We start from the raw sequence: 119,708 nt of genomic DNA on the forward strand, positions 1-119,708 counted from the left end.
GCAGAGTACATCATGAGAAACGCTGGGCTGGAAGAAACACAAGCTGGAATCAAGATTGCCAGGAGAAATATCAATAACCTCAGATATGCAGATGACACCACCCTTATGGCAGAAAGTGAAGAGGAACTAAAAAGCCTCTTGAAGAAAGTAAAAGAGGAGAGTGAAAAAGTTGGCTTAAAGCTCAACATTCAGAAAACGAAGACCATGGCATCTGGTCCTATCACTTCATGGGAAATAGATGGGAAAACAGTGGAAACAATGGCTGACTTTATTTTCTGGGGCTGTAAAATCACTGCAGATGGTGACTGCAGCCATGAAATTAAAAGACGCTTACTCCTTGTAAGAAAAGTTATGACCAACCTAGATAGTATATTCAAAAGCAGAGACATTACTTTGCTGACTAAGATCCGTCAAGGCTATGGTTTTTCCTGTGGTCATGTATGGATGTGAGAGCTGGACTGTGAAGAAAGCTGAGCGCCGAAGTATTAATGCTTTTGAACTGTGGTGTTGGAGAAGACTCTTGAGAGTCCCTTGGACTGCAAGGAGATCCAACCAGTCCATTCTGAAGGAGATCAGCCCTGGGATTTCTTTGGAAGGAATGATGCTAAAGCTGAAACTCCAGTACTTTGGCCACCTCATATGAAGAATTGACTCATTGGAAAAGACTCTGATGCTGGGAGGAATTGGCGGCAGGAGGAGAAGGGGACGACAGAGGATGAGATGGCTGGATGGCATCACTGACTCAATGGACGTGAGTCTGAGTGAACTCCGGGAGTTGGTGATGGACAGGGAGGCCTGGCGTGCTGCAATTCATGGGGTCACAAAGAGTCGGACATGACTGAGCGACTGAACTGAACTGAACTGAGGAAACAAGATCCTGCAAGCCACGTGCTAAGGCCCGAAAAAGGAAATACACCTTTTTGCTCAAATTCTATATTTACCAAGACAACTATGTTCCAAAATATTTTCTGAGTAAGTCTATAAACAAAGTTTTTCAGAGGCCAATAATATATGCCCATCTTGCTTTACTTTTCAATGTATAAATTACTATATTGATATATTCTGCAAGTTTGTTTAAAATCAATTAGCCCTCTGAACCTGGTCATCTTTATGTAAACTGACAAAAAGAAGGTTTTGAATCCATCAATTGCCAATCAAAACCCTGAAGAGAATTCTTCTAAAGGGCAGAGCGACTTGGAGGCCCAGCCTGACACAGTCTGGAGCCATGCTCTCATGCCCTTAGTCCACTGTGCAGCTCTGGGAGGCAGGCCTGTAATTGCATTCCAGCTATGCCACTCACTAGCTATGGAATCTTGGACAAAGTATAAAATCTCTCTCATCCATTGTTTCTTTATCTTTAAAATGAAGATGTTCTTGATGTTTAAAAAAAGAAAAGGAGAATAGGCTCCAAATTGTCTCACATATGCTAAGCCTCATGACACCAAACTGGAACTTAATACTGAAAATTACGGTATTGGCTTTTCCCAAGAATGGAACTTTAATCCAGTTAATCTGGAATTACCTGGTTGGCACTACTTGCAATTCAGTTCTAGAGGGCTTTGAAACCATGGTGCTGGAGAAGGCACCTGGAGTTTGAGCAAGCTCTGGAAGTTGGTGATGGACAGGGAAGCCTGACATACTTGCAAAGAGTCGGACACAACTGAGCAACTGAACTGACTGACTGATGGCTGATTCATGTTGGCGTACAGCAGAAACCAACACAATATTGTAAAGCAATTATCCTCCAATTAAAAATTAATAAATTTTCTTAAGAAAAAAAGAAAGAAAGACACCCCTGCCCCTGTTGAAGATGGGAGGGGCCCTTTAGCCAAGGACTGTGGGCAGCCTCTAGAAACTGGAACAGACTGGAAATAGCTTCTCCCCTAGAACTTCGTAAAGGAAACAGACCCACTGACACCTTGATTTTAGTCCAGTGACACATATGTCAGGTTTTCAGCATACAAAACTATAAGATAATAAATGTATGTTGTTTAAAGTCACTAAGTTTATGGCCATTTGGGACAGCAGCAATAAAAAAATCTTATACATCTATCTAACTGGCTGCTGTGAAAATTAAATGAGATAAAATTTATAAGGCTTTTTACACTGTGTTGGCCTACAGTAACCATCTAATAATTATGAGTAGACTATAGGCTTCCCAGGTGGCTCAGTGGTAAAGAAACCACCTTCATAAAGGAGATGAGGTTCAATGCCTGGGTCAGGAAGATTCCCTGGAGAAGGAAATGGCAACCCACTCCAGCATTCTTGCTTGGAAAATCCCATGGACAGAGGAACCTGTCGGTTTACAGTCCATGGGTTCTCAGAGTCAGACATGCCTTAGTGACTAAACAACAACAACATTATTAGAGTTAACATTCATTCATTCTTTCAATATTTATTAAGCTATGTATCAAGCACCATGCTAGGTTCTTGAGATTCAATATAAAACAGAGCATAGTTATTTGTACCAAGGAGGCCATCTGAGGAGACAGTCACATAAACAGATTATTCTGATATAAAACACGTACAAATTATGTTTTTAAATTTTAATATTTTATGATATGTGACATCTTTGGGGGACCTTGCTACCTGGGGAGGGACTGCTGCTCCCAGAGCTAGTTAATTCCTCGAATTTGTAACAACTTGTTGGTGAGCCAGACTTTAATATACAAAACCACCCCCCCAATCCCAAGTCCATATCCTTAGTTGCCTCCTTGTGGTTCTCTTTCATTGTTAATAAATGAAACCCTTTGATTTCTATATTATTCAAGGGAGTGAAAGAACAAGGATGAAAGAACAATTGAAAACCTTATGCCATTTAAAAAAAAAAATCCCATTTCCCTTAATGCTATAGACATCAATACCATAGATTAGAGTTTTTGCTAGATTAGAGTTTTGGCTTTCTCTCTTCCTCTGCCTATGACCCCTTAACCTGACAGAAGGTGATGAGCGAGACCTTGACCCACTAATGGGCAGCCAAAGGAGATGAAGTCATCAAGGACCTATCTGCCAATCATTCCCTAAGCAGTCCTGAATTGATCCATAGCAGGGAAGAGGCTAGGCCATGCTCACCCTGCACTGAGCCGGTCAGGGACTCATTATCAAAGTTCTGTGTGTGACCCACTCACTGATGAAATTTCAGAGTCATGCAATTTCCTGTGAAAAAGACAACACTGTGGGAGTCTGACTGGTCAAGGCTGGAATGACCTGCTATTTATATTCACTGCCTCCTGCTGTCACAGTGGTGGTTGCTTTGTTAATAATTCTGGAGACACAGAGTAGAGGTTAAGAGCCAGTTCTCACGAGTCAGCAAGAAACAAATAGAGGACTTCCCTATGGTCCAGTGGCTAAGAATCTGCCTGCCAATGCAGGGGACATGGACATGGGTTCAACCTCTGGTATTCCACATGCCGAGGGGCAGCTAGGTCCACACACCACAACTATTGAAACTGTGCTAGAGCCCGAGAACCACAGCTACTGAGCCTGCACTCCCTAGAGCCTATGTTCCCCAACAAGAGAAGCCACATCAATGGGAAGCCTGCACACTGCAACTAGCGAGTAGCCCCTGTTCCCTGCAACTAGAGAAAGCCGGTGCACAGCAACAAAGACCCAGCACAGCCAAAAATAATTAATAATTTTTTTTAAAGAAACAAATTAGGGTAAAAGCACGAATACATGGTTGGATGTCATCACCAACTCAATGGACAAGTTTGAGCAAGCTCCGGGAGTTGGTGATGGACAGGGAAGCCTGGCGTGCTACAGCCCATGGAGTCGCAAAGAGATGGACACGAATGAGCCGCTGAACTGAATGAATACTGGAGGTAACAAAAAGACTGTGTCTTGCCAGACAGACACAGCTGGAGCGATATTCTGCAGTCATTCAGAATTTTGATTGCTAAATGCAGAGAAGAACCACCCAGTCAAGAAGTCTTTATGTTGACAAGAAAATAAATTGTGGAAAATAATGAAAACGTGGTATGTGGGGATTCCCTGGTGGTCAAGTGGTTAGGACCCTGGAATTTCACTGTTGAAGGCCTGGATTCAATCCCTGGTTGGGGAACTAAGATCCCACAAGCTGAGGCCTTCATTCCTCCCACTCGCAAAAATACCCCCCAAATTTATATATAACTCTACTTGGGTTGCTGCTGCTGCTGCTGCTGCTAAGTCGCTTCAGTCGTGTCCAACTCTGTGCGACCCCATAGATGGCAGCCCACTAGGCTCCTCTGTCCCTGGGATTCTCCAGGCAAGAATACTGGAGTGGGTTGCCATTTCCTTCTCCAATGCATGAAAGTGAAAAGTGAAAGTGAAGTCGCTCAGTCGTGCCCGACTCTTAGCGACCCCATGGACTGCAGCCTACCAGGCTCCTCCGTCCATGGGATTTTCCAGGCAAGAGTACTGGAGTGGATTGCCATTACCTTCTCTGTAACTCGGGAATACAGTAACTAACTACAACAAGCTACAAAGTTATACCTTGCGGTTCTGAGGTAAAAATCTGACAGGGACTTCCCTGGCAGTCCAGTGGTTAAGACTTGGCCTTCCAATACAGGGGTTGTGGGAAAACATAAAACAGAAACAATATTATAACAAATTCAATAAAGACATCAAAAAAAAAATCTAAAGAAAAAAAAACTTCTGACATACACAGCTAAGAGAATGGGTGTTTGATCCAGTTTAGATTTCTCTCTTCTCTTTTTCAAAAATGCCCTAGGTCAGCTAAGCCTCTCCTGTTGGCTCCTCTGTGTTCTTGCATCATCCTAGTCTACGCAGAGTGCAGAAATTCTCAATTGCAACATTATTCAAAGTTCACTTTTGAGTACCAACTCTGGAATCACTGTAAGGAGGTTTTTTAGGGTTAATTGCCCGCAACTGGCTACTTATTAGGGCCCAGTGACCTTGCCTCTTACTGAGACAACCCTGAGGTTCACAGCTATCTCCTCACTTCCTGAAAGCAGCTACTTGCGTTTTAACTGGAAGGTCAACTGTCTCAAAACAGGACAGAAATATGACTTCCTGACCCTTCCTGTATTACACCATAAAATGTTTACTTGCACTGATCAGGGGTGTTACTGTTTAACCATTTCATTTCACCACAGATATGAGTGCTATGGGCTTCCCTGGGGGCTCAGATGGTAAAGAATCTGCCTGCCATGCAGGGTACCTGGGTTTGATCCCTGGGTTGGGAAGATCCCCTGGAGAAGAGAATGGCTACCTGATTCCAGTATTCTTGCCTGGAGAATCCCTTGGACAGAGGAGCCTGTCGGGTTATATAGTCCATGGGTTCACAGAGTCAGACACAGCTGAGCGACTAACACTTGATGAGTGCTATCAGGATATATTCTGGAGCCTTCAGCTCAGTAACTATCTGAGCATGAGTGGAGGGGGAGGGTAGAAGTTTCTGGAAGAAGTGACTTTGGGACTTGTTGTGGTGCTCTGAGCACCATCCTTCCATCCTACAAGGCTGAGTTTGAACGTAGAGTGGAAAATGAGTAAGAAGAAAATGCCTGGAAACTCAGATGACAGGGAACGAAAAGGGCTCACCTAAACTGGAAGGTATCTTGAAACTAAAAAATGAGACAGGCAGCTCCAAATAATCAGTGAATCCATTTGCTACAGGATAATTTACTCATTGAGTAGGATTAGGTGGACAATGACCCAGAGCATTTATAGCTGCACTCCACATCACTGAGGGGCCATTGAGGCAATTTTATAGTTAACCTAGAATAGGTGGCTCACATGGTAAAGAATCTGCCTACAATTCAGGAGACCCAGGTTCAATCCCTGGGTTGGGAAAATCCCCTGAAGAAGGGAATGGTTACCTCTCGAGTATTCTTGCCTGGGAAATCCATGGACAGAAGGGCCTGCTGGGCTACAGTCCATGGGGTCACAAAGAGTCAGACATGACTGAGTGGCTAAGCATGCATGCATGCAACTGGTCTCATGGTTCACCAGGAATATGTCAGAAAAGGTCTTCATCATTGGAGGCTAACAGAGTACAGAGACCACCTGGACCTAACAGTCATTAAACAATATCTATTAACTACAAAGCCCTTGATGATAGAGAAGTGCTTTCCCATGTACTACAGTCCTGGTAGGGTCAGTGGAAGGACAGGAGAAGCTGTATGAGACCAAGATGGCATCAGTTATGTCAGCAGCCATACACTCCACCCCCAATATTGTGATGGCTCAACAATCTTAGCATTATTCTTCTTGAGAGACCCTAGGATCAGATACCAGAGGTGGCTTGTGCTCCAAACCCATAGTAACAATATAAGCAGCAGCAAGAACAAAGAATTCCTACTAATGATAAAAGAACACTAAGAACTATGCTTCCCCATTTACCTAGAGAGAAGTAAGCCAGCAATAAAAGCATCAGCAAATACTCTCCTACATAAATCACAGCAGGATTCTCTATGACCCACCTCCCAGAATATTGGAAATAAAAGCAAAAATAAACAAATGGGACCTAATTAAAATTAAAAGCTTCTGCCACAACAAAGGAAACCATAAGCAAATTGAAAAGGCAGCCTTCAGAATGGGAGAAAATAATAGCAAATGAAGCAACTGAGAAACAACTAATCTCAAAAATATACAAGCAACTCCTGCAGCTCAATTCCAGAAAAATAAATGACCCAATCAAAGAATGGGCCAAAGAACTAAATAGACTTTTCTCCAGAGAAGACATACAGATGGCTAACAAACACATGAAAAGATGCTCAACATCACTCATTATCAGAGAAATGCAAATCAAAACCACAATGAGGTGCCATTTCATGCCAGTCAGAATGGCTGCGATCCAAAAGTCAGCAAGCAATAAATGCTGGAGAGGGTGTGGAGAAAAGGGAACCCTCTTAAACTGTTGGTGGGAATGCAAACTAGTACAGCCACTATGGAGAACAGTGTGGAGATTTCTTAAAAAACTGGAAATAGAACTGCCTTATGACCCAGCAATCCCACTACTGGGCATACACAGTGAGGAAACCAGAATTGAAAGAGACACGTGTACCCCAATGTTCATCGCAGCACTGTTTATAATAGCCAGGACATGGAAGCAACCTAGATGTCCATCAGCAGACGAATGGGTAAGAAAGCTGTGGTACATATACACAATGGAGTATTACTCAACCATTAAAAAGAATACATTTGAATCAGTTCTAATGAGGTGGATGAAACTGGAGCCGATTATACAGAGTGAGGTTAGCCAGAAAGAAAAACACCAATACAGTATACTAATGCATATATATGGAATTTAGAAAGATGGTAACGATAACCCTGTATGCAAGACAGCAAAAGAGACACAAATGTATAGAACAGTCTTTTGGACTCTGTGCAAGAGGGAGAGGATGGGATGATTTGGGAGAATAGCATTGAAACATGTATAATTTCATATAAGAAACAAATCGCCAGTCCAGGTTCAATGCATGATACAGGATGCTTGGGGCTGGTGCACTGGGATGACCCAGAGGGATGGTACGGGCAGGGAGGAGGGTTCAGGATGGGGAACACGTGTACACTTGTGGTGGATTCATGTTGATGTATGGCAAAACCAATACAATATTGTAAAGTAATTAGCCTCCAATTAAAATAAATAAATTTAAATTTCAAAAAAAGTATCAGCAAAGGGAACTGACTGATGGCACATGTTTCAGTTCTGTGCTAGAATCAGACGCATGTTTGCATCTTTGAAAGTTTGCAACTTGAAGGTTCATATGTAGGAGACTTACTGTATTTTATCAAAAACAGCCTCAGGCATCACTTTAGTCTTACCAGAACACATCATTCCTGAGAACTTTAGTGACTCCCCGGGTCCTTGCACCTTGTCAGCATTTACCTCCCATCCCCTTGCTTATAAATATCCCTGAGGTGATGCAGCAGGTTGAGAAGAGACAAGTCTTCATGGGTTAACATGACATCAACCCAGTAATGACAGAGAGAGAAAGAGGGAGGGAGAGCCCACTTCTCCAAGTCCCAAGCAAATCCCATGACATACAGTAGGGCTGTGCAGATAACCCTGGGCTAAGACAGTAGAAGTGCATTGCCTCCCTTCCCACATAAAGACTAACTGGTCCTGATATCCCGTATCTAAAAGGCTTTAGACTATGGGACTTCCCTGTAGCTCAAATGGTAAAGAATCTGCCTGCAATGCAGGAGACAAGGGCTCGATCCCTGGGTTGGGAAGATCCTCTGGAGAATGATATGACAATCCACTCCAGTATTCTTAGAGAATCCCATGGACAGAGGAGCCTGGCGGGCTACAGTCCGTGGGGTCACAAAGAGTTGGACACGACTGAGCAACTAACACACACAATTGTAGACTCAGTGATTTGTCTTGAGAGAAAAGTAGATTTGTGTCCAAGAGTTCAGCTGTATTTGGAACTGCTGCATAGATACGGAATGCTGTTGTGTTTAATTCTCCACAGTCTACTGTCATGAGCCCCAGGTGCCATTTGTTTTTTTCCACTGGCAACATAGGTTTTGTGCATCTTATAACCCTTACCTTCTCTAATACTATGATGGCAGCCCATATTCTGTCCTGTCCCCCTGGTAGGCGATACTATTTTATTGTCACCACTCTCCTAGGGATGGACAACTCTACAGGGTCCCATTTAGTGTTATCCACCACTACACACTTGACAGTATGGATTCATAAGCAGAACTTGCTGGTGGTGATTGTGAAGTCCAAGTCTTATAGGACATCCACACCCAAAAATATATCCAGGTATGGGTATTATGGATGTGAGAGTTGGACCATAAAGAAAGCTGAGTGCCGAAGAATTGATGCTTTTGAACTGTGGTGTTGGAGAGGACTCTTGAGAGTACCGTGGACTGCAAGGACATCAAACCAGTCAATCCTAAAGGAAATCAGCCCCAAATATTCATTGGAAAGACTGATGCTGAAGCTGAAGCTCCAATAATTTGGCCACTTGATGCAAAGAACTGACTCATTGGAAAAGACCCTGATGCTGGGAAAGATTGAAGGCATGAGGAGAAGGGGATGACAGAGGATGAGATGGTTGGATGGCATCACTAACTCAGTGGACATAAGTTTGAGCAAGCTCCAAGAGTTGGTGATGGACAGGGAAGCTTGGCATGCTGCAGTCCATGGAGTCACAAAGAGTTGGACATGACTGAGCAACTGAACTGAACTGATAAGTGAAATATAAACCAGAAAGGGATGGGGAGGCAATCTTCCAATTTGTAAATACAAGCTCATATGTTTCATCCACACCGTTCGGTCTCCTTATCCATCCCCTTGGAACTTGGATGGATTCCCATAAATCTGGGTGCACTGGGCACAGATACCTCTAAAGCCAGAGTGATCTTCCTATTGGTGCAAGACTGATAAATAGTTCCATGTGGGGCCTCCACAGTTAATGTATCTGTGGCCCTATGGCCCACACCAAGGAGCAGGTTTTACCCCAGCCCTGACCCCCAGAACCGGGAGTATCATCTTCCCAAAGTGACAGAGTGCAGGCTTGTGCCTCTTCCTCTTGCTGTCAGCAGAATAAACTGTTTTTCTTTGGATAATACTTTTCATAAGCTTAAAAGGACCCAATAAGGTTGTTTATATTCTCTTCAGGGGTCCTGATTAATACAAGGTATTGCCATAACTGTTTGTAGGAAATTCTAGTCGAGCCCCCTTTAATTTCCTCACTTTTTTTTTTTCTCTTTGGCCTTATCTACCTGTTTATTTGAGCTTCCCTGGTGGCTCAACAGTAAAGAATCCACCTGCAATGCAGGAGATGGGGATTCAATCCCTGGGTTAAGAAGATCCCCTGGAGGAGAGCATGCAACCCACTCCAGTATTCTTGCCTGGAGAATCCCATGGACAGAGGAGTCTTGTGGGCTGAGGTCCATGGAGTCACAAAGAGTTGAACATGACTGAAGCGACTAAGCATGGCACCTGTTTATTTCCCTTGTGCAGATCTGTTCAGTCTCACTTAATTCAGCTGTCATAGCCACCGTAGTGTGAATGGGTTGATTAACCATCCTAGTCAAAACTGAAACTAAGGTCCCTATCTCAGGTCAGCAACCGAGCTCCTGGAGTGGATTGCAGGTATCGGTGCCCTGTGCACCCAAAATCTCTTATCCTTCATACTTGCTACAAATAACTCCTCAACAGGTCTTGGAAATTAGGAGCATAGACAGCATGCTTCATTCCTGATTCCCTCACTGTTTCTTGTAAATCTTGCAAAGATGCCATCCTAAGGGTGGGGACAGCATGCCTCACTCATTCGGCTAAGCCAGACAAATGCTTGCACGTACCAATTCAATCAAGTTAGCTAGGCCACCTTGGTCACATACAAACATTGCCAGAGGCTGCTCTATAACTGTGGTAATTTTGGACATCTTAGACATTTCTGACCCATTTAACATGATGCCGTCTCCCCAAGTATCCCAAAATGGAGCCCTCAGGCTGCCACTCCTTCTCTACTATTTTGGTTAAACCTGACGGTTAATTCTATTAACTCAGGAGAGGAATATTCTGGTACTGTTGTTTTGGAGTTTGTGAGGGTCTCCTCTCAATTATCTCCTGGTTCCCTAGTGGCCTGTGTTTCAGCTTGCATCAGAGGCCATGCTTCTTCTTCCTCCTCTATAATTATGTCCTCATCTTCTGACAAGTCTTTATCCCAAAGCTCACACCTCTAGGTCCCTGTTCTGCTGTGAAATAACAGTCCTCACCTTTGAGCCTACTGCCCTGCATTTTAGCTATCTTACCTGCCATCACTTCAGTATGCTCTTCCTGTTGTATTTTCTTTGATATGAGGTCAGAAATGGCAGAACATGGGTTTCCCTGGTGGCTCAGTGGTAAAGAATCTGCCTGCCAATGCAGGAGACACGGGTCTGATCCCTGATCCAGGAAGAACCCTTATGCCATGAAGCAGCTAAGCAGAGTGCCACAACTATTGAGCCTGTGCCCTAGAGCCCAGGAGTTGCAACTACTGAGCCCATGCACTGCAACCAGTAAAGCCCACATGCCCTAGAGTCTGCATTCCACAACTAGAGAGTAGCCCCTGCGTGCCAGAACCAGAGAAAGTCCACATGCAGCAACAGAGACTCAACACAGTCAAAAACAAATAAATCAGTATAATTATTTTTTTAGAAAAGAAGTGGCAGACCATGCCCTCTAGTCATCCCACTCTAACACCAAAATCTCTTTAGTCTTCTCTAGTTTCCAGCTGAACTGTAATTCCTTTTCTGTGCTCACCCTTATAGGATATAACAAAGGCCATGCAATAGCTAAAACAGTTAGCTCATTTTCTTTTTTTATCCACTTTCCCTTTCCCACCACTTCAGTTAATGCATCTAGGAAGCACTTTGACAGTTTCCAGGTGTCCTGAACTCACACAGTAACCCAAGGAGTCCTATGAACGTAGCTAGGTCACTCCACACAGAAGAGATGGCCAGCCTGGGTTTACCCCACCACACCTGGCTTTCCCTCAGCATGGCCCATTCCTATCTCATTTTCAGTCTCCAGGCTGGTTCACCATGCTGGGGCATGGAGGGGACAAAAAGTGCCCATGAACTGAGAAGGTATCTTGACACCAGAAAATGAGGCAGGCAGCTCCACAAAATCACTGGATTCATTTATTATAGGGTAACTTACTCAGAGGGTAGGATGGAGGACAAAGATAGAGAGATCCAGAAGAATTCACAGCTGCTTTCTGCACCACCCAGGGACTATTGGAACAATTTTACAGTTAACCTAGGGCATCAGGGTAAGTGCTTGGAGAAAGAAGGCACAGTCCTAGGTCAAGATTTATGAATGTGTAACTAGTCTCATGGACACTGGGAATACATCAAGAAGGTTTTCATCACTGTTTGGAAGCTAATAGAGCATAGATGCCACCAGGACCTAATGATCATTAAAAAACCCCTATTAACTGCAAAGCCTGTGATGACAGATAAGTGATTTCTCACATAGTACAGCCCTGAATAGGGCCAGTGGAAGGATGACAGGAACTGTACAGTTCCCAAACGGCATCATTTACACCATCAGCCATACACTGGCTCATACAGGGGCTTCATATCAATTAAAAAGCACCCTCTCTAGGAGAATGAAGAAGTTCCCTCTGTGTGGACCATTTGGGAAAAAGGAGCATTTCTGGGCACCAAGTTTTAAAAAACACAGCATCTTGCAAGACACAGGGTCTGGCCAGTGGAGTCTGGGCAAGATGTTAGACCCTTTCAGGTCCCCTCAGTGGGCACGAGGGCACAATTGTTTAAGGTAGCTCTAGAAGGAGGTCTTGGGACATTCTGGGCACAGTGACTCAGTTTTCTGTATCAGGACAATTAGTTAAGATTATTGCTAGGAACATTATTGCTAGGTGAAAGGAACATCTCCGCTCCGTGACCTAACATGGGTCATTTCAAGTAATATGAACAATATCCCTCTGAGACAGATTTAAAGATGAAGAAAATGAGGCTGGGGTCAAGTATGTATCTTGCGTGGGGTCACATGGTGTCATCAGATTTTTATCTTCATACTGCTATTTTCCTTGGCATTTATTAGCCTCATTCATTGCTGCTAATATGTACTAGATATTTCACCCTTCATTTGTATATCGTTGGTCTCTCCCCAATAGAATATAAGTTGACAAGCATAGGGATTCGTGTCTGTTTTATTCCCTGCTATATCCCCACAGTGCTTAGAACAGTGTCTGGCACACAGGGGGTTCATTCAGCAATACTTATTAAATGAATGAATTGTTCGAACATTGGGGTGCTTTCTCCTGTACCAACTATTTCTATAAACCCCATTTGGTAAATACTTAATGTGAAGAAATGAAGTGAAGTCATTCAGTCATGTCCGACTCTTTGCGACCCCATAGACTGCAGCCTGCCAGGCTCCTCTGTCCATGGGATTTTCTAGGCAATAGTACTGGAGTGGATTGCCATTTCCTTCTCCAGGGGATCTCCCCAACCCAGGGCTCGAACCCAGGTCTCCCGCACTGTAGACAGAGGCTTTACCCTCTGAGCCACCAGGGAAGTCTAATGCCTTGAAGTATTCTAGAGAAAAAGCTCACATCAACATAAAATGTGCACTGTCATCAGGATTTTCTTCACCTAAAAAATAAAAATCTTTTATGCCAAAATTCATGTCCACATCAAACAGAGAAATTCCAGGTTAATAAACCAGGTTTTGGGCTTCCCTGTTGGCTTAGTGGTAAAGAATCCACCTACCAATGTAGGAGGCGTGGGCTCCATCTCTGGTCTGGGAAGATCCCATATACTGTGGAGCAACTAAGTCCATGTGCTGTAACTACTGAGCCTAAGTTCTAGAGCCTGGGAGCCGCAACTACTGAAGCCCACCCACCCTATAGCCTCTGCTCGACAAGGAGCAAAGCCACTGCAATGAGAGGCCCACGCACCATAACTAGAGCAGCCCCTGCTCCCTGCAACTAGAGAAAAGCATATGCAGCAACAAAGACCAAGCACAGCCAAAAATATATAAATAAATACAATAAACTAGGGCTCTGTCCATTTACTAAGGCCAACTTTTGCCTTTAAAGACAGGTTTATTTGTTTCTGATTTCTTCAATAACTAAAACAGTGTCTTCCACTCCCATTATCCTCTGCTAATTATTTTTATTTCATGATACACAATAATCTGATTAACTCTCTATGCAGATGTGTTTGGAGCTTACAAAACAAGTAAAACTTTCAAAATAAATTCTTATTGGGGGGTGCTTAAATTGGACATGCTAAACATCATGTTTTGTATCTTGAATATGTAACTAGGTTATTGTTAGACTTTTCCAAAGTAAAGAGCTGCTTATTTTGATTCATTTTGCATAATTTTCATCCCAATTTATCAAAAGTTCACTGTGTGCAGGGCATTGTATTGTAGCATATTGTTGGAAGAACAAAGGGAACATTTAGACATGATCTCTGCCTTCCTGGAATTTACACAATGAGTGGTAGAAACACAGACTTATGCACACTCCAGTGCCTCCAACAATAACTGTTGACTTTTTATTTGTAATTAGAGAATCCAGGCAGTGGAAGACTAGGTTTTTCCCGGGTTTACGAGAACTGAACCCAAGTGGAAAATGTTATTTGCTTTAACTAAATAATTCCATCTTATGCAACATAACATTCTGCCAATCAAGCAAATAAAGAAAGAAAGCCTTATTTATAAAGTTGCCTGCTTCTGATTTCATTCCATTGCTTCTTGGGCTCCAAGAGGGAAAAAAAAATGAAGATTTTCTTGCTCTGTATTTTTCTAATTTTATGTGGTACCTCAGTCTGGGCGAAAGATAAGCATTATTACATTGGAATTATTGAAACAGCCTGGAACTATGCCTCTGACCATGCGGAAAAGAAACTTATTTCTGTTGACACGTAAGTCATTGCTTTTTCTTCTTTGTAGACCAAACCTAAATTATCAGTTAAAAAATAAAGCCAATAAGATGAAATATTTCTTTAATTTGTTATATACAAAACCTGAAAAATATGGACTTGAAACTCTGGACACTAATAAATCTCTAATTCCTGGGATTTTGTTTGTTTTTTGGGATGCTGCCTTATTCCTTCCCCCTTGGTCCTGAGGAACTGTGTGGGTTTCTTTTTACCCCTTCTGGTCGTTACATCTCCCATCGTGGTTCAGACTCTTTGTCTGTTTATGCAGAAGTTCTTTCATCCAAAGAATGACTGCATAAAATTTTCTGTTTACTATTCCATTTCTGATTACTAGCAGTAAAAATTAAAGGTTTTTTTTAATCCTTCAAAAAAACATTTATTTTATATATCAAATACAATCTTAATATGACTCCACCTAATACCTGTTGGATGACTCTGGACAGATAACTACATTCATCTTTCTCAGACTCTGCATCCTAATCTGTTGACAAAGACAATAAGAATACTTCATAGGGCTGTTTAAAGAGTGGGTGCATGGAAAGCTCTTCTTACAGTGCTCAGCACATCATTCATGTGCAGAAAAACTCTATGTAACTTACGGGGTTTTTTTAAGGTTTTCTTTATTAAAGGTTTTCTTTGTTTCAGTTGAAAAGTCCCTTATTTCAAGCAAAGTTCATCACACAAAAAAACAAGTTCTCCTTGAAGATTTTTGTAATGGAAGATTATCTATATGAAGGTTATCACTTTTAATAATGTTAATTAAACATTAAACACCAAATTAAAATTTGTTACTCAAACCCATATTCTTTACATTTAAAGATGTATTTTAATGGTGATAAATGTATTTTAATACTGATACTTAAAAATGCTTGTTAATGGTGACAAATGAGCCCAATGGCCATTTGCTGCTAACACTGTATCTATAAAAAATAGCTTAAAAATATGCTAAATTTCATAATGTTGACTCTGTTGGTGGGGATACATTATTCTCATTAATTTTATGTATGTTTAAAGTTTTTCAAAGTAAAATAAATGAATAAATAAATGCATAGATGATAATACCTAATAGTTAAGTTATTAATTTAGTAATAATCGGTGAGGGATGTTTCTGACCTAAAAATAACTGTTTATAAATAAAACTAGTATGTTTTGCAATTATATTTTTAAAATATTCATTTATTTGACTTTGCTGGGTCTTAGTTGCTGCATGTGGTATCTAGTTCCCTAACCAGGGATTGAACCTGGGATCCTGCATTGGGATCACAGAGTCTTAACCACTGGACCACCAGGGAGGTCCCTGCAATAATTTTTTTAAGCTTGGTTTTGAGCTAGTGTTCTCCTCTTTTGGAGATGACATATTCTTAGGCTTCACAAGAACCATTATTTTGTATGACTTCAGCATTTTCCCTAAGTAAACAATTATATATGTTTTTTATAAGAAATCTAGATACATTTTTTGAAAAGGTCAGATATATTAGGAAAAAAAAATACTGTCATACAGTCCTACTCCATGCCCTCATCCGTCCTGTTGTCATTATTCATGGTCAAAAATCCAATCAGTTTGATTGTGTATCAACCAAGTGCTAGACATTGCCCTGACCATACTTTAACAAAGTCTCTAATTCTAGACATTTAGAAAAGAAAAGGGCTTTGGTAAGAATATTTTTGCAGGGAGGGAAGAGAATTTTTTTATTTTTAAATAGCTTAGTGTCCTGCGTGTGCTGGGGAGGTTATACAACATTGGCTCAATCATCTTATGCTTCAACAACAGCCTACAGTTGTGCAAACTATAGATGGCACTGCTCACTCTGTGATATTTTTTAATATATCTGAACAGCAAATATTGACTAGACCTTCAGCAATTTTGCCAATACTATGCTAACGTTTAATGGCAACCCACTCCAGTACTCTTGCCTGGAAAATCCCATGGATGGAGGAGGCTGGTAGGCTGCAGTCCATGGGGACGCTAGCAGTCAGACACGACTGAGCGACTTCACTTTCATTTTCATGCATTGGAGAAGGAAATGGCAACCTACTCCAGTGTTCTTGCCTGGAGAATCCCAGGGACGGGGGAGCCTGGGGGGCTGCTGTCTATGGGGTCACACAGAGTCGGACAGGACTGAAGTGACTTTTATATATATATATATAGAGAGAGATAGATAGATAAGTTTAGGTGGCAACTTTCTGCTGCTTCTTTGCATCAGATTTGCAGAATGTCCAGCTGCTAATACATTCAGCCTTCTATAACAAAATACACCAGACAGGATAGCTTAGCAATAACAGAAATCCCTTTCTCACAGCTCAAGAGGCTGGGAAGTTCAGGGTGCCAACATGGTCATGTTCTAGTAAGATCTCTTTTCTGGGTTCATAGCCTTTTCACTGTGTCCTCACTTGGCGGAAGGGACTAAGAATATCTTCGGAGCCTCTTCTACAGAACTGCCTTATAAGAAGGTACTTACTCCATTTATGAGAGCCCCACCCTCATGACCTAAGCACCTCCCAAAGACCTCATCTCCTAATACCATCACATTGGGGATTAGGATTTCAACATATAGTGGGGGATAGGACATAAATATGCCAAAGGATGATGTGATATAACCAGATACAATTATTGACACTCATCTTGTGAAGGCTAAAAAGGAGTGCAGATAATTAGGCTGAGAAACAGGTTGAAAGAGGTCAAGATGGTTGTTAGGCAGAGAATTAGGTTTAAGCTGCAATTGACCTTGAAGATCTGGAACAAGGAAGCAGAAAGTGTGTATGGAGATGGCAGAAACTCCATCTGCTAAATTCACTGGTGATCACTAGTACCTAGAATTTGGAGACACTAAAATATTTTTTAATAAATGAAAACGAATGAATAAAAGGTATGTAGGAAGCTAGACAAAACTATAGGCTGTATTGTCAAAATTTCCCCTTACTTCTAGTGTGAAAAGGTTTACACCATAGACTAAATCAGAAGATAGAATGAAATAAGAAAAGTCAGTTTATGGAGTTATACATCAGTTAGTGAAACAGGAAACACTGGCAGATAGAAAGGAGAAAATGTGTGGATTCTTTTAACTAGGAAAATAAGAGTTCACTTCTTTTTATTCTATCAGAAGTATTTCTTTCTAGTGGGATAAGTTCAGTTTGGTCGCTCAGTTGTGTCCAACTCTTTGCAACCCCATGGACTGCAGCATGCTAGGCTTCCCTGTCCATCACCAACTCACGGAGTTTACTCAAACTCATGTCCATCAAGTCCGTGATGCCATCCAGCCATCTCATCCTCTGTTGTCCCCTTCTCCTCCTGCTTCAATCTTTCCTAGCATCAGAGTCTTTTCAAATAAGTCAGCTCTTCGCATGAGGTGGCCAAAGTATTGGAGTTTCAGCTTCAGCATCAATCCTTCCAATGCATATTCAGGACTGATTCCCTTTAGGATAGACTGGTTGGATCTCCTTGCAGTCTAAGGGACTCTCAAGAGTCTTCTCCAAAACCACAGTTCAAAAGCATCAATTCTTTGGCACTCAGCTTTCTTTATAGTCCAACTCTCATATCCATACATAACTACCGGAAAAAATATAGCTTTGACTAGATGAACCTTTTTTGGCAAAGTAATGTCTCTGCTTTTTAATATGCTATCTAGGTTGGTCATAACTTTTCTATGCGGTAAGGTAGAATTTCCTTATATTTATCAGTGCCTTATCTGTCACTTTAACACATCAATAAACTGTTGAAGATCTGTGAAATATATTTTCTGCTCCTAAATTGAAGTGAAAGTTAAAGTGTTAATCGCTTTAGTAGTGCCCGACTCTTTGTGACCCCATGGACTATTACAGCCCACCAGCCTCCTCTGTCCATGGAATAAGTTGTTTGTATTTAAGGGCTTCCCTGGTGGCTAAGACAGTAAAGAATCCACCTGCAATGAGGGAGACCTGGGTTCGATTTCTGGGTTGGGGCCTGGCAACCCACTGCAATATTCTTGCCTGGAGAATGCCCATGGACAGAGGAGCCTGGTAGGCTACGGTCCATGGGGTCACAAAGAGCCAGACACAACTGAGCAACTAAGCACAAGAATAAAAAGGGCTTCCCTGGTGGCTCAGTTGGTAAGGAATCTGCTTGCAATGTAAGAGACTGTCTGCAGTGCAGGAGACCCAGATTCGATTCCTGGGTCAGAAAGATGCCCTGAAGAAGGAAATGGCAAGCTACTCCCATATTCTTGCCTGGGAAATCTCATGGACAGAGGAGCCTGGTGGGCTACAATCCATGGCATTGCAAGAGTGAGACACAGCTTAGCGACTAAACTACTACCACCACCAAGAATAAAAGACATACATATAAAAACAATTAGTAAATGCAATACTGTGATCTGGGCCCATGATAGGCTAATTAAATGTGTATTGATTTTGTTAGCTACACAGTAGCAATAAGTAACAATGGTCCAGTTTTCTTCAGGTTACTTCTTTCTCCTGGTGACCTGTAGGAAGATACAAGTAAGTGAAAACTTCCTTAAAGAGAAGAACTATCACAAAACCCTTTTACACTAACTTCATAGGCTCTTACTCAGGCTTGGTGATTTTAAACACAGTTCTTGCAAACATTGTTAAACCTAGTTTTCCAGGCTATTGTAGGTTTGAGAAATAAATCAGCAATACTACAGTGAAGTAGTATACATAAGCAGACTCAATGACCAAGAAAAAAATGAAAGCCCAAATTTTGACCAAATAGAGAACAAACTAACAACATTGCACTCTATTATATAATCATAAGTATTATGATATTGAGTGATCAGGGTAACATAACCATTCAGTAAATGTTTATATTTACTATTATTATCATAACAGAAGTTGAATTTTTCCCAGTACATGATGTTTAAAAAAACAAGGACACAAACAAAACATTTTAAAGAAAAAAAAACTTGCACAAAGGCATTCATTTTACCCCTTCCAAAATGGTCTTAAATTTTTAAATGATTCTTAAAGAGGTAAGTGGCTAAGTGGCTAAGTCACTTCAGTCATGTCCAACTCTGTGTAACTCCATAGATGGCAGCCCACCAGGCTCCCCCGTCCCTGGGATTCTCCAGGCAAGAACACTGGAGTGGGTTGCCATTTCCTTCTCCCATACATGAAAATGAAAAGTGAAAGTGAAGTTGCTCAGTCATGTCCGACTCTTCGCGATCCCATGGACTGCAGTCTATCAGGCTCCTCCGTCCATGGGATTTGCCAGGCAAGAGCACTGGAGTGGGGTGCCATCGCCTTCTCCGTAAAGAGGTAAAATTATGAGCTAAAGTTATCTGGAAGTCATTTATGATGCCTTATACTCCAAGGCTGCCAAATAATACATAGTAAGCAAAATCTGATGTGGTATAAACATTTCACATAAGACAGTCCATGTGCAGAAGCTAATGAAGTAACTATACCATTTCACACTTTTAAGCTCTACAATTTATTATCACAGTTGCTATTTTCCCCCAAGAACCTATCCAAAAGAGGGCTAACACCTAGATAGAATTTTCATGCTGTTCTAGTGAAGCCAGGCTAGTTAGAACCTATAGCTCACTCAAGTGTATGCTATATAAACCCAGGTTGAGTCTTTGCCTACCAGTTACTTTTGGACTTTTCTTTGTGATTCCTGTGTGTAGTAGGCAGAGTTTTTTTAATTGCCCCCAAAGACATTCTAAACCTAAAATTCTAGAACCAATGAATATGATGATATATCACTCCCATGGTTTATGTTATATTCAAGGATACAGTTGACTTTAAACTAGGGACATGATCTGGGTGGGCCTAGTCTAAAGCAGAGAATTCTCTAGCGGAAGAGGAGGAAGTCAGAGAGATTCAAAAAGGTTTGAGGGGGATTCAACAAACTGTTGCTGACTTGGAGATGGAAGAAGTCACTTTGGAAGGAATACAAATGGCCTTAAAGAACTGGGAGAAGTCTTCAGCTGTGAGCTAGCAAAGAAACAGGAATTTCAGTCCTATAACCACAATGAACTGAATTCTGCCAATAACCTGAGTGAGCTTGGCAGTGGCCTTCTCCACAGATCCTCCAGACAAATACTCAGCCAAGCCAACACCTTGATGTCAGCTCTGGTAACCTGAGGAGAGAATCCAGTTATGCCATGCCAGACTGCTGATCCATGGAACTATGAAATTAATAAATAGGTGTGGTTTAAAGCTTTATGATCATTTGTTATGTAGCAATAGAAAACTAATATACTATGTCTCAAGTAATGAAGCCAAGTATCCAGAGACTTTTCACATATATTACCCACACTTTAGTAATCATATCTAAACATAAACCAAGACCTCCTTGAGTGCATTCTGAATTTTGGGGAGGGAATAGCATTATTATTGTTTTACCAAGGCAGTATAAAAATTGTTTTAATTACCCTACCATTAAAAACTCACCTCTGGATCTGAGCCTACCAGAAATCAGAAGAATTGCTATAGGATTATAGGGCTTCCCTGCTGGCTCATCAGATGGTAAAGGATTTGCCTGCAATGCAGGAGACCCAAGTTCGGTCCCCTGGAGAAGGAAATGGCTACCCATTCCAGTATTCTTTTCCTGGGAAATCTCATGGTCAGAGGAGCCTGGAGGGCTATAGTCCACAGGGTCACAAAGAGTCAGACACGAATGAGCGACTAACACTTTCACTTTCACTATAGAATTTTAAGAACTGGGGAAGCTAAAGAGAAGGATGTGATTACTGAGAGGGGGACATATCTATTGAAATGAAGTAAAACAACATATCACAATTGCCAACAGAAAGAACAACAATTAATGTGAATAATTTGTTCAGGTCAAAGAACAACAATAATAGATCGCTTTGACTGGATATCTGACTGGCAAGCTTCCTGCAAGCTTCCAGTAACTGACCCTTTGTCCCCAAAGCTGTGCTCTTGATGTTAAATAGACATTCCCTAATGACCCTTTGATGTGTCTTTGGAGACAGAACATAAACAAACAGACCTCCCCCAAGTTATCACATTACGTGAAATATTTACCAATTTGCTTAAGACTTAATTTTGTTTCAGAAAAAAAGACAAGATGGGAAACACATTTTGCACATTGCTATATATATACAAGAAATCCAAATGTTAAAATTTCTGAATAGATTATAAGTTCAGATCAATTATTTTTAAAGTATTTTTCACCACCTCACCCCACCTCCAAAAGAAATCTTTGTATACACAAAAAGAATCCCAAAGCTTAGGCAATACTCCCCCTATTTCAGGAAATAATGAATACAGGAGAATTTCAGTGCAATGAAAGCATTTTGACAAAGTCCGCTGCAGTTTATGGAAATGAAATGTGACATATTCCTTAATGCTTCAGAGGCACATTCAGGAAGTATAAATACACATTGTATCTAAAGGAAGCCTCAAGAATTTGAGGGCTATTTTTAAACTTTGGCTTCATTTAAAATGTGGATCAGGCTTCCCTGATGGCTCAGTGGTAAAGAATCCACCTGCCAATCCTGGAGATGAAGTTTCGATCCCTGGGTCAGGAAGATCCCCTGAAGAAGGAAATGGCAACCCACTCCAGTATTCTTGCCTGGAGAATCCCATGGACAGAGAAGCCTGGCAGGTTACAGTCTATGGGATCGCAAAAGAGTCGAACATGACTTAGTCAATAAAACAGCAAGATGTGGATCAACAGGGCATGGTGAAACGCAGGTTAGAACCTCTATTTAAATATCACTGAAGGTGAATCTGAAGATTCATAGACACTGGTGAAAACTTTCCGCTAGGCTTAGACAGGTCTGTGTGAGCCTGAGTGGCCCAGGTTCTGATGTGACCCGAGAAAAATTCCATCTTTGAGCTATAAGGTTTCCAGCTGCCATTGTGTGCTTGACTGAACTGCCCTCTTCCTGACCTCTCAGCAGAGTGGACTGGATGAATCTGTCTTTAATCTCAGTGACCTTCAGTGCTTTGGAATGTTGCTGTTGTTACAACATCTATTCATTAAGATTACTTCTGACGGTACTAATGTGGCAGTTTAGGGGGAAGAAGTCACACCGCTTCTCACTGTTTTTTCGTGTATTTTAATGTGCTCAAAGTCTCTCAGAGCTTTTCTCAATTTTTTTGTTTTTTTGGCTTGTTTTAACAAAATGGAAATTGCAACAACTAGAAAATGAAAACAAATATGACAAATAACAGCTTAAGCATGGGATTTGCCGTATTGGTTATAAAAGATGTAACTTTATTTTTCTAACTTCCAGTTTGGCCCTTCTCCCACCACAATGGGGGAAATGGACTCCCATCTCATTCATTTTTCAGTGAACAAGTTGAGAATCCCAGGGCTTAAACAATCCAGCATGACAACCAGAAGGTGCTCATTGTAGAAGCTCTCTGGTCAATCCAGAGCACGGGGCTCTGCTATTTTCAACATCTGTTCCTGCTGCCCAAATGCAGCTCAGAGACCCTTCTTACTGGTCCCCTCACTCAAGCTCGACCTGGTACCTCCATGCCACCATGCCAGGAGAGATTTGGCCACGACCAGAACCAGCCACCTTTCTGTCTCAAGGCATCCAGGAATCCCACTGTCTCTGGGATTGGGCAGCTTTCTCCCCCTGCATCTGGAGCCTCCTCTACTCGGGTTGCCCATGAGCACAGAGAGGCATCAGAACACAGAGGGGTTATTTGTTAGTAAATGCAGATGCCCAAACTTCACCCCAGCAGCACAGATGCAGAATCAATGGGGCTGGAGCCTAGGAACTTGCATTTATCAAGGTCCTCAGTAGATTCCTACGCATGTGAAAATTTAAGAAACATTAGGCCAGAGCCTTAGATTTAAAAAATAAAAACAGGCCTTTAAACTCTAAAACAGACAAAGATCAACACTCCCACACAAGCTCTGCTCTCATCTTGAAAAAAAAAAAAAAAAGGAAAAATATTCTTCACTCTTTCCGATGAGCTTACCACTGAGAAAACAAGCCTAAATTTATTCCTTAGTCAGGTTATACAGCCTCACAAGGGTTGAGTGGAAAATAGTAAGGCACCCAAAGTCACTGAGATCAAAGCAGGCAACACACACATACATACATACATACACACACACACACACACACACATACACACACAAACCCTAGGTCATCAGCCAGAATGTTAGCATTTTTTATTCTAGTGGAGGAGACCTCAAGTGTGGAAGGGCTGCCAAAGTCCAGGTTTTAAGTGGGTTCTCCTGAACAGCTAGAAGCCACTGCCCACAGGTAGATTCCACTGACCTACCCCAGCTTCCATTAAAGACAATAACTTAAGAATCAGTTCAAAAGTTTGAATATCAAGCTCAATTTCTTTCTTTTCCTTTCTTTTCTTCTCTCTCTTTTTTTTTTCCTGGCTACTATTCACTTTGCTGATATTTTCAGGGAAGTTTTAAGCAACTATTAATCAGCCACTAACCAGAATATAAACTTCCAATGTTCAAGTACTTCTGCTAGCAAGGGATTAAAAAAACCACAGGTGTAATTTGAAATCAAAGGTAATTAAAAAACCCATATACTTTATATGCATCAATTCCAACTTTGATTTAGTGTTGCTAAAAGGAACTAAAACAATAGCATTACCTTAGCATTATTAGTTTTGCTTTAGGAAAACAAATATATACACACAATTTGACATCTCACACATCCAGATTGATTGCTTGTAAACTCAAGTTTTCTTCATGACTGAAAGAAGTGCACAAGAAGTGAGAAATGTCTTAGCTTTATTTTACATTTCACTTAAATTTTATAGTCTATAAATTTATATATTTATATGTATTCATTAGGTCTCTGTGTTTCAACATTAAAATATTGTAAGAAATACTCTGGTGAGATGTATTATATTTTTATGGAGCATTCACGCATGGTTGTCTGCCATATAGCTAATGTAGGACACCTCACATTATTAAAATAATATGGCTAAATGCCAGCTCTCCTCTTCATTTTTTGGAAGCATCCTTACAACAACAGCAAACATTTAATATGATATGGTTATTCATTTCTCTTTCATTATAATGTTATCCCTGGAAATGATGGCTTCTAATAACGTTGTCTTCTTTTCCTTTGCAGGGAACATTCCAATATCTATCTTCAAAATGGCCCCAATAGAATTGGAAGTGTTTACAAGAAGGCTGTATATCTTCAGTACACAGATGAAAACTTCAGGACTGTTATAGAAAAACCTGTCTGGTTAGGGTTTTTAGGCCCTATTATCAAAGCTGAAACTGGAGATAAAGTTTATGTACATCTGAAAAACTTTGCCTCTAGGCCTTATACATTTCATGCACATGGATTAACTTACTATAAGGAGCATGAAGGTCAGTTCAACTCAAAATCTTGCTGGAATTCTCTCTTCCTTTTCAGTAGCGGCATTTTTTAACTTCCAAGTTTATGGACTTTCCTCCTGGATAAGACCCGTAACAATGTTCTTTAGCTCTGAACTATTTTATGAATAAGTGTTTTGGTTCACCCGAATGATGCCGTGCTTCTCTTGGTTGTGCTTACTTATGTGGAGTGTGAATGTGATAGGATTTCTGGGTGAACTCACATAGTGAGAGTCAAAGAGAGCTGGACTTCCTTCTCAGTGCCCTACACCTTTCCAGATAAATAGTCAAAGTAAGAGAAATGCAGTGCGCATTAAAGCCTGGAAAAGACAAAAATCCTGAAGGAAGAAACAGGACTCAGATGGGGATTGTCTTGTCTGTAAAGTTCCTACTGTGAACTTACTGTAACAATTGTCACCTTAGTGGCTCAGACGGTAAAGCGTCTGTCTGCAATGCAGGAAACCAGCGTTCGATCCCTGGCTTGGGAAGATCCCCTGGAGAAGGAAATAGCAGCCCACTCCAGTATTCTTGCCTGGAAAATCCTATGGACCGCGGAGCCTGGTAGGCTACCGTCCATGGGGTTGCAAAGAGTAGGACACGACTGAGCGACTTCACTTTCACGTCCATCCTAACTTTGTCCCAGCTAAGGCACAGCACAGTCGTCTCACACACTAACCAGATAGTGCACATGGCTGGATGATCCTGGAGTCATACCTGAGACACAATTAACCAAAAGGTCACTTAACTATAGGACTTGGAATCCTTAAAGATGGTACGGGAAGAACAAAGATTATATTTGGTGCCTGTGATCTCATTCTTAGTAGATGGTGATGGTAATGATGGTGATGATGGTGATGATGATGATGGAGACAAAGATGATGACAGGTGATGATGTTTTATTGTGGTTAAAAGAAAGGACTTCAAAATTAACTGACCAGTGTTTGAATGCAGCATTGGCTTTTACTTGGCTGAATGACCTTGGACAAGTTACTTAAATTCTCTATGCTTCAGTTTTCTCGTCTATGAAATAGGAACAGTGAGATTATATAATAAGAACTCTATAAATGTCAGTTACTATAAAAAAAAAATACTGAGGCCATGCTACAGTTCATGGGAATTATAAGGATCAAGCTTGGAAATTAGGATAAAATTCATCTTAACTAATTATTGGCTTTGTATTTAAAAGAGGGATTGCTTTACAAGGTGAATGTTTTTATCTTTTATATATTTATGTGTTTTTCTAAACAAAATAATTATATTCATAGCATAAAAGGTTACTGCCATCTTATTTTTTACTATTTCATGTTATATTAGGATATAAATAATTTTTACGGATGATCATTGTATTGTGGCTATGTTAGAAGAAAAAAGAGTACTTATCTTTCAGAGACACATACTCAGTTATTTATAAATGAAATGACATGAGTCAGGGGCTCACTTTAGAATAATTCACTGATGATGGGGATTAGAGTGGGTGAGAGTACAGATGAAACAAGATTGGCCTTGAGTTGATCACTGGTAAAGCTGAGATTTTGGGCACATGAAAGTTTATCATATTATTCTCTTAATTTTTGCATATGTTTGGAAAAATACAAAATTAAAGTAAAAAAACAGTTTCATGGTTATTTCATAGGTAAAAACCTGATATCATATAAGAAGCTTCAAATTATAGGAGAGGGTAGCCATTTTGCTCTTACTTCCAAACCATAACCCCAGGGCAAAAACATTTTTTTGTTTTTTAAATACAATTGCATGGCATTTTAATGTGACCCTAATTCTGAACTCTCAGAAAAAGTGTTTTTTTTTTTAATTGCAAACCCATAGTCACTATGGGGCTTCCCAGGGGGCACAGTGGTAAAGAAGCTACTTGCCAATGAAGGAGATGGGAAGATCCTCTGGAGAAGGTAATGGCGACCCACTCCAGTATTCTTGCCTGGAGAATTCCACGGACAGAGGAGCTTGGCAGGCAGGCTACAGTCTATGGGGTCTCAAAAAGTCAGACATGACTCTGCACCCAAAAGTCACTATGCTCCTAATTAATCTATTACTGCTTCTTGAAGACTCAGTCAAGTATAAAAAATGACATTTTCTGTGAAACTTCCAGACCTTGTTGCCATTAGCTTCTTATTCTTCTGTGCTCAAGTAAACATCACTGCATTCCCAAGGGGATACATACTAGATATTGAATGAATGTTTGCTGAATGAATTAACAGACCATCTATTTTTTTTCTTTTAAGTTCAAACACATTCAAATTCAACCTGTCATTTCATTTATTGTCGTTTCCTAGGGGCCATTTATCCTGATAACACCACAGATTTGCAAAAAGCAGATGACAAGGTGCAGCCAGGTGAACAGTGTCTGTACATACTGCATGCCAACCCAGAACAAGGTCCTGGTGAGGAAGACAGCAACTGTGTGACCCGGATTTACCATTCCCACATTGATGCTCCAAAAGACATTGCCTCAGGACTCATTGGGCCTTTAATACACTGCAAAAAAGGTACACTTTCTCATTATTAGTCACAATAAATTACCAAAGACAGTAGACAGGGAGGTTTATTCTTTAAATAGACATTAAGTCTTCTGTGTTATGACTGAGTAGGGAAGGCAGAGGGGTGGTGAGTCTAGAAAAAAAGGAATGGAAGAGTAGGCAAGGGTAAGGAGAAAAAAGGGTGCATGAAGCAGCATTTAGGCTATCGAACACAAATTTCCTAAATATTTCCAAGTCTATAAAACAGGAATGACTGGTCCAGATTTCTGGTCTGTTAGGAAAATAAATACTAAAATTGTTTAAAACTATATGAATCACATGCTAAAATTCATGCTAAAAATTAAGTTCTACTGAAATAGTCATTTTCACTTCAGATTCTCTGGATGAAGAAAAAGAAAAAAATATTGACAAGGAATTTGTGGTAATGTTTTCTGTGGTGGATGAAAATCTCAGCTGGTACCTAGAAGAAAACATTAAAACCTACTGCTCTGAACCAGAGAAGGTTGAACAAGATAATGAAGACTTCCAGGAGAGTAACAGAATGTATTGTAAGATTTCACAGGATCTGTTAACTTTATCTTATTTTTCTCAGTCCATGAATTATGCTGAGCTTATTCCCTTACATGAATAAGTAGTGTATTCTAATCTATGCCCTTGGTAACAAAGCATATTGGGTATGCAAATAGATATTCAGCTAAACAGGTCCAATCAAAACTCTAAGCCAGGGAAAGCCAGATACATCAAACCATTTCAAAACTAATAAGGATAAATCAATATTCTCCCAACTCCTAAAAATTAAAGCAGCCTAAAATTATTAAATTATATTTTAAAGCATTGCACTATAGTTAAGAAAATAGTTCAAACCATTAATTCTAAAAGATTTCTTTTACATACATATTATCCTTCATTACCACCCTCAACTTTGCATCATTTTCCCCTACATTTTAGCTCACTTTATTTCTTCTAAAAATGCTTTCTTTACTGCCTAGGCTTCTTCTTAATTCTCAGACACAAAACAATGGGTTTATTAAGATAGTCTATCACTTAGAATTTGCATAAAATTTCAAATCCCTTAATACCAACTAGACCAATAAGTATAGATTTTTGTTTGTGTTTAGCTTCTTAAAAATAGCTCTTATGCAGAAACTGAGAATACAATAATAACTGTACTATCAAAGCAGAAAAATAAACAGATTGAACACAGGACAGATTTTTGTTCTAACTTCTGCTTATTTCTGGCTGGAAGATCCTCTTTCCATACTTTAATCTAGCCTCTGTTCTGTGCTAAGCAAAATAGATGTTAGAGACTCAAACTTCCAGGCTGGCTAAACCTGGTTTGGTATCTCTATTGCATTTGGTTCACTCACAGTACTTCCCAGAACTGATTTCTGCTTTAACTCTAAGACCTCCCAGTTTGAATAGTGCCTCTCAGTTTTTTAGAAGAATCTCAGGCCATCCTGCTTTTGACCTTTTAGATCTTTTCCTCCTTCACATTTCTTCCAATTTTGTCTTTCAAGTTAAAAAAAAAAAAAAGCTTCCTTTGTGTTCTTATTGAAAAAGCAACTCACATCACTGTAGAAAATTGGAAAAGTTCTGATAAATAAGCAAAGAAAACTTTGACGTCATCCATACTGCCATTACCAACACGATGCATATGGTTGATTCATAAATAAACATGTCCTTCTTCTATTTACTATATATGTGTGTGCATTTATATGTATGTATGTATGTATGCACACATTTGTATTTGCAAATATACACATGAACATACCAAGGTGTATAGTTTATAACAAGGAGAGCAAATAGGTTTCATCTTCAGTGTTCATGTGCTAATACTGTGTTGAAAAAAAAACCTGAGGCTAAATTCAGGTCCAAAATGAAGAATGCTGTGATTGATTAATAATATCTGATGTGGGTACAAAAGGTAAGAATAGTGACATGTGTGCCAGGTATTTTCCATCTCAAATTGATTTTATTTTTGTAGTGCTAACTATCAATATTCCAGGTACCAATATATGTTAGTCACAGTCTCTGCTCTTGACTTACAGCTGTGAATGGATATGCTTTTGGAAGTCTCCCAGGACTCTCCATGTGTGCTGAGGACAGAGTAAAATGGTATCTTTTTGGTATGGGTAATGAAATTGATGTGCACGCAGCTTTCTTCCATGGGCAAGTGTTGACTAGCAAGAACTACCGTGTTGATACAATCAATCTCTTTCCTGCTACCCTCTTTGATGCTTTTATGGTGGCTCAGAACCCTGGGCAATGGATGCTTAGCTGTCAGAATCTAAATCATCTGAAAGGTAAGGCATCTTTACCTGAAATTAACTGTCAGTTGAGAAAAGAAACATGTCTCAGTTACAATATTAATGGGGTGACTATTGGAAATTAGAATCTAAAAGCTAAATATCTTTGGAATGATCTGAACTTTGAATTGTTAATTTTATTCCTCTGAAAGTATGGATCATCTAATTTTTTAAAATAGACAAAGACTGGAGCAATTATAAAGTAATTAAAGCTGAAAATACATTAATTTTTGGAAAACAAAAATTGGTCCTGAAGTATAGTCTTACCGTAAAAGTATAACACTGCTTATAGCTACTCAGATTTGTAAAATATACAATATTTTAAACACCAGAAGATGTGTATATTGGTGCTGAAAAGTAACTTGCGTTTTGACTTGATTCTGTTAAATACAACCAACTTTGTTCTTTATGAGTCCAGCTATTCCTTGGTTTTACATGCTAAATCTCTTTTCCATCTCTTTAATATAAGGAAAAGAAATATCCCCAGTTCTTGAAAAATATTGGTTTGTAATATTGATTTCCTGAAGAAATTAGGTCTAATGTGGGTCTTTGAGTAGGTTACTTTGAACTTCAAATATAATCTCATTCATCAAAGGTGACCTTGGCTGCAGCAGGCCCAGCGCAGCAGGCCCAGCACAGCAGGTGCAAAACCATTTTATCTAAGGGAGGGATAAAAATACATGATCACTCTATTCCTCCTCATCTATCCCATCATATCCCTTAAAATATGGCAAAGCTTCTCTTCACCATTTATTTTTCCTCATTAAAGCATTATCTATTTCAATGCTGACTCACTGATAACGTAAAAGAGTGAGGGATTCCTGGCAGTCCAGTGATTAGGACTCTGCCATTTCACAACAGAGGGCAAGGCTTCAATCCCTGGCCAGGGAATTAAGATCCCACAAGCCACGTGACATTGCCAAAAAAAACCCCAGTGAAATAAAACAGTGAAAGTGCATTTCTCCCCACACTACTTATCTATTAATGTGTCCTATTTTTTTTCTCATCAAAAGATCGTCATAGTGAAATCCCACTGAAGTTTGTTCCACATTTTTTAAAACACAAGTAATACCACTTCTCTGTGGAATATAGGCTTTTTTTCACTGCTTGAATTTTCCATGAGTGATTCATTTGCAGCTGTTTACTCATTCATAGTATTGTTTGTAGCTGTCTATCTCTTCAGTTTCTTTCTGTCATTTCACCGGCAGCATTGATAAGGCAATAGGAGAGATAACAATGGCTTCATTAAACAGTGGCGCCTCTGTGTGGTTTTCAGCTGGTTTGCAGGCCTTTTTCTGGGTACAAGACTGTAAGAAGTCTTCATCTGAGGACAATATCCATGGCAAAAATGTTAGACACTACTACATCGCTGCTGAAGAAGTCATCTGGAACTATGCACCCTCCGGGATAGATGCCTTCACCAAAGAAAATTTAAGAGCACCGGGAAGGTAATTCAGAAAAAAAAAAAAAAAGATATTATTTCAAAATATGCCTCCTCCTCAACAAGTCATAAAAGGCTATTCAGCAATTAAGATTTTAACTGATACTTGAAATTGAGTAACTAGACTGCTAAGTAATTATTGAGGTGTTTGGTAGTGAGTCCAAGTTAGAGAAATAGGACTTCTGAGTCCATGAAAAAGAATAGAAAATTTGTTAGATGCTCAAGAAAATCCTCAGAAAATGCTGAAAACAAGATTGATTCATTAGCTTTCCATTCCTGAAACCAGCCTTGTATAATCTAGCAGCACTGGGTATATTCACAAGGTTGTATAATTATCAGCACTGTGACTCTCAGAACTCCCATCATTTCAAGTAGAAATGCTGTTCAACAGGTCAATAGCTGAGCTCTACCCAAGCTTGTGACTTCTGAAGCAGAGATTTAAGTCCCTGCTACACTGACAGCCAGATATAATGATTCCCTAAACTGTATCTCCAGCCCAGAAGGCTCTTATATATGGCAGATTTTCATTCTGAACTGCTTAGTGGACACCCCACTTGGATGAGGCCCTCTCCAAATCAATATGTCCAAGCTTGAATCCTCTGTCTTCCACACAATTCTGAGCTTTCTCCTCTACACAAATGGTATTGCCATTTATCCATCACTCAAATCCCAGTGCCTCAGCATTACACTTGACTCCTTCCCTCCTTCACCAATCCCTCCTTCTCTCATCAAATGCTGCCTCATTATATCCTAAATATCTCAGGAAGTTTGTATGCATCTCTCTAACCTCTTGGCTAGTACCTCTGAAGTCATCACTACCCTCATTGAGATTTTAAGAGAAGCCTAGTGACTTGGCTCCCTACCACGGTCTTCCAACCACTTAAGGAATCCTCCTAAAACACTAATCCTTTTTGCCAGGGTCCAGCCCCGGTAGATCCAGGGAATTTGAAGGGGAGACGGAGTCGGCGTCCTAAGTAAGAACTATTTGATTAGGAAAGAATAGTGTAGTAGGAAAATTAGTGGAGAAAAAGAGGCTGATATTCCTTGGTTTACACAGCTAACCAATAAAACTTTGAGACAAGAAGTTTGCCCTGTTCACGGAGGCCACAGGTGCCCTCCCGGTCTCCCGAGGGAGTGAAGACGCAGAACGTCTTCCCGTTCAGGTCTTAGAAACCCGGGCAGATAAGTGAACGCAGGGAGCCTCTATGCGCCAAGGGATCAGCCTGAAAAAGAGAGGGAGAGGGAGAGAGAAAATGATTGACACAGGGAGACCAAGCTGCTTCGGTTAGCAAGGCCCAATAACTTTATTTTCAAAAGGACTTTTATACCTTTCCCACAAATGATGTTGTGTACATTATCTTCTGGCCTTGGAGGCCTGTGAACATTTTAAGACCCTCTTTTGATAAAGGCTGCTCAACCAGAAAACTTATTTTCCCTTGAAGTGTTTTTTCTTTATATTTCTAATCTATGTCAACCTCAGAAAGTATCAAACAAAGTTACATTTTCACAAAGCAAAGGTGCAGCAAGTTACAACAAAGAAAGAACCAATTAGCTCAAAAGTCTGATGCGGTTAGTTTCAAGGCTACTATTTTGTTTTCTTACATTCCAACTATGTTAACTAACGCACTCCCAGGTGCACAGTGGATAAGAGATATGGGATCTTAGCAACAAGCATTGGCCCAATAATGAAATCCTACACCAGCACTACTCTAATAACTTTTAACTCTTTGAAAGGCTCTATGTTTTAGGCTTCCCGTGCCTCTCACAGTTGGGGGCCTGTAAACAATCACATGCGTAGTTGTAAAAGTCCGGGTAAGGCAAGTTAGAGAGCCGTCAGAGGGGTTTGATCTGAAACACTCCTTTTATATGCAGGAGACTGTTAACTGGAGCTCTAAGTTAACTTTTTCCAGAGAAAGGTGGTCGGGGATAGCCCCCCTGTAATGTCAGAAGAATAGGTGGAAAGCATAATGCAGTAAGGCAGGCAGACTCTGGTTTGGGGAGTAGATGCTCGAGAAAGCCCAGGGGGGTTTCCTTGAGGCCTGATCTCGCCTTTGCGTTTTGTCAGGTCCCTTTCCTCATGACCTTTGCCATGGGCAGGATTCCCCACGCTGGCTCCTGGCACCTTTAAAAAAAATTTACATATATATATATAATTTGAAAGTTGCAAGTTAAGTTGCTCAGTCATGTCCGACTCTTTGCAACCCTGTGGACTCTAGCCCACCAGGCTCCTCTGCCCATGGGATTCTCCAGGCAAGAATACTGGAGTGGGTTGCCATTTCTTTCTCCAATATATATATATATATATATTATATATATATTAGCCATGAAGTGTGGCACATGGGATCTTAGTTTCCTTACCAGGGATCAAATCCACACACCCTGCATTGAAAGCACAGAGTCTTAAGCACTGGACCACCAGGGACATCCCTTAAAACACTAATCCTTAATGTTTACATGTTTCAAAGCCCTGAGATGTACTGAAACTTTAACTACGTCCTCCCACCCATCCCCCATCTCTCTAAGCCTCATTCTCCAATCCTCTGTCTTACCCTGTGTGCAATGGTCCTGCACTATTTTATAAGACATACTATGCTCATGCTCTTCTCTGAGCCTTCCCACAGGCTGTTCCCTCTTTGTAAACACCTGCCCCATTCTCCCCACCACACATATTCCATCTTTTTAATGCCACTTCTCCTCTAGCTAGTTCTTAAAATCTCTTCCTTTGGAAAGCCTTTGAGGCCTCTCCCCACCCTCCATAACTCCAGGATAAATGTTTAGTAACACCCTGTGCTTGTTACATGCTGTTATATTGAACAGTCTGTAGTCTGTCTTCTGGGACAGATGCAAAGTCCATGTGGACAATGGTGGGTCCATTTGCTTATGGGTATGTCATCATCATATGACAGGGCTCCTGGCAAAGGGCAGGTGTTCAGTACACTTGTCTGTACAGGAGAAGAGATAAAAGGGGCAGCTTTGTCGGGCCCAATGCCTTTCTGAGATTTAATTTCTTCATCTGTAAGATGAAGAGACTGGGGAGGGAGTGATTAAGACGGCAGAAGAGGAGGACCTGGAGCTCACCTCCTCCCACAAATACATCCAAACTGTGTCAAGATGTGGATTCTCACAGAACATCTACCGAATGTTGGCAGAGGACCTCAGACTTCTGAAATGGCAAGAAAATCTCCACATGACTGGGTAGGACAAATGAAGAAAAAAGAGAGAGAGAGAGAAAGGAATTGGGACAGGATCTGTGCCGCTCGGAGGGAGCTGTGGGAGAAGAAACGTTCCTGGACTCTGGAAGTCCCCTCAATGGTGGGACAGAGGGGGAGCTTCACCTCAGAGAAGAGCGCAACAACCAGTTTGCAGAAGGAAAAATGGAGAGAGGCCTGCCTGCATAGACAGTCAATACCAAGGCCCTGAGCTCCCCAGCCTGAGATGCCTGGTGCATATGGGGGTTGGGTGCTGAAGCTCAGGCTTCAGAGGTCAGACCCAGGGGGAGAACTGGGGTGGGATGCACCAGAGACAGACTGCAGGGGCTGAAGTGTGAGTGACTGAGAGTGTAGAGCGCCATTGTTGGGGGCTGTGAGAGGGGAGAGGTGGGACCCCCAGAGGAGCATCTTTCCCTGTGTGCTCTCAGGCAATGGGACACATCACAGGATCCCAGGAGTGCTGGCAGGCCACCACACCTGCACATTCCCTTCAGGGGATAATGGGGACACACCCCGAGGAAAGAGGTGGAAGGCATCCAAACTCAAAGCAGCCCTTGGGCCAAAAAGTATTAAACCCACAGAAGCCATGCAGGAGCGCTTCCGCATGTGTACAGCCTTCCATGACTACGGTAGATCACCATTTCTCCCAAACTCAGAGTGAGGGAAATGCAAGTACAATGAAGAGGTAGAGGAACCACTTCCAGTTAACAGACCAAGAGAAATCACCTGAAGGAACAAACAAGACAGACCAGTGCAGTGTAACAGACACTAGGTTCAAAAACGTGGTCATGCAGCCATGAAAAGGAACGAATTTGAGTCAGTTCTAGTGAGGATGAACGTACGGCCTGTTACACAGAGTGGAGTAAGTCAGACAAATATCGTATATTAACACATACTTATGGAATCTAGAAAAAATGGTACTGATTAACCTATTTGCAGGGCAGGAATAGAGACTCAGGTATAGAGAACAGACTTCTGGACACGGCAGGGGAAGGAGACGGTAGGATGAATTGAGAGAGCAGCATCGAAATAAGTGCATTGCCATATGTAAAATAGATGGCTAATGGAAAGTTGCTGTATGATGCAAGGAGCGCAACCTGGTGGTCTGCGACAACCTAGCGGGTGGGATGGAGTGGGAAGTGGGAGGGAGATTCACGAGGGAGGAAACACATGTATACTTATGGCTGATCCATGTTGATGTATGGCAGAAAGAAACACCACATTGTAAAGCAAGTATCCTCCAATCAAAAATAGAGACAAATTAAATAAAAAAAAAAAGAAAGGATATCATGAAAATACTGAAGAAATTAAGAAAGACTATCAACAGAAATGCAGAGTACTGTAAAATGGGGAGAATAATACCAATTTTGTTGCATCGTCATGTGAGTTTCAGACAATAAATGAACGTTTCTGAGTGCTAACATGCAATAAACAGCACTCTATTTTTAGACAGTTCATAATTTATTTAAAAGATTCTATCGTAGGACAAGTTATTAACTTTCAGGGGTCGACATGGGTCCTCTTGAAATTTTTTTTCACTTCACTTGAAAAAAAAAAATTTAAATCTCTGTGCCATAAATCTCCACCCCCAATCTTAACATCTTTCTACAGAATGCCTAGTACTCTCTGCTTGTTTGAGTATTTGACAAATCATGGGTAATAATTCTAAGCCTTGGTCAGAACTTTTCAATTAGTATCTTGTGTGACTACTGGGCTCTGTTCTGCTCTCAGCTCCAGAATTAAACCCTTTCTCTTTTGGCAGTGCTTCAGAGGCATTTTTTGAACAGGGTCCTACAAGAATCGGAGGGTCGTATAAAAAGCTGGTTTATCGTGAGTACACAGATGCCTCCTTCTCTAATCAAAAAGAGAGAGGCCCTGAAGAGGAACATCTTGGCATCCTGGGTAAGTCTGCACAGAATACGTAAATACTAACGTACGCTTGGGCTTCCTGGTGGCTCAGCGGTAAAGAATCTGCCAATGCAGAATTGCAGATTCAATTCAATGCAGAATATCCTGCCAATGCAGGAGATGCAGGTGCTATCTCTGGGTTGGGAAAGACCCTCTGGTGAAGGAAATGGCAACCCACTCCAGTATTCTTGCTTGGGGAATCCCATGGACAGAGGAGCCTGGGGGGCTACAGTCCATGGGGCCACAAAAGAGTCAGACACGATTTAGCAACTAAACAACAACAATGTACTCTTCCTCTGAACTACATCAACTTAAAGAACAGAAGCTTCAGAATCTGAAGCATGATTTCTACATACAAACTATTCGTGGAGGAGCAAACATCAATAAAATGCAGTAGCCAATCACTTTCCTAAATGTAAATTTACCCGTAGTAAATCTTCAACATGAAAAGCCAGGCTGACTTCAATTGAATGTCTTTTTTCTTTCTTCAAAGAGGTAAAGGGTGACTTTGTTTTAATAGACCGTGACGCTATTAGCTTCCAGTTTTAGTTAAAGGTACATTCCCTTAGAAATAAAATCCAGCTACTAATGAGACAGTTGGGTTTGTTTTAGAGCCTCCTTCTCCCCAGGCAGGACCCAGGGATCTCTTCTTGCGAAGGCTCATGGGCAGAATAGCAAGTGCGTGGACTCAGACTGTCCTCACTGTCCGTCCTCACCTATTAGCCATGTGACCTTTGAAATACTCAACTATCTGTGCCTGCCCCCTTTCTATAAAACAAGAATGATAGTAACAACAATAGTCCCTACCTCATAAAGCAGTCATAAGGATTAAATGAGTTAATTCACATAAACACTCAGGAGAACACATAGGAAACTCTCAATAAATATCATTTTATATATTACATAAAATACATGTGTACTATATATCTGTTTTTATTCTTTATTTAGTAATAATATTAATTTTGGTGATGGAAAATACACAACAGTGTTGCTTTTCACATCCAAGACAAATTTAACTTACCCCCTTTGGGTGGTCAATGTTTACGGCATTCTCTTGGAGGTCCATCTAGTCAAGGCTATGGTTTTTCCTGCGGTCATGTATGGATGTGAGTTGGACTGTGAAGAAAGCTGAGCGCCAAAGAATTGATGCTTTTGAACTGTGGTGTTGGAGAAGACTCTTGAGAGTTCCTTGGACTGCAAGGAGATCCAACCAGTCCATTCTGAAGGAGATCAGTCCTGGGTGTTCATTGGAAGGACTGATGCTAAAGCTGAAACTCCAGTACTTGGGCCACCTCACGCGAAGTGTTGACTCATTGGAAAAGACCCTGATGCTGGGAGGGATTGAGGGCAGGAGAAGGGGACGACAGAGGATGAGATGGGTGGATGGCGTCACCGACTCAATGGACATGAGTTTGAGTGAATTCCGGGAGTTGGTTGATGGAAGGGAGGCCTGGCGTGCTGGAATTCATGGGGTCGCAAAGAATTGGACACAACTGAGCGACTGAACTGAACTGAACTTGGCTCTTGGGACCAAATAGCACACGTCTGGTCCACAGTAAACTAGGATGAGGAGAGTGCAGGTACTGAGTAGTTTTATAGATGTGTGAAGCTTGTGAACTGACTTGGTTAAACATGGCAACAAATTTCATTACTTGAAGTTAACTCAAAAAACCCTTCTCATCTCTTTCCAGACTCCTCATGCCATAATAAGCATGTTGCTTCCAGAGGTTCTTTTTAGAGGACAAGACAGAGAAATCAACTGTCTTAGGTATTCTGCAGGTTAGATATCAGGGAGGATAATAATTCTCTCTTTATCCCTAGGTCCTGTCATTGCTGCAGAGGTGGGAGACACCATCAGAGTCACCTTCCATAACAAAGCAGCCCATCCCCTCAGTATTGAGCCCATTGGAGTGAGAGTCGATAAGAACAATGAGGGCACATACTATTCACTGAGTGGAAGTGAGTACAACATTTGGTAATCAAGCAATAATGTTTATAACCCACTGTGCTAGTCACCCCAGGGAAACAGCCCTGAAAAAACCAAAGGCAGGAACTTCTGAGGAATCTTCTTATATATCATCCTCAGGCATCATGCCAGGAAGCAAGTCAATCTCTTCTCCTACCATTTGCAGTTGGTTTGTGGGATTCTGTCCTATCTTAATTGGGTGATTATTGACAATACTGAAAGTAACTTACTTGGATTGTATCAATTACACATTTCCAGAGTTCTATCTGGGTAATGGCTAAATTTGAAAAAATATTCTTGTAGTTATTAGATGTACATTTTAGAATGTTTTAAAAATATAAAATTTGTAGCCAAACATAATATCCATAGTTCTATAGTCAACCACCAGTATATTTTTGTATAAGTCCTTCCTCTTCCATCTGTGCACATAATATTTTGATATCATAGTATTTAAATATGAAAAAGTGAAAGTGTTAGTCACTCAGTCATGTCTGACTCTGTGACCCCATGGACTATACCCCTCCCCCACCCAAGCCGCTCTGTCCATGGGGTTTTCAAGGCAAGAATAATGGAGTGGGAAGCCATTCCCTTCTCCAGGGGGGTCTTCCTGACCCAGGGATTAAACCCATATCTCCTGCATTGCAGGTGGAGTGTCTATAGTCTGAGCCAGCAGGGAAGCCCTAGTATATAAATATACTTATTGCTATAATTTTGTACCCAGAGTTTGGTTTCTTACCTTATAAATATTTTATAGGTATAATTTTAATGATACAAAATATTCCACTATATGAAAGTATTTAGGTATTTTTGTAGGTCAAGGCTAGCCAATGAAGACCCTCTTCTGGGTCTTTGATTTCTTGTAACCTTACATATAGGAAGGGGCTAGGGAGTTTTGTGGGATCTCTTTTGTAAGGGCAATAACCCCATTCAGAAAGGCTCCACTCTCATAACCTAATCACCTCTCACCTCAAATACTATCATATTGGGCATTAGGATTCCAACATATGAATTTTGGAGAAACGTAAACATTCAGACCATAGCAAGCACCAATCTCAGACAGAGGTATAGGGATTTCCTGAGGGAAATCATACCTATTTGTGACCTGACACCTGTGGGATTCCAGTCTAATTTATAAAAGGAGCACAAAAGTGGGTTATCCTAGGCTAAACCCAGTCTACTCCATGGCTCAAATGACCACATTAGAAAGAAAACTTAACCTCCCCCATGTGACCTTTCTTACAGGTGGGCCTCCTCCTTCAGGCTCCCATGTGGCACCCAAAGGAACATTCACCTATGAGTGGACTGTCCCCAAGGAAGTGGGACCCACCTACAAAGATCCTGTCTGTCTGGCTAAGATGTATTATTCTGCTGTGGATCCCACCAAAGATATATTTACTGGGCTTATCGGGCCAATGAAAATATGCCGGAATGGAAGTTTACTTGCAAATGGGAGACTGGTAAGTCCAATGAGGGAAAATGAAAATGATTTTCAAATCCCTTTGAATTATCATTATTATAAGGAAAATTCTGCTGTTTGAGACAGTGAGGGTTCCACATGCATGCATGCATCCTCAGTAGCTTTAGTCATGTCCGGCTTTTTGTGACCCCAAGGACTGTAGCTCACCAGGCTCCTCCGTCCATGGAATTCTCCAGGCAAGAATACTGAAGTGAGTTGCCATACTCTCCAGGGGATCTTCCCTACCCAGGGATCAAACCCACGTCTCCTGCATTGGCAGCAGATTCTTTACCACTGAGCCTCCAGGGAAGCCCAAGTTCCACACATAATACTTATTACAATTTTTTTCTTAGGCTTATATCTGTATTGTGTGGAGACTCTCTGACTAACAGGATTGCTTCAAAATGAGTTGGAAACAAGATTTTCCTTGGAATCCAAAGTCTTTTATGATACAATTCAACACACACATTTTAAAAAATCACCTATTAATGACAATAAGTCAGTTAACATTCACTGAGGAAAATATTGCTTTAAATATTTTTTATATTTGTCTGAAGGAGACTGGCATATTACTATTTACTTATACTGCTAATTAAGCTTCAATAATTTGTATAACATGTAAGAAATAACACTGCTCACACATCCATAAATATTTTTTAGAAATGAGAAAATAACCTTCTGATCTAGAAATAGAAATATTTAATCTAACCATTGTTTTTATCTCTAAAATAAATATTGCAATATAAATCTTTAAAAGAGAAAGATTCCTTTGAAAATGCATTCAATACAATTACCACACCTTAAAGCATCAAAAAAAACATACATTTTAATTTGGTTTTGCTTAAAATAAAACATTTCAGACTCTCAGTTTATGTTTAATTATATTCCATACATTGTGACTTATAGTAGTCTCATAGACATTACTTAAATTCTTAGAAATTCATTTTTGTTTTTCTCTGATCTAAGAGTTACTTGAACCAAATATGGTCTTTTACTTTTTTAACTTTTTGTCCTTTTATGAGTAATTTTCAGTTTTATTGCCTTATAATTAGGAAATATGACTTGTAAATTTTCTCTGTTTTCAGAGAAGTTTTCTTCTCTGAAGAAACTAAAGAGAAGTTTTCTCAGTAGGTCAGCATGTAAGAGATTATAGCAGCTCCCTTCTGGAATCCTGACACATCTGAAAATATCACTTTGTTGTGCTTTGCTTGGTGTCAAATTTTTCTATCATAATCTTTCCCTCTCAAAACAGTACTTGGTACTCCATCTTACTCTGACATTTATTGTTCTAGAGAAGTCTGATGTTCATAACTTTTAAAATGGATTATTCTAGAAATTTGTCTATCTCTGAAATCCAAAAATTGTAGCAGGATATTTTTAGGTATAGGTCTATATTACTAATTTTGTCTTGCTTTCAGTAAAATTTTTGAATCTGAGTAGACTTTCCCTTTTATAGTGGTGAACATTTCCACTATTTGAAAAGAAGAAATAAAGACACAGATGTACGGACATCAAAGCAGGGAAGGGAGATGGGATGAATTGGGAGACAGGGATTGACATATACACATTACTATGTGTAAAATAGATAACCAATGAGAATTTACTATATAGCACAGGGAACTCTATTCAATGCTCTGTGGTGACTTAAATGGGAAGGAACTAACAAAAAGGGGGGTGATATATGTATATGTATGACTTGTTTACTTTGCTGTTCAGCAGAAACTAACACAACATTGTAAAGCAACTATACTCAAATACAAATTAAAAACCTCTGGTGGTTGACAGGAGTATTTTGTGAATTCCATTTACAAAGTGGAATAGAAACTTCAGCTCTTGTTCTTCTTTTAGCAGGTTTATGCATAAATAGTATTGTGTATATGGAAGTGTTTCTGCTTTACTCATTCTGTCTTCATCTCATTGTTCTTATTTTGATTTTCAGAAAAATGTAGACAAGGAGTTCTATTTATTTCCTACAGTGTTTGATGAGAATGAGAGTTTACTCCTGGATGATAATATTAAAATGTTTACAACAGCACCTGATCAGGTGGATAAGGAAAATGAAGATTTTCAGGAATCTAATAAGATGCACTGTAAGTACAGCATCATCCACCAATATCAAGCTATTTCAGCACTGCACATGTAATGCTTTTCATTAAGCTAAAATACTAATAGCTTTCCCATGGATTGTTTTAATAAATGATTAAATACCATAGTGCTCTAAGGGTAATATTGTTAATTATTTGACATATCAGTAAACTGAATCTTAGTTTCACTTAACTCTGAATAATAAAACATATAATATATGCCAATTAGATCAGTTCATTTCAGTCACTCAGTCATGTCCGACTGTTTGCAACTCCATGGACTGCAGTGTGTGAGGCCTCTCTGTTCATCACTAACTCCCAGAGTTTACCCAAACTCATGTCCATTGAGTCAGTGATGCCATCCAACCATCTCATCCTCTGTCGTCCCCTTCTCCTCCTGCCTTCAATTTTTCCCAGCATCAGGGTCTTTTCAAATGAGTCAGTTCTTCGCATCAGGTGGCCAAAGTGTTGGAGTTTCAGCTTCAGCATCAGTCCTTCCAATGAACACCCAGGACTGACTTCCTTTATGATGAACTAGTTGGATCTCCTTGCAGTCCAAGGGACTCTCAAGAGTCTTCTCCAGCACCACAGTTCAAAAGCATCAATTCTTGGGCACTCAGCTTTCTTTACAGTCCAACTCTCACATCTATTCCTGACTACTGGAAAAACCACAGCTTTGACTATATGGGCCTTTGTTGGCAAAGTAATGTCTCTGCTTTTTAATGTGCTGTCTAGGTTGGTCATAACTTTTCTTCCAATAAGATTCATAGTCCTTAAAATGTAGTCTCTAGGTCAGCTGTTTCAGCATTACCCAGGACTTGTTAGAAATGCAGATTCTTGGACTCCAACCCCAACCTACTGAATCAGAAACTTTAGGTGTAGGGCTTGAAACCTGTGTTTAACAAATCCTCTCTGTTATTTTGATGTATGCTTAAATTTGAGAGTTACTGGATTAGATACTTTTCTTACCTGTGGCTTAATAAAGGCAGGCTTCTTTTATGGTTTCTACTCTGAATAAACTTACATGATTCTTATCTTTGACTACCCATAAGAATCCCCTGAGAGTTAAAAAAAAAAAAAAAACCCAAAACTATTAAAACTGTTTTTTAAATGCTCAACACAATCGACAGAGATTTTTTACTTCACTGAAACAGCATCGGATTTACTTTTTAGTTCCTAGTGTAATTCTAAAATGCAGTTAGAGTTTAGAGATAGTGAACTAATTGTTCAAAATGTCCACACCACTAATGCACAACATGTGAAAATCATTGTAACTAGAAGAAAAAAAAAGTAAATTTGTATTACAAACTGAACTCCTCCTCTTTGAACTTCTTTTTATGGTAAGTCATGTCTGACTCTTTGTGACCCCATGGACTGTAGCCAGCCAGGCTCCTCTGTCCATGGGATTTCTCAGGCAACAATACTGGTGTGGGTTGCCCTTTCCTCCTCCAGGAGATCTTCCTAACCCAAGGACTGAATCTATGTCTCCTACATCTGCACTGGTAGGTGGATTCTTTACCACTGTGCCACCTGGGAAGCCCAATACAAACTGACATTGTTTTCCAAATTGGATTGATAATAGTCACACTACCCATATCCATCTTTATTTTGCATTTTGGAGGAGTCAAGAATATTATCTATTAAAAACAGCAATGAGAAGAAACTTCCTGCACCTACTCTTCCCTGCTATTCAAGATGAATCAGAGAATTTTCCATCTAGGGCAACAAACACATTCGCAGTCTACAGCACCTAGGAAGAACTGTTATTCATCATCCATTTGGGTGCTCACAGATATGGCCCTGGGGAGAACTGAGAAATGACTCACTGAGAACAGTGAGATTCCCAGGGCCCAGAAATTTAAGAACCCAGCATTCATGAGACTTCCCTGGTAGTCCAGTGGTTAAGAATCCTCCTTGCAATGCAAAGGACATGGGTTCTGTGCCTGATTGCAAAACTAAGATCCCACATGCTGCAGAGCAACTAAACCCTGGCACTACAACTGCTGAGCCCGTGCACCTCAACTAGACAGCCCATGCGCCACAACCAGAGAGTCTGTGCGCTGCGTCGAAAGATCCTGTGTGACACAATGAACAGTCTGTAACTAAGACCCTACACAGCCAAATACATATTTAAAAAAGGAAGAAGAACCATGCATTCAGCTCTATGTCTTCCACCCAGGGCTTGCCTGGAAGTGTTGAGTTCAGCAAGAAGTTTTAGAGACATTGTTGACATGTAAAGGGGTGGGCAGGCACAAATGGGTCTTTTAAAAATTAAATAAACCCAGTTGGCTCTGAAAAGTCTGAGAGGTTGTCATGAAGTAGGGCATATGATTTAACCAGTTTCAAAATATCATTTTCCAACTTTTATAGCCATGAATGGATTCATGTATGGGAATCAGCCTGGTCTCAGTATGTGCCAAGGAGATTCGGTCATGTGGTACTTATTCAGTGCTGGAAATGAGGTCGATATACATGGGATATACTTCTCAGGAAACACTTACCTGTCAAGAGGAGAAAGGAGAGACACAGCAAACCTCTTCCCTCAAACAAGTTTGAGTCTCTTCATGCAGCCAGATATTGCAGGTGAATTCCTTTAACATCAAGGCAAATTTCTGTTGGGTCTACTTGTGTGGTTTTGGTTCAAAATGCTGTGTTGGGTGCTAGCTCATCCCTTCCCCAAGCCTCCTAACTACCTTTCTTTCCTTGTTTACTGTAGTATTTGCCAGGTAGGTCCATTTTCTGTTTCTGTGGTGGGGCGAGAAGGGACTGAGAAGAGAGGTCTGAGGTTTCTCCCATTGGTGCTGTCACTCAGTCGCATCCGACTCTGCAACCCCAAGAGCTGGAGCCCATCAGGCTCCTCTGTCCATGGGATTCTCCAGGCAAGAATGCGGGAGTGGATAGACATTCCCTTCTTCAGGGGATCTTCCCCACCCAGGGGTCGAACCGGTGTATCTTATGTCTAACCTGTCTTTACCACTAGCAACACCTGGGAAGCCCATTTCCACCTAGTCAAACCCTCAAGATGGTCTCCTTTTCAATTATGTGCCTTTAAAGATAGCTGGCAAATCAGACTAGAAAATAAATGTCTCCCATAAAGGCTCTGCATCTAAACTTTGTGTCATGTCTCTGTATCCCACGTGTGTGTGTGTGCTGTCGTGTCCAGCTCTTTGCAACCCCATGGACTGTAGCCTATAAGGCTCCCCTGTCCATGGGATTTCACAGGCAAGAATATTGGAGTGGGTTGCCATTTCCTTCTTCAGGGAATCTTCCCAGCCCAGGGATCAAACCTACCTCTTCTGCACTGGAGAGGAAAGGCCACCACTGCACCACCTAGGAAGCCATTCCCAATCCTAGATGAAGTGTTGGCTTATTAGTCGTCTACAATTGAATATTCTATACTGGAACTATAGACATGCAAATTCAGAGATACAGACTCTGAATGAATAAAATTAAAAACTAAAACAAAAGAGAATTTTACCCAAACATGAAAATATGCTAACTTGCCTCAGGCTTTATTTGGCTCATCAAATGCCACTAAAATGCAAGACAGGCCCTATGTCACCTTTTCCTTTATTAGACAAATGTAAATACAACATTTACCAAAAGAGATAAAGGTGTCTGCTTTCATGGAGCTGAAATTCTAATGCAGGGAGACAGACAATAAGCAAGTATATTAACATACACACAAGCACATATATATGTATCAAGTGGTTATAAGCACTATGAAGAAAAATAGGGCAGGGGAAGGAGCTGATGACAGATGAGGGAAAGTGGTCAAAAATACTCACAGGAGGTGACCTGCCTTTTTATTTACCATTCCAGGGACTTTTGACGTGGAATGCCTCACAACTGATCACTACACAGGTGGCATGAAACAAAAATATACTGTGAGCCAGTGCGGGCAGAGGTCTGAGGATTTATATCTCTACCTGGGAGAAAGGACCTACTACATCGCAGCGGTGGAAGTGGAATGGGATTATTCCCCAAGCAGGAAATGGGAAAAGGAGCTACATCATTTACAGGAACAAAAGTAATTCTCTAGACTCTGACTCCCAATTATTTTTTAGCTTTTTCTTTCAGAGAAGTAAGAATTATGCTAAGTTAAGAAGCAGTGAACAGTTGCATTACACAAAAACAACAAAACAACAACAAAATGCTTTCTCGATCATTTCTGCTTCTTTCAACTATCTCTCAGAAAAATTTCCATTGATCTCCTTTGATTCTTTGTAGTCACTCATCTTACTCTCTTTTCTGTTAGACTGTCTTCTCATACCTGCATACTCCTGTCATTGTTTTCAAACTTGGAAACCAAAATTAATGCCTACATTCAGAGCTAAAATAATTTTCTTTACTAACCTTTTGATTTGTTGCTTATGTTTCTTCCAAAGATTTCATTATGAGTCTAGTAATCAGTTACTTCACATTTTGGAAACTATTATGTATGGAAGCATATTTTAAATTCTTGAGGGCACTAGAGCGGATATGGTCTCTGCCCTACAAGAACTTACAGGAAAATATGGTTCAAAACTACCAATAACATGTACACTATGGAAATGTAAAAGTGAGTTCAGTGAATAAGCGTAAATAAAGGGTGGTTATTGGAGCTTCAGAAACAATACATTTAGAGACACATTGCCTGACACTTCTACAGGTAGCTCTTCTATACTTTGCCAAGTACTTTCCCCTTTACCATCTCTCATCAGGCACTAACCCTTGGGGGATATGATTTGAGAGACTGGGGTGGAATGTATTCAGAGCTGAGGTGTACAACATGACCGGTAACTTGTAGCTAAATGATGCCTAGCTGGTCAGTTTGACTGCCATGAGAAGTATGATTTCTTGGGGGACTTTTGTTCTTTGTTTTTATTTGGCTGCCCTTAGTCTTAGTTGCGGCATGCAAGATCTTTCAGTTGTGGCATATGGGATCTAGTTCCCCGGACAGGGATTGAACCTGGGCCCCCTACATTGGAAGCATGGAGTCTTAGCCACTGGACCACCAGGGAAGTCTTATGAGTACGATTTGTGATGTAAGGGAGTAGACAGCCATTTCAGTGATTAAGGTAGAACTGTCAAAATATACAGAGTCGTTAGGAGTCAGTGAAAGCTTTAGATAAAGGGAATGGCTGGATAAAAGGGCCACTCAGTTCCTATAGCCTAAAAATACTACAGGAACCAGAGAACACTTCACTGATGAAATCTGGACTCATAACATTTCAGAGCCATAAAGTAACCTTAGAGACAGTCTCACCAAATAGCTCATTTTAGAGGTGAAGAAATGGAGGCTCCAACAGGCAATGAGTAGCTGGAGGTCATTTTAGCTGGTGACAGTCAGGGCCAGGACTCCTAGGGTTCCACTCCTAGCTAGGTGTAAAGACTAGCTAGACTTTCTACCACACCTGTTTATTGTGGGGCTTTTTTTAAATTTTAATTTTACTACTGCTTTTTATTAGAGACACTTGTTTATTGTTAGTCTTATTCTTTCTTGTTCAAATGGGACAGTGATATTAAAAACTAGCATAATGAAAATTATTTTTATTCAAAATTTAAAACTCAACTTTCACTTTTATTAAGACAAATACTAACCTTAATTGTGTGTGTGTGTGTGTGTGTGTGTGTTTAGTCTTTCAAATGCATTTTTAGATAAGGAAGAATTTTACATAGGCTCCAAGTACAAGAAAGTTGTGTATCGGCAATTCACTGACAGCACATTTCAAGTTCCTGTGGAGAGAAAGGGTGAAGAAGAACACCTGGGAATTCTAGGTACTGTCCCAGCTCCAATTTATCAGGTGTGGGTTGGTGATATGGTGCTCTGTGTGGTGAGTCAGTCCATGTCTATGGGCTTAATGTTCTTAGTTCATATATTAATATTATTCATAAAATGAATTTTTTATTCATTCATTTATAAAAATAAAAAACAGAAGCTACTTAATACAATGAGAAGCCTATATTTACTAAAAATATTGCATAAGAAAATATTACTTAATTCTATCAGAAACAATGGCATTATATCCCATTTACTAATAAAATTATATATATTTGGTGTTTATCAAATGGATACCTGTAGTTTTGATGAAATTGCTAGAGATCACTTTGTACCGAGATTCTTAACCAAATTCTCCAGTTTTCTAGTCCACTAAAAATAAATCATAGCTATTTACTTTTAAGAAGTAAATGATTAACCTCAAGAAGAAATATACATATAAACAAGGAAATAAGGAAAAGGAAAAAAGTGTTATGGTGCACACAGCCAGGGGAAAGTTGCCTTCAATTTTTCAGAGATCACTTTAAGACCAAATGTCTAAGAACTTCTCCAACACTGGTCTTGGGAATATTCTTGAAAACTGTTAAGTGCAGGGGATGCTGCTCCCAAGCCCACTGTGTTTTTACACTAACAGAATTCCCTGGGCTTTCTTATCTTCAGTCCCGGGAGTAAGACATCCAAGCAAGATTGGCATTGTTGTTGGGTCACAGAAATTTTTTGTCAGGAGAGAAGCTAAAATTGGCTGGAAGGCAGGAATGGGATGGATACCCCACCCATCCTTTCAAAGGCAGTACTGTCCTTAATTCACAGGAAGGTCTAGAAGTTCTGATGAGAAATGACTCTCGGCCAGAGTAGGGTCACAGCTGATGGCTATGATTAGGCCACTATCCTGCAGGAAATTTCAGGCTAAAACCTCCCCTAGGACTCTTGATTAGAGATACACCCATAGTCTCTATCTTTAGAGACTGCCATAACTAGTGTTTTCATCCTAAGTCGTCGGGGACCAGGTTATCAACCCAGGAGTACTACTGCATGAAGCCAGAGGGGACAAACAAAAACAACACCCTTAATGACTTAAAAAAAGTTACCAGAGAGATGTTATGGGGAGGGAGGTGGGAGGGGGGGTTCATGTTTGGGAACGCATGTAAGAATTAAAGATTTTAAAATTTAAAAAATTAAAAAAAATTAAAAAAAAAAAGTTACCTGAGTTAGAGCTTCCAATCTGATAGGCATATAAGCCAGTCTTCTTTTCACTTTTCCCAGGTCCACAACTTCATGCGGATGTTGGAGACAAAGTTAACATCATCTTTAAAAACATGGCCACAAGGCCCTATTCAATCCATGCCCATGGGGTGAAAACAGAGAGTTCTACAGTGACTCCCACTGCACCAGGTATTCATGGTGGGGGGAGGGATATGTTTTAGTAGACTTTACAGCTTTCCACACACAACTGCTATCCACATGAGTTCGTCTTGAGGGAGTGGAGGAGGTGGCTAAGAGGGCACAAAGGCAGTTGCATCTGTGTGAATGTATGCACATACCAAAAGTTTAAAAACCACAGAATTGTAAGGAAAAGAATCTGATGGTTCTGAACACATACTCAAGGTTGCATCAGCAGAGATGATCTCCACAGGCTCAGCTAGAGTACATCCTGGACAGCATCTACCACGTGGCTGACTGTTTCCATGCCTCTATCCAAAGACAGGGTCCTAAGGGCAGAGGCTGCCATTTGGAACTTTAAATCCTAGTCCAATATCTGGCTTACTAAATATCTCTTTAATTCAGAGTTTAAAACTGCAATCGATTAAATATATAAATATGCATTTTCTTTAATAAGAACTATAACTTTCTTCTATTCATTGGAAAGTTGGCTTCAAGGAAAGGACCATTTCTCAGTAACTTAGCAGTTCTCAAATTTATCAAGTGAGAAAAAATACTCTATAGAGTTGGTCTTGTCAATACAAGGAAATAGAAATAAAAAGCTCTGCCCACATGATCCTCATATTCTTCCAAGATAAGCAGCAAGTAAATATAGATATAATATCAAGTCATAGAAAGTGCTATGAAAAAGATTAAGATGGATGAGAGAGAGTAAATAACAAGGGTGCTACTTTAGGGTAGGGGGAGCAGGGGGTTGGTCAAGAGGTCTTCCTTGAGGAGCCACTGGTAAAGACACATAAATGATGAGAAGTAATGAGTCACAGGGAGTTGGAGATGGAGAGCATTCTAGGTCCTGAGATGGAAGTAGACTTGTGGAGGCCACTCCTCTTGCATGGAGGCCAGAGGCCAGGGCAGAGTAAACAGGGGCAGAATGTGAGGAGATGGGATCCAGGCAGGGCAGGGAGCCAGGTATAGGAGGAGGGAGGGGGACCTCAGAAGCCGTGGTTACAATGTTGTATTTCATTCTGAAATCCCATGTGAGGGTTTAGGTTGAAAAGTGATGATCTGATGAATAGTTTTTAAAGGACTGGTCTGGCTGGTATGTGAATAAGTGTCTGTAGGGGATAAGGGTAGAAATCAAGGGTTGGTTAGGGGACCATCTCAATAATTTGGGTAAAAAATTAATAAGATTTGGACCCAGGTAGAAGCAGTTGAAGTGGTTAGTTGTATTCTGGGTCTATCAGGTTGGCCAAAAATTTCATTCAGGTTTTTCTGTGATATCTTACAGAATGCCTGGCTAACCCAATATTTTAAAGGTGGTGTTAAAAGGACCTGCTGAAAGAGTCGTCATTAAGGAATGTTAGGAAAGCTGGAGTCCAGGAAAGCCCAAGGTTTGGACATTTGCCATTTATGGCAGAGCAGGTTGGGGCAGGGAAGGAAGAAGAGAAGAAAATGCTATTTTTTTGGATTATGAGAATAGGAGTTTAATGAAAAGATAATATATTCAGGTGATGAATCTATGCTTTATATTCTCAGTGAAATGTTCTGCTTATAAAAGGGTGAGGACGCAGGAGTAGGTAAAATGGAAGACCTGACTAAAAAGGGAAAAAAGTCTGCCATATCCTCTGACATTATCCCTCACGCCCTGCTTGATTCCCTAGTGAAGGTTTGTCAGATTCCAGTTAATTAAGCTCTGACAGCAGGAATATATAATGGTGAGATCTGCATAAACAGAGTGGACAGTAAGTGGCCATGGCTGCAAGTCAGGCTCTTGTGAGCAGCTGTGCAGGAAGCCCTGCGGTGACTGGCAGCAAGGATCGGGTTGGAGAGGGGCCCAGGGCAAATGGAAGCAGGTAAAGATGTTGGTAAGATAGGAGGGCGGAGCCACTGGCTGTCTTCAGAGTGTGAAGGTTCAGAGTGTGAAGGTCCAGGGTGTGGTCATGTCCTGCCTGTGACACAGTTGGAACGGAACAGTGTATGGTATGACAGAAGGGGGCAGACAAGAGAGGTCACTGACAGGTCAGCGACCATGAGATCAAGAGGTCTGATGACTCCTTGCCAGAAACTGTGAAATCACTGAGGATAATGGTGATAAAAGAGAAAAGGCAGGTGGTGGTGAAACTGTAGGAATTACACAAGGGCAGTCCAGAAACACAGACACAGAGAAGATGGTAGGGAAGAGGTTAGCACTCTTATTTGAGAGCTGAAGAGAAAAACAGAGTAACATTGAAATTTTACATACGTAAAATAGAGAGCCAATGGGGGAATTTGCTGTATGGCTCAGGAAACTCAAACAGGGGCTCTATATCAACCTAGAGGGGTGGGATGGGGAGGGAGATGGGAGGGAGTTTCAAAAGGGAGGGGATATATGTATACCTATGGCTGATTCATGTTGAGGTTTGACAGAAAGCAGCAAAATTCTGTAAAGCAATTATCCTTCAATAAGAAAATAAATAAATTTTAAAAACAGACTCCAAATGAAGGAAAGTTCTGTTGCAAAGTTTTTGCAAATTTTGATATTGAAATTCTCATCTCCTAGCTTTGTGATGTGGCTTCTGTGTCATGGGTAGTTAATTCACAACCAACAAAGAAGATATTAAAGTGTGTCTTACAGGTGTTTTTAAAACTAAATTCTTTATTTTTCAAATTCAGACAGAATTTATTTCGAAAGAATTATTTTTTAATTGTTAGTTTCATTATCCTTTAGGTCAGAGGTATAACAATTTCCTTTTTAATATTCTTCTCATCATTGGAGATATTGAAACTCCTGCCTATTTTCTGAGAAGCCATAAATAGTAACAGAGAGTCACAGGTCTTGGCATTGGGATGCCTGTGATCTAAGTTGTACTTTTTGCTATTCATGTTCTTGCCTGGAGAATCCCAGGGACGGGGGAGCCTGGTGGGCTGCTGTCTATGGGGTCGCACAGAGTCGGACATGACTGAAGCAACTTAGCAGCAGCAGCAGCTTTATATCTTAGGACAAATATCTTGTGTGCTCCTGACTTTCATCATCTTTGAAATAATGAAGGTCATTATGTTTCCTTATAGTAAAACTAAATTCTTATAAACAACTTTGAATACTGCTACTTTTTTAAAATGAGTTAATTTGTGACATTTCCAGTTTCTGGGTCACTGTTTTTCAAGGCTTTGCTAACAATTTGAAATACATATATCAAGCACATATCAAATGTAACCAGATACATTAACACTTGATTAATTTAGGTGAAACTCGCACTTACATATGGAAAATCCCAGAAAGATCTGGAGCTGGAATGGGTGATTCTCCTTGTATTCCATGGGTTTACTATTCAACTGTGGATCGAGTTAAGGTAAACTTTAAATCATTTGTGTTTTGTGCAGACTCCCAAAATAGACACACAATTGAAGGAAGATGAGGTTAGGGTTTTCCTGTGGTCCAGTTCTATGTTAAAAATCACAGCAAAGTAAGCTGTTCTGCAATTCATTTTGGCTTTTCTTTTTTATGGTTTAAGGTTGTACATTTACAGTTATAAATGTATCAACCTTATAACTGTGATTAAGGATACCACAGAATTAAATATTAATACAGTATCATTTCCCTTTTGATAAGAAAATACATTAAACTCAAAGAACTGAGGTATGATTTCAGAGTTCTATTATTACATGGTAATAGAAGTGCTGATGTCAACAGTCAATCACAGCACAGCTAGAGCTGCTGTTTGATTAAATATTTCGAAGCCAAAAAGCCCTCAACAACTAAAAATCAGAACATGTACCAAGACTCTTTTGCTGAATTAAGTCTCTAGTCCAAATCTCTCTTCTGAGTTCCAGACCTGTCTATATACCTGCCTATGAACACCTCTACCAGCATGTTCCACAGGCACAGAAACTCAGGAACTCTACAACAGAACTTGAGGTCTTCCTCTAGCTCTTTCTTCCTATATTCCCAGTTGTGATAAATAGCACAAGAAACAAACCTAGTCATTTGTTCAAGCTAGAACCTTGGATATAGAATATCTAATTCTTACGCTTGGCTCACCAACACAGAGCTCTGTCCATTCCTTCTTATCTGCACAGATCAGGTGCTATTAATTTTCCTCAACTACTGCACTGGCCTCCTGGTCTCCAGTCTTTTCCCCATCCAAGCCTTCCTTCACTCCACCACTAGGATCACTGGTTTAAAATGCAAATATACTGCCACTCCATGTTCAATTTTTCAGTGGCTACTTATGACCCACAAGACAAAATCTAAAATGCCAAACATAGTACAGCTCAAAGGCCATTTAAGATCAAATCTGCATTATTGAAGCCCAGTCAAATCAAACTTCTTGTAGTTTAAGTCCATTACAATCTTCCCCACGTTCATTATCATTTTATGTACCTCCATTGCAGAAAGTGGGTCATTTCTTCTATTCATCTATTTTCCTTACTAGATTGAGTTCCTGAAGGCAGGGGATTTGTTTCCTGCTGGTTTTTAATGACTGGCATAGTGCCTAGGTTATGGAATAGGCAAACCAGCACTGTTTATTTGGAGTTGTGTTCAACTGCTGCTCATTACTTGAGCCAATATTTGGCCTTTGCAACACATTTCTGTTACTTGCACCATCAACCACACAACGTACCTATGACTCACCCTTGTTCCAATTTACTCCAAGTGGAAAGTTACTGACTTGACTGAACCACATTGGGCAAAGTCTACTAGTTATATCAGTCTCTGCCTTAAGTAGTAGACTTACTACTTTAAGTAGTACTTACTTTAAATGCTACTTAAAATCCTGAGGTCATGGGGAATAAGGTCCCAGTTCTCTGAAATCCCAACCTGTGTCACAAAGATGACTAAGTTTTTGCTTGGTTTCAGGATCTCTTCAGTGGATTAATTGGCCCACTGATTGTTTGTCGGAAGCACTATTTAAAAGTATCCAATCCCATAAAGAAACTGGAATTTTCCCTTCTGTTTCTTGTTTTTGATGAGAATGAATCTTGGTACTTAGATGACAACATCAAAACATACTCTGATCACCCTGAGAAAGTAGACAAAGCCAATGAGGAATTCATGGAAAGCAATAAAATGCATGGTATGGTACATTATCCTAAAACCTACTTTTTCACTCTTCTTCTTTCAAATAAAATTACTTGGGAAACTATTCATTTGTTTTATTTTATAATAAACCACTGGCCACAGTTGCATGTGAAAGAATTCTATTCAAAGCAAAAAGGGGGCTATATTCAAAATCATCAATCAACTTCTCTCCCAATTCCAAAGTCTCATTCCTTCTTAAACTCATAAACTTAAGACTTTTGGTGCTAAGTGACTAGAAAAGCAGTGTGATGTTATTGATCTTAAAGTACCCATTTCCCTTTTCTGTAGTGAAATAAGTTCTATTACCTCAAAAAGATCCCATATATTAACCTAAGGGGGCTTCCCAGGTGGCACTAGTGGTAAAGAATCCGCCGGCCAATGTAGAAGACCTAAGAGATTTGGGTTTGATCCCTGGGTCATGAGATCCCCTGGAGGAGGGCATGGCAACCGACTTCAATGTTCCTGCCTGGAGAATCCCATAACAGAGGAGCCTGGCAGGCTATGGTCCCTAGGGTTGCGAAGAGTAGGACATGACTGAAGCAGCTTAGCACAGCACATTAACCTTAAAAACCTCTTTTCTGTGAAATAGCTGTTGGTTTAAAGTATCCTGGAAGGCAATAAAAATGTGTATGTTTTCCCCAGCTATTAATGGAAGGATGTTTGGGAACCTGCAAGGCCTCACGATGCATGTGGGAGATGAAGTCAACTGGTATCTGATGGGAATGGGCAATGAAGTAGACTTGCACTCGGTACATTTCCATGGCCACAGCTTCCAATACCAGGTAAGGGCCAACCACAGTCGTTATTCCATTTGAAAGTGCTTTAATGCAAATGAAGGACATATCTCCTCAGACTTAAGAAAAGTTACAAATTATTTTCAAAGAGTGTGGCACACAGCTATTTCAATTGGCATTCCCAACCTTTGTTACACCTTGGGCTTTCCCTTGGATTTAGTTTTTACTGGCTTTTCTTGGGAGTTCTATTCACATATTTATGGACAAGGTATTTGAAAAGAATCATTAGCAGAGCGGGTAGGAATGTTCACGTAATGATGGATTAGAGAGTAGAAACAACTTATTATAACCTTTGCCTGTTCTAAGTTCTGGATTGTAAATAGCCTGAAATGAACAAGATCAGCAGTTTGGTGTCAAACAATTGATTGGTTCCCAGGTCTCAATCCTACTTTGACTTCTCACCCAGCGCTGGTTTCAGCAGGAATATACAATCCTTTTGGAAACGCTTTGTCTTACCTTTGAGTTAATGTAGAAAATTCAGAAGCTACCACAAAGCACAGTACAGAACCATTTTATTACCGCTTTTTGTTTTATTCCTTAGCAGACTTTCAATTCCATCCCTGTAGAAATCCCAAGTACTCTGTCAAGACTCTACCTGAACTGCTCCCAGTCTTGGCTTCTCCACTGGCCTCCTTTCCTACTCCCCTCACTACCCACCAGTCTTAAAGTTTCACAAACAGCTCATCTAGGATAGGTTTAGCAAGAGTGATATTAAGACTGAAATGAGGTCATAGCTAAATTCCCTTGTGTAACTCCAGTGCTCTGATAAAAAGACAGAACAGCCAGGTGTTACTGACTGCTGAATTCACTTTTATCACATCTTCCCTTCACATCCATTTATTGGTCCATAGTGCCAAGGGTTTAGCAAAGATCACTTATCTTTGTATTACACACAGAAATATGTAGGGTCTCTTTCTTTTTTTAATGGATTTAGTCATTTTTCTAATATCCCTGAGATAGCCAATGAAAGATTATTTGAATGAACTCTCTCATATAATAAACATTATATACAATATTGGTCATTTTTCTAATTAAGCACAGGGGCATTTATACTTCTGATGTATTCGACCTCTTCCCTGGGACATACCAAACCTTAGAAATGACTCCAAAAACACCTGGAATCTGGTTACTCCACTGCCATGTGACTGACCACATTCATGCCGGAATGGAGACTACTTACACCGTTCTACCAAATGAAGGTGAATATTCTTTTAGTGATTCTAGAAGGCATATATCATGAGTATAATTAAGAAGCACAATTTTGTCTATATACTTGCCCCCAAATGAAGCATTCGTGAATTTGCTACCCTGATTTCTTCTTTCTCTACCTCCAAGTAGGATTCTTTTTTTTTTTTTTTCCTACTGTTAAATGGTGTGGGACACTACTTATCTTCTGATAGCTGGTACTGATACAGCACCAATAGTTTCTTGAGTAATACAAATTGACACCAATTTGATGCAGTGTAATCCATAGTCCTAAAACCGATATGTGTAAGAGAGTAGTTGTGATTTAACAAAAGGCACATTTAAAATTTAATGTCTTTTTAAATAGAAAACGTTCACTTTTTTTTCCAGGTAGTACCTGGTACAGGAAACCCCCCCTCCCCACCAACCCCATACAACAAATATAATTTCAAATAGTCAATCAGGCAGAACAGAGTCTTTCTGTGCTTCTGTGGGGAGGGGAGGCATTACTGATTATTGTTTGACAATGACTGTCTTAGTCCATTTAGGCTAAGTTTTGTTGTAACAAAACTCAGTCCATTTTGTTGTAACAAAATACCAGACTGGGTAGCTTATACATTGTTGTTCAGTCGCCCAGTTGTGTCTGACTTTGCAATCCCATGGACTGCAGCACACCAAATCTCCCTGTCCCTCAGCATCTCCCAGAGTTTGCCCAAGTTCATATTACAAAAATTTATTTTCACTGTTCTGGAGTCTGTTAACCTGAGATCAGGGTGTCAACACAGTTGTGTGAGGGTCCTTTTCTGGGTTAAAGACTCACTGTATCTTCAAATGGCAGAAGGGACAAGCTGGCTCTCCACAGGCATCTTTTATAAGGGCTCTATTCCCATTCACCAGGGCTCCAACCTCATGACCTAAACACTTCCCAAAGACTTAACCTAATACTATCACCTTGGGCATTAGGCTTTCAACATATGAGTGGGTGGGGGGAAGATACACAAATATTTATTAGACCATAGCAATGATCCAGGAAAAAAAAAAACAAACCTAAATTCCCTGCTCTGCCCATCCCAGCAAGAACACTCCCTCCTATGTAAGCACATGCACACGATAAAATCACAGAAAAACAAATAGCCCTTTGATGGATAAACACTAAATACCAAAGAAATGTGTTACATAAAGAGTAAATTCCTGCTACCAACAAGGGATTAATGTCCAAAATATACAAACAGTTCATACAGCTTAATATCAAAAAACCAAACAACCCAATCCAAAAAATGGGCAGAAGATCTAAATAGACATTTCTCCAAAGAAGATATACAGACAGCCAACAGGCACATGAAAAGATGCTCGATATCACTTATTACTAGAGAAATGCAAAACAAAACTATGAGACATCACCTCATACCGGTCAGAATGGATATCATCAAAAAAATCCACAAATAGTAAATGCTGGAGAGGGTGTGGATAAAAAGGAACTATCCTACAATTTTTTATGGGAATGTAAATTGGTACAGGTGCTATGAAGACAAGTATGGAGGTTCCTTGAAAAACTAAAAATAGAGCTACCACATGACCCTATAATTCCACTCCTGGGCATAAATCCATACAAAACCACGATCCAGAAAGTTGCATGCACCCCAGTGTTCACTGTAGCACTGTTTACAATAGCCAAGACATGGAAGCAACCTAAATGTCCATTGACAGGGGATGGATAAAGAAGATGTGGTATATATACATACACACACACACACACACACACACGGGAATATTACTCAGCCATAAAACAGAAGTAATCTCATTTAAAGCAACATGGATGGACCTAGAGATAATCATATTCAGTCAGAGAAAGACAAATATCATATCACTTATGTGTGGAATATAAAAAAATGATACAAATGAACTTAAAAAACAGAAACAGACCCACAGACATAGAAAACAAATTTATGGCTACCAAAGGGGAAGTGAGGGGGCAGGAGATAAATTAGGAGTTTGGGATTAACATATACACAATACTATATACAAAATATGTACACAAGAACCTATTATATAGCAGAGGTCCTATACTGTACTTAATACAAAAACCTATAATGGAAAAGAATCTGAAAAAAAGTATATGTATATATATATATATCTGAATCATTTTGCTACTCATGTAAAATTAACACAACATTGTAAATTAAATATATTTCCATTTTAAAAGTTGAGATTAGAAAAAAGGAAAATTCTTGCTTTATGGTTGCACGCTTTGGTGTTTCCTGAGTCTTCTGAGTACAGAGCTGTTGGAATTGGCAACAGCAAATCCAATGAGGGGAAATGATGTAGAGAAAACAACTCCTTGCACTTCCCCATCAAACTGGCATAAAAGGGAACACATAAATGAAAGAAAATATAGAAGTACATATATTTCAAATACTAAAAATCACTGAAAGATTACTCACTGGTACAAATGAAGGTTTCTGTTCCTGTTCTTACACAAAGACCTCATAATATGAAAAACTACTTCCATTAAAACCCTTTATTACAAAGTGTGGTACTGAGAGCATCAGAACACCAAAGATTCAGACAAAACATCAACCACTGCATGTAATGCCAGTAACTGCTGAACAGGGCAGAGTCAGAGATGAGAAAGAAAACCTTTCTTTAGAAGGTTTAAAGAAAAATAGCACACATGGAAACCACATGAAACTATCACCCTGTTTAGGGAAATAATCCAGAGTGAAGGAATACGGAGCCAGGCATTCTGGAAATTCAAGTATGCAAATGCCTGATATGCAGAGAAAGCTGCTACAGGCTAAATCTACACAACAGAGACAAGGAAAAGATTCCTCTTGTAGGATAAGCCCAGGAAGAGACGAGGGAGGTGACTTTGTTTGGTTAAGGTGACTTTGCTTGGTTAAGAAAGGGGAAACTGTTTTAAAAGTCCTGCTAAAAACTGTGGAACAAACAGCAAATGTGAAGGCAAAACATGAGTTGGAAAAAAAGATTAAAGAGAAATTTGGCTTTTCAAAGACTGAAAGAAGCAATTATGAACAAAAAAGATAGTCTGAATGATTCACAGAAAAATGGGGAGCCACATTGGTCAGTCTGAATTATCTTTAAATGAAAGTCTGATAAAGCTTTGGCCAAGTCTACCTTGATTCTAAATCTTAGGAGAATTTCAGCCTGCCATGACACAGACAAGGGAGAAAATCAAGTTATAGTGAAAATTTTCAATAATATGCACAGGGAGACAGACAATTTCCTCCACAAAGAAAAAAAATATCACTGGAAAAGAACTGTGGATATCCTGTCATGCTTAAAGTAATGCCTCATTTCCTCTACCCGAGGAAACATAATAAAGACCTCCCCTAATAAATACAAACAGTACTTTGTTTAAACTGACACTGCCACAACAGCCAGATAACCTCTCGAAGCTGTCTGAGGAAAAAAGCTTATTTAGCTTTAAGTTCCTGATACACAGGGAGTGTATATTCTGCACTTCTAGTAGATGCCCAAATCCAGTTCAGTGCTCTGCTTGGCAAATATCTAACCACATACTAACTCAATAAAAAGGAATTTTTAACTTTTTTGGACACCATGTCAGACTTACAGAAAAGTTGCAAGAGCAGTACAAAAAAAAAATCCCTGTATATTTTTAAGCCAGATTCCCCAAATGTTAACAGTTTGCCCAGCATCATCTATTTTCTCATCCTTTCTCCTATCTCCCTAACCACAAAGACTACAGATACTGTAAATACATATACTCCTATTTCCTGAGAACAAGACTGTTCTTATAAACACAGTATACCTACCAAAATCAGGACCCTTTTCGTGTTTCCTCCATTATTCTACTCATGTTCCGCATAGGAAGAGAAACTCCGATTCATGCGCTATGTTTGGCGGACACGTCTTCTTGTCTCCTGGGTCTGGAGCAGTTCCTTGGTCTTTGTCTTTTACCACTTTGACATTTTTAAAGAATACAGGGCAGTCACTGTGTAGAATGTCCTTCAGTTCTGGTTTGTCTAAGGTATGCTTGGACTTCCCACATGGCTCGGTGGTAAAGAATACACCCGCAATGCAGGAGAGGCAGGTTCAATCCCTGGGTTGGGAAGATCTCCTAGAGAAGGAAATGGCAACCCACTCCAGTCTTCCTGCCTGGAGAATCCCACGGACAGAGGAGCTGGGCAGGCTACAGTCCATGGGGTCGCAAAGGGTCAGGCAAGACTCAGCGACTAAACAAGGTTTCCTCATGATCAGATTCAGGTTATTCATTGTTTTCTCTCAGCACATACATCAAGAGACAAGATGCTGATTTGCTCACTTACTGGTTGTGTTCATTTTGAGCATTTGATTAAGGACATGTCTGCCAGGTTTCTCTACTATAAAGTGACTATTTTCCCTTTTATAATTAATAAGGTTCTTATGGGAAGCAAAGTTAATTTTTCCTTCCTAAAGCAATACTAGAATGAGAGGCGGAGAAGGCAATGGCACCCCACTCCAGTACTCTTGCCTGGAAAATCCCATGGATGGAGAAGCCTGGTAGGCTGCAGTCCATGGCGTTGCTAGGAGTCAGACACAACTGAGCGACTTCACTTTCACGCATTGGAGAAGGAAACGGCAACACACTCCAGTATTCTTGCCTGGGGAATCCCAGGGACGGGGGAGCCTGGTGGGCTGCCATCTATGGGGTCGCATAGAGTCTGACATGACTGAAGCAACTTAGCAGCAGCAGCAGAATGAGAGGTGTGTTTTAAACATATAAAGAGCAGAAAAATATAAATGAATCAAGAATAACTAAACAACATAACCTTTAAAAATTAGAATACATTTAAAGCACCATGTGCTAATCTTTTTAACTGTATGATATATGCTATTTTTAATAATGGTCTTAAAATTTCTTTTTCTATAGAGATCAAGTCTGGATGAAAGAAATAAATTGGTGATAAGTGGAAAAAAAAGAAAAAACAATGATTTGTAACAATGTATGTGAAAGTGTTGAATAGAAGGCTTACTTTGGAATGGCTATAAGCATTAAAAAAAAAAAAGACTGAAAATACACATGCCATACATTTGTGCAGAAAACTGTCACTGTTTCATATGTAAAGATCAATAGACTGTATTTTGACATGACTGACTCCAATACATCTGGTAATATAACTGATTAATATAGGTGGTTCATATCACCACCATTAGGTAGGGCTTTACAAAACTGTATTACAAAAAAAATCTATGACTAGATGTTGTCCAGGACAGTCCTTAAAGGATCACTATTAAAGATTCAATGATTTCAATAAAAATAAGATTCAATGAAATGTTTCTAAAATTTGGCTTATCAATCCTTCTAATGTACTGTTGACTTCATTCCTAATGGATCAGTGGACAAAGGGGCATCAATGTAAAGTAAAACAAAAAATCAAACAAGACAAAATAAAATAACAAAATTTCAAAACAGTGAGACCAACATTGAACTTTTAATCTACAGAACTGTTAAGATAATTTTGTGTTGTTTTAAGCCACTAAGCTTGTGATGATTTGTTACAGCAGCCATAAAAAATCAATAGGATACTCTTCTAAGATGTACCATTTATTTTATGTCATGCATGCTAAGTTGCTTTAGTTGTGTCCAACTCTTTGCGACCCTGTGGACCGTAGCCCATCAGGCTGCTCTGTCCATGGGTTTTCCCAGGCAAGAATACTGGAGTGGATTGCCATTTCCTTCTCCAGAGGATCTTCTCGACCCAGGGATCGAACCAGTGTCTCTTACGTCTCTTGCATTGGCAAGTGGGTTCTGTACCACTAGTGCCATCTGGGAAGCTATTATATATCAATTATACCTAAGTAAAGCTGTTAAAGGAGTTTCCCTGGTGGCTCAGAAGTTAAAGAATATGCCTGCAATGTAGAAGAGTTGGGTTCGATCCCTGGGTCAGGAAGAAATCCTGGAGAAGGGAATGGCTACCCACTCCAGTATTCTTGACTGGAGAATTCCATGGACAGAGGAACCTGGCGGGTTACAGTCCATGGAGTCACAAAAGTTGGACACAAATGAACAACTAACACTTTCAAAGCTGTTAAATTTTTTTTAAATTTTTTAAAATAAAATAAAAATAAAATATTTTAGTTTTAAAATAAAAGATTTAAAATATCTTAAAAATAAAATATTTATTTAAACATTTAAAAAGAAAATGTTCCCTATCTGAATTTTGTGAACCCGTGAAGTCAAAAGGATGTTAATCTGGAACTGGAAAAAGACAGAGTTGAGAAATAATCTATAAATTAAATTCTGATAAAAACAAACACTGCCATCATGAGAAAAGTTTTTATAATACGGTTGTGGAAACACCAAGTGAGTAGCATTTTTGCCCAGTCTTAACTAAGGTCAAGCACACAATCAATGAGCTGAACTTGGACTCAATTGTCTAATAAGAGGCTAAAAAAAGAAGACACAGGTCTTTATATTTCTTTATTTTTCACATACACTCTAGCTAAAAGAGCAAGAGTACACATCAACAAAAAATGGAAACAAAACTTTGACTGAAAGACATGCATTCAACAAATTACTTAAGTAGCCAGACAAGAAGAAAGTCAGCTTTGTAAACTTTTATTTCATTTGATTCAGAGAAACTCAACATGAGCTTGGAAAGTAACAAGAAAATAAAGTTTGATATCTTTTACTGTGGGAAAACAATAAAATCTTTCTCAAGGAAAATTACTGTTTTTAAAAGTGACACAGTAGAAAAATCTGGAAAAATCAAGAAGGTTGAATTCTGGACTACTTGGAAGGACATTCTTCTGAACACACTTACAAACTGTTTTATGTTCCTGGGATGAAAAAGACTGTCGTGGCTCCAACAACAGTAAACTGATGTTTCTTGGTATAAAAGTCAGCCTCTATCTTTCAAAATATGTGCTTTCTTTGAGGGAATTCCAATGTCTTGTAGCTTTTTAACATTCTGGACAATTAAATGGACTCAGGTCATAAATTATGAAATTAGTAATAACACTGAGGTAAGTAGACTGAAGGAGAAGGAAATGGCAACCCACTCCAGTGTTCTTGCCTGGAGAATCCCAGGGACGGTGGAGCCTGGTGGGCTGCCGTCTATGGGGTCGCACAGTCAGACACGACTAAAGCGACTTCGCAAGCAGACTGAAAACATTTGCAGTGTATGTACATATTCAATATAAAAATCCTTTATATATATATTTTATATGGCATTCAGCTTTTCAAGATTCAGTGCCATGTGCCATTGCGGTACATTTCAAATGATACTTTCAAGTCAATGATTTCTTTCGACTGCAGTAAAGAAGATACGGCAAGAAAAACGCTGCAGTGCCATCTTCTGGGAGGACGTTTAAGAAATCCCTTAGTTCTAGTTCCACAGCAACAACTGACAGTGTTTCTGTTTGTGAGAAAGAATATCTGAGTTAGAACTGAGATTCTGCCTTTCACCCAATTCTCTCATCACTCAACCAGTGAGAAGCTAATTCAGGTGACAAAATGTTGTAACTATAGTAAGAGAGAGGGAAAAAAAAACCAGTCTTTTAAATCTAAAAATGCTTTACAGTTCTAACAATTTACTCTGTCCAGAATCATTTGTAGGAAAATACAATCAACTGAACACTGTTTTTATTGTTAAGACTATATTGCAGCTCCTTTATAGACTGTCTGTGTGGCGCTAGTGGTAAAGAACCTGTCTGCCAGTGCAGGAGACTCAAGAGACATGGGTTCGATCCCTGGGTTGGGAAGATCCGCTGGAGTAGGAAATGGCAACCCACCACAGTATTCTTGCCTGGGAAATTCCATGGACAGAGGAGCCTGGCAGGCTCCAGTCCATGGGGCCGCAAAGAGTCAGACATGACTAAGCATGCATGCACGCACACACGAGTATGTGCACGCCCGAACACACACACACACACAAACACAGAGGGCATTAACTGTTAGATGAAAGTGAAAGTCAAGATGCTCAGTTGTGTCCAACTCTTTGTGACCCCATGGACTGTAGCCTACCAGGCTCCTCCGTCCATGGGATTTTCCAGGCAAGAGTACTGGAGTGGGTTGCCATTTCCTTCTCCTGGGGATTGTCCCCACCCAGGGATCAAACCCAGGTCTCCCCCATTGTGGGTAGGCACTTTACCATCTGAGCTAGTGCGAAGCCCTAAGTGTTAGATGCCATTTTCCTAAATCTGTTCCTCTCTATTCTGATTTTCATGTTAATAAGCATAACTCTGTTTTCAAGACCATTTACTTTTTTTTCTCAAACTGCAAAATGTGTTCTAATGAATATTAAATATTAAGGAAATTAGTAAACATTTTTATAAAGGTAACTAATTTTATGACTCTATTGTTCTTGATACACGCAAAAAGGTAACTAATTTTATGACTCTATTGTTCTTGATACACGCAGCCCTCTGCTGGGAAGGGAATGACATTTAAGAACAATGTTTCTAAACCTTCTGCAGTGACATTCTCTGTTTGATTCTTACATGCCTACCATTTATCCTATTTGCAGAGTAACTGAAATATAAAAATTCCTGCTCAGGTATGTGTGCGTCCTTCCAAAGCCAGCTGTCCAATATACACAATCTAAATCACCCCTTACACAAAGGAATGACATGCTCTTGTTGCTAAAAAGGTAGTGAATGGTATGACAGGAACATATGAGAAAGATGCCTGGCTCTGGAATCAAGACAGACTTGGGCAGGGATCACTCTTCAACTTACGCTCTGGGTGACTTTGAGAAGGTCAAACTCCTGAGTCTCAGATTCCTCATCTATCATGTAGTGGTACCACCTACTAGCTTCCAGAGTCCTTGGAGAATTATTTAAAAGACAGTGATGCATTCTGACATACTGACATAAAACAGAATCTTAATAAACATTACTAACTAACTCACAAAACTCATGAATTATCAACACTTTCCTATTAAACTAGTTTATTTGGTCTAAATGTGGAACCTGTAAGAATAACCTACATACAAAAAAACTGATTTGGGAACCACTGTAATTATAGAGCCAACAAAAATCTTGCCACTGCCCTATTCTCCTCTTCTGCCAATTAGTGAGGGGCTTATACAGGTTAGGACTTCCCCGATGGCTCAGATGGTAAAGAATCCGCCTGCAGTACAGGAGACCTGGCTTCGATCCCTGGGTTGGGAAGATTCCCCTGGAGGATGGCATGGCAACCCACTCCAGTATTTCCTGGGGGGCTTCCCTGGTGGCTCAGAGGGTAAAGTGTCTGCCTACAATGTGAGAGACCCAAGTTTGATTCCTGGGTAGGGAATATCCCCTGGAGAAGGAAATGGCAACCCACTCCAGTACTCTTGCCTGGAAAATCCCGTGGACTGATAAGCCTGGTAGGCTACAGTCCATAGGGTCACAAAGAGTCAGACACGACTGAGCGACTTCACTTTTCACTTCACTTATACAGATTACAAGAACAAGGTCAATATCATAAATCTGAAGAGTACTTTAAATCCTCCAGTGTGTCTAGAAAATACGTGTTGAATGTTAAAAACGGTTATCTCTGGCTAGAATTTAAACTGACTTTTTAAACTTCATAGTTTACTACTGTGCTAGAACTTTTACTAAGCACAGTTCACTGACTCAAAAATAGTAATAAGTATTTCCGTGAAACAAGCCAATCACTAACCCCAGTTTTAGTGGCTCTGTTTTAGTGCAGTGGTTCTCAACAATTACAGTTTTGCCACACCCCCACCCCCAGGGACATCTGGTAATGGCTGGAGACATTTCCAGTTTACCTGGGCAAGTGTTACTGGTATTTAGTGGGTAGAGGCCAGGGATGCTGGTAACATCCTACAATGCACAGGAGACACCTACACACAAATTATCTGGTTCAAGATGTGAGTACTGACAAGGCTGAGAAATGCTGCACTAGAAAGAAATCCAAGCTCCTAAGTATACTGGTGGTGGTTTATTATATTAAACTTTATATATCTACATTATCATATTTATACTAAATATTTATTATATTAATAATGGTATATTATTAATATATAAATCCATGATCTCCATCTCAACCATACCATCTTGCAATTTTTGCCTAGCATTCTACTCCACAGTCAGTCTTGAACTTCTCATTAGTCCCAGGCACTTAAAAAACTGGCTTGCCTCAGGCTTACTCAGTAAGTAGAAGGCTTGGAACTCACCTCCAATTCTAACTCCAATCCTGGTCTTTTCTGGATATACCACAAGTGCCAACAGAAAGACAACTCCCCCCTGCCCCCCCAATAAAAATGGACTTGAGGTTATTCAGGTGTCTTCCCTTCAAATCAGTAACTAGTTATAGACTCTTCCTATAGAGAAGCACATCGCTGGCAAGGAAAGTGTAACATGAAAAATGTTAAAACACGATTCCAGCCCTGAAGGTATTACATACAATCTGATAAAGGTTAAATCGCACACAGCACTTAGTTCTGTGAGCCACACACACACTATATGCACATGTGTGTGAACACACCCATATTAAAGATACAGAAAAATGAACATGTGGAGGAATGACTATGGTTAAGCTACGGGTAGAGAGTTTGTGAATGAGGATCAGAAAAGGAAGAAGGAAGAGTCTTGCCTAAGATAACGACACTACTGGGGTGTGAAGATGTGAGGTACCTGTCCCAGAAAGAGATCCACCAACAACAATAATCAGCTCAAAATTACACGATGCAGATGGGACTGGGCAATCAAACAGCTGACACTGCTGCTGCTACTAAGTCGCTTCAGTCTTGTCTGACTCTGTGCGACCCCACAGACGGCAGCCCACCAGGCTTCCCTGTCCCCGGGATTCTCCAGGCAAGAACGCTGGAGTGGGTTGCCATTTCCTTCTCCAATCATGAAAGTGAAAAGTGAAAGGGAAGTTGTTCAGTCGTGTCCGACTCTTAGTGACCCCATGGACTGCAGCCCACCAGGTTCCTCCACCCATGGGATTTTCCAGGCAAGAGTACTGGAGTGGGGTGCCATTGCCTTCTCCACACCTGACACTGCTACCTTGTAAAAATGAAAGTATCACACAGAGAGGTGGGTAGGACAAGTAGTATGAACGTTCCTCCTTGTCTTCCCAGTCACAAACATACACCTTTACTTAAATGAGGATCTCCAGAAAAGCACCATCCAATGGCCACTAGCTTTGCCTAACACTTAAAATCAGTGACCTCAGCTGGAAAATACAATTCCCACACTGTCAACTTCTAATATTTTAGGCACATTGGTATCAATAGAACCATACCTTTGTCATCAAGCCAACCATTAGCAAGAGATATTAACACACAAGAGAAGAGAAACAAAACCATATAGCTATCAATATTTATAAATGACTATAAATTATAAAAATTCAAACAGTAACTACCTTTTCTATAAAATACTGTGTAATTTAGAGATACTAAGCGTCTAAATTTTTGAGAAACTTGTCATTCCTAAGTACTTGGTTATAATTATGACTAACAATAATAAATAATCTTAATTTCCTGCATGAGGTAAATTAAGCACCCAGATCATTAAAACAAAATGGACTTGTCTTAATGGTTATTCCAATTTTTTAAATACTGAGGCTGTGAGTTTCTCTATGATAAACTGTTAAGTGTTTGAAAAAATTAACTTAGAGGAATCAGCTCTAGAGCTAAAAGTGAAGTGAAGTGAAGTCTCTCAGTCGTGTCCAACTCTTTGCAAACTGCATGGACTGTAGCCTACCAGGCTCCTCAGTCCATGGAAATTTTCCAGGCAAGAGTACTGGAGTGGGTTGCCATTTCCTTCTCCAGGGTATCTTCCCGACCCAGGGATCACACCCGGGTCTCGCGCATTGCAGGCAGACACTTGACCATCTAAGCCACCAGGGAAGCCCAGGGAAGAGCTAAAAAATACAAATGAATAAGGTAAGCTCTCCGGGTAATTCTCAGACCCTCAAGCTCAGACCCTCTTCACCATACTTGAGAATCACATAAAATACATGAGAAAGCAAGGTTTCAGCAAATTATGGAAATGAAGACTCCCAAATTTATAATAAAGCAAAAAAGATTATTTTACCTTTTAGTGATGATACATAAAGTTGATATTTCTCTCCACCACATTTTATTCTCTGACAAAGTTCAGGCAGCAATTTTTTCCACCACAAAGTCTATCTTGGGAAAAAATGAGTACTTTTAAAGTTTGCATTTTATACTCAGATTTCCAACAAGAAGAAAAAGATTGTGCAAGGAAGCACAGGGCAAAAATACATCAACTTGGTTAAGGCAAAGACTTTGTTCAAAGTCTTCTGCTTAAACTATAACATAAGTCAGATTTTTACCTTGAAAATCTTAACAGTATGTACACTGTACATATATATGTACACCACTATTTTCAAGAAGAAACATAGGCATGTCTTGTTTTCATCTCTGAGGTAGCAGGAAAGAAGGAAGGAACAAAAGAAAAATTTCTAAAATCAAAAACTCTTCTAATCTCTAAAGACCAGATAATCCACAAAAGATTTTCTCATCATTCATTATGTTTTCAAAATCTTCAGATAATAGCGGACTTCATCTCCAAACAAGAGATTTTTAGTGAAAATAACATACCAGCACAATACATGTTAACAGCCTCTGCTGCTGCTGCTGCTAAGTCGCTTCAGTTGTGTCCAACTCTGTGCAACTCCATGTGTCCTCCCACCAGGCTCCCCCATCCCTGGGATTCTCCAGGCAAGAACACTGGAGTGGGTTGCCATTTCCTTCTCCAATGCATGAAAGTGAAAGTGAAGTCACTCAGTCGTGTCCCACTCCTAGCGACCCCATGTTCTGCAGCCTACCAGGCTCCTCCATCCATGGGATTTTCCAGGCAAGAGTACTGGACTGGGGTGTCATGGTACTCAAAACATGTAACATATTAGACATACATGCTCTTTTGACCCACATAGTCCTGTGAGGTTGGACTGGCATAATCTGTCCCCATTTTGCAGATAAGGCAACAAAATTATCATTTGATTATCACATATAAAGACTAAAAAACACAATCTGAAAAGCATACCCGATTCTCTTCTTTCAGCTCGTGATTAGCATATGGGATGACTGCCTCAGGGCATCTCTCTAACAGCCTGTCTATGCACTGCTCATACTCTTTCAAACGCGTATGACACAGAACATGGACACTGAGGCCAGCAACAGTATCTTCTGAGAGTGGCTCCAAGAATGGAATGATGGAAGCTATGTCAAACGAAGGACCACATATAAGAGACTATGAACAGAAAAGTGAAATGTTATGGAAAGAGGCACCCAAAACACTAAAGCACAACATAACAGAACACAAGTGTTTCCAATGATGTCAACTCAAGAATATCTGTAATATTGAAAAACTAGAAGAAATCTAAACATTCATCAAGAAGTGATGAGTAAATAAATTATGGTACATTCAAATGATGGAATATTTTGTAGCTATCAAAATTGTTTTCAAAGGCAATTAAGGACAAAATGCTGCTCATGATCAAATCAGTAAAAAAAAAATACAAAATTATATTCAAAGCATGATCAATTCTGTAAAATCTATATAGGTACATGCCTTTGGAAGAGCACTGAAATTTGAAATAGAAACCAGTTCACTGCATAGAAGGATAAAGCCCACTTTTGCTTTCTTTTTCACACTTTCCAAGGTTTCTATAATACACATGTACCATATATAAACCAAAAATAAAATTTAATATTTAAGAAAACTAAGCAAACTAAGAACTAATAATTTGTATCAATACCATTTGCTGCAAGCTAAATGACTTAGAGCAGCTGTTATTTCAGTATTCAGAACGTGACCAACATTTTACTTTTAAGCATTTAAACTAATATTAATACTACTTTTGATTATACCACCAAAATAATCTCTGCTTCCCCTTTATTCTGGATAAAAATGAAATAGTCATATCCTGATTTTCTTCTTCTTTTATCCTTTTTACTACAGCATCTTCTCAGACTCACACGAGAATGTGGAACATGAACTATCCATTTACAGTCAGCGTTATGATTTTACTCCAATTATCGAAGAATGGCTAGGAGAATAAGGTTGGTCTGTTTCCTTCCTGCAATATTCACTTTCATCTGAATAATTTTCTGACAGTAACGTAGCAAATATGAAATAAGATGATTAAAGTGAAATGAATCAAAGCTTGGTACAAAATGGGTTACCCAGGAACTTTTAGATAGTTGAATCCATATCATTAAGAAGTTTAAAAATAAGAAACACCAGACACAGAATTCCCTGGAGGTCTAGTGGTACGTCCACTGCAGGGGGCACAGGTTTGATTCCTGGTTGGGGAATTAAGATCCTGCAACTTCAAGATGTGGCCAAAAAACAAAATATTACCAGACAACCAGACATGCATCACTGGATAAAAAATGGCCCGCAGGTTACTACTACTCTTTAAAATACTCAATGTTGTCTGCTTTTCACCAGTGTGTTCCTTTTTTTCCCCCCAATATTGGAAATGGACTCTCCACCCTCAACACAGGCACTATTTATTCCCTTTTCTGATCTCCTTGGGACTGGAATTCACAGAATTCTCTACACGATCACACCTGTGGCTCCAAGAGGGGGGAAATGGCAAAAAGGTGAGGGGAGGGGACCAGGACAATTCTGGTAAAAGGTAGGCATATACTAGCTACTGTGTTCTAAATGCAGTAGTGCTTTTTTTTTTGACACATAGATTGTTTCGATAGATTTTATAGATAGATTTATAGATTGTTTTTATATTAATTTTTGCACAAATATACTATTACAATGTTTTTTGAGGACAAGTAACAGAGACATATTAAATCTGTGTGGTGGTGGTTAGCTGGTGGGTAGAGGGAAGTCATAGTTTTGAAAAGCTCTCCAGGTGATTCTGAATCTCATTCTGAGGTAAGAAGAGATGAGATCTTTTTGTTCTTGATAGTTCTTTTTTCTAAATGACAAGATTGATTGACCCCAGATAATTTAGAAAAGAGTTAGAGTTAGGAAAAGGATTTAGAAAAATTTAGGCTAACTGAACCTTCTGTCCTGTATCAGTAAACACTCCCTTTTAAATACTTTAAAATGGATTCTAAAGGTCAATGAATTACACTTTTTCAAGCCGAGATTTTAAGTATGCTTTGAAGCTTTATAGGGGATACTTAACAGCACATATTATGACTTTAAATATATAATTAACACATATATTCTAAGAGGACAAGGTCTTGCCTGCCTCATTCAACGCTGTACATCAATCACATTTATAGTTTATGATCAAGGACTATTTGTGGAATGAACACATCTGAGATTCAGCCCTCAGCAGCACCTCTGTATCATAAGAGTACTAGAGGTAAGAACCTGAAAGAATCTTCTTTGGCAATTAAAAAAAAAAAATGTAAGTAATTCTCTATCTGGAGACATCATAGGTTGTCTAGAGGCTAAGACTAAGCAATATGGTCTCTTGAGTTTCCCTTCCTGACCTCCACTCCCAATTTGACATTTTGGTTTCTAAAAGCAGTAACTACATTTACACCAAGTTCCCAGCATAAATCAGGGGTTGCAAAAAGCCTAACAAGGCCAAACTAGATGACGAAAATGTACAGAGGCAGCTGGGTATAAGGAAAATGGACGCCAGACACTCCGCCTCTGGACCAGGGAGACTGGAGATGAGCGTGAGGTCGTCAGGCAGCCAGGACTGCGTGAGCCCTGCGTAAGGAGGGAAACCACCAGGGGCTCCAGCCCACAGGTCTCAGGCAGTGAGGGCCGGGGATTACGGCTGGATCAAAGTGCTGCTGAGGTTTTCAAAGAGAAACTTGAAACTCAACACTTCTTCATTTGAAATCTCAGCTTTCACATGTTAGCAGACCAAACACAACAGATGTGAGCATTATATTCAGTCCTCAGGCCGCTGACTCCATCAAATAAAATCACATACACATGCAGCCCAGCCCCACCCACCAGGTCAAATGTGGACTTCATTTCTCACTTTCAGTCAAAACACTATCGAGGTCAGAATTCTTGTGGGATGGGCTACATTCTCTTGATCATATTTCTTACTTTAAAAAAAATCTGGGGCACATGTGTGCCCATGGCTGATCTGTGTCAATGTGTGGCAGGGGCCACCACAGGGTTGTGAAGTGACTGTCCTCCAATTAAAATAAATTAATTAATTAAAAAAAAATCTGGGACTTGCCTGGTGGCCCAGTGACTAAGCTCCAAGCTCCCAATGCAGGAGCCTGAGTTCGACCCTTGGTTAGGGAACTATATCCCACATGCCACAAGGAAGACTGAAGATACAACATGCTGCAACTAAGATCCATGTAGCCCAATATATAAATAAATAAATATCTGGGGGGAAAACTCTGTAAGGAACCAGATAAGCTGACCACTTTAATCTGTTTCCTATAAGATAGATAGGTGCGCTTGGCTTGGGCTAGAGGCCTAAACTGTATGAGTGAATGCTAAAATTAAAAAAAATTAATTAACTAAATTAATTAAAAAAAAAAAAGTGAATCACAATGAAAACACCACGAAGCATTTGCCGTACTTTTATTTCACAAAGCATTTTCAAGCACATCCTGAAAGTGAGGCAAGACTGTCACAGGACTCGGTGAAGCTCACTCGCCCACCCACCAGCAACAAAACCAGCCTTCCTTCAGCAGTTTCAGGCAGAAGCAGCAGGAATTCCCTGCAGAGCTGCTGAGGATGCCTCATGATAGATCTGTCGCCCAAACTACACACTCTCAGTTAACAGGACAACTGGGAGCTTACCAAATTTAAGTCCTATACTATATTATAATATACAAATTCATAAGAAAAAGAGGCATCTTTATTTACCTGTAATTTTGAAAGGTCTTCCATATAATTTTTGTCGACTAAAGATTCGGATGAGATTAAGACATTAACCCATGGATTTATTAAGCCATAATGACTACAGGTGTTTATCTAAAATGTAAAAGAAATTTATTGTAAACAAAGTACAATAAAACAAGGTTTTCTTCATCCATCCCACAAAAAGTAAGCAGTCTCCAACTTTCTGCTGTGTCCCTAAATTAGTTATACATTTTCTTGGGAATGGGAAGAAAGTCTTAGAATGTATTCCCCTGGGAAATGTTTCAGCCTTGCTGCTTCTTAATGAACAAATCTTTACTAAATATTTCCTAATATTTTAACTTTCAAAAGGGTGCAAAGAGACAGTTTCTAACAAAAAGGGTAATACTTCTTTTAAGCTAATTACATTTAAAAAAAGTTAATAAGGGACTGCCATGGTGGGCCAGTGGTTAAGACTCCGCGCTTCCACTGCAGGGAGCACGGGTTCAATCCATGATCAGGCAAGTTCTGTGTGCCATGCAGCGTGGCCAAAAAAAAAGTTAACAGTAACACTGAAAATGATTTTTATTTCTACTACTTTCCTTGGGAGTCAAAACCTCTTCCATAAGTTCTGAAGAATTCCCATAAAGACTCCCTTATTCAAGAAAATCCACATTAGCCTTGCATCCATAAGGGGTAAAGGGGGTGAGGAGACCAGGAAGCATAAGAGCAGAGTTGTCAGAGCGGCTCAGACTGCAAAAGAGCTCTAGTCTGTGCAGCCGACAGGAAGTGGAAGTCTAGGGAGGAAGTCTCTCTCCCACAGGGCTTCTGCAGTTCCTCTCCCAGCAGGGAGGTCTGCAGGTGTCTCTTCTCTCACGTTCTACTTCATGACCATCACCTAAGGGCGTGCAGATGGGTTTGGGGGAAAGCCCGATTCTCCACACTTTGGCTACTGAGGTACCACTACAAGGAAATAATAAAGGAGTGGTAGGAGGCTCTCCTTAGCATATAAAATTTCAAATGTGGATGTCACTCACAGGCAAGTTTTTAACTCCTGCTTAAAGAAAGAATCTGGTAGGACTTCCGTGGTGGTATAGTGGACAAGGATCGGCCCGCCAATGCAGCGGACATGGGTTCGATCTCTGGTCCAGGAAGATTCCACATATCATGGAGCGACTAAGTCCATGCACCGCAACTACTGAGCCTGTGCTCCACAACAAGAGATGCCACTGCAGTGAGAATCCCCTATACTGCAGCAAGAAAGTAGCCCCTGCTTTCCACAATTAGAGCAAATATGCACACAGCAATGAAGATCCAGTGCAACCAAAAATAAAATTAAATAAATAATAAAATTTAAAAGTCTGGTAATATTATGTTTGATGTTATACTGTTAAAAATAAGTGACATTATCATAATGTATGAAAGTGAAAGTGAAGTCACTCAGTCGTGTCCGACTCTTTGCGACCCACGGACTGTAGCCCACCAAGCTCCTCCATCCATGGGATTCTCCAGGCAAGAATACTGGAGTGGGTTGCCATTTCCTTCTCCAGGGAATGTACATAAAGTCTGACTCACTGTACTATTCCATTATCTTACCAGGTCCTCTGATGTTCTCAATGGTGTGGTGTCAGGAGGCTGCCTCTTCGATAATCTCCAGATGTACTGTGATGTGAGCTTGAAAAAAAGTTCCTGAAGCACCACATCTGGGAGACAGGCTACCAGCTGAGCTTCCCAAAAGTCCACTAAGAGCTGAGGGATCGTGTCTCCATCTTTACCACAAAGCACCTTGAGAACAGTGAAACAAGCCCCTACGACTCAGACAAATATAGCACTGATCAAGTTATAGCTGGTCTAAAAAGCACTCCATCATGTGGACCACGTGTTCAACAATTTATCCACTAGCATTAGTGCCATGGGAAAAGCCAATTTAAACATTTTAATATACTCCAGTTGCATGAACAGAATTTTTCAAGAAACATTTTTTTAACCTGTATTTTTTTAAGTGATTATGTGTAAGTCTGGTATTTCAATAAACAAATGAAAACTTGCTTCTCTTATTCTACTCCTCACTTCCCATCAACTTCATCAGGCCATCTAAAATAACATGTTCAAAGTGACAAACCTTAAAGAAGGAATCTGCTTCTTCAATTCCAATTTTGTTGTTCTTCTGTAAGGCCAGGACTGAAGCCACAAGCAATCCAGGCTGAGTCTCCTTCAAGTGAACTGCAAACTCAGTTGGAACAATCTGTCCTTTCCTCTGCTGAATCAATAGCCGAGGTTCCAGAATGAAGCCACATACCAACTTCATCTTCAGATTAAAAACAAAACAAAATTTAGGAACCGAATATACATTGCATTCATCTTGGAAATACATGCTACTGCATTCAAGAATCACTGATAAGCCATTAACAATTTATTATAATCTCAATTTTTAATTTAACTACAAAGACAATTCTAAGAACATCATTAATAACTGTCTTCCTAGAAGTTATTAACATAGTTAAGCATCAAAGTGTCATATATTATAGACAGCTTTAAATTTATGTCTATCTAGGATTCTTCAAAATTATGAAAGTTCACCTTCCTAGAATTCTACTCTTCAAAGTAGAGGACATGTCAGTGTTGACTTGCTCTCCTCACCATAACAAAATGTGCCATTTGTGCAGCAATAAAGAACTCCTGCTCTTCTTGGTTACACCTGAGCAATAAGTACTCAGCTAATGTCACTTCTTCATTTCTTCCTCGACTGATTAACCTCTTTGGCTCATCTCCCTACAGGGCCACTCTTCCCGGGGGAAGCCACCTGGGAAGCCACCATTCAATCCCCAGTCTTTCACAGTCATTTGTGATCTTCTCAACTGCTGGATGCCTAAGGCTCAAGGTTAACATCCCACTTGCTGTACTTGAATATGTATCACTGTTCTGTTTTTAGGGACACACCCCACACCTCTTCATGCCACGTCACACTGTCAGCTTAGGGCAGAGCCTATATGCTCTTCAGTACCAAGCGCTGTGCTCTGAATAAATCTGACACTAAGTTGAAAAGTCTTTGAATACCCCTAGCTACCATTTATCATTTATTATTCTTTTTCATTTCCAAATCCAAAGCCCAAGCACTCCCACTTTGGGTCACTTCCTTTTAATATAATATTGCCTATTTTCCTTTACCACTAAGGAAAAATGAGCTACACAGAAGCCAGAAAAAAGCTAAACACCTCAGGACCACCGGGTCCTACGTTAGCTGACTATTAATGCTAGGTACGGTGCCATACCTCTGAATGGCTTTTCATTTCATCCCTGTGCATGTCAAGATCTCCCATTTTCAAAGCCATTGCTGCCTTGGCCAATGTCACTAAAACTGATGAAAATCCAGAAGTATCCAGCTTCCTTAAATATTTTATGGCAGTTAAAGGATCAATATTCTTCATAGAAGGACTACAGAGAATATGTGGCAGTTGCTTCGGCTCAGCCACATAAAACATCTGAACTACTTTTGCGGACAATTCCTTTGGTGAGCAAAACAAGAAATAAAAGGTCAGTCAGCCGATAGAAAGCACAAAATCAGCAAAAAAAATAAAAAAGGATAAAAAAGTAAGATACAACATTCCAATTAATATAAAACTTTGTACTATGTTTTGATTTAAAAAGAGAGTTGATGATGATAGCATGGGAGATCTGAGGTGACCTAAAATGATCTCTTTGTACCAAACTGTGGTCAGTATTTCTAATACTAACAGGTGTTCAGAAGAAGAAAACAAATACTGGATTAAATTCCACTCAAAAGTCCATTATAAAGAATTACTACTTAGTACAAAATGTACTTAATATTTATAGAAGAAAATTTCATTTCTCTTAAAACCTTAAAATATTTGGAATCACAATACCCAACTCTGTATATCTGCATTCAACTATTTAAAAATACACAAAAGGGAGGACGTCCCTGGCGGTGCAGCAGATGAGAATCCACCTGGCAACTCAGGGGACACAGGTTCAATCCACGGTCTGGGAAGATCCCACATGCTGTGGAGCAACTAAAAGCTCATGAACCACAACTACTAAAGCTCATGCTCCGGAGCCCAAGGGCTGCAACTACTGAAGCCCAGGGACCCAAGAGCCTGTGCTCCACGAGAGAAACCACCACAATGAGAAGGCCATGTACCACAACAAAGGCCAGCCTCTGCACAGGGCAACGAGGGAAAGCCTGAACAGGAACAAAGACCCAGAACAACCAAAACATAAAAAAATACACCAGGGGCTAAAAACAATTCTTAAAAATGTCACTGGGCCAGGATTTTATAAAAAAGTTTTAGACACTTGGAGAGAGGGGCAACTAGGGTTTTGAAAAGGGCTGTGGATGAGAAGAAGGCAGGCAAGGCCCAGGTTCTCTGACATTCTTCTAAAGACATGCCACTGATGCACTGGGCAGGTCACTCAAGCACAGTGGACCACATCTCCCTGTCTATGTAATGAGAAAGTATGAGAAGATGATTCTAAGCTCTTTTTCAAGCTGTAATTCTATGAGTATTATTAATGAAGAAAAAGTGCACCCTAGTTACCTTTTTTAGGAAAAAAGACTATGCTACCAATGAAAATACTGGGAACTTAATTTTGTAAATAGAATTGCATAAACAACTAAAGTGAAAAGTTAAAAATATTCGATCTAATTAAGCAGGAAGTTGTATTCACTTCACTTAATTCTTCATCCAGGTTTTCATAAAGTGAATGATTAATGTAGAAGATTAATCCCCGCTCGTATTTCTGTGATCCATCCTCTACTGCCCAGTCCACTCGGTCCAAAACTTCCGCCATAGACAAACCAGACATCTTATAGTATGGCAAGGCCAGGTGGGAATGCTGGGTTTCAAGCCTACAGGGAAGGAAGTGGCAGAAAAAAAAACCCCTCAGATTTGTCAATTTTAAGTTTGGATGTCTAACACATTTGATAATAAACCAGATCATGCTTTCCAGAAGACACAAATACTTTTCTGTGGCCAACAGGAGCTGGAACAAATTCCTAAGGTTTGTTCTGCAAAGTCATTCTAACTAATATAGCTTCTTTTTGCTTGCTCATAATAAAATCAGAGAAACAAGTGAATTTTAATATTCATAATGCGGCTCTACAATAATGGTGTTTATAAGCAGGAAAGTGGTAGTTGCTCAGTCATCTCCGACTCTGTGTGACCTCATGGACTATAGCCCACCAGGCTCCTCTGTCCATGAAATTCTCCAGGCAAGAATACTGGAGTGGGTAGCCATTCCCTTCTCCAGGGCATCTTCCTGACCCAGGGATTGAACCTGGGTCTCCTACACTGCAGGCAGATTCTTTACCATCTGAGCCACCAGGGGAAGACCATAAGTAGGAAAAGCCATTCATTAATTTATGACTCCCGTGGTTCAAATAAGCCTTTAAAACAATTATATTAAAAAAAAATTGTAAAGATCATTCTCAAAAATAGAAATCATTCTTCTTCCTAGTGTCCTTTTCTGACATTATAAAACCATTGATTACTAAGATTAAAATCACAGACTGTCCAACTAGGATCTCTGCCTCAAAACTAATAGGCAATAGATGAGTAATACAGTTGTCTCAGGTCATTGGTCATGCCCCACCACCACCCAAAGGCCTGAAAAGAAACTTCAAATTTCTAAATTTGAAGGAGACATAAACACTGCTCATCTAATAAACTGTAAGTCCTTGCATAGGAACAGGTCATGTTTATCTCTCTAAGCTTAGCACAGCACCTGGCACACAGGATGTGCTCAACAAGTGCTGTGGAATAAATGAGTAAATAAATCACAGCCCCTCATGTGTTGTCCCATTTGTCAGGGAACTGCCGGAGGTGGAAACATTGGTAAGTTACACCTGAAGCTCAGGTGGCTTCTTTAACGAGCTTCCAAGCAGCATCACCAACCTGCTGTAGCAGTCGCCAAGGTGCCCACAGCTTTCTTTAAATGCTTCTAAAAGCTCTGCCTTTTCTCCAGGTTCCAGCTGACTGGCATCCATCAGGGCCGCTCTCACTAACAAGTGAGCCTCGCTGAGAAGGTGGATGCAGCTCCGGGTTTTTGCAGTCTTGTAGGCATTACTGTAGTCTACCTAACACACAAAGAAGGCAAGCAGTTCATGATGCTGAAAACATCGCCCCAAAGTTTCCCAGGTCTATAAGTTGTTTATAAAGTTACTATCTGAACACATTCCATCCTAAGAAATAAAAAGTGGTTATTTATCATTCTGATAAGGCTTAGCTAAAGTGGCTTTCTTTTCCCCCACAATGTATGAGTCAATTTATCACATACATGATTGTAAATACTGTTAAACAACGTTAATCATCAGAGAAAGCAATTAGTACTGTAATACTAATGATACTGTTAACTGAGCAATAATTTGATCACAATTTGATACAGCTAATGAACATATCTGAAAGACTTAACTATTTTTAAAGTTCTATGATTTCAATCTTTCTCAAATTCAGACTGAGCATCCTTCCTTTATCTTAGTTTCAATTGGTGAATTTAGATTCTACTACATCTAATTCTATAACTCATAGTGGGCTTATAAAAATTTTCACTAGCTAATCTGAGCCAATCAGTATTTTTAGACTCCAGTAGGCAAATCATCTGGATGATGTCTAAGACTTTCAATTAAATAAGACTGAAAACACAGGCCAAAGCTGATAAATTTATCAGCATTAAAATGCCAGGGACAAATCAGGCAAAACCTTCACCTGATGACCAAAGCGAACATTGCCGGTGAAGGACAAATGAATAGTCTGCACCTCCCCTCGTGAAACTCTGAGAAAGACGGAACGGCATCTACACAGAGTTCTGGCCCAACTCTTTGTGACCCATGGACTGCAGCCCGCCTGGCTCCTCTATCCGTGCAATTCTCCAGGCAAGAATATTGGAGGAGGTAACCATTCCCTTCTCCAGGGGACGCCCCCGACCCAAGAATCGAACCTGGATCTCCTGCATGGCGGGCAGATTCTTTACTGTCTGAGTCACCAGAGAACCCAGCCAAGAACACATAACCTCAATCTAATCATGAGAGAAGAAACAAAACGAAATGAAATGAAATGGAAAAAATAAATGTTTAAAAGGTGGAGGAGGAGAAATATTTTTCAAAACTATCTGTTATAAAACAAAGAGTGAAATCTAAAAATGCAACAAAATAGTGAAAAAAATAAAAAAGAAACAGTCTTACAGAGAACAAGCTGGTGGTTACCAGCGGGGGAAGGAAAAGATAAAGGAGTAAGAATAAGAGGTACAAACTACTACATATAAAATAAATAAGCTACAAGAATATACTGGACTGTGGTGTTGGAGAAGACTCTTGAGAGTCCCTTGGACTGCAAGGAGATTCAACGAGTCCATTCTGAAGGAGATCAACCCTGGGATTTCTTTGCAAGGAATGATGCTAAAGCTGAAACTCCAGTACTTTGGCCACCTCATGTGCAGAGTTTACTCACTGGAAAAGACTTTGATGCTGGGAGGGATTGGGGGTAGGAGGAGAAGGGGACGACCGAGGATGAGATGGTTGGATGGCATCACTGACTCGATGGACTCGAGTCTGAGTGAACTCCGGGAGTTGGTGATGGACAGGGAGGCCTGGCGTGCTGCGATTTATGGGGTCACAAAGAGTCGGACACGACTGAGAGACTGAACTGAACTGAACACAGGGAATATAGCCAATAACTATAAATAGGCTATAACCTTTAAAATTGTGAATCAATATGTTTACACCTGTAACTTACAATACTGGACATTAACTATACTTCAACAATAACAAAAAGAAAACAAGAAAAGTTTTTTTTAATAAAACAAAGGCTATGAACATATTTTGGATGAAAGGAGGTTAAAGAGACATGACAGTTAAATACATTACTTGATTTCTAGACTGGATCCTGGGCCAGAGGATGGGGGAAATGCTACTAGGCCATTACTGAATCCATCGACAAAAATGGAATATGAACCATAGACTAGATAAATTATTGTCATTGTTAAATTTACTGAAACACATGTGTGTGCTATAATTGTATAAGCAAATATCTAAATTCTTAGGAAACATGCATTGAAATATTTAGGGGCATTGGGCCAGGATGTATGCAATATACGTCCCAATGGATCAGAAGAAAATATGCAGGCATGACTGTGCATTTAGAAAGCACAAGAGTGCAAAAAGGGAGAGAGAGGCTTCAGAATGAAGTTGAACATCTCTTTCTGGTCACTGGTTTCCAGAAGCTCATTGAAGTGGATGATGAACAAAAATTTCGTACCTTCTATGAGAAGCTTATGGCCACAGAAGTTGCTGCTGAGGCTCTGGGTGAAGAATGGAAGGGCTATGTGGTCCCAGTCAGTGCTGGGAACGATAAACAGGGTTTCCCCATGAAGCAAGGTGTCTTGACCCATGGCCGAGTCTGCCTGCTGCTGAGTAAGGGGCATTTCTGTTACAGCCAAGAAGGACTGGAGAAAGTGCAAGTCTGATGGGGTTGCATGGTGGATGCTGACCTGAGTGTTCTCAATTAGGTCATTGTAAAAAAAAAAAAGGGAAAAGGATATTCTTGGACTCCCTGATACTACTGTGCCTCATTGCCTGGGGACCAAAAGAACTAGAAGAACTCGAAAACTTTTCAATCTCTCCTAAGAAAATGAAATCCGCCAGTATGTTGTAAGAAAGCCCCTAAACAAAGAAGGTAAGGAACCTAGGACCAGAGCACTCAAGATTCATTGTCCTGTTACTCCACGTGTTCTGCAGCACAAACGTGGATGTGCTGCTCCAAAGAAACAGTGTACTAAGAAATATATGGAAGAGGCTGCAGAATATCCTAAGCTTTCGGCCAAGAGAATGAAGAAGGCCAAAGAAAAACACCAGCAACAGACTGTCAAGAGACAGAGGCTGGGCTTCCCAGGCGGCTCAGTGGAAAAGAATCCACTTGCCAACACGGGAGACACGGGTTCGATCCCTGATCCAGGAAGATCCCACAAGCTGTAGGACAACTAAGCCTGTGCACCACAACTACTGAGCCTGTGCTCTTGAGCCCATGTTCCTCAACTACTGAGCTCACATGGCGCCAACTACTGAGACCTGCAGGCCCTAGAGCCCGTGCTCCACAACAAGAGAAGCCACCGCAATGAGAAGCCCTTGCACCCCAACTAGAGAGCAGCCCCTGCTCGCTGCAACTACAGAAAAGCCCGCACAGCATCAAAGACCCAGCAGAGCCAAAAATAAAAATAAATAAATAAAAATATCTGAAAAGAGAGAGAAAGAGATGGAGGCTGTCCTCTCGGAGAACTTTTCCTTCTGAGTCTGAATCCAGTCAAAAATGAGATGTTCTAAGAGTCAGAAATAAATAAGATGAGACATCAAAAACAAAAAAAGAGAGAGAGAGAAGCATAGGCGGTATAATGTTGACTCTGCTGACTACAGGTAAATTGATGTGGGGAATATAATGACTTTATTTGTGCTATTCTTATTCTCGCAACTTTTCTGTAGATTTGAAATTATTTCAAAATAGTTTATAAAAATCATCAGGGATAAGCAGACAGCTGTCACTCTTAGAAAAGGAATAAAGATACCCACAGGACAATACTACAAGTGCCGTGGTACGCTAGGACCATCAGTTAATATTTCAAAGAAGTGTGAAACACAGACATATGATCTGAGATTTCTTTCCACTCCATTTCATGATTCTCTTGCCAGGGTTCAAAGTAAAGGGCAAAGGCTATTTATGTTTAGACTGGCTAATCAATTCCCATAGGAGAGTGGGTATGAATAAGGGAGTCTTATTTTAGTGATGGGAATTTCTCTTAGATCCTCAAATGTTACGAGCTGTGAAAACAAGAAGGTGAAGATATACAGTTCTCTGTAAGAGCCTTGAAGCTGGTGGGTTGTGGCATTCTGAATGTGTGATACTTAGAATCAATTTCTAATGATCAATTAGACTCTAAACTTCTACAAATAAGAAGTCTGAAAGGAGTACCATTTCTTTGTACAGTTGCACTGGTGAGACCGTATTCACAATATACAAATTCCACCCAGCTTCAGCTACAGGAGGTGTTTTGGGATTAACACTGGTACCTTTTCTAGAACTAAAAGCAAAACAAAGGACAAGAATTGTAAGACAAGACATACTATTAATAAATGGCGATTTTAAATGGTAAATACCAGATACCTAAAATATTGTAACTCTGATACCATTTTCATTTAGTATTTTCTTTGGTGATTTATGCGGGAGACCCAGGTTCAATCCCTGGGTTGGGAAGATCTCCTGGAGAAGGAAATGGCAACCCACTCCAGTATTCTTGCCTGGAAAATCCCATGGACAGAGGAACCTGGTAGGCTATAGTCCATGGGGTCGCAAAGAGTTGGACACGACTGAGCAACTTCACTTTCACTTTGGTGATTTAACTACACAGTAGATTTTTAGAGAACATTAGTGTACAACACTATGTAGGCCGAACAGCAGTTCACTTACTACACTCTCGTGGACTGGTCAACCAATCATTTCCAAATCATTCCACAAGTATTCTTAAATAGGCAATAAGCTCAAAGAACAGGCAAGACCTCTCAAAAAGAACAGAGACTTGGCCGTGAAAATCCCTGCAACCTGGCTCTCTCCAGCATGTGGCCGTCGTGAGGCCAGGGCTGCTGGGAAAATGTAAAACACAGAACTGTAAGTCAACTTAAAGCACTATCATATTTCCAGCTTTCACTGTACGAAGCATTTTCTGTAGTATGCAGTCTTTTCTAAAATGCAAAGTTTTGGCCAAATGAATTTTCAAATAAATTAAAATTTTTAAACCATTTTTAAAAATATAACACTATTAAGACATCAAATGTATAAGATTGCAAGTTATTTTTCCTCTTGCCAGAAAGCTTTTATGATCAGTCATTTTTAGACCACTTTGTGCACACTCTAGGTGACTAGTTACCCATGGCAACCTGGTTATTTCTGCTGGTGGAACAAAGCACAGACACAAATAACTCAAAAATGCAAAAACTACAGTGTTTGATTTGAAATTTACTCTATGTTCCTCGCCCCCTGCCCTCAACAGTTTTCTCTCCTACTTAAAATTTCCATAGAAGAATGTTCAAATTAGATTGCATTCCCAACCACTAAGTTCACAGGAACTTAGGAAACATCGACTAGAAGCATTACCACTTTGGAATTAACCATTTTATCCCAAATAATGCGAAAGCAGAAAACTGAAGTTAGAATTAACCTAAGATTAGAAGAATGCACTTTTATTTTAAGGTAGATTAACACATAATTTATACATCACAAATGTGCTTTCAGGTAAGAAATGCATTAGTTAATTTCTTTTCAAGTTGAAATACCAGAAAAAAAAACTTTGGATAAAAATATTGCCACTGAAAGGTCAAGGAAGAAAAATAATAAAGAGCTTTGTAGTTTCGATTAGCCTAAGAGGCTCGATCTCGCTCATTAATTACACAGAAAAACATGTCCTTTAAATTCTTATTATACAATAACAGATTTTTACTGAAACAGTTTTATAATTTATTTTCTTCTGAAAGCTCACAGTCAATTACAAAGGATACTATAGACAACATTAAACCTTCTTTTGTTACTCTGAAAAAAGAACACCTAGAAAACCCATCTGATCATTCAAATTTTTGATTTAAAAAGGTTAGTGAAGATGTACACAAAATATACCAGTAACACAATTCATTCCAGAAACTTTGGCAAGGATGTCTGGGGGTGATGGGCATGCTTACAGAAACCTCTTGGGTGACTCTCTTCTCTCTGGAACGGTTTCAGGGTCTGCCTTGGTCAGAAGTACAACGTGGTTTTTAAAGTGACAGATGGCTTTCAAGCCTATGAAAAGCTGTATTCTTAAAGCACAGACATCCATACTGATAGGTGGGCAAGCCTAATAAGGAAAAATTCACAAATTTAGCCAATGAAGTGCATGAACTTCAAAAACTTCAAAAATCAATCGATTGGATACAATCTCTACTTTCCTGTCTCTCCCCGCTACTCAAACAATCCAAATTCCTATTCCTATCAGAGCAAGAGGCTATCTTATCTAAACTGAATAACTGACTATCTCTTTCATATGTCCACCAAAGAGCCCCATAGTATGTGCTGACCCTGACTTGATGAAAGCAGAGAGCCTCCAGGAGCCCTGCCCTGAGTGGGTTACTGCCACACAGGGAATCCCCACTAACAGGGAATCCCCACCTGGCTCAGATGGTATCTTCAAATGGGCTTTTAGTCAAAATCAGACACTATAAAAGGGCATTCTACTGCTCGTAAAATACATAAAAAGGTTTCTTAGTGGATGGATGTGTAGAAATGCGGGCACATTCAGATGGCCCCTGTTAGCTCTGCAGGTACAAACACTGCCTAGAATGGCTAACAGGCTGGAGGTTTGCCAGGCAAACTGCAGGAAACCCTAGACCAGCAGACAGGCTCCTGTCCTTGTAAGGAAACATTCACCCAAGCAGAATGGATAAGCTAACTGAGGAGCTCTTTCTGGGACTCAGAAAATGAGGCTGCCAGGTCTCCCTGGCTCCTCCATTAATGGTGTTTCAATTCCAAAGTCATCTTCCTTGTCCCTTTTGTACAAAGTGCATGGGGATAACCCTCCATCTATTTTTGTCACTCCTATGAATAGTTTGGAGAAGGAAATGGCAATCCACTCCAGCACTCTTGCCTAGAAAATCCCATGAACAGAGGAGCCTGATAGGCTACAGTCCATGGGGTCCCGCAGAGTCGGACACAACTGAGTGACTTCACTTTCACTTCACTTATGAATAGTTAAGGTGGCTTTGGTGATGCTGAGCCAGTCTCAGGGGAAAGGGAAATAAAGATAGCGTGCATTATGGCCCTCTCTCTGAGGCTGTGAAACCTTTCTCAGACACCACAGTTTCCAAAGCCTGAGTCAGCAAGGGAGCAAAATGATGGCGTGCTCCGTTCAGGGGCATCTAGGATTTCAGGGTGGTGGAAGTGCAGGGAAGGGGGAGCCAAGAGGTGTGACCATCACTGTCCTTCCCTCTGCCACCTTCAAGGACTAGCCTCAGGGGCAGCGTCCTCTACTAGCTGCCCATCTCCCCTCTTTTCTCCCTTTCTCTCTTCTGTGTTTCTTCCCTCTGGTTTTATGAGACTATGAGAAGGCCTGGAATTGAGATTTATTTTCAAGTGCAGATTGATGCTGCCTCAATGTGTTATGTACCCCCTCACTCCACCATCATACCTACACAAGTCTCGGTCTTCCTGACGTTTACAACAAAACACAAGGCAAGATGGGGTGGACAGAGAGGAAGCAAGAGACAAAGAGGCTGTCACCTTGCCATGGGTACTAGGGACATAACCATTATTTTTAAAGTAATCTCTTGAAAAGGCTATGTGTGTATCTTAAACACAAACAGAAGGGCATGGGAAAGCTGTGATTCTGATTTCCCAAGAGGCTGAAGGTAGGCAGTAAGCCTGCCAGCAGCAGAATGTGACAGGCAGCCCACAGAAGAAAAGAGAACTTGGATGTGATTTCCAGAAAAAGGTAGCACACAATTTGGGTGACAGTGATAGTGGAAAAGTGTCTCAGACACATTACGCACTAAACACCATCATCACTGGACACTCATTTTTCCAGAAGAAGGTGTTCCGGGTGCCAGAGGGACAATAATGTGTGAACAGAGGCCATCATGATTTGGGGGTTCCCTGAAGCATGGATATGAATAACAAATACCCATCTCAGAGGTGAAACTGCACATGATGGACATGATGCAAATCATCGGTGCATTTCTGAGAACAGAAATTCAAGGTCGGAAAATACAGAGTTTCATCATAAAATTGTCTATTTGGTGATCAAAAGCTTTTCAGAGACTAAGCTGATTACTTCTCACTAAAAATGAGGTTACTGATCTAGAATATCAATACCACTAGATCAAAACTATGGAAATACAGAACACTTGTTGAAGGCTTTGTAAAATGACAAAAGAATTATCAGTATATCCAATAATGGTATAAATAAATCATCTGAATGCATGCATTCACTTCTGTGCTCTTAGATGTACAGATTTCTGAACTGTTTTAATAGCTCTATACAACTGCCAATATCAATACTTCTGATCAAAATGAATAAAACTGTAGTATACTATAGTTGTGATGTGCCCTCTATGAAATTACACTATACATATTCTTTACAAAATTTTAAAAACATGCATTATATCTAAATTCTGAATGACATGTTTTCAAAGTAATCTTAAAAATTACCATCTAAACCACAAACTGCAAAATGCTTACCATTTTACATCCCAAAGCTCTAACTGAACAAACAAGACTTTAGTGTCCGCCCAGCTTAGACGCAAAGAGCGTAAATTTGCAAGCACTCATGTTTGATCTTTAGGCTGCACTGTCATTAGCCAGCTCTGACCTTCAGGGTGGTGTCCACATACGGGTCCTCCTCCCTCGCGGCCGCCGCACTGCACCGCACTGTATAACACTGCAGGTTGTTACTGAGGAAGAGGAGAAAGGCCACTGAGCAACGCGGAGGCCAGGAACCAACACACCCACTGCTGGGAGGATGTCACAGGACACGGAGCGACAAGGCGGGTGGCTGAACACCCCAGTACTCATCAAGCGCTGACAAGTTAGGCTGCTTCTGAACAAGGAGATTACCTCGGAAATCCTATGGAGTGCTTTTTCTAAACACATAACTAACTGGTCCCCACTGCACCCCTACCAAATCATAACCTCTGGGGTTGAATCTGTGTTGTGCTTAGTCACTCAGTCGCACAGACTCTTTGTGACCCATGGACTGTAGCCCACTAGGCTCCTCTGTCCATGGAATTCTCCAGCCCAGAAAACTGGAGTGGGTTGCCATGCCCTCCTCCAAGGGATCTTCCCAACCCAGGTCTCCCTTTCTGTAAGTGGATTCCTTTCCATCTGAGCCACCAAGGAAGCCCACGGGGGCTGAATCTAGACATGTATATTTCTACAAAGCTCCTGGTGTGACACACACTCCTAGTTAAGAACCATGGATCTGGGTCAATACCCTTATTTTATTTACAAAATGATGGCTAGGGAACCTGCCCAAAGTTCAGACAGGTGACTATCAAAGCCAAGGTTAGAACCCAACTTTATTATTATCTCAGGATGAAATGCAGCCTGGGTTGTGCTGGGCAACACACTTAGGTTAGGCAAACTCTCTGAAGGAATCTTCAGAATCATGTAGTCCAGAAGCTTGTTTTTAAAGACTAGAGCCTGCAAAGTACATGGTTGGTCCAAGTCCTCTTTGGAGAATGGAAATCAAATCAGACCCAGATCTCCTCATTCTTCACACTCCTCTTTTAACAACTCCAGGCTACATTCTGCACAGCAAAGCAATCTGGAGACTTCACAGTAAGTGCCTGTGTACAAAAACCTTGATACGTTTCCTTCTGATATTCCCTAAGCACCTCAAACTCCAATATCTAAACCAAACTTTCCTTTTGCTCCACACCACACCAGCCTCCAGTCTTTCAGAAAAGCAGGCTCGGGACTTCCCTGGGCAGCCAGTGATTAAGACTTCCACCTTTCAATGCAGGGGGTGCAGGTTCGATCCCTGGTCAGGGAGCTAAGATCTCACAAGCCTTATAGTCAAAAAACCAAAACATAAACAGAAGCAATACTATAAAAAATTCAATAAAGATTTTAAAAATGATACACATCCCCCCTCCCCCACAAAAAAAGTCTAAAAAATAAAAAAAGAAAGCAGGCTCAAAACTGATGGGTTTTCTCATGTCTCCTCCATCCCCAGTATCCCACTAGACATCAAGTCCTGTAAGTCTCTCCTCTCCATGCTTCCTTCTCTTTTCACTGCTAGTGCTCTGCCCAAATACAATCCCTCACTATCCTCACTGAACTATCCCAATAGCTCATTAGTATGTTCAAGCCATCCTCCACTGTGGCTACCATCCATTTTCCTAAAGTAATGCTCTATTCACATCCTTTCCTTTGCTCAAAATCTAAAAAAATTCCTTAATTTCCAAAGCCCCAAGTTCCCTCTCAGGCACTATTTTCCCCACTTTTGTTTCAGCAACTTTACGCTTAAAGGACATTACTACACAGCCCTTTGGAAACTGAAAAGACCAGAGACCTCTACACTGTTCCCCATGCCAGAGAGTAGGCAGAGAGGGGAGCACCCCCACCGGGAGGGGGTGCCAGAATCTTCAGGTGGGTCCTGTGCTGTGTGAAATACACCACAGCACCTGCTGGAGATTTTGATATTACCACTCAATCGGGAAAAACAAAAAAAGCACTGTCCTATGCAACTACTTATCAGAAACTCCAAGAAACCTGGACATAGCTTTGCTTGTAGCTTCCCTCTATCTGGAACGCTCTTCACTTTCAGTCTCTATCTGTCAAATCTAAGTAGCCTTCAGGCCTCACTTGCAACACAGAAACCTTGCCCGTGTGACTTGGCTGAAGTAATTTCCCTCTTCCCATAGCCTACGACACTTCCATGTAGTCTTAGGACATTTCTCACAGATCTCCTAGTGTTTGTGTCCCTTGTACGTGTCTTTCATCCTCTCTTACGTTGCTGTTTGCGTAAAGCAGAGGCTGCGCCTTACTCATGGTTGGTTGGCCAGAGAGCTCAATGCAGTGCCTTGCCTAGAACCTGAACTCAAAAAAACAGGAAATAAAACCACAGGCTGCTGAGATAAAAGGAAATGAGATTAAATTCAGGAACCCAGTTTACATGTCAGCTTACTAGGAGGATAAGGCAACTCAGAAGACACTCACCACCGATTAGCCACATGAGCCTGACCAACCCCAACCTCTGGACTCTCTCCCAATCTACACTACTCAGAGGGTAGAATCAGGCAGGCTTTCTGGACCCTTTACAGTCCTAAACCATATCAATGAACTCAACTCACATAGAAAAGATATGACAACAGTGAAAAAAAAACTTCAGGAAATCTAAAACTGAAGAGATGTCATGACTGTTGTCAAGAGCCCCCACTGACTTTTCATTAGAATTCCCTATAAACATCTTCCCTCATGAAGAACCTTACCCGTTCTTAGAAAGATCCCCATCCAGTTTAAGAAAACAAAACAAAGGCAAACCAGAATTTAAATCTCTGATGTTGAAAAGGCAGTTATGAGCCATTATTTAAAAAATAAATAAATAAAATAAACCCAGGTTCAATCCCTGGGTCAGGAAGATCCTCTGGAGAAGGAAATGGCAACCCACTCCAGTACTCTTGCCTGGAAAATCCCATGGATGGAGAAGCCTGGTAGGCTACAGTCCATGGGGTCACACAGAGTCAGACACGACTGAGCGACTTCACTTTCACACCCCAGGTGTGTATCATTAATTTATAGTGCTATCCACTGGTTCACATAATTTTCATTTAAAGATTTAGAAAGCACCTCAGGAATTTAGAGAAATAAGTGACTCAAAAGCCAGCAAGGGACTGGGACATACCTTGTGATGACATGCAGAAACTGTGGGGTAAGCACTGCCTGCTGAGATTTCTCGGGATATTGGTAAACCGACATTAATTCAACAGATTTGACAATCATGTACAGGTAGCCCACATGAGGTAATGAGAAAAAACAAAACAGACTCAGCAACACTTTTTCCTGAGACGAATTTTTTCTATCAGAAGTAAGAGACCCTGCATGCAAAAAAACAACAACAAACAAACCATGAAACTAGTAAATAAAAGGAACCAATATTTTGACTTTTCTGTGTAAAAACATCTATAAACAGATAACCAAAGAGTTGCTTAGGTGCTTATATAAGAATGCCAGTAAAAAAATGAAAAAAGAGTGATATAATTAGAATATCAACATTTTGAAAACCCTAATAAATTAACAGATCTAGGTAATCATCATCAATAGTTGTTAATATCACAAAAAAGAGCCAACCTGATACCACGTACTTCTAAGAGAACTCAAGACTATTTGCATTACCAAAAACAAAAAAAAAGTCATCACCATCATCTGATCAAGACTTAGACCAGCACTGTCAATAGAAATAAAATGTGAGCCATATATGTGATGCAAAGTTTCTAGTAATTGCTCTTTAAAAAACAGGCAAGATTTTAAAAATATATTAACCCAACATATCCAAAATATTATCATTTTTATACATAATCAATAAAAATTAACGAGACAGTTTATACTCTTTTCTGTTGTACTAAGTCTTTAAGACCTAGTGTGAATTTTACACTTAAAGCATATCTTAATTTAGACTAGTCACATTTCAAGGTGCTCGACAGCAATATTGACAAACAGATACCATACTGAACAGTACAGCTTTAGATCACAGGGAAGTATAGGGGATACAGGAACATGTTAAATGACACTGTGGGGAGTCAGTCAGCAAAATTCAGACTGTGGGAAATTCTGTACTAATAGTCCAGTTTCCTGCTAACTAACCCTCAAAGAGAAACGAGAGAGGAAGGCAGAGCCTATATAGCAGAGAGACATAAAAGACATAGGAGCCAACTGCAGGTATAGAACCTTACTTGGAATCTGATAAATTGCAGAAAAAAATATTTGGACAATCAGGGAAATTTGAGTAACTGATGGGTATTGAATGATATCAAGCCATTTCTTAAAAATGTGAAGTGACATTTGGGGTTTTTGTTTAAATACAAGAATCCCTTTCCTTTAGAAACATATGCTGAAATATTTATAAATGAAAAGGTATAAGCTCTGGGGTGTGCTCAAAACAATCTGGCACAGGGCAGGGGGTGATTACAAGGCAACACTGTTGAAACTGTGTGATGGGGACCTTGGGGGTCACTGTACTATTTTTCTATATCTGTGTGCCTGAAACTTTTCATAATCAAAGTTTTTTTTTTTAATATAGCTCTGATTGATGCCCTTCAAGGATACATTAATAACAAAAGAACGTATAAAAGAGATAACTAATGAGAACCTACAGAAAAAAAAAAAAGAAAATCCAATTACTACACTCTCCACAATTGGCCTGAAACAACTGATCCAGTTTCTACTTCCTCTTCTTTCATACACACATCTGTGCTCTAATCATACAGAGAGCTGCTCGTTTATCTCCAAACATACATGATGATCTTTCACATGTTGCTTTCCCTGAGGTAGAATCTTACCAGAATTTCCATCTTCTAAAAAAAAAAAAATTTATCTTCTAAAAATTTTACTTATCCATCAGGGCCCAGCTCACATGGGCACTGCCCAACCCCTTATCTATCCACTAAGTAAACATCCATCAGGCACCTATAACACGCCACTGTTCTGGGTTCCAGGGATACCACAGCGCACAAGACAGAGTAACTGCATTCATTCTAGTGAGGGGGACCGGGGTGGAGAATAAACTCTGCAGTGTGCAAGGAGGGAACAGTTTAAACTGAGAAGTCTGGGAAGTCCTCTGTGGCGAGGTGATACTTGAGCTGTGAGCTGAAGACACTACTCTCGCAAGCTCTGAGGGAAGTACTATGTTCTGAGCACCGGAAGAGTATACAATAGATCTTAGACTTGAGTGAGCTTGGTGTAACCTAGCAGCAGACAAAAGCCACACATATGGAGAAATGTAAGAGGGTGAGCAGGACAAAAAGAGCTCAGGGTCAGGGTAATGCCGGCCATGGAGAGGATTTGGGGTTTTGTTCCAGGAGCTGTGGGAAACCCCTGGATAAGAGCTAACCCTCTAAGGTGGCTGAGGGCCCTCTGATTTCCTGCCTTGTGTTACACCTCCCTCTCCCTGGCTTTTCAGTTCCTCAAGCAAAGACTCTGCATTGGCCACAACCAAACCTGCCCACCAATCAGCCCCATCCATTCTACAGATCCTCTTTCTCAGGAAGCCCTCCCTGACCCCCAGTGAGGTCAGGATCCTTTGCTATACATGCTCAAGGCGGGATTCTTCTCACAGAGCACTCCCATCAGTGTGTAACTGTACACTCCCTCTAATGTCCATTCCATTCAGGCCTGCTTCCCCCCACAAGACAATAAGCTCCATGAGTGCAAGTACTTTGCCTACTTTTGCTCATTACAGGAGCCCCAGTATTCAGCACAAGACCCAACATAGTAGGTACTCAATACATGGTCACTACAAGAAAATTAAAAAAAAGTATAAGTTTAATCAGAGTAATATTTACACCTTTCCCTAGCCATCACCTGAACATGTGAAGCAGGCCAGCACTAAGTACAGAATTCATAATGATTCTTAATCTGGGTTGCCCATTATATTTCTGGGGAGGTTTTTAAAACACACTGATGCCCTGGGGCTTTGCTGGTGGTCCAATGGTTAAGACTCTGTGCTTCCACTGCAGGGGGCACAGGTTCGATCCCTAGTCAGGGAACTAAGATCCCACATGCCATGCAGTGGGATTTAAAATTTAATTTTAAATTAAACTACCTTTTAAAAAGTTCAAAAAAAAAAAAATACTGATGCTCAGGCATCAGTTGACCAATTAAGTCAGAATCTCCAGTATGGGGAGTTCCCTGCCATCCAGTGGTAAAGACTCTATGCTCCCAGGGAAGGGGGCATGGGTTTGATCTCTGATTGGGGAACTAAGATTCCCATATGCTGCAAAGCATGGTCTAAAACAAAGACTCTGCGGTGTGTTGAAACTGGGCATCAGTGTTTTAAAAAGCATCCAAGTAAGGCCAATGTGCAGCGAGGCTGGAAACCATTGCTCTTAAGTGAATTTCCATCCAGCCCACATTTTCCCATCTGGCTCACAAAGCCATCATTAGCAGCTCTGCCAAATGACCCAGCTGGAACCCAGATGAACCTCAGCTATTAACAGGGCCCTGATTTTCTTTTGGGGGCCTACTGACCATTTCAGAAAGAGAAATGGGTTTTGTCAGGCATTTCCTCTCCATGGCTTCTCCTGGCAGACATGATTTCCATTTTGTGGATTCACTGTTATTTGCTAAGGAATCTGTCTAAGGCCACAGGGAAACTCAGAAAAACCTAACCCATTACTCACATCGGACTCCCCACTCTGCCCAATGCCTTTCCAGCTCACTGCACTGCAGCACTCTCATACTCACCTGTTTGGTAAATGGGTAGAAGCTGAAGTGAATGCAACCTGACGTCATCAGACAAGAGACAGGAAGAAATATCAGGAGCGAAACGTCTGTGAATTCAGAGACAGAGGAGAGGAGATCTAATTTCCATTGCATTAAGCCAGTAAATATATATTAACTGCTGGTGAATAAAAAGCTATCTAGTACCTATAGAGCAGGTGCCGAACGTGGAAATACTTCATTTTTTCATCAGCTAATCCCGTTGACTCCAGTGTAACAGATATTCCTGACTGTTTGCTTTTTTCACCAAGAAGTTCCATGGGCTTTTGGCAGATAACAAAATCATCTGACTCAAGCTGTGAAGTTTCGTTACTGATACCTTAAAAAATTAAAATTGAAGAAAATTATGCAGTAACTCCAAGTAATTTCTGAAACCCAATTAGATTTCACCACATTAAATAAATCAAATACAGTATAAATAAATACCACCAATTAAATACAGTATTTATACACACACATCCCATGTATTTATAAGGCACTATGGTTTTGAAATGTCTTAGCACTTGCTCATTCCTTCCTCATAACTGACAAAGTAAAACAGGACATGATCATAATACCTACTTTATACATAAGGAAACAGAAACTCAGAGATGGTATTCCTAACCCAAGGTCATTCGACTAGTAAATATGAGGACTGGAATTTTAGAAACTGCTCCTCTAGCAGATGTTTCATTATTTTTAATGACAAATATATGTTGAAATACATTTATGTGCTACAGAATACATCACATGCTACAGGAAAAGATACGGACAGCCAGATCATAAACCCAAGTCCCATGTATTAGGAACATCTATTTGTGTGAAAGTCGCTCAGTCGTGTCCAACTCTTTTGTGACCCCACGGACTGTAGCCTGCCATGCTCCTCTGTCCATGGAATTCTCCAGGCCAGAATACTGGATCGGGTTGCCATTTCCTTCTCCAGGGATCTTCCCAACCCAGGGATTGAACCCAGGTCACCCGCATTGTAGGTGGATTCTTAACCGTCTGAGCCATCAGGGAAGCAACCACATCATAAATAAGGTGGCCTGGCAATATACATACTAGAGCCTTTCCGAGACTGCCAGAAATAAGGGTTTTCTCTATACTCCAAACAAGAAAGTAAGCTAAATTCATTTACCTTCTGCCTGTTTCATGGGATTGGTGGTCTTCCGTGGATGGTGGTTAACACTCTCTCTGTTTTTGGGGTCTGACTCCAGTTTTACGATTAAGACTTCTAACTCTGACATGACAGCGACATACCCAACACAAAAAGAAATTTCAGCAGGGGTGATGTTATCTATGTGGATAATTAAAGAACGTTCAAAGTCCAAAACTGAGAATTCTTCATTAATTATCTGATACTTCAAACTAAATAAGACTAAATTATTGGTGCAGCCAACAAGAAGGTCTCCTTTCACAGGGCAGCAGGAAATGCACAGGGGGGCCTCAGAAAGCGGCATTTCCACAATAGACATCTGCTCTCTGAAGGTTTCGCTGAAGGGTGCCTCCATGTCATGCCCGACCATCCGGATACACACTCGGGAGTTTTCAGTCCTTTTACTTCTCCAGTTCACATAAGCACGCAGGAATGTAGCTTTGTTCTTCTCTTCAATTGCTACCAAATAATCTCCTGAGAAGGAAATAAGATTACACTTAGAATTTCTAATTAGAAACCACAACTTACCTTGCATCATGAAAAGGAACTAAAACAGAATCCTAATGTGAATGGTTGAATTAAAGATTGACTAGAACCAAAAGCTCAACATTTTGGCCACTTGATGTGAAGAGCCGACTCACTGGAAAAGACCCTGATGCTGGGAAAGACTGAGGGCAGGAGAAGGGGGTGATTGAGGATGAGGAGGTTGCAAACTCCTTTGCAACCCCACAGACTGTATCCCACTAAGCTCCTCTGTCCATGGCATTTCCCAGGCAAGAATACTAGAGTGGGTTGCCATTTTCTTCTCCAGGGGAATCTTCCCTACCCAGCTATCGAATCTATGTCTCCTGCATTGCAGGGGGATTCTTTACCACTGAGCCACCTGGAAAACAGTATCTTAAGATGATCTGTTAAATATTCATGTAGCTTACCGAGAAATTCTATGACTAATTCCTATGATAGCTCTACAAGTTATTGTAGCTCTGAATTTACAGCTTGAACAAACCTCTCCTGACATAAAGAGTTTGATATCAGAGTGATGCTAAAATTAGGTATAAGGAACTCTGAAGAGATCAGCGGAATATATACTGCTACCTCTCCCATCCCCACAAGTCATATTTTCATGTCAACTCTGAGAAATAGCATAAAGCCACATATACCAAGTAAAATTTCAATTCAAGCCAGTTTTCCCTTAATTGTTGATTTTCTTGGATTTTCTAAATTACAAAGTAATTTTGGAGTTGTTTATTGTGAGAAGTCAAAGTGATGAAGAGATACAAAATGAAAAGCAGAATGATCTCTCCCCTGCAGTCCAATCCACGAGGGGCCAGTGTTAATACACACAGCTTGGTACGTGTCCTTCTAAACCTTTCTTTCATAGAAACATAGATCACAGAGTGGTAGTTTGTCATTCTTGCTTTTAACTAAATGGAATTACATTAAATATATTTAACAACCTGCAACTTAAAAAATGACCTCAAGAGGGAGGGGATATATGTATAATTATGGCTGATTCATATTGTTATATAGCAGAAAGCAACACATTGTAAAAATTTTAAAAATAAAAATAATAAAATTATTTTTAAAAATTACCAATTTATTATCAAGATTTCCATATTTTTCCCTCCAGGGTAGATACATGGATATCTAACATTCTTTTCAATATCTGCAAAATATCCATCCTGTATATACCTGTGTTATAATTTATTCAGCAGTCCCCCTACTGATATACTACATTTAAGTACTGGGTTGACCAAAAACTTTGTTCGGGTTTTTCTACAGTGTCTTACAGAAAAACCCAAACAATCCTTTTGGCCAACCCCAAATTTCCATTTTTGTTTTTGCCACTATAGTTTATGCTATAATAAATAGGCCTATACCTACATATTTACGTGAAAGTAAAAGTGAAAGCTGCTCAGTAGTGTCCGACTCTTTGCGACCCCGTGGACTACACTATAAATTCCATGGAATTCTCTAGGCCAGAATACTGGAGTGGGTAGCCTTTCCCTTCTCCAGGGGATCTTCCCAACCCAGGGATCAAACCCAGGTCTCCTGCATTGCAGGAGGAGTTTTTACCAGCTGAGCCACAAGGGAAGCTCAAGAATACTGGAGTGTTCATTTCAATGGTGTAGATTTTCAAAAGTAAGACAATCAGTCAAAGGGTCAGTACATTTTAAAATTTAATAGATATTGCCAGATTACAAACACAATTACATATTACAGATTCAAATTTCCACCAGTGCTGCTTAAACAGCCCTGTTCCCCACATCCTCACCAGCAATGACTCAACATGATGGAGGAAATAGAGACTCTCATGGATATAAATATTACTTATGTTTTCCAGACCACTTATAAAGCTGTTATATGTTTATGCAGCCATGTACAGTTTCTCTTCTACAAGTTATCCACTTTTTAAAATGATTGTATTGGTTTTTCTTATCAAGGAATAGCAGCTCTCTGGGTAAAAAGGATATTAATCCTTTGCTGGCCATGAAAAGCAAATCACCTTTGGTAGTCTGTAGTTTGACTTTTGACTTTGCTATGGTTTGACTTTGTCTGACATCTTTTACCACATGGAACCAGATATGTATCTTTTCCATCTTGGCTTCTGTGTTTCCTTACTTGTTTAAACAGTCTCTTGCATCTGTCAAATTACATAAACACACTCTTACATATTCTATTTGCTGCTGCTAAGTCACTTCAGTTGTGTCCAACTCTGTGCCACCCCACAGATGACAGCCCTTGGGGGGGGGGTGGTGGGCAGCAGGTGGTAAATTAAAATTTTAATCTTTAGAACTTTCTGGGTTGGAGGGGAGAAGTCAAGGTTCTTTCAAATAGAGAACTCACTAAATGCTAGACATTATTATGTAAACAAGCCTTCCTCCAATGAACTGACATTGAAATGCTGTGGTTAGCACAATTGCTTCCCAGACAGATGCAGCAAGCAAGCAGGGGCAGCCTTTTTCTGAAGGCACTCAGTGGGCTGGCCAGGCCCCCTCTCCTCTGGACTGAGCCAGGCTTCAAGACAGGCAAACCTTCTCCTGATGCTGGTTCCTTTGATGCCACAGACATGAATCCTGCATCTATTTTCTCCCCAGAGATCCTGGTTGTTGTTTAGTCACTCAGTCATGTCCGACCCTTTCGAGATCCCGTGGACGGTAGTCCACTGTGCTGCTCTGTCCATGGGATTTCTCCAGGCAAGAATACTGGAGTGGGTTGCCATTTTCTTCGTCAAGAAATCTAGGTGGAATACCTAACTATACCCTGTGGGTTCCATACATTGGCTCACTCTGTTCCAGAGAAGGTCTGATGGAGTTGAGAGCAGAAGATAGCACGTGGCCTCCATCTTCCTTAAACTCTCGGTAAATACATTAAACAAAAAAAAAATTTTATTGTGGTAAAATACATAAAAATAAAAATACACAACATAAAATTTACCACTTTCACTATTTTTAAGTGTACAATTCATGGCATTAGATACATTCACACTGTTATGCAGCCATTACCACCATCTTGAAAACTTGATTTCATCTTCTCCCAAACTCTGAATCCACCAACAATAACTCTACATTCCCACCCTATGTACATGTATGTCTTTTACTATTTACATAATACAATAAAGCATCAATGCTGAAGAGCATGGGTTACGTGCGAATACATAAATATGAACTATTTGTACACATCTGCAGATCTAACTCAGAACTAAGGTACATCAAATGGAAAGCAAAACTAAATGTGTGTAGAGTAAAAGTGAAAACCAGGACTGAACATCAGAACATCAGAAGCAGTGCCTCATGAACACAGACTCGGGCAACCACCGTTCCACTTCTGTCTCTATGAATTTGACTAGTATAAAGCACCTCATAAGTAGAATCATGCAATATTTGTCCTTTTGTGTCAGGTTTATTTCACTTAGCGTAATGTCTTCAAAGTTCATTTGTGTTGAACACACACCAGAATTTCATCCCTTTTTAAGGCTCTGTGGATACACTGCATTTTGTTTATCTGTTGATGAATACTTGGGCTGCTTCCACCTCTTGGCTCTGAAAAATGCTATGTATACTTGTGTACAAATGTGTGCACAAGCCCCTGCTCTCAGTTAATCTGTGTGTATACCCAGAAGTGAAACTCCTGGAGAAGGGAATGGCTACCCACTCCAGTATTCTGGCCTTGAGAATTCTACGGACCGAGGAGCCTGGCAGGCTATAGTCCATGGGGTTGCCAAGAGCCCAACACAACTGAGCGACTTTCACATGCGGAAATTCTATGAATTTTTTCTGGAAACATACTGTTTTCTATAGCAGCTCTATCATTTTACTCTCCCACCAGGAAGGTACAAAGGTTCCACTTTCTCCACATCCTCGTCAACACTTATTATTTCTATTTGTTTTTATAATGACCATCCTAATGGGTATGAAATGGTATCTCTTTGTGGTTTTGATTTGCGTTTCTATGATGATTAGTGATGTTAAGCATCTTGTCCTGTGCTTGTTCACAACTTAGATAAATATCTATTTAAACTCTTTGCCAATTTTCTTTTTTTTTTTTTTTTGCCAATTTTCAAATTGGGTTGTTTTGTTGTTTGCTGAGTTATAACAGTTCTTCTGAATACTAATCCCTTATTGCATATATGCTGTGCAAATATTTTCTCCCTTTTCTGTAGACTGCTTTTTCAAATCAGTTGATAGTGTCCTTTGATGCACAAAATTTTTTAATTTTGATGACCGCCAATTTTTCCATTTTTTCTTTGTTGTCAGTTCTTTGGTGTCATATTCAAGTTACTAGTTACTTAACCAACTTTAAAACTAAGAATAATTCGTTTAGTTATAATAAAAGGTTTTATACATTTTATTTTAGAAAAATATAAGCGTTTTTTCATACATCTACAAATACATGCCTATTACTGGTAAAGTCTATATATCAACTGTTTATATGTAATTTGCAAACTATAGATAGTACCTATGCTGTCTTATGTTTTCAAATTAATAACTTGTTTTATAAACAATGAACTAGAACTTGCTAAGTGTGTCTTCCTGATAAGCCTTATAAAGAGACCTTTAGAGTTCTCTCAGTTAATCCTCACAACCCTTCAAGGCAAGATCCCCTTCTCCATTTTATAGATCAGGAACCTGAGACTCAAATAAGCTAAGTGAAGTAAAGTTGCTCAGTGTGTCTGACTCTTTGCAACCCCATGGACTATATAGTCCATGGAATTCTCCAGGCCAGAATACTGGAATGGGTAGCCTTCCCTTCCTCCAGGGGGATCTTCCCAACCCAGGTGCCCCACATTGTAGGCAGATTCTTTACCAGCTGAACCACAGGGGAAGCCCTCAAATAAGCTAAGTATCTTGCTTAGGCAACACAGCCAACAAATGGTGGCACTTGGGCTTAAATCTGGATCTGGTTAGTGCCAAAGTCAATGGTCATTCCATGCATCTCTCAAAATGTTAGAAAGGAGATATAAGTCTGGAGGATTCTAGCCCTTCATAAGAGAAAGGAATTAAACTTTTCAAAGCATTATGTGCTCAGGGCTTTATTTAACTTATTTTATGACAGCTTCTGTCTTTAGTAAGTAAAGTTAAAAATCATTATTCTAATTATTCTCAAGCTGAGAGTCACTGATTTAAAAAAACAAAAAGTAAACTTTTCCTTTTATGCGGCAAGATCATAACCCTGGTTAACACTAATCCGTAAATAAAAGGCTGCACTCCTATGACAAAACAATTATCAGAAGGCAGAAATGATATACGATGAATCAAAATATGTTTTATGACTTAAAAAGTTGAGGGAGGGCAGGGCTTTGTTGTTCAGTCACTAAGTCCTGTCTGGTCCAACCCTTTGCGATCCCATGGACTGTAGCATGCCAAGCTTCCCTGTCCTTCAGTATCTTCCAGAGTTTGCTCAAACTCATGTCCATGGAATCAGTGATGCTATCTAACCATCTCCATCCACAGTAGGGCCTGGGGGGAGATAACAGACATTCTGGGGGCTCTTTCATGCACTTGTGCTATGTGGTCTTGTCCTCTCTGCCCCACACCTCCAGACATCCCATAAACAAGTGTCCAGCACCAGAAGTCCCTACACAGCACTCAACTCTGGCCACAGAGATCTTTCTTCCTTGAGAGCAATGAGTTCCCAAATCTCTTCTTTCTCCCTTCACACACAAAACCTAAAATAATTTCAATTACTGACGATGATACTAGGGGCCCATCCTTCAAAATTTCAACCTACATTCTACCACCTCCAATCTTTATGAACGGAGCCTGGCATCCTGCTAATTAGAGACAAAAAGAAATTGAAAATGTTTTCTTCTTGTGTAAGAATCTGCAAAGCATTTATAGTGAATAGAAATTGCTGATCTAAGATTCACTTTCATGACATTCTAACATGTATACTATCATGTGAATTGAATCGCCAGTCTATGTCTGACGCAGGATGCAGCATGCTTGGGGCTGGTACATGGGGATGACCCAGAAAGATGTTATGGGGAGGGAGGTGGGAGGTGGGTTCATGTTTGGGAATGCATGTAAGAATTAAAGATTTTAAAATTTAAAAAATAAAAAACAAAAAAAAAGATTCACTTTCTTTTTGATGGGGTGAGAGTAGGGGAGACACTGGGCTTAGAGCAGGAATCCCCAAGTCCAAGCCAGTGTTAGTGGGAGGAAAGAGACCAAAAGGAAAAAGCTGAGATGTGTAAGAGGAGTTATCTGGATATCAGCATATCTAGCAGTCCTCTACCTACATTTTGGAAGAAGCTGCACCCAAGCATTAAGTTCAAGCTAAAGGAAAAAGCTGAGATGTGTAAGAGGGGTTATCTGGATATCAGCATATCTAGCAGTCCTCTACCTACAATTTGGAAGAAGCTGCACCCAAGCATTAAGTTCAAGCTGAAAGTTACCCTTGAGCTATCTGACTTACGCTAACACCACACCACATGACTCCTGAACTTTTTTTAAGACAGTCAACGGAATTACAAAAGCATCTTTGTTAACTTCAAGGCATCAGTACCACCATGCTACTCACTGCCTACGGCAGTCAATACGGCTCTAGGTCAGTGATTCTCAATCCTGACTAAACAGGAGACTCACCCAATGCTGGGCCACACCCGAGGAAACTATTATCGTTTCTCTGAGGTCCAGGAATCTTTTTAAGCTACCCTAGGTGATTCTTAAACACCAGTAGAGGCATCAAAGGATTCCCCAGAATCACCACTACTGACAGGCAAGAAAGCTAGAGGTTCACACAGTGCCAGTCACTTACAATTCTACATTAAATGTCCATTTGGAAGAATGGGGCCAATCATGTAAACAGTGGTTATCTGCCCCCCACCAGCACACACACACATACTAATGTTGAAACTGGTGAGCTTGCCACTCAACAGAGCTCTTGAAGGTAAAGAATTCATAGGTCTAAAAAGGAGGTGGGGAAAACTACTAATATTGTGAAATGATTAGGAGAGCAATATCATTAAAAATACCAAAATCAGAGCCTTTTGCTGACAGAGAATTTACAGATCTAATAAGTGTTTTTCAAACCGGTCTGCAGAACTATTGATGTCTAAACTATTCAAAAAGAAAAAGTAGTAACAATATAATAAGTTACTCATAAAGCAAAGGCATCCAAAGTTTGGAGCTAGGTGTTTTTACGTAAATAATGACAGTAAATAAAAGGGCTTTTCATTTTTTTAACATGTAGCTTTACTTGACAAAATGAACAGTCAGATACCACCTATGGTAGTCCCGCAGTTTTTTTGCTGACCCACAAAATTCCAAGGACTGGAAATCACTGATCTAATTTTCCACTTTCTTTTTTTTTAAACACAAAGGGAGACTAAACTCGCACATAGTCAGCTGTGGACAGAGAGTTTAGACGGAGCTCTACAGTTCTCCAGGTTCATGCTCTTCACTTTATTAGTAAATACCTCAGTCACAGGCTTTTCCATCTTAAATACTGCAATTTACACCCCTATTGAAAAGCAGAATTCAAATTTTAAGTGTATTATTAGACAGTTAAAAGAATCCTATGGTGAATTCTTCTGTAAACCAAAGTACCTATTTCTACCTATTTGCATCTTTTCCTGGGGGTGGGGACGGGGTGTTGCACTTGGCATGCAGGATCTTAGTTCCCCACCAGGGATCAATCCACGCCTCCTGCAGTGGAAGTGAAGAGTCTTAACCGCTGGACCACCAGGAAAGTCCCAAAGTACCCATTTTTAAATGTTGGATATTTCTAAAATAGGGATATGCCTACTCAGTATCCCCTTGGTACTGCTTCACATTTCTAGTGGAAAAGGAGTAGTGGATGCTACTTTTCTGGAGGGAAAGGGGCCTAACACTCGAGCTCTACTTACACAGATTTAAAAATCAGCAGGTCATGTGAGCTTTCAAAAATCGACAGGAAATAGATAAAGGACTGGCCATGAGTTGGCATAATTGTTGAAGATGGGATTAACCGGGGGTTCAGGATACCATTCTCCCTACTTTTGTTTGTACTTGCTTTCTATAATAAACGAATCTTACTTGGTTTGTTTTGGTTTCAAGTGTCTCAGTTGAGTGGAATCCAGTCACCCAACCACGGGCCTTTCCAGCGAGGACACCAGAAGAGCAAAAAGAACCAGCATTCCCCCGGCCCACCAGAGGCCCGCTCTCACCTGTGGTTGCCAGGACAACTGCACAGCTCTCACCTTCCTTCAGTCGCCGGACTGGGCGAAACCATCCTACAGGCAGGAAGTCCTTCCCTACCCAGAGCTGCTGGCGTCACTCGGTCCTCTAAGGAGGCCCCAGGGAGGGGCCGAGGCGCCCCTTCCTCCGCCACTACTTACCTGCCTCACTGTAGGCCAGGCGCAGCACCCTGCCCAGCGTGGAGAAGACGCATCTCGGCTGGCACAGCTCCTGGCCGACCACTGTGAACGCCTCCACCTTGCAGCCAGCCGCCACGAATAGCGTATCGCGTCCCCCGCCGCAGAAGCGCTCGGGCTGTAGCTTGCAAGGCACCACCTGCTGCGAGCCAAACGGATGCAGGTTGTATAACTGCACCATTCTGGCGAGCGGCTGCGGGCCTCCCGGCAGTGCCCGTTCCGGCCAGTCAGCCGCGCCGGGCACCGGGAGACCCCGCGCGGTCTGCGGAGGCTGGACCACTTCCGCGAGCGATTGCAGGGAGCCGAGTCACGTGAGCACCAGGCGGATCAGCCTGCGGCGCCGATTCTTAAAGAGGCAGCTACACCGTGAGGGTGGAGCCGGAGGTGAGGCCGGCCCGCCCGCGACCGCAGCTCGCTGAACCTCGGACCGCGCCTCCCCGCCCAAGAGTTAGCGGGCTCGGGAACCAGTGTGTCTTTCGCTTCATGTTTTTATGATACTGCTTTGGGCCAGGCGAGAGATTTAGGCCCTTGAGGCCGTTTAAATACTTGATCATCTGTTGTACCCTTTTCTACTTGCTGCAGCCTGTGACCTTCTGGAGAACAGGGCTGCAAAAACTGAAGTGGAGTGCACATAGCTCAACTTCGGGCTAAACGGAAGAGTTGCTCAAAAGCACTGGGCATTTCAGAATGGTTTGGTTGGAAAGAGGAACTCCTAGAACATGCTCGGCAAAATATTTGCTGAAGAAGCGTGGATATCATCTAATGAACTCCAAATATTTGAAAAAGATTAGTTTGAGCCCAAAGGATACGACTGAGGATGGAACCCGCTGGTTCTCACTCCAGTGCGTCCAAGATTAATTTCAGTTCAGTCGCTCAGTCGTGTCTGACTCTTTGCGACCCCGTGGACTGTACCACGCCAGGCCTCCCTGCCCCAGAGTTTACTCAAACTCATGTCCATTGAGCTGGTGATGCCATCCAACCATCTCATCCTCTGTTGTCCCGTTCTCCTCCCGCCTCCAATCTTTCCCAGTACCAGGGTCATTTCCAATGAGTCAGTTCTTCACATAAGGTGGCCAGAGTATTGGAGTTTCAGCTTCAGCATCAGTCCTTCCAATGAACATTCAGGACTGATTTCCTTTAGAACGGATTGGTTGGATCTCCTTGCAGTCCAAGGAGTCGTCTCCAACACCACAGTTCAAAAGCATCAATCCTTCCGCGCTCTGCTTTCTTTATGGTCCAACTCTCACATCCATACATGACTACTGGAAAAACCATAGCTTTGACTAGATGGACCTTTGCCAGCAAAGGTTTCTACTTTTTAATATGCTGTCTATGTTGGTCATAGCTTCTCTTCCAAGGAGCAAGCGTCTTTTGATTTCATGGCTAGTGTTATCATCAGCAAAAAATAAAGTGTCACTGTTTCCACTGTTTCCCCATCTATTTGCCATGAAGTGATGGGACCAGATGCCAAATCATAGTTTTCTAAATGTTGAGTTTTAAGCCAGCCTTTTCACTCTCTTCTTTCACTTTCATCAAGAGGCTTTTTAGCTCCTCTTCACTTTCTGCCATAAGGGTGGTGTCATCTGCATATCTGAGGTTATTGATATTGCTCCCAGCAATCTTGATTCCAGCTTGTGCTCATCCAGCCCAGCGTTTCTCATGATGTACTCTGCATATAAGTTAAATAAGCAGGGTGACAATATGTAGCCTTGATGGTCTCCTTTCCCTATTTGGAACCAGTCTGTCCTTCTGCGGGGGGGGGGGGGGGGGGGGGGGGGGGGGGGGGGGCGCTCCACAGAAAGAGAGAGGCAGTGGAACTTCCCTTAGCAAAGCCCTGGGGTCCCAAGGAGAGGTGAGCCTGCTGTCTGCCAACCCAGCCCCTCTGGGAGCAAGAGACAATCAAACCTGACACGTGTTCCCCCTAAGCAGTTCCGCTTTATTGCCACAAACTCTTGGTTTATATAGGCAAGCAAGGGGTTTGGGGAGGGACTTTCCATAGTCGCACCAATCACGTTAAAGGTCAAATCTTAATATACCATAGTTGCACCAATCACGTTAAAGGTCAAGTAGTCATGCGCTTCATTGTAACAGGAGTCTATGGTGATCACGCGCTGTCCACGTGCATGGAAATCAAGAGAGCCAATCAAAAGTTTTGACAAACAACTTACCCCTCGCCCTCATCTCTTCTGCCAGGCGCCATCTTAGCTCTAAACCGCAAAGCTAGCCCTTCTTTTTCAAGGTTTCCCATGTAGGGCCCCACATCCTTCCATGTCCAGTTCTAACTGTTGTTTCCTGTCCTGCATACAGATTTCTCAAGAGACCAGTCAGGTGGTCTGGTACTTCTGTCTCTTGAAGAATTTTCCACAGTTCGTTGTGATCTACGGAATCAAAGGCTTTGGGATAGTCAGTAAAACAGAAGTAGATGTTTTTGTGGAACTCTTGCTTTTTCGATGATCCAACAGATGTTGGCAATTTGATCTCTGGTTCTTCTGCCTTTTCTAAAACCAGCTTGAACATCTGGAAGTTCACGGTTCACAAACTGTTGAAACCTGGCTTGGAGAATTTTGAGCATTACTTTACTAGAGTGTGAGATGAGTGAAATTGTGTGGTAGTTGGAACATTCTTTGGCATTGGAATGAAAACTGACCTTTTCCAGTCCTGGAGCCACTGCTGACTTTTCCAAATTTGTTGGCATATTGAGTGCAGCACTTTCACAGCATCATCTTTTAGTCTTTGAAATAGCTCAACTGGAATTCCATCACCTCCACTAGCTTTGTTTGTAGTGATGCTTCCTAAGGCCCACTTGACTTTGCACTCCAAGATGTCTGGCTCTAGGTGAGTGATCAAACCATTGTGATTATCTGGGTCATGAAAATCTTTTTTGTATAGTTCTTCTGTTTATGCTATCTAATCTGTATTCTGTGTCTGTTCCTGACATCTCAGTGTGGAGCTCGTGGTTGCAAATTCTCATTAAAAAAACAACAACATGATTTAGATGAAGCAGGTATTGGAGCTACTCTTTCCAATTCATCCAGGAAAGAAAAAAAAATCTAAGTATGGATTGAGGGATGCTGCCTTACTTTTGGCATGCAGGGACAGGACTGAAAAGAAAAAGCAAAATTTCCTTTTGTCACTCTCATGACCTTTTTTCTGCTAAGAATTTACAAATTAGGTGCAATTGGACTAAAATGAATTAAATCCTACCTCCATTTCCTAAACTGTCTTGATGAATAAAGTTATCCTCAGTAATAAATTCAGCTTCACCCAACCACTAGGGTCTCGGTGAAATAACAGTTCACCAAACTCAGTGAGACCAGGAAGTGAACAAGGAGCTTTGCTCTGGTCAGCCAGCTAGGGCTGAAAACTCATGGAAGGCTCTTATAGAAAATAACCAGCCTAACACAGCCCACAACTCATTCTTTTAGATACAACACTCATGCCTACTCCTTCACAAATATTTGTCTTATGATCCTCTTTTGATTTTCTCCTGTAAGGCTGAAAATGATAATTTTAGTGCTAAATTAAAATTTTGAGACTAAAATTACAATTTAATTGTAATTTCACCTACATTAAAATGTTTATTTAGGAGAAGGGACATAAGTATACTTATGGCTGATTCATGCTGATGTATGACAGAAACGAATACGATGTTGTAAAGCAATTATCCTTCAGTTAAAAATAAATATTTTTTAAAAATGTTTATTTGGGGTAAAAAAGTGTAATTTGCTCAAAGCCTGGAACTCCAGTCCCTTCTAGAGACAGCCACTTCTCCCTTACACCTGTGTCTGGCTCATCTAAGATTCTTAGAGATCAGACATGCCTACAAAGGGAAGGTGGCAGTGTGCCTGGTTTTCACATTTGTCCATAGCTCTAAACAAGAGCTGCCTATTTGCCCTCCTGTAACAAACGAAGAGACGACAGTGGGCATGCCATCATGTCCTTGTTCGAGGCTAGGTTAGTCTGCTAGGGCAGTCATAACAGAATAACCACAGAATGAATGGCTTAAACAACAAAAAAAAATTTTTTCACAATTCTGAAGGCCTGAAGTCCAAGATCAAGATAAATGGGCGAGAGTCCTCTTCGGTTTGCAGACTGCTGACTCCTTGCTCTGTACTGTCAAGCTGGAAAGGGCTAGGGGGCACTGTAGGATTTCTTTTGTAAGAGCACTAATCAGAATCTGCAACCCACTCTCCAGAAATCTTGTCTGGAGAATTCCATGGACAGAGGAGCCTCACAGGCTACAGTCGATGGGGTTGTAAAGAGTCAGACAGGACTGAGCAACTAACAGCTTATAGGATTTCTGTATGTTGCTCAGCATCTTTAGTCTTTAGAGAAATACACAACAAAACCACCATTAGAGACCATGATACGTTTACTATAGACTAAAAAGATCCATCATGATAAGCGCTGATGAGGATATAGAGAAATTGGTGTGGGTGTCAAATGGTGCAATAACTTTTGAAACAGTTTGGCAGTCTCTTAGAAAGCTAAACGTGTACCTACCATATGATCCAACCATTCTACTCCTAGGTTTTTACCTAAAAGGACTGAAGGCATATATCCTTAAAATCACTTGTACACACATTTTCATACACATTTTAACATTATATGTAATAGTAAAAACCTGAAAAAAAAATTATCCATCTTCAGATAAATCAGTTCAGTTGCTTGGTAGTGTCTGACTCTTTGCTACCCCATGGACTGCAACACTCCAGGCTTCCCTGTCCATCACCAACTCCCAGAGCTTGTTCAAACTCATGTCCATCGAGTAAGTGATGCCATCCAATCATCTCATCCTCTGTCATCCCCTTCTCCTGCCTTCAACCTTTCCTAGCATCAGAGGCTTTTCCAATGAGTTAGTTCATTGGATCAAGTGGCCATAGTTAAGTGTCAGCATCAGTCCTTCTACTGAATATTCAGGACTAATCTCCTTTAGGATGGACTGGTTGGATCTCCTTGCAGTCCAAGGGACTCTCAAGAGTATTCTGCAACACCACAGTTCAAAAGCATCAATTCTTCAGTGCTCAGCTTTCTTTAAAGTCCAACTCTCACATCCATACACGACTGCTGGAAAAACCATAGCTTTGACTAGATGGGCCTTTGTTGGCAAAGTAATGTCTCTGCTTTTTAATATGCTGTCTAGGTTGGTCATAACTTTTCTTCCAAGAAGCAAAAGCATCTTCTAATTTTATGGCTGAAATCACCATCTGCAGTGATTTTGGAGCCCAAGAAAATAAAGTCTGTCACTGTTTCCATTGTTTCCCCATCTACTTGCCATGAAGTGATGCAACCAGATGCAGATCTTAGTTTTCTGAATGTTGATCTTTAAGCCAGCTCTTTCCCTCTCTTTTACTTTCATCAAGAGGCTATTCAGTTCCTCTCGCTTTCTGCCGTAAGGATGGTGTCATCTGCATAACTGAGGTTATTGATATTGCTCCCGGCAATCTTGATTCCAGCTTGTGCTTCATCCAGCCTGGTATTTTGCATGATGTACTCTGCATATAAGTTAAATAAGCAGGGTGACAACATGCATCCTTGACGTACTCCTTTCCCAACAAGGAGCTAGTCCGTTGTTCCATGTCCAGTTCTAAGTGTTGCTTCTTGACCTGCATGCATATTTCTCAGGAGGCAGGTCATGTGGTCTGGTATTCCCACCTCTTGAGGAATTTTCCAGTTTGTTGTGTTCCATACAGTCAAAGGGTTTAGCATAGTCAATGAAGCAGAAGTAGATGTTTTTCTGGAATTCTCTTGCTTTTTTCGATGATCCAACAGATGTTGCCAACTTGATCTCTGGTTCCTCTCCCTTTTCTAAATCCAGCTTAAACATCTGGAAGTTCTCAGTTCATATACTATTACAGCCTAGCTTGGAGAATTTCGAGCATTACTTTGCTAGCATGTGAAATGAGTACAATTGTGCAGTAATTTGAACATTCTTTGGCATTTCCTTTCTTTAGGATTGGAATGAAAACTGACCTTTTCCAGTCCTGGAGCCACTGCTGAGTTTTCCAAATTTGCTGGCATATTGAGTGCAGCACTTTCACACTGTCATCTTTTAGTCTTTGAAATAGCTCAGCTGGAATTCCGTTACCTTTTCTAGCTTTGTTCTCAGTGATGCTTCCTAAGACCCACTTGACTCCACACTCCAGAATGTCTGGCTCTAGGTGAGTGATCACACCATCGTGGTTATCTGAGTCATGAAGATCTTTTTTGTATAGTTCTTCTGTGTATTCTTGCCACCTCTTCTTAATATCTTCTGCTTCTGTTAGGTCCAGACCATTTCTGTCCTTTATTGAGACCATCTTTGCATGAAATGTTCCCTTGGTATCTCTAATTTTCTTGAAGAGATCTCTAGTCTTTCCCATTCTATTGTTTTCCTCTATTTCTGTGCATTGATCACTTAGGAAGTCTTTCTTATCTCTCCTTACTGTTTCGAGCTCTGCATTCAGTGGATATTTGGCACTGTGCTCGGCATGTGGTAGACGTCTCACACATTCCTTTGTTCTATTACATGTTGGTGTATTAACTGTTATTTCTGATATTTTTCTGTGACCAAGACTCTTTCCCCCAATTTAGGCAGCAGAAACCAGGGAATTATATACTGACTGCCCTCAGGGAAAGAATGAGAGAAGAACCAGAGAATCTAATTCATATCTTTTAAGTTTTAAAATTTTAGATGGATTTGTAGTACAAAAGGATTTGGGAAATTATGCCATCAGGCGGGACTAGTTGCCTCCCAAACCACTCTGACTGTTCAAAGTGTGCTAAACTGAGGTGAGAGAGAGGGTTTGAAGGGAAAACAGAGTTAAAAGCAGGTATGTGTCCCTTTGAAGTAATGCTGGCTCTACCCAAACCCACCTTCTGCAGCATCACACAAGAGGGGCACAGGAGAGCATGAAATGACAAAAATCTGAGACTTAAAGAATCTAAGAGCTAAGGACTAGAAAACAACAACAAAATAAAGAGGTGGCAGGCAGAGATGCCAAAGGCCCTGCAGAAGTGGTACTGAGGTGAGGATAGACAGACAATGGGGTCTGAGCAGCCTCACGCCTCCCTGTGTACCCCATGCCACCAGGGATAGTGAGGACGTGATTGGGGCCATACTCAGCCCCTCTGGTTTCCCATAGTCCTGGACTGGAGGGAAAGGAAATAAGGATGGAAACAGCATCAGAAAAACCTCACACCCACAAGGAGAGGACTGACTGTGGAAAATCAGTGGGGAAAACAAACATTTCAGTAGATGACAGCCTGAAGACCATATTGACTAGCTTTCCTTCTCTATGGGTTTGCTGAATGCAAGAGCAGTAATCTCAGCTGAAACCCTAGGGCATGTATTATCTTAATAGAATCTTTGCTATTATTAGGAATTTTAGAAGCCTCAAGCAGGATTGAGTTTCAGCTGTAGAGATCTTGGAAGATTGCTAGGGACTCACTGGGCTTTCTTTACCTCCACTGATGACCTGGCACTTACACACCGGAATGGGCAAAGCTAGGGCATTCAGAGGTTGGCACCTGGACAATAAGGTGACATAAGATATTAATCTCTTACTCAAGTAAGTCTTACTACTCTTAGAGTTTAGATCAGCTTGATGGCTTCTACTGAAATGGAGAGTTGCTCTCAAAATCACACCATGCCCAACTCACTGTTTTATATATAATACTGTGTATCTATTAAGGGGCTTCCTGGTGGCTCAGACGGTAAAGAATCAGCCTGCAATGCAGGATACCCAGGTTTGATTCCTGGGTCAGGAAGATCCCCTGGAAAAAGGAATGGCAATCCACTCCGGTATTCTTGCCTGGAGAATTCCATGGACAGAGGAGCCTGGCAGGCTACAGTCCATGGGGTCAACAAAGAGTCAGACATGACTGAGCAACTTTCACAAGAACAAATCTATTAATCCCCAATTCCAAATTTGTCCCTCTCCCTTTTCTCCTTTGGTAACCATAAGTTTGTTTGCTATGTCAGTATGTCTATTTCTGTTTTATATGTAAATTCATTTGTTTCAAATTTTAGATTCCACATATAAGTGATCTCAAATGATATTTGTCTTTCTCTGTCTTATTTACTTAGTATGATAATCTCCAGGTCCATCCATATTTCTGCAAATGGCATTATTTCATTCCTTTTTATGGCTGAGTAATATTTCACTGCACACACACACTGCTTCTTCTTTATTCATCCATTTATTGATGGACACTTAGCTTGCTTCCACGTCCTGACTTTTATAAATAGTGCTGCTGCAAACATTGGGATGCATGTATCTTTGGAACTGCAGGTTTCATATTTTCTGGATATATGCCCAGGAGTAGCATTGCTGGTTCATATGTTAGATCTATTTTTAGAATTTTAAGGGACTTCCATGTTTCATAGTGGCGGCAGTATGTTTACATTCTCACCAACAGTATAGGAGGGTTTTCTTTCCTCCACACCCTCTCTGGCATCTATGATTTGTAGACTTTTTGATGATGGCCATTCTGACCTGTATTAGGTGGTACTTATTGTAGTTTTGCTTTGAATTTCTTGAATTAGTGACATTGAGCATCTTTTCACATGCTTCAGTAATTTTAAAGATTCCACTGTGCAACAAAGTTTGGGAACCACTGTCTTAACAGACTTCTCTGTCTTTTTTTATTAAGGGTACAGTATAAATCGAAACCTTTACCAAAGAGATCGTTTGATTTTTCTAAGTAATATGTTATTAAGCTACTGAAAGTAACAGGGCTGTTTTCAAATTGTGACTAACCGCTCTTCAGACAAATAGTTAGTCAACAGTGACCTCTGGTGGTATGCTGAGAACCTAAAATAACAATCTAATTTTGTTCCTACCTGAATACTCTTGTTCTTTGTTCAGTCGCTCAGTCCTCTCTGACTCTTTGCGACACCATGGACTGCAGCACGTCAGGCCTCCCTGTCCCTCACCATCTCCTGGAGTCCACTCAAATTCATTCCTATTGAGCCAGTGATACCATCCACCCATCTCATCCTCTGTTATGCCCTTCTCCTCCTGCCTTCAATCTTCCCCAGTATCCGGGTCTTTTCTAGTGAGTCAGCTCTTCACGTCAGGTGGCCGAAATATTGGAGCCTCAACTTCAGCACCAGTCCTTCCAATGAATATTCAGGGTTGATTTCCTTTAAGATAGACTGGTTTGATAGCCTTGCTGTCCAAGGGACTCTCCAGAGTCTTCCCTCCAGCACCACAGTTCTAAGGCATCAGTTCTTCGGCACTCAGCCTTTCTTATTGTCCAGCTATCACATCCCTACATGAACACTGGAAAAACCATAGCTTTGACTATACAGACATTTGTAGGCGAAGGACAAAGTAGGAATACTCTTAACACAGAGGAAAGGTGTCAGTGACCACTCTCCACTACTCCATGCCCCTCTATGACGTACACATATTATCTAGAAAGGAAAATCAAGGCCTAGAGAGTACGTTGACCCGAGATCACACAAGAATCATAGATAGCTGTGGAACTGAAACTTGACAGGTCCTTCAACTTCCCCTTCCTCTCAAGGGTACCCTCCCTCAGAATGAGCTCATCTTTAAAACTTCCCAGTATGAGCACCATCAGTGTGCATCAATAGCTTCCAGATTCTATTTCTAGCCTGGTAGCATGACCTTGATTCTTGCAAATGCCAAGCACAGTCACATAACTGATATAAGCCAGAAGTGCCTGGAGTGACGATCTCTCTCTTCTATGCCCTACGGTTTTGATTGCTCCTTTGGAGTAGGAGGCAAAGGGTGTAGGCCTGGTAAGGGAAGTCTGATGGACTGGGCCTTCTGGTTAGTATAACCATTTTGCAAATAAAGAGAATAAGGCTCAATAAGAAATATTACCTAGACCATCCATCTCATCATACCCCTTTTTCTCTGTCTTGACTCCAACACACTTCATATCAAGTGGGGAAATTAAGCCCATGAACTGTCCTCTTCAGGCAGGCTTCTGAAAGCCCCTGGCAAATCTGTAGCTCCAACATTAATGCGACATGAGAGATGTGGCATTCTCAATATAAAGTAATGAGGAGTGATGCTGGAGTACAAAGACAAAGTATGGAGTTAAACTGTCTGAAAGAGAAGCTAGGATATCAGTAGAGGCTGAAGATTTAGGGACTGGAGGGTGGGGGTGGGGTGGATCCTTACACACAGACTGTTAGAGTTGAATCCCTGAAGCAAAAATAGAGTGGACAGACTTCCCTGTTGATCCAGTGGTTAAGAATCTGTCTTCCAATCGCAGATGTGGGTTCCATCCCTGATCAGGGAACTAAGATCCCACAGGCCAGGGCAACTAACCCAGCATGCCACAACTAGGAAGGCTGCTCTTGCAACAAAGACCCAATGCAGCCAAAAAGAAAAAAAAAAAAAAAAAAAACAACAATTAAAAAAAAAAAAAAGGATGGAATTTGTGACTGAAGATCAAGAGCAAGGGAAAATGGGAGTCTGGAGTTCCATTCAGGTAGTTTCTTTGGAGACTGAGAACAGCCAGTGGTTCCACTGCCTTGACCTCTCCTTCTGGAACGGATGCCCAGTGGTCACCAATGTGTAATGCCTAGGGAACTAGAACCCTTGGGAACCAAGAGATCTTTCAGGCCAGCATGAGTTGGAGAAGGACCTCCTACTCTTGTAGCACCTGCCTCCACTAGGTAGTAAGCAGTTTCAGGAGCTGCTGTGGCCAACCTCACCTCTTCTACTCCCTCTCCAATTTCCATTTCTCGGAACTTCTAATGATGCCAGCATGATCTAACAAATTGTAACAAGACTAAAGGAGGCTTCACAAACGGCATCCCAAAGAAGGTGGGGACTGCCTCGGTTTCCAAGGTAGAGGGAAAGATGCCTGTTGATCTTACAATTTTCATCCCCCATGAAAGAAAAACTTTCTAATTCTGAGTGAAGCCAGAGGCTTCTGTGAAATATAGTCCTGGATGAGGAAGATACATTCTCAGAATCATCTGGCTATAGTAGTTTTCTAACTCTAGTTCAATTCAATCGCTCAGTCGTGTCCGACTCTTTGTGACCCCATGAATCGCAGCACACCAGGCCTCCCTGTCCATCACCAATTCCCGGAGTTCACTCAGACTCACATCCATCGAGTCGGTGATGCCATCCAGCCATCTCATCCTCTGTCATCCCCTTCTCCTCCTGCCCACAATCCCTCCCAGCATCAGAGTCTTTTCCAATGAGTCAACTCTTCGCATGAGGTGGCCCAAGTACTGGAGTTTCAGCTTTAGCATCATTCCTTCCAAAGAACACCCAGGGCTGATCTCCTTTAGAATGGACTAGTTGGATCTCCTTGCAGTCCAAGGGACTCTCAAGAGTCTTCTCCAACATCACAGTTCAAAAGCATCAATTCTTCAGCGCTCAGCCTTCTTCACAGTCCAACTCTCACATCCATACATGACTACTGGAAAAACAATAGCCTTGACTAGACAGACCTTTGTTGGCACAGTAATGTCTCTGCTTTTCAATATGCTATCTGCTGCTGCTGCTGCTGCTAAGTCGCTTCAGTCGTGTCCGACTCTGTGCGACCCCATAGACGGCAGCCGGCCAGGCTCCTCCGTCCCTGGGATTCTCCAGGCAAGAACACAGGAGTGGGTTGCCATGTCCTTCTCCAATGAATGAAAGTGAAGAGTGAAAGTGAATTTGCTCAGTCGTGTCCGACTCTTAGCGACCCCGTGGACTGCAGCTTACCAGGCTCCTCCGCCCATGGGATTTTCCAGGCAGAGTACTAGAGTGGGTCACCATTGCCTTCTCCGGAATGTGCTATCTAGGCTGGTCATAACTTTCCTTCCAAGGAGTAAGCGTCTTTTAATTTCATGGCTGCAGTCACCATCTGCAGTGATTTTGGAGCCCAAAAAAATAAAGTCTGACACTGTTTCCACTGTTTCCCCATCTATTTCCCATGAAGTGATGGGACCAGATGCCATGATCTTCGTTTTCTGAATGTTGAGCTTTAAGCCAACTTTTTCACTCTCCTCTTTCACTTTCATCAAGAGGCTTTTTAGTTCCTCTTCACTTTCTGCCATAAGGGTGGTGTCATCTGCATATCTGAGGTTATTGATACTTTTCCTGGCAATCTTGGTTCCAGCTTGTGCTTCCTCCAGCCCAGCGTTTCTCATGATGTACTCTGCATAGAAGTTCAATAAGCAGGAGCTTATAACATGGTAAATCTTGGCTTCTTGGCTTGGAGGAGAGGGTGGTAGACTCTGGGGACTGTATGAGGTTTTTAAGTTCCTGAGGGATTTCCTCTCGTAGAGGAATCTTCCCCAATAGAAAAGGCCTTCCTTACTCTAGTGTCTCAGACTTATCCATGGGTTCAAGTTGTGTCTGGTGTGTTAGGGAAAGGAGGGATTGAGGCTGCATTCGGCAGTGGAGGGAGGGGGGTGTTATTCAGCAGAACCTCCCACATAGCTAACGCTTGAGAAGCCCTTATAGCCCTATAACATTTATTTTTCTAAAGTGTCCTTCTTCCCAGTGACTGATCAATAGGGCAGCCCAATCTGTTTTCCTCTGACAAACAAATGAGAATTGATTCAATCTGACAGTACTGTGGCCTCCACAGATAAACTAGGTTGCCAGCTATTTGACACCTCCTATCTAGTAGAAGGCTCTGTCACATAGGAGGTGACCAGTAACTCTTTTTAAAATATCTAAATGAATAGTTGAATACAAACATTATCCATTGCTATCTTAGCTAATGCAATAAAATAGAGGCCTGAGGGGGGAAACAAAAAGTATCAAGAAAACTTAGAGATACCAAGGGAACATTTCATGCAAAGATGGGCACAATAAACAGAAACAATACAGACCTAACAGAAGCAGAAGATATTAAGAAGAGGTGGCAAGAATACACAGGAGAACTGTACAAAAAAGATCTTCACGACCCAGATAATAACGATGGTGTGATCACTCACCTAGAGCCAGACATCCTGGAATGTGAAGTCAAGTGGGCCTGAGGAAGCATCACTACAAACAAAGCTAATGGAGGTGATGGAATTCCAATTGAGCTATTTCAAAGACTAAAAGATGATGCTGTGAAAGTGCTGCACTCAATATGCCAGCAAATTTGGAAAACTCAGCAGTGGCCATAGGACTGGAAAAGGTCAGTTTTCATTCCAATTCCAAAGAAAGGAAATGCTAAAGAATGTTCAAACTACCACACAATTGCACTCATCTCACATGCTAGTAATGCTCAAAGTTCTCCAAGCCAGGCTTCAACAGTTTGTGAACTGCGAACTTTCAGATTTTCAAGCTGAATTTAGAAAAGGCAGAGGAACCAGAGATCAAATTGCCAACATCTGTTGGATCATAGGAAAAAGCAAGAGAGTTCCAGAAAAACAGCTCCTTCTGCTTCATTGACTATGCCAAAGCCTTTGACTATGTGGATCACAACAGACTGTGGAAAATTCTTCAAGAAAATTCTTAAAGGGAATACCAGACCACCTGACTTGCCTCCTAAGACATCTGTATGCAGGTCAAGAAGCAACAATTAGAACTGGACATAGAACAACATACTGGTTCCAAACTGGGAAAGGAGTGCATCAGGGCTGTATATTGTCACCCTGCTTATTTAACTTATATGCAGAGTACATCATGAGAAATGCCAGGCTGGATGAGCACATGCTGGAATCAAGATTGCCAGGAGAAATATCAATATCCTCAGATATGCAGATGACACCACCCTTCTAGCAGAAAGCAAAGAAGAACTAAAGAGCCTCTTGATGAAAGTAAAATAGGACAGTGAGAAAGCTGGCTTAAAATTCAACATTCAAAAAACTAAGATCATGGCATCTGGTCCCATCACTTCATGGCAAATAGATGGGGAAACAATAGAAACAGTAGCTGACTTTATTTTTTTGGGCTCCAACATCACTGCAGATGGTGACTGCAGCCAGGAAATTAAAAGATGCTTTTGCTCCTTGGAAGAAACGCTATGACCAACCTAGACAGCATATTAAAAAGCAGAGACATTACTTTGCAGACAAAGTTATGGTTTTTCCAGTAGTCGTGTATGGATGTGAGAGTTGGACCATAAAGAAGGCTGAGCATTGAAGAATTGATGCTTTTGAACTGTGCAGTTGGAGAAGACTCTAGAGATTCCCTTGGACTGCAAGGAGATCTGACCAGTACATCCTAAAGGAAATCAGTCCTGAATATTCATTGGAAGGACTGATGCTGAAGCTGAAACTCCAATACTTTGGCCACCCGATGTGAAGAACTGACTCATTGGAAAAGACCCTGATGCTGGGAAAGATTGAAGGCAGGAGGAGAAAGGGAAGATAGAGGATGAGGTGGTTGGTTGGCATCACTTACTCAACGGACATGAGTTTGACCAAACTTTGGAAGTTGGTGATGGACAGCGAAGCCTGGAGTGTTGCAGTCCGTGGGGTTGCAAAGAGTCAGACACAACTGAGCAACTGAACTGAGCTGAACTGAACTGGGGGGACATAAAGGTATGTTCTTGCCTGGGGAGAAGAGACCTCTCTTAACTTTGACATATCCTGTATGAGTCACACTATCACCATCCATTATGCCCACTGACAATATTTTTTGAATAGGCTCAGTGTAGCCTTTATTTATTACTTCCTCCTTTAGCATGTATTCTCAGGTTTTCCTACCTCCAGCTTCAGAAGATAAAAATGTAGTGGCAGTCAATGCCTATTTTAAGAGTCTTATAAATTTTCATTTGAAAGGCAAGTGGAATGAGTTTTAGATCCAGAGCCCAAAAACCACCTCACAACTTCCTCTTCCCAAAAAGATAATGAGAAACTTTAAAGTCAGAACATTTACTGCTAGTTACACAGGGATCTTCTATTCAAAACTTCTGTGTTATGTAAACAGTTTAATTCCAGGAACACTTTGAAGAGGACTAAAAATGTCCCCAAGAAACTTAAAAGCATCAGTAGCACCTACCATAAAAAGTACAGAATGAGCCGAAAGCTTATTGTAGTTGGTCTACACAGAAATACATACATTCTAAGTGCCAGAGCTTAAGGAATAGCAGAAGGAGGACAAGGAAAGAAGGATATGAATTATGAGACTATTTGGTTATGGGGCGAGAAGGGGATGTGATTTATCTCAAAGATTCTCTGGTAAAGGAGACCTCCCTTGCTCTGTTCTAGACATATAATTTTTGTTAAGGTTGTCAGGTTTATATGACTTTATTTTCTTTAAAATGAAAATTAGGTGTGTTTTATATAAAAGAATAGCAAAATATCTGATTGAAATCAGAAGTGATTTGGATAAATTATCTGAAATATCTTAAAAAAAATTTCAGATAAGTTTCTCAGTAGTTTTGGGGGGATTACCTATTACCTTCTTTCAATTATATTAATGTAAGCATCTACAAGAGAAAGCACCCTTTTAAAAAATTTATTTATTTATTTATTTTTGGCTGCTCTGGGTCTTCAGTGCTGCACTGGCTTTTCTCTAGTTGCTGAGAACAGGGGCTACTCTTTAGTGGAGGTGGGTGGGCTTCTCATTGCTGTGGCTTCTCTTGTTGCAGAGCACACACAGGCTCTAGGGCATGCAGCCCTCAGTAATTTCGGCTCCTTGGCTCTATAGCACAAGTTCAGAAGTTGTGGTGCACAGGCTTAGTTGCTCCTTGTCAAGCAGGATATTCCCGAACTAATGATCAAACCTGTGTCTCCTGAATTGCCATCAGGGAAGCCCAGAGAATGTGTCTTTTATGTAGAATAGAATCTGACTTTTAAATGATTTCATTGTTGTTAGTCACTCAGTTGTGTCTGATTCTTTGCGACCCCATGGACTGCAGCACGCCAGGCATTGCTGTCCATCACCATCTCCCCAAGTCTGCCCAAACTCATGTCCATTGAGTCAGTGATGCCATTCAACCATCCCATCCTCTGTCATCCCCTTCTCCTCCTGCCTTAAAGTGATTTCATATATTATATCAAATGCAAGGAAAGTTTATTTACTATATAGATTCAATCAGCAAAATTACTGAGCACCTAGACTGTCTTTTAGTTATTGCAGGATGTAAACTGTGAACAAGATAAAGTCCCTTTTTTGGTGGAACTTATCTAGGGAAAGGAGACAGGAAGTAATCAAGAAAACAAAGCAATTCCAGTTAGTTGTTAAGTTCTGAAGATGACACAGCAGGATAATGTGATTGAGTTCAGTTCAGTTCAGTCACTCAGTAGTGTTGGACTCTTTGCGACCCCATGAATCGCGGCACACCAGGCCTCCCTGTCCATCACCAACTCCCGGAGTTCACTCAGACATCAATGGAGTCGGTGATGCCATCCAGCCA

The 119,708-nt window shown here is 40.7% G+C and overlaps 2 protein-coding genes and 1 pseudogene across 4 annotated transcripts; 2 read left to right on the forward strand and 1 right to left on the reverse strand.

Annotated features, from left to right (window-relative positions):
• Positions 1–13,791: 13,791 nt before the first annotated feature.
• Positions 13,792–74,478, forward strand: CP (ceruloplasmin). Of its 2 annotated transcripts, XM_069562947.1 has the most exons (20): positions 13,792–14,343; positions 24,396–24,643; positions 26,938–27,150; positions 27,516–27,689; positions 29,190–29,444; positions 30,724–30,895; positions 35,860–35,999; positions 37,827–37,964; positions 39,214–39,428; positions 41,367–41,517; positions 43,882–44,094; positions 45,334–45,541; positions 47,132–47,271; positions 48,536–48,664; positions 51,875–51,981; positions 53,490–53,706; positions 54,354–54,493; positions 55,542–55,704; positions 69,596–69,696; positions 74,030–74,478. In XM_069562947.1, exons 1-19 carry the CDS (start codon positions 14,198–14,200, stop codon positions 69,685–69,687), a joined length of 3,261 nt encoding a protein of 1,086 aa, XP_069419048.1. In that variant the 5' UTR covers positions 13,792–14,197; the 3' UTR covers positions 69,688–69,696; positions 74,030–74,478. The 2 variants fall into 2 exon arrangements, with proteins under 2 accessions (XP_069419048.1, XP_069419059.1); XM_069562958.1 differs by lacking the exons at positions 69,596–69,696; positions 74,030–74,478 and adding an exon at positions 60,582–60,984.
• On the reverse strand, positions 62,255–103,766 carry HPS3 (HPS3 biogenesis of lysosomal organelles complex 2 subunit 1). Of its 2 annotated transcripts, none has more exons than XR_011251151.1 (17): positions 103,407–103,766; positions 94,568–95,059; positions 93,598–93,769; positions 93,415–93,500; positions 89,858–90,050; positions 86,822–86,903; positions 84,162–84,316; positions 82,405–82,513; positions 78,343–78,524; positions 77,117–77,297; positions 75,703–75,936; positions 74,553–74,738; positions 74,027–74,215; positions 72,458–72,565; positions 68,678–68,884; positions 67,703–67,797; positions 62,255–63,069 (listed from the first exon to the last, which is right to left on the reverse strand). XR_011251151.1 is itself a non-coding variant. In XM_069562974.1 (17 exons), exons 1-17 carry the CDS (start codon positions 103,621–103,623, stop codon positions 62,942–62,944), a joined length of 3,012 nt encoding a protein of 1,003 aa, XP_069419075.1. In that variant the 5' UTR covers positions 103,624–103,766; the 3' UTR covers positions 62,255–62,941. The 2 variants fall into 2 exon arrangements, 1 of the variants encoding a protein (XP_069419075.1); XM_069562974.1 differs by having other exon boundaries at positions 67,703–67,793.
• Positions 80,625–81,751, forward strand: LOC138425291 (small ribosomal subunit protein eS6-like; annotated as a pseudogene).
• Positions 103,767–119,708: the final 15,942 nt, after the last annotated feature.

This window comes from Ovis canadensis, chromosome 1, assembly GCF_042477335.2.
Source record: "Ovis canadensis isolate MfBH-ARS-UI-01 breed Bighorn chromosome 1, ARS-UI_OviCan_v2, whole genome shotgun sequence".
In the NCBI taxonomy this organism is placed as follows: domain Eukaryota; kingdom Metazoa; phylum Chordata; class Mammalia; order Artiodactyla; family Bovidae; genus Ovis; species Ovis canadensis.

Excerpts from the sequence above, each read along its gene's own strand:
- HPS3 (XM_069562974.1), bottom strand. The coding sequence starts at position 103,623 with ATGGTGCAGTTATACAACCTGCATCCGTTTGGCTCGCAGCAGGTGGTG. Across the intron at positions 93,501-93,597 it reads GTTCGGCACCTGCTCTATAG|ACGTTTCGCTCCTGATATTT; the intron begins GTACTAGATAGC and ends CTGAATTCACAG. Across the intron at positions 82,514-84,161 it reads GAGTCACCCAAGAGGTTTCT|TTCTAGAAAAGGTACCAGTG; the intron begins GTAAGCATGCCC and ends TTTTGCTTTTAG.
- CP (XM_069562947.1), top strand. The coding sequence starts at position 14,198 with ATGAAGATTTTCTTGCTCTGTATTTTTCTAATTTTATGTGGTACCTCA. Across the intron at positions 24,644-26,937 it reads TTACTATAAGGAGCATGAAG|GGGCCATTTATCCTGATAAC; the intron begins GTCAGTTCAACT and ends GTCGTTTCCTAG. Across the intron at positions 47,272-48,535 it reads AGAACACCTGGGAATTCTAG|GTCCACAACTTCATGCGGAT; the intron begins GTACTGTCCCAG and ends CACTTTTCCCAG.